The sequence below is a fragment of the Falco biarmicus genome, chromosome 6 (assembly GCF_023638135.1).
Source record: "Falco biarmicus isolate bFalBia1 chromosome 6, bFalBia1.pri, whole genome shotgun sequence".
Classification (NCBI taxonomy): Eukaryota; Metazoa; Chordata; class Aves; order Falconiformes; family Falconidae; genus Falco; species Falco biarmicus.
The window spans coordinates 10,336,701-10,445,866 of NC_079293.1; the positions used below are offsets into that span (position 1 = coordinate 10,336,701).

General features: G+C 37.4%; 1 protein-coding gene across 3 annotated transcripts; it reads right to left on the reverse strand.

Moving 5' to 3' along the window:
• Nucleotides 1-2,896: 2,896 nt before the first annotated feature.
• SENP6 (SUMO specific peptidase 6) lies at nucleotides 2,897-93,703 on the reverse strand. 3 transcript variants are annotated; one of them, XM_056342870.1, is made up of 24 exons: nucleotides 93,607-93,703; nucleotides 64,231-64,324; nucleotides 57,534-57,597; nucleotides 56,682-56,824; nucleotides 52,015-52,116; nucleotides 47,598-47,618; nucleotides 42,241-42,311; nucleotides 40,523-40,668; nucleotides 35,533-35,932; nucleotides 34,450-34,685; nucleotides 31,787-31,948; nucleotides 30,848-30,890; nucleotides 27,177-27,356; nucleotides 23,949-24,175; nucleotides 23,251-23,357; nucleotides 23,045-23,161; nucleotides 22,088-22,210; nucleotides 21,740-21,832; nucleotides 15,438-15,871; nucleotides 11,404-11,507; nucleotides 9,174-9,262; nucleotides 6,882-6,950; nucleotides 6,605-6,755; nucleotides 2,897-3,867 (listed from the first exon to the last, which is right to left on the reverse strand). In XM_056342870.1, the coding sequence occupies exons 1-24, from the start codon at nucleotides 93,686-93,688 to the stop codon at nucleotides 3,658-3,660; spliced, it is 3,468 nt and encodes a 1,155-aa protein (XP_056198845.1). In that variant the 5' UTR covers nucleotides 93,689-93,703; the 3' UTR covers nucleotides 2,897-3,657. The 3 variants fall into 3 exon arrangements, with proteins under 3 accessions (XP_056198845.1, XP_056198846.1, XP_056198847.1); XM_056342871.1 differs by lacking the exon at nucleotides 93,607-93,703 and adding an exon at nucleotides 81,286-81,473; XM_056342872.1 differs by lacking the exons at nucleotides 64,231-64,324; nucleotides 93,607-93,703 and adding an exon at nucleotides 81,286-81,414.
• Between the last annotated feature and the right edge of the window lie 15,463 nt (nucleotides 93,704-109,166).

Consider the following 109,166-nt stretch of genomic DNA (forward strand, 5'->3'; position numbering starts at 1 on the left):
GTAAAATGGCTGCTACCTCACCCACTGTTTCAGAGTTGTGGTTTGTAGCATCAGCTCCCCTTTGATTTCCAGAGGTAGATGGGAAGAGTCAAAAGACTTGGGGGAGATGAAGTACCTTTGTGAACCTAAGTCATTGCATAGAGGTTCTTTAGGGGTACTGGGTATGTAGAATTGGAGACAGACCGTTACAAAAAGTGTCATACCACAATGAAATAAGATCTTTTATCTAGACTCTGGTACCTCTGATCATTGCGGCCCCAAGAATCAGGGCTCCAAAGAACAAGCACCTTTATAGCTACCTCTTCTTTTCACATGCCAAAACATGAGTACCATGTTATCAACGAAGGGCAATATGAAGCTTTTATAACCAGTGACTGAAAACACATTCTACTTAAAAATCTGAGTAAAAAATTACAGTGGATAGGTAAGCTGCTGCAGTTTGTTCATCAGAAAAGTCACTACATTAACAAGAATGAAAAAATCATACATGCAAAAGCTTCTTGTTCTGCTTTACCCATTCGCTATGCAATACAGTAACAAAACAAAAAAATCAACAGCATGGTTTTCTCATCATGGTGTAAAGTTGCTTGATTTTTCCAACTCTTTCTTTACTGAGTGTTTTGGAAGTTAGATTCTCCCAAGGCAAGAATGCAGTGCAACCTCAAAAATCAACAACACAGTTGTTCTGTTTAAAGTCTCTGGTCTTTGAAGAGCCTGCTCAGCTTCTTAAGCAAGAAAAATAGGAATGTCACAAGGGACTACTTAGATGTCTCTTCTGCTTTTGCAGCTATCCTGCAAATGTGCACCAGAAGTACATGAATTTTTTATGCTAAGTAATCTAAAACTTTTATAAGAATTCTTAACTGTTATTCTACCCGATGTGAAAAACAATACCAACAGATACGTTTCATGAGGTAGCCATCTGACACCTTATACTGCAGAACACAGTTGTGCTACTTTTAAAGCATTTGTAATCTTAAATCTTATAAAGGAATATACAATTTGTACTTTCCTTAGACTGTATGTGTTGTCACAGAATTATGAAATAAACATATCTAGTCCCTGCCTCACTAACTTCCACTGAATAGATCCGATTCAGAAAGTTCACTGGTAAAACTCCTTGTCAGATCGCAAAACACCGTAGCGTAGCTGAACCATTATGTTGAGAACAAATACCTAACAAGCACATGTGGTAGCGAGCTTTTTAAACCAAGCCAGTAAGGTTTTAAATAACTCATTCTTAATTCTGTGGTTTTTTTCTATTAACATCACATTTTATTAAAAAAATAAGTTTCCTATATTTAACATGTATATTAGCTTGCTGTATATGACTGAAGATCTCGAGACCTTTAACATTAAATGATAACAAATCAAACACTTTCTTCACAGCTTTGAAAAAGGGGGGAGGGGAGGACGGAAGAAGGGGAGGACAGGAAAGAGGAAGGAAAAGGAGGAAGCACCAGGCCATTCCTAGCAAGAAAACCAAACAGTTCTACAGCATCAAATTTTGAACCTGCATCACAAACGTTAGAAAAAGGAAAACCGACTATGCTATTGATCAAATTTGGATATATTCCGTATGATTAGAACATACCATTGGGAAAGGCAAGACTGGGAAGGAATACATTCTATTTGCAATTGTCTCTCCTCTGTATTTCCAAGAAATTATTTTCCTTCCTTCCCTACAAGATCTAAATCACTGATTTACTTGCATTTGTATAAACTACTCTTCCAGTATGTCAGCTGCACTAAAGCCAGATATACAAGACCGTGCAGGGAAACAATCTGAAACTGTTTTAGATTTTCCCCAACAATGGCAAGAACACTGGATAAATCTGATGAAGGAAACAACTCGGAGGTGTGCACATTGTGTATTTAATTTGTAGTCCAGAAGATTGCCCCCATATACTTCCAACAAGAAACCTGTGTAGAAGTCATCTCCAACATAACATATATATGTGGTGCTTACATATTCTCCATGGGGCCCAGGGTCCATGTGAGAAGAAAGAGATGAGGGAATGAACAACTCCCCCAAAATCTCACAGGTTATTTGTGCAAAAGGTTAGCAGCCCATGGTTGTATCGCCTTTGTGAGTGTACCTCCCTTTTTAAACAGAGGGATCCAGAGAGAGCCACCTGTGCAGAAATGCCCTGGCGGTAATGTTGTCAGCAGCTGTGTTTTCAGGGTTTAGTGAGAATGAAAACTCATGGAGACCCTGAAGTACTGGGTCAGACTTGATCTTGTGTATAAAGGTTTATCCCAGGGGACACAGTCCAGCTAATGAATTTTCTGCTGCTTCTCTTTGGGAGAAGGGAACGACAAATAACATTCCCAGTAGAAAAATGATGAGAGAAAAATACTATCTGCAAGGAGGGACAGAAGGTCCCTCTCTTCCGCCAACAGATTCCTTCCTGGGAAGACACAGTTTCTGGTTCCCTTGAAAGATACCTGTATTAGCAGAACATTGGATATATAAATATCCTTTCAGGAACCATCTCTTACTTTCCTCATTTGAAATACCAAAGCCTTTCTATAACCAGGATAAGAGGCCATGTTTGCAGTTTAAGCAACAATGGCATTTTAAGATTATTGTAAAATCAAAATACACTGGAAATATCCAAACAAATCCCAACATTAGTCTGATGCTACCTAAAGCCAAGAACAAACAAGCAAGCAATGAACACTGGTATTTTGGTTTTTTGCGTGGATATTACAAAAAATAGTAATCATACACTTTTTTCTTTTTAAATGTTCATTACTTAGATAAAGCACATATGAATGTAACATTCAGAATTGTAACATAGAAAATGTAATGTGGGCAATCTGCTATTCCAAGTACACTTACCAAAATACAATTTTATAATGAAGAAAGTCTCAAAATACACCTGTACAACAATTGGGATCCACAAAATATGATTTAATAGTATCACTCAAGATCACTTCAATGAAACCACTTTTATAATACTGTTTGAATAGTCATCTCTGGTCAAAGAGCATTCTCCCTTTCCCTAGCCCGTCCCACTAAAGCAAGGGTGGAATTTTAATTGCAATGCGTATCTTTTAAAACCCCAAATCTGAAGCAGTCCTATTAACTATTACACTGCCTACACTTAGATACTGGGAGGATGGGAATCACCCTCTCTGAGGCCATGGTACATTGAGACACTTACCCATAATTACTGTTTGTAGCGCAAGCAGAATAATCTTGTAAAGGGCAACTAAATAGGGTCAAAATATGAATTAATTATCTCACTATCAAATCATTCCCCTATGTGTTACTTAAGCCTGTAACATTACAACTTTACTGAAAAAGAAAAAGTTAACCATTTTATCCTATAAATATTTTCTTTATTTGCTTTATGTTTAGAAGTTGCTATTTAAGTTCTATTAACAGAAATACATAACAAAAGCTCCCTAACAAGTGGAAAAAAAGTAATTACAAATGCTGAAAAAGTTGGCCTCATTAACATATGTACAGACTTGCTTACTTAATACACATCTTTGTGGGAATTATATCATTTTATGACACACATTTATACAGGCATTAAACATTCCCAAGTAACTCTGAGCAGAGAATATGCCAAATCTTTAGTCTGGGCAGACAAAAATGTATATTTCAGTTTTGATTGTGGGGCTAACATGCAACAGATACAACATTCAGTCTGAGCTGCTGTTGATAAGCTGTTCTGTTTTTTCCTGCAAAGATCTTTCCATTGAACCTGGGTCCTTTTGTCCCTTCTTTTCCTTGTTCTGCTGTTCCTGTAGCTTCAGGATTATTTTTCGTATTTCTTCTCTTTTGGTTTTCATTCTTGGGCGTGGAAACCAGTCTGTTAAGTTCATTGGTAGCTCAAAACTCACAATGGGATTCTGAAAAGAAAGGTCATTTGGATATTACAGTAAGCAGTTATCCCCGAAAGGACTGAAGAGAACTGTAGAGAGGAAAAGTACATTCTTCCTCACCTCATTCCATCAGCATAGAACAAGATTCCTACAATTTGTGTGTTTTGTACATGTTCAATTAAGATAAAATATATCAAGCTTCAGTATGTTACAGAGTAACATTCATCAAGACCACGGTTCTGGTTATAAAAGCATCCAAATTACTCATTTTTCTACATCTTTCAAGATAAAGCATTTGACTGCATAAATGCTTAAAATTGTTCTATTTTTTAAACAAAATTATTATTGTAATGGCATAGTACTTTTTTTTTTTTTTAAGGGTGACTAGCATCAAAATCTAGAGCTGTTCAGGAATTTCTTGCTAAATACTCCTGTTCTTATGAATATCTTTAGGACCACAGCCAACTAGGAAAGTCAGTTTTACATTTCACCCTAGAAAACAGGGCCTGTGAGAAGCCCCTGGCTGCCACGAGCACTTTTTATACTTACATTCTGATTTCTTGCTACAGGTAAATCATCCAAAGAATTGAAAGAATTATTATTATCAGACATCATCTATGTCACTTCTGTGACACTGCAACAATTTCACCCTAACCAAACAACAGTTTGTAGAATAGTGTTTTCTCTCAAAGAAATTCCTCCCTTTGTGTATTCCAGTTTACATCATTAACAGGGTTATTTAAGAGTGAATTGCATTCATCCATTGAGCTAACACTAGCAAGGCTACTTGGGAAAAAAACCCAGTGGCATTCTGCAGATGTCAATGCCTAATGTTGCACTAGCCACATTACTCCAAACAGAACATCAAGTAGATAATGCAGCAATAACAACCCCCTCCGTTTAACTGATTTTGCCAATGAAGCTACTTAACGCCAGAAGTAAGCAGACTTCAGAAGAATGACACTAAAGATGCAGAAAACCACGGGCAAAAACTGAACAAGTTTTCCCACTGTTTCAATTATGAAATAGGCTAGACAGAGGCATAAGAACATTAACAAAACCTAATTAGTGTTAGTACCAAAACCAGAAAGATATTTCAAATTAATCTGAGCACATCCTTAACTAGGGCTTTTGGGGGGCTGCCGTGGGGATGCGCGGGGGGCGGCCGGACCGGGGCCCCGGTCCGGCCGCCCCCCGCGCATCCCCATGGCAGCGGCAGCCTGGTAACTCACCCCCCGCCCCGCCCCCCCCCCCCCCTCCCCAGTTAACCCAGTCCCCAGCACCGCCGGAGGGAACTGGGGGCCACCATGCGGCAGCTCAGAGCCGTCCCTTTGCGAACAGGCACGGTGCTGACTGAACGAGAGTACCTGCTGTGCCAGCCGGCAGGTATGCTCCTTATTACACTGCCTACCCTGTCAAACAAAGTCTTTGATTTAAAAAAAACAAACAAACACTCGCCATGATTTCAACCCTTATTATTAACAAGATGATACTTGAATTAAATCCACAAAGAAAAGGTTGTGCCTGAATAGTCCACAAATGTCAAATTAGGCACCCTCCCCATTCAGTTTGTACAGCTGCTGAAAACAATGAGACTTTGTGGAATTTTTCAAATATACGATCAGCTGAAATTATCAGCTCAGTAACTGTAAGGCAGTCAAGTACCATGCAGCCGGTACAGGTTTTCCTCTCCCACTACTGTGACTTCTGACAATACCTTGTGATTTGCCATCTGACACACTTAAGTGCCATATCCCTATTCCCTGGCAGACAAAGCTGCTGTACCCTTGCAAGACCAGGCGGGACAAGGGATTCAGCCTGACATAATTCAGCAGTCAATTCGCAAGAAAGAAGGGGCTAAGAGCACAAAAACTTGCTTGCTTCTTACATCCCCCGTGTACAAAACAGGAAGCACTCTAGGATGGTTCTAAGCTCTCAAGGACTCAGCAGTAAACCAAAAGCTTTTAGGCTTCGATTTGTGTGAATGCACTCTGCTAAAGCCCTGCTGCTCTTACAGAAAGTATGAATGAGGGGAGGGTAGTGGAATGGAGAAGAAACCACCAGCCTTCCCAGGAAAGGCTTGGTTACAGACAGTTTAGGAACAGTGCTTTAAAGTACTGTGGACTGTAAACCGAGTTACTGTCCCATGCAGACAACATCTCACTTGACCATCATTTCTCCTCCCAACCTAGACCTGAAGGTGCTAATGCCTCCACTACTTCTCAAAGGAGCTTAACTTGAAGACCAAGACAGTTTAAGTAAGTAGGACTTTAACCAATTTCTTCAATGGAATCAAGATCTGGCATTTAGCTGTAATGATTCCACTTAACATGCTCTCTTGCAAGTTGAAAAAACAGCTGCATCATATTAACTGATTTATTCATAGTCACGGTTCTTAGGGAGAAAAAAACAAGCTTTTTGTGCTGCATCTTTAGATTTTTAACTCAAATTTGAACTCCGGTACTTCCTTGCTAATATTAAAGGATACTCACTATATGAACACAAAGGAAGACTCTAAATGTATTCTCTCAGAAAATTCCATGGCTTCTGATTTCTGATACGTACATACAACTAAAAATGATAGTTTATTTTTGAAAAAGTATTCATTATTATGTATGTTAATGTATAAATTAGTTTATAATGCATAACTAACAAATAGGTATAAAAGCTACACTAGGAGCCTTTTATAACTGCAGTACTTTTAATAGCTCAGATTTGATTGCTGCAGGAGACAAAAAAATGTTACACAAACAGGTATACATACCTCAAAAAAGCTCTCCACATACTGCAGTATGTACACTCCACAATCGCTGAAGTTGTTCTGTTGTGGCACTTTTGGGTTGGAACCTTTCATGACATCTTTGGAAAAGCTTCTTTTGTTGCCTTTCCTGACTTCCCATTCCACCTCTAAATATCTATGATAAAAGACCATGCAAATTAAAACTTCTTTTTCTTGAAGAATTTTGCAACAACACCACACCACCACCCACCCCAAAAAAAACCCTAGTGAAAAAACAACCACCCACAAATACGAAACTTACTCTCTTAGTGTTTTCACAACATTTGACCGGGAAGGGCCTCTGAGTGAGTCCATAAGCAAAATGCAGGGCCTAAGACAGAAGGGAATTTTTAAGTACACAGTATTTTACAGTAGTTCGGAAAACACAATGTTACAGAACTAGCTATGAAATAGTTTGTGGGGCGACCTTGAACAAAACTAGATCAATACTATGAGGTTTTGCCAGGGCTGCTATAATCCCCTAACTCGGATAGCTAAATGCAAAGTTATCTTTAGATTTAACCATATATTAAATACACTTACGAATGTACTAAGAAAATACAGCACTGTCAAACTGCAAGGATTTGTTACAGGTAAAAGCTAATTGCTTAACACCCCCTCAGGTGTCTAATGCCCTTTTTTGATGTACAAGGTATCTGGGACACTGGCAAGAAACTTAGAAAGTAAGGCACAGAACCCATAAACATCCTTCTGGAGTAGCGGCTGGAGGACAGATAGTACAGTCCACAGCACCTAAGATGACACCAGGCATGCATGTTCAACAAGTGATCCCAGCCAATGAATCTGAAATGTAGCTGACAGTTATGCACAGAACACACAGGCACTCAACTTGAAAGACTTTAGAAAAATAATGTACCTATAAACAAACATTCTCTAGAGAACCAAGTCTGCTTGAACCCTCTCTTGCATACTACAGGTGCTTACATCCCATCACTTAATGCAGAGGATGCTACCTTTGCAGTAGCTAAAAATGTTAACAGTCACACCAGCTGCCCTATATGCAACAGCTGGATTTATACATCAAAGCTGATACCAGAGTTCAGAATCTCAGGGCTAGATGCAAGACATATTTTAAGGGATGAACAGGATGTAGATTACTTTTCACAAAGCTCTGTTTTCTCTTTTCTAACAATAATACACATGCACTTAAACAAGGTATCATTTCTAGAAAGTAGTAAATTCAGGCAAATACCTGCATGCATTTATGTGTAGGTGTGTTTGCATTTATAAATTATGCAAATTTTTAGGTATAAGCATATAATTACTTGAATAATGTTTGCTTTTACTTGTACTTCGTTTAATTTCTGATAAAAAACAGTTATTAGATAGGCAACACTCTTCAAAAGTGCACAAATCATCACCTGGGGGGGGGGGGGGGGGGGGGGGGGGGGGCCAGGGAAGGGGAAGTAGTAAAAGCCTTTTCAAGGTTAATTTTCTTTTCCGTATAGAAGTAATTTAAAAATATTCTAATCGTAAAGCATTTAAGCACCCTTAATGATGTTTGATACTTCAGTGTCAAACATCTTACTAAATTTCATGTTTGGACTATAATATTGTGGGAAGTATTACATACAGATAATCCATCATCAGAATAGGACAAATATAGCCAAGCTATCTTCAGAAGCTCATAAATATTCTTAGAACTCACAACACAGATGGATTTTTACCCTTTCATGAAAATGTGTTAAGATGTCATAAACATTCCATTATCATGTATAATTTTATTCTGCACCATAAGAACATATTGTGAAAGTCTTTACCTTTCTAGCTACCATTACACTGATGAAGAAGGAAATAAAAAAATGGATAAATACATTGTGAAAAAATACAAAGGAAACTGTCAAGACAGCAATACTAGTAGCAATGTTTCTGGATTTGCAATAATGTGTTTCTGTCACACCAAAATGCAAGCAACTGCAATCAATGATTATTAAGAATTTCTGGGTTCCAAACATCAAAGAATAAATTTTAAGGGTTTTCAAATCCAAAACAGCTTAAAAAGTCAATAAAATGTAACTGAATTTAGCACTGTGGAACACTCTTATTAGAGAAAAAATAATCCTAAGAACAGAGAGAGAGAGAGAGAAAGAGAGAAGAGTAATCCTAAAAACAGAGACAATAAAAAGAAACAGCTAGAACACATTTAGATAAAGAATGGGGGCAGTTAAACGTTATTCCCATTTTTCTGTACTAATCTGAGTGGTGACAAAGGTTTTCTTTAATATTAATTTAATTATTTTAAAGGCATTTAACTGCTTTTTAATATAGAAGGATACATTTGAACACATTTGATACTTCTGCGGCTTCTTTTTGTAGGAATCTAATCCCAAACTATGTTATTTCTCTAGCAGTTTCATTCATTAATTTTCTGCTCACTGAAGATGATACTATAAAGTATAAAATCCTCTCTCAAACACTAATAACACCCTGATTAAGGTGTTTGAAACTGATGTATGACCATTTCCCACAAATACTGCTTTTAAAGTTCCATAAACTTTTATGAAATATCCATTTTAACTGTTTTAATACTTACTGTTTGCAGATAGTAGGCTTCAGGTGCCATTGTCCCATTTCTGAACTACAGTTATCATCTACAAGGCCACCATCATCGCTACTGTCTTCCTATAGAAGCAACACGTTTACAGGTGTAGTAAAGCTAATATTGTTTTTCAAACGGATGCAAAAGAAATTATTGCTATACTTACACTTTTTATTGAAGACCAATAACATAAGTTTAATAAAAGAAATGGTACCTTTAATCTGAAACCATTCCTGTTTGTAAAGTTTGCATTACCAACTTTTAGTCACACAGTTTCTCAAATCCATGCTGGAATGACATGGAGTGAATGGTGCTATTTATTTAATGACTGCTGAAACTAGAAAAAAACTGCAACTGATCTTTTTAAAGCATCCCTGGCTTAAAAGAAGTGCAACTCCATTATTTGCTTATAATCCAAATTAGCAACACTTTCCCCCTTGCTAATGATTACTGGAAATTTACTTGGTGGTTTCAAGTATCGTATCTTCTAGATGAAATGAGACAAGAACCGCAATGAACTCAGAAGCAAAATCTGATCTCAGCTCCAGAATGAAACAACTTGGTTCTTAGGGCAAGGGAAATTAAAACTGCCATTATTATATAGACCAGGGTGCAAGAACAGCCATGCCACAAACCTCGGAATATTCTTTGACCTTTTGATTTCAGTATTGATTGCTATGAAGAGTATGGAAGTTTTATGAACAAAACCACTAAGTTCTTGTATCTAAAAGTATCCCAATGATTTAGTTTCTTACCCTTCTACTGAGTTCACCATTATTACCGCAGAGCATTACGTAATAGCGAAAGAGATGCTTTCCAAAAATAGGAACCCCTGTATCAGCATGGTTTATGAAATTTTTGGTGAGAATTATGTACACATCACTAACACATAGGATCCTATGACTGGAATCCTTGTACTATGCCATGAAGATGTTATCATATCAGAAACTACTGCCTAGTTCCTAATACACTTGTTTCTGTTGCAGCCTCAGCTCCATTTTTGGCAGATGAGAAAGTGCGCTCAGCTTGTCATGTTCTACCATTTCTGTACTTCCTTTGTGCATTCTACATGATATCAGTAACAGCTTCAGCCTCAGTTAAGTTCTAAGCTACACTGCAACCATGAAATTTGGTATCTTTTCCTCCTCTCAAGGAACACAGCTGGCCATGTGCTTGCTTTCTTCCCTGCCTTCATGCCCCGTACTTGATTGGAAACATTCTACTCCTCAGCCTCCCATCTCCAGGCAACTCTTAATTGCTACAAAACAGACAAAAAAGGCACTTCTGTCAGGTGAGAATCACAGAACATTTGGGCAAGTGGCATGACAGGAGAGGTGGGTTGAGTCTACATGAAAAGCATTTAGGTTTCAAAATAAACTGAGGCTTTTATATGTATGCATACATAAACATACTATTTGGAAGCCACTGCAAATAGCTGGAGACATTGGGAAATAATTTTTGTTCTAGACTCAGAGGTGAAAAATAGGTAATTCCTAGACTGTACATCTGATAGTCTCCGACTCTTTTATTTCGGACAACTTGGAGTCATACACCTGGAACACGAACAGGAAGGCCAATTAGGAAGAATAATAAACATGTAACTCCTAGCTTGCTCACACTGAATATACACTGCGGAAGCAACAGGCCTATGGAATCGTGCCCTCATACCTGGCAGTGAGTCAGGAAGGGACATTTTAATGATCAGTCTTTCCACAGCTCTAAAATCTAAGCATCTTGCAACTTTAACGAGAACACTACTTGATTATAAATCCCTGCTGTTTAAATTTGATCAGGAGAAGCACCAATGAAATCAAACAGCAGCGTAGCAGCTAGTTACAAATGCATCTCTTTATGTCCAGAAAATGCAGCTGAAAGCTGACAAACTTGTTCTTGGGTCTGACAGATAAAACAGAAATGTATTAACTTCCAGAGTTTCCACTAAAATAATTGCATAATATTGCCACTATGCAAAAGACTCACAAAACTAAATGCAGGATCAGTACAGCAGTGTCCTATTAAACAGTTTAATGAACAAATGCACAACGCCCTCCTGTCAGCTAATTTGCAAGTTTTTGTAGGTAGCCAGTGCTTTGGATTTGACACTTGTAAAGAAAAGCAGCTTTAAAAAATGCACATTTACAATATGTATACAGCTTTTAAGCTGCCCATTCGAAATGCAACACAACAGTTCACATTTCCCAAATAAAATTGCTAAATTCTTTACCTGGTTATCTTGGTCTTCAGAAAAATCTATAAGCTCATCTTCATTTAGTTTACTGCCATCAGCTGAGTCTTCACTATAGTTTAGCCTGATTTTGTGCAATCCATCTGTATCAATCACAGACAGCAGTATATTTAATCATCAAATACTATGTCATCACTGAAGAGCAAACTAAATTTAAATAAATATCTCAAATTTCCTCAGGATTGCTCACAATAACTGATACAGCTGACATATTTTACTCATATGAACAAAAGTGAAATTTCTTTTCCAAGTAACACAGCAGAAAATGTTCTTATTTGAGAAATACCAAAAAAAAATTCTAGAGACCTAGACTAAAACCCACCATGAAATTACCCTGTAGTTCGATAAGTCTCTACAACAGTATTAATCGGTACTGCTACCAGAAGGGTCAGTCTCATCTGGTCCCTTACTATAACTCCTTATTCCCATCCCTAGCTGCTTCCTTCCGTAACACTGAATGCTTCCACACAGATTGGACCAGACAGAGAAAGACAGTCACAAGCTTAATATTTTTTAACCTGAATCACTTGCTTGATCAGATTCGCTGTGCCGTTAATACGAAGACTTGTGCTGGGAAAAGGGAAAACGCAGCTTGCGAACACGCTGCTGGGGAGGGTTGAATGCAGGATCAGCTCTTCTGGGAGCAGCAGCTTAGAAATGTTTGTGAAACTTAACAATTTGCTACATAAAAAGAGTATCTATAAATTTACTCCCTACTCCCTCTACATACTTAGTTGTTTGGGAAACAGCAGCAGAAGAAATAAAGAATAATGAATGTTATAGCCATACCTGTGAAAGAAGCAGATGCAGACAGCTATGGTCTCGCTAGTCTTACTAGACTGCCATGCAAGACTTCAGAACAGATTTTGAGGGAAAAAATAATAAACTCTGTGGAAATTGCTCAACTTATTCATCAGTGGCCTGGCTGAAGGGACAGAGCACACCCTCAGCACGTTTGCTGATGGTACAAAGCTGGGAGGAGTGGCTGACACACCAGGAGGCTGCGCTGCCATTCAGTGACACCTGGGCAGGCTGGAGAGCTGGGAGGAGAGGAACCTAATGAAGCTCAACAAAGGCAAGTGTAAGGTCCTGCACCTGGGGAGGGACAACCCCATGCACCAGCACAGGCCAGGGGTGACCTGCTGGAAGGCAGCTCTGCGGAGAAGGGCCTGGGGGCTCTGGGGGATAGCAAGCTGCCCATGGGCCAGCTGTGTGTCCCGGTGGCCAAGAAGGACCCTGGGTGGCCATCAGGTCGAGGGAAGTTATCGTCCCCCTCACTCTGCCCTGGTGAAGCCACACCTGCAGCCCTGTGTCCAGTTCTGGGCTCCCCAGTTCAGGAGAGACAGGGAACTGCTGCACAGGGCCCAGTGGTGGGATACCAAGGTGATGAGGGGACTGGAGCATCTCCCTTCTGAGGAAAGGCTGAGAGAGCTGGGCCTGTGTAGCCTGGAGAGGAGAAAACTGAGAGGGGATCTGATCAATGTCCACTAATATCTTAAAGGCAGGTGTCAAGAGGACGGGGCCAGGCTCCTTTCAGTGGTGCCCAGTGACAGGACAAGGGGCAACGGGCACAAACTGCAACACAAGAAGTTCCATCTGAACATGAGGAAAAAGTTCTTTACTTTGAGGGTGACAGAGCACTGGAACAGGCTGCCCAGAGAGGGTATGGGGTCTCCTTCAAAACATTCAAAACCTGCATGGAAGCAATTTTGTGCATCCTGCTCTAGGCAAACCTGCTCTAGCAGGGGGTGGGACTAGAAGATCTCCAGAGGTCCCTTCCAACTCTGACCATTCTGTGAAATAAGTCAAAAATTGATAACTCATGCCAGCAAAACCTGAAATCTTCATAAGAAAACTTCTCCTAGAAAAGGACTATATAATATATATAAACAATGACAGAAATAAAAGTGCTGGTTATGGTGTCAGTGGAGGACATACTAAAGAAAACCAGAATTTCTGTAAATAGGGCAATGGACTAGCTAGTGGAAAAAACGGATAAGACCTGAATTTGAGAACACTTTAACAGAGAAGTTGAAGTAACTTTGGAACACTTTGGAAAGAGGTCACTAGTGGAGTTCCATAGGGACAAAAACTTGGGAATTAGTCTTACTCAGTATCTTTGAAAAGACCTTAGCACAAGAAGTAGGCCATGTATTAATGTGACTCATTGCTGAGATTCCTAAAAAATAAAAATTGGTATTGAGAAGAATCATATCTCATACAAGAACTGAGCAATAAAAAGACGATTAGGTAAGTAATAATAAAAAAATAAATCTGTGATTTTCTCAACGTTATTTAGATATCAACCCCTACTGATTTACAAGTCCAACACCAGAATTTAGTCTGGGATCAAGACATCTAACTTTAGGTTCCCATGCACAGTAGGCATCTAAGGGCTCACCAGCAGAGCCCATACTCAGAGCACAGAGATACTCAACTGAAGAACTACTCTATGTCTGCTGAGTATGGATGAGAGGACACGGTCTCTTGGTTTCATTGACTACACCATCAGAGGCAACTGCTGTCTTCTGATATCCTAGGATATCCAGGAGATATGTATGGATTTGGCAGGGTCAAGACTCACACCCTTCTGGAGCAACAGCTGAAGGCTGGGCAGAAAACCCAAGGCCTACATCCCCATCTTCCATCTGGTTGAAATGGAAGTTTAGATACACAGCACATCTAAATTTAGCTGCCTAACTGTATGCTTTGTGTCAATCTCAAGTTGAATCTCATCCTTAAACCAGGACTGTGACCTGTAAGAATGTCGGTGTTAATGAAAGGGTGCATCATCTGCAACAGCTGAGCAAAAGTCTGAGTGTTTTAGTCAGCAACAGAATGACCATCAGCCACCAATACAATGCAGCTGTAAAAAAAGAAATGTAATCCCTGCAAAAACAGACATCATAAAAGGTGTTCCAACTAATTACAGACACGTAACAGTAGCAGCATCCAAGACATGACACCATATCTTACAGCAGCAACATCATAAAAACAGTAACAATCACACATAAAATGAAAAAATCAATTCAAACAACAGCAGATCTACACATACGCCCAAGCTCCACCAACAAGACCTTCTAGAAGTGACAACGTTATCACAAATGAATAAATTTGCAATAGAAAGTAGGACAGTGTTTATACACACAATGATACTGAAATTGTAATGGCCTGCAGTATACAGATTATACTGCATGACTGATAATCTTTTCAGATTTTGTCCTGTAACCTATGCAATTACTTACTGTATAAATTAAGCCAGTAGGAATAGTATCGGTTACTGAAGTACAGTTATTGCGTGACTAGATGTTTCATACTTCATGCCTCAAAGGGTTCCAAATCTTGCAGCGGGCAGAGAAAACAATCTTTTCCTAATTCCTTCATCTGCCTTTAAAAGTATGTCAGTTCCTTTGTTCACTTTGGTACAAACTCTGTTCCAGATCACTGAAATCAGCCTCAACAGCGGCAATGAATGGAGAAAGCCTCTCTAAATGTGAGATTCTTAAAATTTTTTTTACGATTATTTTCACCTTATTCTTTTTACATACTTCCTATCAGGACATTAAAGAACTTAATGGTGTAGAAGCAAAACCTCAAATGCTAGAAGATGCTGACATTAAAGTTGCTCACGCAATTTTTAATTTAGTTCTCCCACACACATACATTATGAGGATCCATAGTCAACTATTAGTCTTTCTTTAATGATCACAGTCTTAAGTGACGCAAAGCAGTATCTACAAAATGATTTTGTGCGAAAAAAGGTCACATAACTGAAAAATTAATCTGGTTTAGGAAAACAGTGCTTTATCTCCTGCCCTTTGCCATGAAAGTTGTCTCAATAGCCACAAAAACATTTTATAAGCAATGGCTATACATTACTTATACTGTAAGCACTCAAAATTCAGCCACATAACGAACTTTCAAAGTATGAAGTTTATACGCTGCAGGAGTACTGACAGATGTGAAATCTCAGAATTTTTCATTAAAACGTGCATATTTTTACAATTACATACCCATAGATTGGCTAGCAGTTGTGAATTCACCCTGTATACCATTTTCATCCGGAGTCCTGTGGTCCAGTTTAGGGCATGCTGATTCCACAGTGTTAGGTTCTTCCACATCACTGTCTATTTGATTTAGTTTTTTGAAAGCACTTTTTCCCCTGCAAGGACTTCTTCTACAACATGAAGACTCACTGTCTTCTGTTTCAGTGTTTGGGTCAATTAAAGCTGTATTATACTTTTTGGTCAACGTCTTCTTTGCTGTGGACTTGGAAGGTGAGTTTTGTGCATCTAATTCATTTGGCAAAGGAGATGGTGTGTTGCTCTCTCCATCTGATGAGGAAGATTTTATCTGTGTTGCAGCATTTTCATGATAGTGGGGATTTGGTTCATACCTGGGTTTTTCTAAACCAGGAAAACAGATGACAGCCAAAAACCAGTGGGCACTGCAAAGGAAAAAATAGATTAAAAACTAACTATATCAATGCTCAGAGTTTAACCTGGAGTAGGTAAAACTCAAACAAAACACTGAGTACATGCGCACATGCACACGCAAAACCCAAAACCCTGCCCCCAACAGGTATCAAAGATATACTGTAATAGCTGTTCACTTTTCTGAGCAGGTTTTACTCAAGCCTTCACAGTCTTCTCTAAAGGTAAGATCACTCCATGCAAGTAGTCACCAACAAATTCATTAATATGATGCCGTTAGTGGAAAACAGGTGCTGTCTAAATATTCCTTTCAATTCCCTCATACTTTATTACATTCTTTTCCTTCTTTGAATTAAAGCTTATTTATCTTTTTAACATTTTCTTTATCACTGCATGAATTAGAGATCATAAAGTTCATGCTTTATGGCTGCATAAAGTTTTCTAGCAGTTCAGTGCTAACACCACAAGTAGTCAGATCTAACGGTATAGCTGTATTGCCCATATTCTTCTGGCTACGAGATCTTCCAATGGTGTATGAATGACACTTCGTATTTTTAAAGAAATCTTGTTAACAATGAATTTAAAAAGGGGAGAAAAGAGTGTTTATAAAGCCATCACCATGACTCTGTTGTCCTCCTCACCCTTCAAAGAACTGACATTCTAACCCTTTCAGTATCAAAACCAGTTATATGCCCCAACAGAAACTAAGTTTTGCCCCAGTTTCCTCCTTATCTCCTTGTCTCTTCAGACTTCACTGACTTGCCACTCAATCAGAAATGGAGCAGCAGCAAATTCAGGGACTGAGGCACTGAAAGTAGCTATCAAGTGACGTGATTTAGAAATTTTCTGAAAGATCTTAAGACTCCCTACAGCGTAACAAAACAGAACCTAGCTATGTATTATGCAGGTGAAGCCACATTTCAATGTGTTTTAAGAAAAGAAAAAGCAGTAGCTAACAATGCAGGTCTAACTGACATATTAAAAAAATACTCAGATGATTACGAAGCCTAAATTCCATGAAAATTAAATGGCAGTTAAAGTTAAGTGGCCTTTGAAAGCAGCATGTGAAGTATGGAGGCATTTTGTCTTAAATAATTCACCACATCTAGTAAATGAATACATTAAGTATTGCCAAACCCTGGATCTGTGTGTGCTCTATTAATATGGGGTTTATGTACCAATTATGTAAACAGAATAGCAAATTAACCTGCATCTAAAAAGAAAATAGCTTGTAAACTTTTAAAAGAACAACCTATTTCCATTGAAGACCTGAACAAAAAGAACTGTACTGCCACAGAATACTGCTGCAGTTACGGTTAAAACAGCCACATTGTTCTGAAGTTAATTCTCCCCTAGATTCATCCTGCCCACCTCCAGTTACTGCAGTTTGAAAACTTGTTAGATGATGAGCCCCCATTCCCTAAACTAGTGGTTTTGGGAGAGTCTGGAAAGTCTTTCTGGAAGTAGATATCAAAGTCCAGCAATTCCAAAGCAATCATTTCTAGAACGTACTCTTAAACCAGATGCCAGAATAAATAGCTGTGTCCTAAAAGAAAAAAAAAAAGCATCATTCTAGGCAGCACAGGAGAAGCGTTATCAGGAGCAACCATTAGCAGCGTTCCTATAACGCAAGAGAAGCTCTCAAGTTTTTCCGAATCCTAGAATAACTTGCTTCCCATACTAATTAATTCAAGACACAAAGAAGCTAAAGAAACTCTGAGACCGTTTTTCAGCCAACCTTAACCACAGATTAAGGCTTGAGACCTTTTATAAACAGTAATGAATGTAGATCTTTCACTGGAACCAAAGAAACACTTCCATACCTTCGATCCGCTATTGTATCACGTAAGAGGAAGTTCTGTTTACAAGGACTAATTACCAGCACCAAACCAGGTGGCAAATTCCTCAAAAATAGCTGCAGTGCTGCAACACATCAAGTTGCAAACACTGGGAGAGTCTAGACAACTCAAGGCCGTATGTGAGTTTTATGATCATAATCTATGAAGATAAGGAATAAACTGATGGATGAGAGGTGCGTGATGAAAGGCTTACTACACTACACAGGTTGCACGTACAAATGTCCAGGCAAAGGCACACTAAAAAATTCTGAAAACCAGGTTCTCCAAGAACCACACAGAATGGCATGGACTCTGCTCTCTATACATCACAGGCATTAATCGGCTCTCCCTCCACACCGCGGATTCTCTGTGCTCCTAGTGTTCTGACTAATCCCTTGAAGTTACAGGGCAATGCTCCAATTACAGAAAAAAACCCAAAACCTAGACAGCTAGTCAAGAAGTTGGAAGTCATGCTCTACTGAACTCAGGGCATCTAAACACCTCCACTCTTGTCAACACGAAGTGTGACGATCCTCATTTTGCAAGTGAGGAACAGGAGCACAGCAAACTAATGTAACACAAAAGTAGTCACACAAGGGAGTTTCTGAAAAAGCTGCAACTTCATACAGATGTTAGGTCCCAGCCCATAGCCTTTGTCGTAAGATATCCAAAACTCACTGCAGATTAAGAAGCCAACTAATATAGAAATCAGCACCACAAACACATAAAAATGTTGTATTTGGCCCAAAAGCAAGGTTTCACAGTTCTATTAACAGACAAAGTCCAAGGGCTATATGTTTTATAACACATTATATACACAGCTACGGACTGTTACCTGAGGCTTAACTTACACAAACAGTACCTATACTATACTTGATAACCAGATCTGAAATCCTTCAGGTTAGTATTTTGCCATTAAGAAACAAAAATCACTACTAATACTTATTGCCTTTTTTGTCAGCAGTATGTTTAGTTCTAAAGATAAAAACTTGTGGTTCTATATCAGAAAACCTAAGAAGCACCTGAAGTGGTACTGTAGTGAAGTTAATGAAAGTAAAACAGGATTTACATGTCAATTCAATATAAAGACACTAGCTACGTATCAAAATAAGAGAGATACTTGCAATAAGGTAACCAGCAAAACCTCAAAACATTTTGCAGTGGTTTAACCGGAGCCAGCAACTGAATACCACACAGCTTCTGGCTTACTTCTCCCCTCCCCTGGTAGCATAGGGAGGAGAAGAGGGAAAGAGGTAAAAGCCAAGGGCTGAGATAAGTAGAATTTAACACTTGAAGTAACATAAAATACAATAAAACCCAATAATAATAACAACAGTAATTGTAATGAAAAGGAGGGAGAAGGGGAGAGGAATAAAATCCAGAGGGAAGGAGAGGAAAAAACCCAAGTGATGCGCAATACAGTTCCTCACCACCCGCTGAGCAGTGCCCAGCCAGTCCCTGAGCGGTGATCAGCCAGCCCTGGCCAACTCCCCCCGTTTATATACCCAGCGCGACATTTTATGGTATGGAATATCCCTTTGAAGTAGGTCGGCTGTCCTGTCCCAATTTCTTGTGCCCCTCTAGCCTTCTTGCTGGCAGGGCCTGAGAAACTGAAAAGTCCTTGACTTAGAATAAGCATTGCCTAGCCACAACTAAAAACACCAGTGTGATCAACATTATTTGCATACTAAACCTGAAACACAGCATTGTACCAGTTACTGAAAGGAAAATTAACTCCATCCCAGCCAAATCCATGACATTTTTTGACTGAAAACACCATGTTAACACAACTCCAGTTCTCTGCTCTTGACCTATTTTGAAGCACAAGTACATATGGAAAAAAGCAGTCACATACTAACCTAGTAAAACCTGCTACTTTTCTGTGTCATGGCAATATAAGGAAGGAGGAGATACTTTAGCAAGTGACAGTTCTGTTACTAGGACAGAGGCCTAGAAGCCTTCATACTTGCCAGTTTTTGTTCTTCCCCAGGTAGCTCCCCAGCCTCCCCTCTGTCCTGCGAGATACCGATTGCTCATCATAATGGCAGTATATCAATGTTGAGTCACTGATTCTTTCCTAAGTATGCTGGCATCTCCCGCAAATAAAGGTCAGCTTTTTGTTCCTCAAAAATGACCACTGAGTTTTGGAGCACTGGGCAAGCGACATGTTTGAGGGAAGACAGAATAGCAAGGTGCATCCAAAAAATAATAGCAGCTAATAACAATGAATTAAAAAAAAAAATACATAAGATCTAATGTATGCTTTCTTTGGCAGAAGAAGGTTGTCAAAACCAACAATAACAAACCAACCCACTCTCCTGCCCCCCAAATAGACCAGCACTTTCTCGTCTCCCTGGATGCTTGTTTTTTTTCTGCTCTGCAATATTCTTACTATACATATCAAAACAACACTTTTTCAAATGCATATCCTGCTATCACCACTTACAAAGTTTCAGTTCACAGTGAAGGGCAGTTCCACAAAGTGTGAATAGGATCATTTCCAGATGAAAGATTCACACCAAGAGTACACTTTTTCTGCTCTAATCATTACTGCACGAGTCCATGAGACCAAGGTAGACCAAAGCAAAATCCCCAACTCACACAAGGTGTAAACATCATGCCTTCACTACAAGCTGTTTTGTTCTGCAGGTTCACTCCTACTGAGCTGCACTACTTGCTTAGGTAGATACTGCTTTAGCTCCTTATCAATAGATGATCAAGATAGTGAAAACTACTATATGTTAAGTTACTAGCAACTAACTCTTTTAAAACCACAGAACTATTTCTTTTCATTTTCAGGTGACTTCTAAGTCAGACTGTCTGGTATTTGCAGCATGATCAGTCTCATTTCTGCTATGCATAACCAATGTGGATGTGGGAATGACATGAGATACGATGGTGGGAAGTAAATAAACTTTAGTTGCCTTAGAGCTTATATAAGTGACAGGCACTTCAAAGTTCTGGTACTTAAAGCTTTGGGGGAGGGAGATGGTAAGGATGAAGTCTGTAGTGGACAGGGAATTATCCTACACCTGAAGTCGTTTTCATCACCTGAGAACTGGCTGTCTTCCCATAGCTGTACAGAGGTCATAGCATCTCAAAATCTAAAGCCAGTGCTTGTGAGAAGCTTTCTCAGAGATTTACTTAACAACTTTATAACAAAGACAGATCTATGGTCAGTTACCTCATAACTGCCTCTCTACAGCTAGTCTCAGAATTCAGCTGGACAGAAAAAAAAAAAAGATTCAGAAATCTTCCTCCCACTTCACAATGGCATGGTATTTAGATAAATTTATTTTGAAAAGCTTTTACTTAAAAAAACTCCCATTCTTTGAATTTCTCAAAGATCAGTTAGGTATGCCTATGATAAGTCAGTTACAATTCTCTTGTCTCTCTGTCCTTACTTTATTTATGTTTTCTGTTGTTTAGTTTTCAAATGCAGTAATTTGGCTTAAGGACTGCTTAGATTCTTTTTGTAAAATGTAGAAATATGTTTGTGACAACTTGCTCTGATTATTAAGGATGGCAAGCATCATTAAAAGTCTAACAACGATCAGAATGCCAACAGTCTGCCTCCTGATCCAAGAAAATTATCAGGACAAAAGGATATAAAGAAAATACAGCTTCCAATACAGGCCAGCAGAGGTTTCCAATTGCATTTTCTTCCAATACAGATTTATTGTAATTAAAAAGATTATCTCATTCTATACCAAAGAGATGTCATCAGAAGTAAAATGAGTAAAAAAAAAGCAAATCCAGAAGTCATCAAAGATAAGAGCTTAGAAAAAGGAAAAAGGAACTCCTGAGAACCAAGTAAAACTAGAAAAAGTACTCAGAAAAGTTCATTTTTGCTTAGTCTTTACATTGGCTCATACTTCTTATACTATAACACTTAAAGGTCTTACATTATTATTTTGGTTTTATTACCTGGAAAAAGATGTTTAATCTCTTAATTTTTAACTTCAATTCACACTGTAACTTTCAATTTTAGAACTATGAAGCTTAAGTCTTTACCAAATGCGATAAAAAGGTATGTTTACTTACGCTTCATTAAGGGGAACAAAAATGAAATCTTTCTCAAAAATGTCAACGTGCCGTGTCCATGTTTTTACTCGCCCATGTCGTTTTTGTTGTATTCTGTGAGAAGAAACCAACACATTATTTGTAGGGTGGCTTATTTTAACTGGCAGACTACTTTTCCAGATATTTTCACTTCAACAGCTTCTTAAGATTTCCAAGGCACATTCCATGTTTGCTATAGGTCTGGATACCTCCTGCAGTTCTGTCGGTATCATACTATTGTCTGTAAAGATTTTATGTCTGTAAAGCGTCTGTTCTTGTAGTCTTTACTGTACTTAGCTCTTAGTTAAAGTGACTCATCAACAGACTTACGAAAGGTTTGAAGTTTCGTGAGTATTTCTTCTTTCTCTTTGATTAAGGCGTTTATAGAAGAATGAACTGAACACGTGTATTCTATCAGCATCTTCTTTTTTCAGTTTTTCAAGTACCAAATACCTAATCAGTTAAAAAAGAAAAATTCATGGAGGTGTTAATTTTAAATATTAACCGCTGCAGTAAAAATGACTGCCAACCTCCCCACCAAACTGTTGCAGCCTCTCACAAAATAGCTGTAAGAATATCAGAACTAAGTAACCACAGGAACTACTTAATGCAGAAAAGTGTGTCAATACTGCAAGATATTAAGTGCTTTCCCCAATCAACAAGTGGTTTTGCTGCTGTTGTATTTATTTTTATATCATGGCAGGAAAACAAATGTTCAATGACTTTGTTACATAACAATCAACCTAGGAAAGACCCATATTTTATAACTGAGCTGCTAAGCCTCCGAACACTCCCAGAGTGATGCATTAACTTTCTTTTTACCTGTAAAATATTTCAACAGACTGAAAATTACACACACACCCCTTATGTGTAGCATAAACGCAGCAGCACATACCAATTTTATATGCTTCTAACATCTATAGTGTCAGTGACACAAAAAATAATTTATTTTAATCAAAACATGAAATTCCAAGGAACACAAATACTCTGGAAAAAACCAACTGAACTTAAAAAGACTTTTTTTTTTCCTTGCAGTTAAATTTCCACTGCAGATACTAGGAAATTTTAAAGAACCATTTTTCCAAGTGAGAACAATGTCACTGTCAAGCAGGACAGGAAAGGAACCAAAATTTCTCGCAAATATAGAAAACCTTTGAAATTACAGGTATACGTACTTGGAGACCGACCTTAATTGGAGACCAACTAAAGAACTAGGTTCTTCAATGTCAGAAATTTTCAGGTTTCAAAGTAAAAGATGACTAAAAACTGATTTGAATTAAAACTTACTTTAAATAAAAATCAATAATAACATCATTTAAAAATTCTCCTTCATTTAGACAATGGAGGTCTTCATTGGTCACAGAAATACCACCTTTAGCTGGAGGAGGTGGATAAACTATCAACCTGAAAAAAAAAACAACAGCCAATAATAATAATTAAGAAATGCCAAAAAACCTGAGAAAATTATTACAGTGCAAAGATTAATATCTTACTTTTCTATAGGACCAATAAATACTGTATGTGGTTCTCCAATTTCTTCATCATCATCAAAATACGGTAACTGTTTATTTCGCTGCTGCACTTTGGACTCAGAAGCAACCTTAAAAGAATAAAAGTAAATAATAATTTGCATACTGTGTTCAAATTTATCAAAAAGATAATAAATCTTTCTGAAGTCCAGCAGTGTCAAGTTTAGGTTTTTGCCTTTCCTAGCTCATTGATTACACTTAGCTCCACACTCATTTCTTGCAGGTCCACAAAATTTGCAAATTCTTGAAGAGGTAGTTTTGTTTAAAGAACATGCTAATTCAATTTAAATACAGCACCGCTACTTAATTTCTTGTTTGAAATACTGTAATTTTACCAGTAAATTAATGGGGGAACAATTACGTTGTCCAATTATTAAGGGATGAGAAATTTGTACTATAATTTCTAAATGACAAAATTACTTGTGGACCATTGTACATTCTTATGATCAAACTAAACACACTATAAATAGTACTGTGAATGCAGACCATTTCCCATAGTTTCATAACCCACCATGGGCCAGTCTGGGAATCCTCATATAAAAGCCAGTAGAAGTTGTTGGGATTTTTTTGAATCTAGTGACTAGCACTAGAATGCTTTACTGTATTTGTAACCGAAATAATATGATGACTTTGTTCTAAAACAAACCCAAAAGCATAATTACATTTTTTATTTTGTTTTCTCTGTGAGATGGGCTTCCTTTGGAATTGTCTTCCAAGCACTTAGTAAATGCAACAAGCCTGCCATTGGCTTCTTCAAAGGAAATTTTCACAAAGAAGTCAGAAATATTATTTCTAATACCAATGTCAGTAATTATTTTTTCAAATACTGAGTTTGCATGAGAATCAAGCCCAGTTTCAAAAATCAAAATGATGTACTGTTCTTCTTGACCTGTAAAAAAAGCAGAGAAAATTATTCATTTACAAACAAAACAAAATGTTGCAATTATAAACAGATTTCAAAGAATTGTGGGCCACCACATGTACACGCTGCTGACAATACATACAAGCAGTAATACACATGTATGCCAGTAGACTGAAGGAATAACTACCAAACCCTTCTACCTACATTTGCAAAAAGAGGGCATTCAACTTTTACCTTAATCTAGAAATGTTAATTATTACACCTGATAATTTGTTAAGACACACTGAATGCAAAGCCAAAGCATATTTTGAAATAATGGCTTCTTTGCTTACTGACAGTAAGACTCGGTAATCACTATTTTCTATTATTCTTATTACAGTTCCTATCCTATTGTTTCTATGCAATTCTAGAAATTATATAGTCAGCATAATTTCCTCTCTATAGGGCAACACCATGCCCTAATTTCTCCCAGGTCAACACTAAGAAGTCTAGAGCAGCTCTCTCAAAAATCCATCAAGATACATTCACCTATGGAAATCTATTAGAAAAGAACTATATTAAGAACGTAGGTGGGCTTTTGTGGTCTCAATGTTTATTATAAAAATGGCTTTAATCTGCTTAACTCCTACTTTCCAATAGATGGAGGGGGGGAGAGCACACGCACTCAGACAACATACCCTAGATTAAACAAGAAACAGTATATGAGACCCCACGATTCAGGCAGATTCATGGTCTGTCCAGATTCCTCATCCTAGAAGGCTACACTACAAAACCTTTTTGAAAATTTTACATATTAAAGTACTACAACATATAAGCCCAGAGGTTCCCGGCCTTTTAGCTAAAACTGTCTATAAGAATCACTTCTACATGGATACACAGCACCAACATCTGCACGTCAGCTCTTTCCAACAATGGAGATTCTCAGAAACAGTGACAGGTTGGAAAAAAATACTACTTTAACTTGGGGTTATCTAGCGAGTAGGATACAAAACTTAAACCAGTGCTTAGAAACTAAACAGAATAGAATACTAAGGAGAAGAAAAAGTGCATTTTGGGAACGCCTGTTTCCAGAGTGAAATGTGAAAACAAGCACGATGCTTTTTTAAAGTCGATACAAACTGTATACCACATATTAGAAGCACAAAGTTCTAACAAAACTACTCTTACTGATTTTAGGCATGTGTTGTTGGGTATGTAAGTACAAAAGCTGTGATGGCAATTTCACAAAAGAAACAGTTATTTTTCACTGATCAGATTTCTGTTACCATAGAAACAGAAATCTCTTCAGGATCTCCAATCCACTGGCAAACAGTTTTCATTTCTAAAAAGTATGCATCTGAGCAAGGAAAGGAATTTAAAATGTCACAGTAATCAAAATCTTCATCCTCTTACACAGGTAAGGGGATCTCACCACCTAGAAGAGCAAAGCCCTGCTTTCAGGTCCTGTAACATAGACAAACCATAACTTCTCTGCCCTTGGTGAACACCCTGCTAACAGAATACCATCAGGCATTCTCTCACGATTACTCTTGCTAGCTCTAAGAAATCTTGTATTTCTTTTGGTACAGTGGCTGTCTGAACAGGTCAGCTTACACCTTTACCAAAAGCTGGAGACTGTAAGTCAGATCAAACAGCTGTTGTATAAATACCACCTGCTCACATCATCTGAAAAATAAAAAAAAGCAGTAAATTGCACTAAGAGGAATTATTTAGGCAGTCAGACACAGGAATAGGATTCAGGCTGCAAATCTCAGTCTCACGTAGCTGGCTAACTCAGAGCTGCAGGGACCTGTTTTTCTGTAAGAGAAGAAGAGTTTCAGACACATGCATAACCATTTCCTTTTGGTTATTCTTAACTCTGCATGTTAACTTGTAAGAAATAATTCTTCAGCAGCATATTGCCCAATTCACCACACACAGAATTCGGGTATCTAACTAGGTTTTATTTATTCCTGGTTTGGGAACTAGGCATCTACACACACAATTGCTTACACAGCTATGGATTCAGGCTTAAAGTAATTTCATGCTCACAAAGCAAATAGCAAGTGTGTTACAACAAAGTGCTCCTAAATATCAAGTACAATAAAGCAGCTGGGTGTAAAACTAGCTTGGTGCCACAGCTTCAGAGGGAAAAGGCGGGGGGTGAAAGGCTGAGAGACATACTAAGGGAAGGATTTTTTACCTGAACAACTCAGTAAGTTTTTCCTTTTTTCACTTGTGAACACCTGTGATACCTGAGGTCTGATGCCTGCTCCCAGGATTGTCTCTAGCTCCCCTACATGCACTCCAATTACTTTTGTAATTGTAACACTCGTTACAGCTCATACTTTTTATAGGAGGTGGATGAGGTTATTATAACAGTACTGTGTGCTGGAAGCACACAATTCTGAGATTGCTGAAAGCATTCTTCCTCCATTTGAATGCACCACGTATCTATGAAGCTCCGTACAAGTATAAATAACCACAAAATTTAACTTAAAGAAAAGCCTATTTAAGGGGAAGAGGACTCTGTATTAATTTTAAGAATAGTGTACATATTAAGATGCTAGACCCTTGAGTAAAACTATGTTGAAATTAAAACTTAATTTTAAGATACATGAAGACAACCCATTTACTTTCCAAGCAGGTATTTGTCTGCATCACAACATCACTACAAGCATATGCGGAAAAAACCTCAAGTCAACCCACACAACACTTTCTACTGAAACTAAGGCCTGGAAGCAGAACAGCACAGAAAGCAGAAGCAAGTATACCAAAAGCTAAACAAACCAACTTGCTTTAATTCAGTACAAATATTAGTGAAAAAAAGTTACACTTGTAACTAGCATGTGCCTGGACAAACAGAAGACTAGTTTTGCCAAGCTGTTCTGAACTACAGTCATCAGCCTGGGAAGGTGATAGTATCTGGAAAAACACTACCCCTGCCCCAGCCAATGATGCCAGTTTTAGTCTTTAGTACACTCGGTCATGATCCAAAATAGTAAAACAAAATCTGAAGTGAATAGTAAACTAAAATTGTTTTACTTACTGTCTCCTTTACATTCGTACCAAACATTATCTTTACTCATTTTCAGTTGGTCTCTCAGGCTACTACAGGTTGATGGTATTGTTTGTAGGAAGACTACTGGTAATTTTCGCACACTACACCATTCACATTTGGTAAGTTCTGAAGTTTTCAGGTTAATCTCTCTGATATCGCTTTCTGATTCTAGGATAAAATAATGACATTATAGTAAAAATATGCAGGTTTCCTTCACAATTTCCCCCTTGATTTTAAGAACATATCAGTATGTACTCATTAACAATCTTAAAGGTTTTTAGAAGTTTCAGATCAACATGTAACCAGGAAGTGATGTCTGTTATATCTTAAAAGACAAACTGAACTCTACTGTCACCTCTCAGGGAAGTAATCAGAAACAAACTGTTTTTTCTCACCGACTTCAATCTAGTTTTTATTTCAAAAAAAACCCCACCCTTTCCAGTGATTTAAATTTGCAACTACTGCTATGACACATTTTACAATAGGTTTGTAAAACTTTGTAGATTTACCTTTGACCAATTTCCCTTATGAAAAATAACTATAAAATGAAGAGGTGAATGAACACATGAAGAGAAATGATCTGACTGCCTGAGGAAAATAAGGTGCTCCTTTCAGTTTACTACCAAAAGGAGATGTCAGCAACATGGTAAATTTTAACACTACCTCTGATGCTGTCAATGGCAATGCTGAGTATTTTACAGGTTTTAGTGAATTATAAAAACGGAAAGAAAATTGTGTGAAGTCAAAATTCCTCAATTTGATGAAAAGACCCAGAAGTTCAATGACATTAATTATTTCTAGATCACAAAAATGGTTAATGGTAGTTACTTAAAGCTTTAGTTAGCGGCAGCTTCCACACACGCTTGATGGCAGCCTCCACCACAAAAACTGTATGCCCTTATGCAGGAACAAAGCACAGAATGGAAGGACAAATGGAGCCAATATGAAGTCCTTTAATAAATAATAATGCAACAAGCCTGTCTCCTCCTCCCTTCCCTGTAAAAGGGAAAAGATGCTGCAGGGAATTCCTGAAAATATTAAGGATTTTCTTAAGTTAAATTCTAGTAAATATTTCGTGACCAGACAGATGGTGAGTAAAAATTAGTAAAATGGTTATCACCTAAAGAGTTTAATTTGCATCACCCTGAACATAATTGCAAAAAAACATATGATGGAGGGGAAGACATAAAACACATACCATTACCTTCTAGTTTAGCACATCAGTGGTTGTTATTATTAGTGAAGGAAGCGTTTCCCCCTCCCACCCCTGCGATCCTTATCTTGGCATCTAGCAGTCAAAGTCCAGCAGCCACCCTCTACACCCACCCTTGCCAGCAACTGAATGCACACCCCTGTGCCTGCCAGAAGGGGAGTCTGCTGCTTGAAAAGACAGGGCAGTTACCCAAGGCCAACTATCCACTGGCTGCAGACTGGAAGTGGTGGCCACCACAGCTTCTGTGGAGCAAAGCAGCCCGCCTTTTCTTCTAAACCTCCAATACCCCTGTCCCACTAGCTGCGGAAGAAGCAGCCCGGCTCCGAGTCAGGCTGCAGTGACAACACACTTCCTTCAAGCCGCCTGGACATTCGCTGTTCAGAACAGTTTGTCACGTTTGCCATGACACGTTTTGCCATCTCATCAGGAAAAGAGCAGCAGCAATGTGCTACATGGATTCTAACTAGTCTATCTCCTTGCACTGATCCTCCTTTATCTCCCTAGGGACTTAGACAGGAGAAAATGAAGTTAGTAAATGAATGAAGATTTGTAGATGACTCCTAGAGTCTTCTGCCCTTTTTGTTTAAAACAAACAACAAAATAGCTTTCCAAGGCTAGGCTGCAGTATCTCAGTCTCTATAGTAATATTCAGTTTCTCCTTCCTAAATGAAAACACTTGCCTTAGTTCATTTTACCTAACTTCCCACTTTCAGAGGCAGGCTGCAGTAACGACAATCACAAGTGAAAACCAGAGGTATACAAGTCCTTCTAATGCTGTCTAGATAGAAAGTCCTTGCCACAACATGAGCTAGCTGGTCTTTGGAGAAAATTCTGAATCCTTGTAACGGTGGCTTGCACCGAGGTAAAACGTACCGAATTTCATGTGCAAGGAAGACTGTCTACTATTCATATGAAAATGTAAATTATATTGATCCTTTTGAGTTAAGACAAGCATCTTAATAATACATTTCCCCATAAACACCTTAACCCCTGAACAATATTTCCTGTAACACTGACGTAAGACAGACAACATGACTTATCCATTAAAGGCCACGTGAATAGATTTTTACATGTTAGAAACAGAAAGTTGTTTCCTTGAAACACCAGTTGGGAGTTGCAGAAAACTGACAAGGAACGTGGAGAGAATTTTGAGAACCTGACATATTTATACATGCAAACACAAGCTCAAAGCAGGACAGTACTGCTGTTTCTACAGCTGTTCAAAGCATATGCCTTTCCCTGAAAAAGCATGACCGTTGTAATCAATCTCAAGAAAAAAAAAAATCAGGTGTCATTTTTATTTCAAGACCCTTACTTGTATTAAAACAAGTCATGCTGTGATTATGATGTTAATAGAAATGGACCTAGCTGGGAATACACCCATCTCCCTCCAGTTGCAAAACAAAAAAAATTAAATGGAAGTGTGCTAAATGTTCCGATAAACACAGCATTTAATGAGTTGCCATATTTATGCTATTGAGGGACCAAGTCCCACATAAATCATTTCACCATGCAGCTGTTTTGACTAAAAATTGACATTTTCTACAAATTTTACTAAGCTTTTTAATGTTTTTTTAGAAATGCATTTAATGCATGAAAACTGATAGTTTCTATGCATCTATATTTTATACACAGCAGAAAATTAAAATACTTTACTGAGCAAAGCCTATGCTTATCTTTATAGGTTATGAGACACCTTTTTGTATATAATAATGACAAAATATAATAGCTCTGTTTTACAAATAACAAAAGGCAAAATTCAATAGGACTGCATCTTCATGGAAACTTAAGATTAAGAAAAGGAGGCATTGCTTCTTTTTAGGCCTAATGCAAAACCCTACAAAAGAAAACAAAGGAAATAGCGCAATAACTGTAAGCTCACCATTTCCTAAACTATGTCCCTGTATTTCTTTCAGGAACATGAAATCTACAACTCAGAGGCTAGAGAAGAAAAATTTTTCCAGGGAGATATAGACAGGAAAGGTCTAAGACACTTAGGTGGTTTTTACTCTCTACTGATGCATCTGAAATAAAAAAAAACTAATAAAAGGTAACATGTTTTACAGGAGGTTACTCTTGCCTTTTGTTTTTGTTAATAATTTTTAAGACAACCTTTGCCAGTCATCACCAGAATATCTACAACTCTTCAGCCAGAATGAAGGGGAAGAGCTAATGACCATCCATTTGCACACCAAATGCACACCACAAATTCTTAATTCCTGCTGTGATTTTTTTTCTGTCAGTGGAAGCTATAAAAAATGCAAAATCATTTTGTATTTATTCACGAGGCAGTTCAAATTTATACTCCCATTCTTCTTCCCTGACTACAGGCACAAAATGAGAATTGACATTTCATTATGACTTATTTGTTAAATCCTTTCAGAAAGTTACTTCACGCAATATATATATATGATCAGTATTAATGTAAAATGAAAGATGTACTCACCTTCTTGACTTTCTAAGCGTATTTTGATATAATCCAGGCAAAACTGTGGAAGACAACAAAATAAGATTTCACATCTTCTCTAAACCAAAACTGACTTAATGCCTTTTAATTGTGAGCAAACATATTTCAATTGACTAAGTACTTAAGTAATGAAAATTTTAAAATAAAAACTACCTTTTTAAAAAAAGCAAAGTGTACATTTAAGCATAAGTCAAGGAAGCAAGTATATTCTTTATTATTCAGTGTCTCAGTCATATTGACTGTTGAAACTTCAAGAGTTCTCCTAAGTATTCCACTTTCAAAAAGGTTTATAATGCTCTGAAAAATACCACCAATTATAGCGAGAGGGAAAAAAAAAAAAAACTATCTTCAAAAGAGAATGTCTTCTATTATCAGTATTTAAGCAAATCAAACAACAGGGTTTTGCAGATAAGTGGAAAGAACAAGTAACACTTCTCTGCTATTTATGTGGTTACCCCAGCAAGAAGTGTCCATTTTCTCTGGCTTATTGCATACAACTAACATTCGATGTCTCCTTGAAAGTCTCTGAGTAACTGAGCTAACAAAAAAAAAAATGTTATATAAAAATAAAATAATTCAACTGCAGACATGCAGACATGCTTCTTCCTCTCATCTATCAATATTAATTTTTTGGTCACTGTTGCCTTCAATATTCTTAACAAATGCATGCTAATCCACAAGCCTCCACAGCCAAGTAAATTGTTTTCAAGGGTTTTGCAGGCATGATGTTTCTCTTTAACACCAGCACTAGATAGTATGTCAGTACTTTGGGATTCTTTGGGAATCACTGCCCCTGACATTAGAGACAAACTTACTGTTCCACAGATAAAAGGCAAAAATATTATGTTGTTCAAGTATGAAAATAACAATGTCCATCAAAAACTGAAAGGAGATTTGTGAAATAGTAAGTTTACTTACAATCACAGGTTCCACTACCATTCTTCGTAGTGTTCCTATTCGTATACTTCGACAATGCAGAATGACACTTTCACAGGAATTCAGAGGTACAGTCTCAGTTACAATCTCTCGAGAAATAACTTTACGCCGTTTTATTGGAGTGTTAGACACAATGTTCCCAAACTGAAAAGTAATTTTCAAGGTTTCAGAATGTCTCACTAAGATTTATTGCTAAAACAAGCTTGCTAAAAACTAGCGACTATATTTTCAACTACTTTTCTGTTGGTCAAGAACATTACTTACTATATAGCATCCACCTCAACCATAAACAGAAGATACAAATTTCCTAAAGGGCTTTACGGAACATCTAAAGACCTTAATATTCTAGATTAAAGAAAAAAAAAAAGGGTAAACTGACACTTGTAAACATTTGGTTAATATTTCCAAATCACAAGTAGTGCTCCTAAAATTGCCAAAACCAATTCAGGTTTTGTCATTTTGAAACACTGTGCAGTCCAGCAAAATAGGGTTATTTTTAATACATTTTATTTATATAAAACTGCTAATGCTGTAAAAGCACCACAATGTTGGTGGGTTTGTTTTTTCTTTCAGTTTTTATTAGTGCAAGCTTTTTGTGACTGAAAACACTGAGTAATTACTGAAGTACAGTGCCTCACCACATTAGCAACTGTAGAATCTTCAAGAAACATCAATAAGCCCAAACAAAATTCCTTAAAGAAACTCTACAGAACTATTAAGATATTTTTAGGATAGATTCCAGGACCAGAAGTCTGAATACTGAAAGAAGGTCACGTGGAGTTTAGCTCCAGTTCAAGAAAGTCTCCAGATGCTGACTGAAGCGGTAATCTCAATGAAGCATCCCATTTACCAACAGATCAATCTTATGAAAACCTATTAAAATGAAAGAAAGCTGGCCAACAGCCACCTGATTAATGTATTTATTTTTTTTATTGCTTATATTGCTCTACATCGTGGAAGGATTTTCTGTACACTAGTCTTTTATTTTGTAGTTACATTGTTTCATAAAGCTGTCCATTAATAAACATTCTTTTGAGTTACAAAATACAATTAAAACTCCCACAGAAGAACATTTTAAGGGATTCAACGTATCTACTAAGACTAAGTCTTGACAATTAGGTTAAAGTCCCTAATCACTAGCCTATCTTGGCCGTAACTCAAGCTACATGTTTGGATGCTTCATTTAAATACAGTAGAGAAGGCAAAGATTCCCAATCCCTGAATAAAATATCTTCTAGGACTTGCTAAACTTTATTAAAAGCTCAAAACTCAAATCACAGACAAACAGTAAAATGGTAAAAATTTAAGTGGAGCTATATTCAAGTAGCCTCTTCAGTAAAGAAATAATGAATATTTTTGAGAGAAAAAAAAATGAACAAAGCTTCTCCAAGCTTCTTCCATCATATCTGACAAAAACACTGATATCTGCAATTCTTCATAGTTTCCTTGAATCAATGGAAAGTTTGTGTCAAATTTCACAAACAAAAAACTGTTTCCCTTATTTTCAAAAGCAAGTTATTTCCTACTTTTATATAAAATACATAATTCATTTCCAATGTTACTACTGGTTCTTAAAGACTGGTGAACAGGAACATATGGGTCTACAAAGAAAAGCATTTGGGAGAGTTTCAGGAGTCTTAGACACCAGTGGCTTCACAATGGAACAGTTTCAATGAATCCAGTAGATAATGCCAGAATAAATGAAATTCCAAACTATCTATCATCCAAGCTTTTAGCCCCACAGCTTTATTGTAGGCTAGAGGTTCACAGCTTCATATTGATAGTGGTGACTAATTATATACCATATTACAAACATCCATAATTTCATCAACTACAAGACTAGAATGTTGGCTTCTGAATCTCAACATTGCATGAAGGTTTTGGCATCATTACTTCAGCATTCTAACTCAGAAAACACAAAGGATTTGAGACTGCAGGTGGAAATCTGATCCGATACTTGTGTTGAACTGGACAAGCGACCCAAGAACAGTTTTAATCAGCACTATTAATTCAACACCACACTGCCACAGAGGAATTATTTTTCCTAATGGCTCACTGTTGAGGTGGTTAATTTTTTAACATACTGTGAAAGCTGTCCCCTTTGACAGCACTTAAGAAGTCTGCTCATGGAGCACTTTTTATCTTTGTTTATCCAAACCTTGCAGTGGTACTCAACTACAAAACAAAAGCCCCACCAGGAAATCCTTAAAATAAATATATTAATTGGGGCAGTTGTTCAAAGTATTTTGATTTTAGAGGGACGCTATTACTCCTAATGTCTCTTTTCATGTTTAACTTTCTAAGTCCAAAGTCTCACCAAGCAAGAGCTGGTACTTATATTTTTTTTCACAAACTAAGCGGGCCCTTGAGTTTCACACAGACACCCTGGCACAGTCTCAAAGAATATACATTCAACACAGAAGCACCTATGTTAAGAGCATAATTCAAATCACGATGAACATTTGTAAAAATATAATTAATACATTTTCTTATGTCTCCAGTATTATGTAAGCAGATATACTACTCAATGAGCTGCTAAGTAAGAAAAGCAATCAAAATATAGTCAACTTCTGACAATGCAAACAAGCCTTTACATTTACCATTATCTGATTTTTGTTTTCTTTAAACAAAGCATTAAATAGTACCTGATCTTTCATTCTTGCTTTTCTTGGTAGTGTGACTGCAATTTCTGTATCTGTTGTTATACTACCTATTCTCTGTTCTATTCCACAACTGTTTTCCTTTAATGCTGCTTCCACCTTTCCTGTAGAAGGAGCTGGGGAGGAGCGGGCTGAATCTGCAGGACGAGGTGAAATGCTTTCCATTCTCCTAGTGCTGCCACTATCCTCATCATCATCATCATCATCACTAGACAAGACAACTAAACAGAAAATATTACATTCTCAACCACTACATTTTCCTGTAACAGAAATTTCTTTTCCAGCAATAGCTTAAAAGTAATTTATGTAATTGTCCTGCAGTGCCAAAAAAGTCCACATTTATCATTATATTATGCTTTTAATAATGTTTATTTTGAATCTGCTCACAGGCGCTCCCTCCCCTCATTTATTTCTCACAACTAACTATGCAAGAAACGGGTATCGTTAGTCAGCCTCCGCACACAGAAGTGAAGTCATACATTTCCTGGTTCAATCAAAAATTGAAAGTGAATAATATAAGAAAAACCGTCAAAAGAAATTACAACAAGTTGTTCAAATCAGTAAGACAACATGGTCTAGTAAACTAAGCATGGAACCAGAAACATAATTTCCCAAATTCCAAGTTCCTTCCTGCTTATAAATTAATTTGAGTTTACGCAGAGAAAGCGCGAAAAGTCAACATTTTACAAATTACGAATTTGAAATAAATGCGTAGCTCTAAAAGAAAGGTGGGGGGGAATATAAAATAAAAAACAAAGACTGTCTTTCCCTTTGGGAGAATGAATGATGAAATTCTACTACGAATTCTTTTTTGCTAAAGTTACAAAGTGTATTTTTAAAAATAAAAGATTCATGAAGTAATTTGATTTCCCCAATGTTCATCCTTCTCAGAGAGTACCTCAGCCTATGAAAATGAAATTATAAAAAGGTCTGTCCCTCTTCCCCAAGAAGATTGTTCACAAAAAAATTCCATGCAAAATCAGTAATGTAAACCTGCAGGAACAGTTCCTTCATTATACAGTATTTTGGGTTTCCAGTTCATGGCTATATGCATAAAAAGGTACTTACTTGGATCATTTAGTTCAGATGGTCTCGTACTTCTCTGTCTTAAGCTTCCTGTAATTTTAGGATTTTTTGTCCCAGTAATAAGACCGACTTTTCCATTCTGTCGTAACATAGAATGTCCTACTTCATTACTCAGTAGAATATCTGTTGGACCTTTCCCAACAGCAGAACTATAAAACTTCTTTGTGCTGAAGCCTGTACCTGAAGATTTTTGCCCTGTTGAATTCTGATGTATCGAAGAACGTGATAAAGGTCCCACAGATTCACCTAATGTCACAGTTTGTCTGGAGATTCTTTGCAAATCCTTTAGAGAAGCACTTTCACAATGTCGGCATTTGGTCTGATTTTCATTTGCCCGCCCACAATTTGGGCAATCAGTAGAATAATCAATTGGTTCCAAAAGCTAGAGAGGAAACACACACACAAAACTAGTTAACCACATTAAGTGCAAAGATACCATTTCCAAATCATGCCTTTAATTCCTGTTCAGAATAAAAATTGACTATATTAGCAATTATAGTAAGCAGGGAAAGCAAACATTAAAAGACAGTTTGATTTTTTCCATTTAAGGAAATGAAAAATATTCTAACAGGAACAACTGGCACTTGTGGGTATTTTTAATAAGTGATTAATGTCAGATAATTCAGATTTTTCTTCTTGCTTTTTTTTTTCTGTATATAAAAGGCTGCATATTATTCAGATATATTCATCAGCAAGAAGGTCCATTTACATCACTCTGTAAAAAATAGTTTCATTGGAGAAAAATGGAGTAACCTAAGGATCCAGAGAACAATGCTAACGAGGACTAGAAGCAACCTCCCAGTCTCCCCAAGATATCTTCCAACAGCCTGGCAAAGCATGCAGAAAAATCTCTCCTCAACAAAAAGACAGGACGGACAGACAGACAGACAAGGAAAAAAAAGTACACTGCTCTAGAGTTCAGCATCTCAGAAAAGAGAATAGGACTTCAGAATAAGGAGATCCCCAAACTTTCAAGAGGAGCGCAGGGGCTACAAGGGAAAATGTATCCTATCACTGCAAACACAGAGACATGTTTTGTTTCTCTCACATGCACTAGGTCCCACCAAAAAACACTTTGAACATATTTTCAAAACATAGCTATTACAGTTAGCACATGCATCCTCATCCCCACCCCACACTCCATGCCATCATGAACATCTTTCCAGTAAAGAAGACTTCTTCAGGTGTTGGATCTTCAATCACTTTTTAAAACAAATGTAAAGACAAAAATTATGCAAGGAGAATATATTGTTGTTACAAAATTTCTGCAGTTTAACAAAGCTACACATACTATAGCAACACAGATGCAAAAAACGCCAGCATATAAAAATGTAGTATCAGACCTCTAAAACCAGAGTGATAAAATAGCAAGTGACATGAAAACCAGTATTGTGCCTCAGTGCTTAGTTATAGAATGTAGCAAAGATACCTCTAATCACATTGAAGAATTTCAATCAGACATCAAAATATTCAGCAGAAGCTACCAATTCTACCTGAAGGATCAGAATAACTGCACCCCTCTACTCGAGCCACACACCAAAAATTTAAAACCTACTTCCTTTTCATGGTTTGAACACTTGCATATTGATGGTAGAGGTAGTAGTGTTTAAGAGGTAGCATTTAATTAAAGAGGGGCATACTCTTTTATTTAGACTCTACTTGAAGATAAATGAGTACTTAAGTAGATGAGCTCTACCTAAGTGTGTCTGGCTTAACTTGTAAAATACAGAATTTTTTAAAAAAATTGAAATCTGCAAAATATAAATACTATATGCCCTATAGCAGGGGTCCTCAAACTACAGCCCATGGGCCGGGTACAGCCCCCCAGGGTCCTCAATCCGGCCCCCGGTATTTACAGACCCCCCCCGTGGGGGGTTGGGGGGGAAACCAAGCAGCCGCAGATGGCCTGCTGCCACTTCATCCGCACCGGCCCCCTAGTTAAAAAGTTTGAGGACCCCTGCCCTATACAAATACTCTGTCCTATGACTGAAGTTTTCCTTTAAAAATTATTTAAGTTTTTAAAAATTAGAAAGCACAATCTATGGTCTACTAAGATGGAAAACATTTGCACTTTGCCTGACAAGCACGAGGCTGTACCTGCAATTCCTCCTGCACAAAATCACAACCAACACTTTTGAATTGTTCAGAGGTTCCATAAACCTCTGTTCTGGTTTCAGCTGTGATAGAGTTAATGCTCTTCTTTGTAGCTGATGCAGTGCTGTGTTTTGGATTTAGTACCAAAATGATGTTGAAAACACACTGATGTTTTTAGTTGTGGCTAGGCAATGCTTATTCTAAGTCAAGGACTTTTCAGTTTCTCAGGCCCTGCCAGCAAGAAGGCTGGAGGGGCACAAGAAATTGGGACAGGACAGCCGACCTACTTCAAAGGGATATTCCATACCATAAAATGTCGCGCTGGGTATATAAACGGGGGGAGTTGGCCAGGGCTGGCTGATCACCGCTCAGGGACTGGCTGGGCACTGCTCAGCAGGTGGTGAGGAACTGTATTGCGCATCACTTGGGTTTTTTCCTCTCCTTCCCTCTGGATTTTATTCCTCTCCCCTTCTCCCTCCTTTTCATTACAATTACTGTTGTTTTTATTATTGGGTTTTATTTTATTACAACTATTAAACTGTTCTTACTTCAACCTTTTTGAGGTAAAGCTTCAAGTTTTACCTTTTTCCTGATTGTTCTCCTCACCCCTAGGGGGATGGGGTTTGGGGGCAGGCAGGGTGGGACAGGGGGAGTGAGCAAGGAGCTGGCTTGCTGGCTGGGTTTAATTGCTGGCTGGGGTTAAACCATGACAACCTCCAATCCATCATCTGCACACTCTGGCAACTCATAGCTCGTGTAAACGCGTATAGTTCATGACAAATGCATAAAAATCCCTTTACTGTAATAAATTATAAAACTCTTAACCCATTTAAAAAAGAAAATAAAACTGTGAGTTGTGCTAGTGAATTCAGTTGCAGCGAGATCTGTTCTATATCCAAAAAGCATATCCACAAACTAGACAGTCTTATAAGGATCCTAACTACCCTATGGGATTGGAGTAAAGGTTCATCTAGCCCTGTGCTTACCGTTCAGCAGTGGCCAGCGGTAGATGGTAGAACAGGGAACAGAGTAAGGACATACCCTCCTTACTTGATGTAATCACCAATTTAGACATTTCCTGAATCAGTGGCTGAATTTCAATCAAATTGTTCAATGATTATGTAGCCTCACAACAACTGATTAATAAAATCTCTGAATTCTTGTAATATATCATGAGAACAGTATGGGGGGGGTTGCCTTTTTTAGGCTTACTGCTTGAGAGTTTTACCACAGGTACTCAGCTCTTTTGTCTGAGAAAAGGTAATTGGTTTTCATTCATGACTGCTGGTGTTCTCAACTTTACAGATTTCTAAGATATGCACGGGAAAAAGTACCAGGCAATTATTAAATACTGTTTACAAGTGCAACCTGCCTGGTGGCTTTCGAAATGAAATCATGCCCCTGACCTATAATCGAGTCTGCTGCTTTTTTAATCGGGGAGACAGAAAACAGCTTATTTTAGCAACATGGTCAGCCATACGCAATCTAGCTCAAGGATACCAAGCTGCTGATGCTTCCACATACAGCTCCAACCTCCGCTTTCCCCATGTATACAATGCGGGAAGTAGTTCTGGGTTTCAGTACCACGGGTTTGCAACAGGGAGGAATATGCTGAAAGCACACGTTGCTTCTTCATGTACAGAGTCTTCTAGTGAGAGCTAGGAGTTACTGCAAACGGCCTAACAGTTCACAATGCAGCCACAAATCATGAGGCTGCTTTCTTTCCTCTCATGCTAACTCAGATAATTTGTAGGGAAAACAATTTATGTATTAAAAAGATGACATTTGTTAGATCTTCAGACTTTTATCAAGGAAATGACAAGATTCCATTTATTTTTAAATTGTTTTCAATGACCATTTCCATCTAGAAAACGGTTTTCTGCTTTTGTCCCTTACTTGACAGGACATAAGGTAAGCTGCAATGAGTATTTTATTTCTTTAAACAAACATAAACCATGTTTATCAATATAATGATTAAACAAAAACCACAGAACAGTAATGTCTTTTTTTCGTTTTTAACTGCTTTGTTACTTCATTACTTTGCTTGTATAGATCATAGCTATATAGATATCATACACAGATCAAAACCTCAGGTATTAAGATTTTCAAATAACATCATATTAATTAACTAAATAGTAATGGTAATGCACAAGAGTAGTACCAAGTGTAATAGATGTATTTGTTTATTTTTACACCAAGATCTCCTTACAAGAAATTTTGCTTTGACAGTCATACAGCGTGACCTGTATGCGTGCATTATGAATCTTCCATAGTAACTTGGGAAGATGACAAGAAATATAGAGCACCTTACGGGAATTTCAAAAATAGCTTGCATCTGATACTCAGCAAAGTTCCAGGCAAAATAACCTGGTTGGCTGCACCTAGACCACAGAATGCCATTTGGATACCTGTGCTAGTTTCACTGAGAAAGAGAGCAACTTAGTAAGAAGTACTTGCATTTGTGCAGTACCTCTATCTTTATTGTTATGAGTACAGAAAATCAGGACACTAAAAAAAATAAACAAAACAAAAACAAAACTGCCAGACAGTAAAACAGTGTTCCTCTACTTCATAGACAGCAAACCAAAATTATCAGTTTCTGGTTTATTGATCATCCAATCAAATTAACTACAGGTTCTTTTGCTTTCCAGTGCAGCATCTGTTTGTTCAAATCAGAAAGTATTTCATAGCTAGTATCAATATTAACACTTAAATAGCTCTACTTTTGTAACACTTTTTAAAAAAATTATGTAACGCTTTCTCCCAACTAAGGATTTTTAGAACATTAACTTGTTCTACAGCTGTATACCTGTTTTTAAAATATGCAACAACTTTTAAAGATAAACAGAAGTTTAAATGATTTTAAAATGTAACCCACCTTTAACGGAGTTAAGCATTTTTTTGTAGCAGAAGACAGAGTCAAGTCAGATTGATATGAATTGCAGTGACGTTTCTGTTGCACCTTTCTCTTAATTTCATATTCCGATTCTGATTCTGACTCTTCTGTGTTTTCCATTATACTGTCTAGGAGGGAAAACGCAAAAATGTTACAAAAAACGTCTATTCATATGCTTTAAAAATAAGTATCGCCTTATTTTTCACATTTTACACTAATGTGAACTAAACATAAACACCTTTTTAAACATCCAACAAACTACACTGCTTCAAGTTCTCATGATTTGTTGTATGAATAAGAAAAAATCCCCAAAGTAACTTCAAAAATCTTGTTTTACTAATACTATTTCAGTGTCTTTCGGTGACAATTTTAAGTCCAAAGCCTCCTCCTATTTGGAGGAGGCTTTGGACTTAAAAAGTCTATACTAACTTCACTACAACTACAATGGACTGTCCGCTACTGAAAATAGGAGATCTGCTACATTATGCTCATGGTAATTTTCACTAACAGACTGCTGGTAAGTGCATTCAGAATAACTGGAAATGTTCTGTGTCATTAGAATTTATTCCTTCAACACAAGACTCAGCAGTACAGTGAACTACACTGCTGTATCTTGTTTTTTATTGGGGCATTCACTGAAATACTGCAAGAACACTGGAACAAAGAAACCAATAAATTAACAATGTACAGAGTGAGATCTTCTTAAGTAGTACAGTATGTTGTACAACAGTGCCTTAATTCGGTTTAATGTAAAAGTGCTATTTATACTCCCTAGTTTAATTGCGGTCTCCATACTGGAACTTTTTTTAAGTCTGTATTTTCTTAAATAGATATGAACACTTTTTCAATATACACACTGATAGTCTCACCAACTTCCTACTATTAGAAGACATCTCAAAACTAAAGAATGAGTAATTTTCAACACAAAGAAATAATAATAAGTGAGGTTTTTCTATGTTAATTTACTCTTGTGTAAGTAACTACTTGTGTGAACTGGTGAAGTTCTACTTAACATTAACCTAAAAACACACAGCAGAGTAACTGGTTAGCATAGATGGGTAAGCAGCTGAATAGCAAGTTTACAGACTGTTACCTGTACTGACAAAGCTCAAACACACAGAGTGATTTTTCTTTTCCAATTTCACAATTTCCACACCTCAAAGCAAACTTTATTTTCTCTTTTGCACCTCCATCAATGGCCCCTAACCAATTATGTAAGTGCATATTTCAGTTGAGGTACAGAGCAGTGCTAATGCTGGCTCTTCTACTCGCTACCTCAGAGCATGAATATACTTTGTACCCAGTGTTATTTACCATTTTGCACATACTAACAGTGCTACAGAAGTTCCTTGTCAATAATTGAAGAGAAGCTGAGGGCCTGGGCTCAGACAGGAAGATCTCAAGAGAACTGTTCTATCTCAATTCTATGACTTGAAATTTTTCCAATTTCAGTTGTTTTTAACATAACTGAAGCCTAATTTCAATTTAATTATAATGTGACTGATCAGGTTGCAGAAATCTGTCGAAAAGGGAAAAAATCCTCCCTTCATGCACAAACTTCTATAATCTAGAATAACATGATACAAGGATATAAACAGATATGCTAAAGGTTACACAAAGTTTGACAACACACCCACCCAAAGCAGGTATTCAAAAAATTATTCTGCTTAAAAGAAATGAAAACTCTAAACGTAACTTACCCACTCCTTGAGACCGTGGCAACCTAATGTGGTCTGCTTCTACTTTCTGAAGCTGAGGAGGGTATTCTTTTCTGCAAAATGAATTACATGTACAGTTGTTATTTTGACAGACACCATTATAATTTAGTCACAATTATACATGAGCAAATAAACCTGGAATGTATCTGAAAGCTATGAATAAATAACTTCTATTACATGCTATCTGCCCTTTTAAAAATAGTACCAGAACACTAGGAACAGCTACAGTAAAGGTCTCAGAAGTGTTTCTGATCTAAATCCCCTTTGACAGTAATCAAGAGTTCAGGAGTCTCTCACTTTCAGACCCAAGTCTTCAAAGACTGAAGCCTGCATTTCTTCCTCCTCATTCATGAAGACAGATACTTTTAAAGTCCAAAAATACAAACAACTGTTATTTTAATATTAAAGTAGATTCCATAAGTTCCACAACCTAAAAACAGGAAGAGAAGATGCAAAACAGAGGAAGGAGATCTGACGTCAAAAATTGTTGTGGCCAAAAAATAAAAAGAGCAACGCAGAAGAAGACATAGTTCCCATATGTTTGTTTTTAAAATATAATAATATAGACAAATTAGTGGATAATAAAGCTTTTTTAATAAATAATTTGCATAATACACATGACACACAATTGCTGTGCAAATAATGGAACATAAAGCATTATAGTATGGTGATTTTTTCAGTCCCCCGAAAGACATTTTTAGTTTATACACTAGTGTGTCAAATCCTGCTACTACCAAATTAAGATTTCTGAAGCTCACGGCATCTCAGTTACTGTTTGTGGCAGTTCTCTCTCTCAGCTGCCTTACCATGCTCTACAGCTGTAGAGTACCCCTCCTCTTGGAACAGAAGATGGCATGCACCTGAAACACAGGAAACCTTGCCAACAACTTCAGTGGAGAATGTTTTTATTGGCAAGTTAAGCCAGTGCACCGGGCTGTAAATGGGTCACACACATCCCATACTGCTGCCTCTGATTACAAGAGCATTAATCAACAGAAAGGGGGCAAAGAAAACAGATGTAGAGAGTAACATCTCAAACTACCAGCTAAATTTTGAGGACCCATCTGACAAAAAATTTGGCTACGGCTGAAGAGGACTTCAGCATCAGGCTTCAGGTTTTCTTTCTTTCAGCATAGCGTTTCCTAATAAAACCTTTTCATTTTCTGCATTTCTAGATATTTTTCAGGGTTTCCCTACATTTTACTATTAATTAACACCTTTGAACAAGAACAATCTACGGCAGAGAGGACTGAAAAACAAGCATGGCTGGATTGCAACACAGAATGTACAGATGGCACAACACCGTGAGTGCCCACCAACTTATCACAGATCACAGATTAAGTAGTTTGTTAGTGATTGTGTCAAAGATGTTTCTGAAACAATCCTGCTCCCCAATTTTTTTTTTAATGTCTGCACAGACACAAACTGACCCAGTATCAGAAAGTCAACATGAATATTTGTTAGTAAGTTACACATATGATTTTTTTGAACGTTTTCTTTAAAAATTCAAATCACAAGGGATTACTTTGAAGACAGAATTGCTGGAAATATAATGGCAGAGCTCAAACTAATCACTGCATAATGAGAAGCTGCTGCTATTAAAACCAATGCTATTGACATTCTAAAGGGTAGAAATATCCCTGTAACTTCTTTAAAGGAGATCTCAAAAATCTAAACTTTGCAGTGAGGATGCACGAGCTGTTGTCTGACATGTTATACTTATCTTCCAGTAGTGTTTAATAACAATAAGTCTTGTTTTGAATATAACCACTGTTAGAAAAATTATTTTGTGTAAAATGTTTTAAACATAAAACATTTAATTGATATTTAAGACAAGCAATATTCAAACTATTTGGCATTTAATCGAAAGCAATGAAAACGATATAGTAAATTTAAAATAGTAAAATTTCTTTTAAAATTTAGTTTGACAATTTGAAGTCTCTGGACGTTTGTAAGTTATTTTTCTTCTAAAAATTGTACAGGTTTGTATTACATTTTTAACACACAACATATATTTATGGTTTTTATTATGATAAATTCTTCACCATATATTGCTAAATAATTGACAATAAATTGTAATACAGTAGCATTATCTACCCTTGTCTGAATTTTGTGTTATCAGCATAGACCCACATTGATACTTATTAAATAGGCAAACACTTGCAAGAATACACAAGGGCTGGCATAAAATGAGCATCGATGATCTCCCGTAAGATTTCTACTCATATGCTTACCATCAACCGATAACACTCAAATCTAAGCTAGGAAAAACAGCTCCAAGTCAACTGAGGCTTCCCGACACAGTTTAACCTGGTTACCAATGCAAGGTCAGATTAGAAACGAAGGCAAAGACAATTTTAAATAGTACTTGTAGATTTCATCAGGGGGGTGGGGGGGTGGGAATCCTTTCTTGGAGACACTAACAGCATTCCCACAAGAGGGCAGCAACTTGAAGCACCTCCTACTAGTGTCCTTTCCTGAAAAAAACCCACACAAACAAAAAGGCAGAGACCACCACCACAAAGGTTTTACAGGTGACAAAAGGAAGGTTCCCCTCTCAGCACAATGTCTCTTGCCATCTGAACAGCTGCAGATGCACTGACAACTTCTCCAATGAAGTACTTAGTACACTAAGCAGATTAATTGTGTGTGAGTGCAGGAACAGAATGGAAATTATAGGGTTTTTTTTAAATCAAACATGACACCTATCTATAAAAGGGCTATTTGGAAAACAAAAAAATTCTTTTAGGAGATTAAAAAACATACAGCACTTCAAACCAAATGCTTTCCTGCTGTTAAATCCTAACTTAAACTAATAGCCTCCTGGTGCAAAAGGAATAAATGAGGGATCTAACAGCTAAACAGATCCAAGATGCAAGACTATCCCCATACTGTGTCTAACACAAAAAACAAGAAATACAATATTGACTGCTGTCCCACCATCCTAGCAAATATTACAAATATACAATGTTTTTTTGTCTGTTAGATCTCCTAAAAATATTTATGAAATTTAGGATTTTTCTTGAAGAACAAGGCTCCACACTCACAGATTAAATCATTTTAAGCATCTAATTTATTTCATCCATTATAAGCAGCTTTGATTTTAATACCTTGAAGTACAAGGGAGGTAGACTGTATCGGGTAAAAGCAACCTCAAGAAGTAGTGAAGCATCAAACAGCAAAACATTAATTACAATACCAAGAGAGATTAAGCTCTTACTGCAACAGACATAAAAATACTAGCATAGTCTGGACTGTGGAGAGTCCTCAACTTTTGATGCATCTTAACAGCTAAATGGTATAGCATTCTTGACTAAACATGTTTTGCCCAGACAGAATGTTGTCACTGATTTAGTATTTTCAGTACACATTCAGGATTAACTGTATTCAGGAATATGGATTACTGCCATATTCCTTTGCTGATGAAATTAGACCTTAATATCTTCACCTTGGGTTGGTAGACAGACTTCTGTGACACCCTCCAGCCAAAGTGAAATTTTCCTAACAAAATTTCTTCTCTAGAAAAGAAAAAGGGGAAGGGGAGCAGGGAGGACAGGGACAATAATTTCTGTCTATGCCAGAAAGGAATAAACCTGAAGAAACATCTGGATCTTGGAATTTAGGGTACAGTGCCGTCTGAGATCAGAACTTCGAAAACTACCCACAGTCCAGTATGAGCCACATCAAAAATACCATGTCATGTATCCACAAGGCTGCTCCAGCTCCTAACTTTGTCGAGGTGCACAGGCTCACACGAGCTGTGTTTAATGTGTATCCTGGCTCTTTGAGAGGCTGCCTTATTCAGCCCTTCCTCACTCTGCCTCTGTATACTACTATTCAGAGGTAGACCACCGCAGGTAAGCTGTTGGTTTCTACGTCACTACGCAAAAACAGTATAAAAGCATGCTGACAGGAAGCACCAAGCTGCTGAGGTGCGATTTAGCTTCCATGTGTCTTACAGGAAAAGCAGAGTATAAAAGGCAAAGGCTGAAAGAGAGAAGCAGCAGCACAGGGAGTTGGATTTTTAGTATGCAGGTTAGTAGCCCCATTTGGCCCAGAAAGTCAGGAGTTGCAGCCACACTTAGGACGGTAATGATTAAAACTAAATTTAGCAGCTCTTGCTTAAATCAGCTTCCCCTGCTAGGACGGCAACAAAAAAGCAGGGAAGGAAAAAAAGAACATATCCAGTAGCACTGAACAAAGAAGCAGCAGGTGTCACCAAGGGATCATTAAGATCACCAGCATGGAACTCTACCCTAGTCTTCCATGACATAGAATACCAAATTAAAAACATTAATAGCTGAATGGTTAGCTAATAACATACACGCAGCACAAAGAAAAACAGGGAAAAGTAACTCAAAGCACGGGCAGCAAGAGGATGATCAAATCACTTCTAAGGGGTCAAAACTAACGGGTGAGTATCTCTTTTGGCATTTCTTTTAATAAATAACAAAAGGCAGTAAACCAGAAAGGCTTGATTTTACTACTGAATTTGAAATAAATCTAGAAAATCCTGAATTCACAAAGAACAGTTCTACACTAGATTTCTGTGTTATTTATATCATGATTGGTTAAACATTACATACACTGTTTAAACAATTCAACCTGATATCAAGCATATACCGCCAAAAACAACTACATAGACAAGGTATTTGCAAAAACTCAAAGAATTAGTTACCATCAACAAAACATTTCTACTAACATGAATTTGAGCTATACAGGAAGAAAAACAAATGTATGGTATTTCACATTGCTAACAAAATATTAAAGGCAGTAAAACAGATGCAAAATGAGTAAGAAATGAGCAATGAAAAACCAGTGTACCTGGCTTTGTTATAAATTTTCTGTTAATTGCTTCAACGTACACACTTCATGAACAGAATGTACACAGCAATGCAATAAAAACCTTTCATGTTATTCAAACCAAGCTGAGATGACAAGAATGAAAGCTCTTAGACACCCTACTAAGATATACTTCAGATCCATTCTATTACACAAAATATGCTGCTCTATGAAAAGAATTAGCAGTGATTTCTTAAATTCCAGAGAAAGTTCAAAATTCTCTATTTTCACATTGGATATATAAATAGATGGATAAATTTCCAGCGGAAATGTAGCCAAAGTTCACATTAACATGTCATTATTTAGAGATGGATGTAAAGGTCCTTTTTTAGTAAAAGGGAACAAATGGACCACAAAACCAAAACAAAAACAACTAGCCCCCCTCCTCACACATGAGCAGATATGATTGACTGGATTTAATATTCTTTAACTAGCATTGATAAAGCACTCAGTTAATTTTCTTAATGCTCATTGCCATGCTCAAACAGTAAGCTTACCTTTCCTTTTGGTCCAGATTGCTTAAAATATGAAAAAAGAAAAAAAACCGTAAGATGCAAAGCCCCACATGTGCTGCACATCACTAAATTCAAAAGTTATTCAACTGTTTCATGGTCTCTTGCGCTCACTAGACTAGTTTTCAAATAAGCATTATTATTTTTCACAGCATTTTTGTAACAGTAATTATAAACACACAAACAAATGTTACTTCACAGACAGTGGTTTAAATACTACATTGTCTTGCCTCTTTTTCAATGTGTAAAATTTCATTAATTCTGATCTCATCCTGGACATCTTGCTTAATTCACTGCAATGTAGAACCTGACACGACAGAATCCCAATACATGAATTAAGACGAAGCCTCATTTCCAATCCCTGATTGCCATGCAAAAGATAAAACAAATTTACGTAACACATTGCTTCCAACTATTCAAAAAATATTTCAGTGTCTAAATTAAGAAAAAATATTCAGAAAGCATTACTTAAAATATTTAGGAGGCCACATGCAATCAGCTACTGGATAGAAAAGGATAAACAGAAGCAACTGGCCTCCTCCTGAGGTTTTGGCTAAAAAGAATCTCCAAAAATATTTAAAGATTAGGGCCACTAGTTCCAGAAGTGTCTCCTTTAACATCAGTGAATGTAGCTGATGCTCACAACTCAGGTCCTTCGTATACAAAGACTGATACAAAAACAGATCTAAGTAAGCACAGCAGGAAGACAACTTGAAAACAGTATCTTTCTCTCTCCTGCCTTTTCAAAACTTGCAATAGGGAATGCTGCAAGCTTTTAATCTATGTGCCTTTTCCTACCAAACATCAAAAGCCTAACAAACTTATGTCATATATGCATTACACCAACAGTATTCTAAAACAAAACAAACTGTTTCCTGTTTTACTTTAGCCAAATTAAACAGAGTGATAATATTACAGAGTAATATAAACTCAATTCTCCTTTCCTTTTCACGAACAGAACACTCACAAGAATAGAGCAAACTCTCCCTCTGTTACCCTGAGGAATGGCAGGACTGAGAGTAAACCAGGTAAGAAGGTAACTGTGATAATCCTACAGAGTTCAGTATGAAAACACATTCAGTCTCCACAGTGCTCTGGGAAGAGAGTAAAAGGAATTAAAAACTCAGTGTGACCCCTGCAACTTAGACTAGGGTGGGGCTGATCAGCCAACGCTGCATGGAAGTGGGGAAAAATTGCTTCGAACTGGAGCTAGCCTTTACAAACAATAAACATTGGTTTTGTGTGCATCACATTTGAGTTTGTAAATTCAGTCAGATCCAAACCATGTCCATATGGAACCACACCCAGTATCTTTGCATCCTTCGCACAGTTAATACATAACTTCAATTAACTGTTTACAGGTGCTGTAAAGAATCACAACTGTCAATAATTGTAAATTCTAATGCTAAGGAAACTTAAAGGCAGGAAAAAAACTTCCAGAATGCCTGATACTGTACGCTGTCATTATTACATCAGATGCTTCACTTGCTTGTTTTAAAATCCCATATTAATATAATGCATTTAAAACAATTCTCACCTTTACATCTCAAAAAGATTAAAAAACGAGAATCTGGACAGATCCAGGAATTATAATGAGCAGGCAGTGTCTCTACAAATTGCTTCATGCAGCTCATGCATAAGATTTGTTAGACATGCTGTACATACATGCCATTCCAATGCCAAGTCTTAGAGAACAGCCAGTCAGTAGCATAAGACAGAACTATATATCCATTGAATGAAGCAAAATAGTTTGAACCATCTTCAATACTAGGCTAAGCTATCTCTGCAAAATCTGTTGTATCACAAATTAGCAAATTTTAATTTCAACCCCAGACTCCACTAGAAAAAACATGAATAAATTTTATCAAAATATTATTTTTCAATGCCCAATTTTGTTGTACTGGAGACCTATATTTTAAATATGAATGCAACAGTCAAAATTGAAATTAACATGCATGTGCAAAAAAGTTGGAGATCGAGTACACATCACAAGCTCCAAATTCAACCTGATAAAGAGATCACAACTGAGTTTTATAATTAGCTTGCCCCATGTGACACCATCCCCACCCAAAGAACCCAGTAATGTCAGTGTCGGAGACTCAATCTGCTCAAAACTAACTTAATAATGCTTTTATTTTTTGTTATCCTTTTAATAATCCACTGCAGATTTAAGAACAATATATTAGGTCATTTAAAACTATTTTCCCCATGTTATTACTGATCACCATACCATAAAACAACTCTACGAATGCATACAATATAAAAGATGACAACTTTGTGTTGCCTGTAAATTGGCGTAGGAAAAAAAAACGAACACCTTAGGACTCAATTTCCATGGTACCAGCTTTGCTTTGTGTCGATATACACCTAGAATTTTATTCTTGGTTTGCCACTCACATTTTCTGCGTATACTCATCTCTCAGAAGAAACCACCAGAATTTACTTTTAAACTTAACTATCATCTAAAGTCAGTAAAAACCAGCAAAGAATGTTAAAAAAATATCACACAACTGAAAATACATGGCCAAAAAAAATACCCACATTCTATGCAATGGTATTTTGTATTAGGAACAGTTTAAAATAGTCCTATTTTAGTTATTTATTCTAACCACCATTGTCTTCTCATTCATAAACCTATGTTTTCCATATCAAGTAGCCTTAAGATCCTCCTTTTTATTTTTTTTTTTTAAAAGAAGTATGATAGGAGGCCATGTCCTATCAATTTTCAGTCCCCTAACTCAGAAAAAAGGTTTAGAAGCTTTTTAAAAGTAGCCAATCAAGTCAACTGGCAAAAGACACTGGAATTAAATACCCTTTGCACAGTTCCTCTGTAAAGCTCACCCTCAAGTCAATTAGATCACGCTGGTTCTGACACCCTCCAGTAGCAAAGCATTGCTTGGAACTGTTATGACTATTTCCTGCCTTTGAAACTTCAAAAATATTTTTAGCTTAGGAGTTAACTGTCTGTTGTTGACGTAAATTAACTACAATAACAATCCTAAAAGAAACATTCAAGATGACTACTATCCAATTACTTCATGCAATATTCAGCTTCCCTGTATTATGCATTAGTTTTCTTTCTTCATGTCACACATACAAAGTTGCTTTTTTCTCCCCCACATTACACTGAAGCCTTAGAAAAGAAGCAAGTCCCACAGATGAGAAAGGCAAGCAGGCAAGTCTAACATCTCCTCAAGAGTACGAGTCTCCAGCACGGACTCTCTTGTGTGCTGAAGCAGCCTGTGACATTTAAGTAGGTAAGATGAACTGGCTGTTTCAAAGAACCATCTCACAACAAAGCTTAATTAAGTACACTAATATTGTTAAGGTCAACATTCAGAGATCCATGAAAGAGCCATCTCGCATGAAGAATTCTGCTTACTTCAGATCACTTTAATTAGCACTGCCGACCAAGATTTTATCCCTTAGAATTACCAAAAAAACCAAACAACCCTCCCCCAAAAAAACCACAAAAAGTGAAAGGTAAGGGCATAATGCTTAGAGATGCCCCATGCTTTCCTCGACAGAACACTGATATTTTTAAAAGGACTGCATGTAAGAAGAAAAGAACACAGCTGGTTCACATTAGTATATGTGCTTTGTTTTTCTGAAGATAGCAAATCGAAGTGAGGGAAGTGGAATGAAAAAGCGGATGATGTCAGCGTATGATCCCATCATCCCAAAAAATCTACTCTGAAAAACAGAAGAAAAAAGGGGGCAGAAGAAAGCGGCTACAAAATGCTGACAGGATGAAGCATTCATGTGGGCTAGTGGAAATCCATGAAATTCATAGGTAAAAAACCAGCTCTGAACAGACGAACTCTGAAAGAAAAATCTTTAAAGCAATGGTTAGCTCACATGTTTGTGACACACGTCAGGTGTGAAAAGCCTGTAACAAAAATTTAAAAACCCTGCAATTTAATAAGTTTTCAAAACAGTACATTTAATTCAGCAAGTTTCCAGTCGTTTCTTCTAACAACTACTTACATAAATGCAAAACCTTGCTTCTGTTTGATGTTCCAGTTTGTATGTTTTATGCTGTATTTACATATGATCATTAACCTTTAGATGGATCTTACACAAGCTGAGGTTGGTGTGAATTAGTATATGATAATCCTGTTGTCAGTTACGTGAATTTCTACCGCATACTATGTCCATTTCAAAGTATTTTCTAAACATATTTGCATTAGCAGGTGCTCTCCTACTGAATACGTGCCATAATATGCTTTAAAACTAGCGAATTCTAAGATTATATAACAGTAACTCCTAAATGTTAAGTTTTATGAAACTTCCGTAATTAAGATCAAAGCTCATGATCAAGAATGCACCACGACAACATACAAAACCAGAAAGGACTTTTTACAATGGGAACATTTGGCAAAACAACTGCACTTAGTCTTACCTTTGGGCTGCTGTTTTTACTACTGCTGTCTGTGCATGTGCATGGTGAAAACGTCTACCATGTACCACAGTTACAGGACAAGACATATTCTGAGCATTTTCACTGCAAACATACAGAGAAATGGTTTAAGAAAAGACTCTGGTGTACTTGTACATTGTCTTAACTAAAAATTGTGGTGTCCAGATTTTACAATAACAGCCATACAAAATGAAAAATCAACAAAGTATTTCTGGATCAATAATACAACTTGTTATGATCTTTTGACAGGCATAAAAACAGACAAAAAAGGTAAAGATTTTTTAAAATGTTATCACCACCCAAAACAGTGCAAACCAGCTCTCTTTTACTCAACCCCATCACTACAAAAGGACACTGCTTTTTTAAATCAATTATGAACATTTATAATTAATTTTTTATTCCCATCCCTACATTAAGGCATAATACTAAACTTCTTTAGTATGACTTAGAGGGCATAACATTTGAACAGATTTAATTACACATTCAGAAATTTCCCTCATCTTATTAATCGTAAGTGAAAATAAATGCAGGAAATTTAGAGATGTAAAACAGCTCATAACTGAAACACCACAATGCATCTCAAAAAAAAAAGGATTTTCAGGTGCTCAAGTATCTCAGCAGGACTCTGCGCAGAGTATATTCACCAATGTCTTTTAGAATTTCTTTGGTTTTTTCATTTGTTGCCTTTTGACACTTTAATCTCATTACTACATAATGTAGTTCTGGAGAGATTACTCACCATTATCCTCTCTAATAAAAGCTTATACAAAGTAGATCAATAATACAGTACTCGTTCGAAGATCATTAGACCCTAACAATTACCCTGCACACTTCTAAGACACGACACATAATACTGTATTTGAAATGCTCAAAAAACATGCAACTTTTAACAGACAGCATGTTGATAATGCAAACTGTTTCAAAATATTAAAATACATGGCTCAAATTTTGCTTGCAAAACTGCTTGGAAATTTCAACTGCACTAAATAAAATCATGTGAAAGAGCACTCTGACTGATTAATAGTATTTCTCAGGAGTATTATTCAGCAAAAGTTTTGCTCCTACCATTTGTCCTGTTATGAACAATGAAAAGAACTGAAGTACCAAAATTCCTCAAAAAGCTGATGACCCATTCCTAATCCTTCTTTTATATTCCCCCAAAAGATGAAAGTGAGCAAACTGCTAGCTTGCTTTTTCATTTCTTTTCAGCTTAGCATTACAAACCCTTTGGGGAGCCTTATATCAAGTATCGTAACTCAGCATTAGAAGCTTTCAGAGCATTTCTGACTGATCGTAAGATGACCATTATGATCTGGCTGATCATAACCATAAATATAGTAGAACAAGACTTACTAAAAGCAACCAAATGGTAAAACTCTCTTTTCTGGAATACAAAGTTCAGAAACATCATCGATGTTCTAAGTTAACAGTTCAACTTCCTCAAAACTAAGCTAACCGTATCCCATTCAAACACCAATCTCTTGAAAGTAACCGCATCATGTTTCCACGTCAGGACTATACAACTCCAGCTGGTCAGTCATCATCCAGACAAATTTACAGTGAACCTTCTGCTTAATGTTGTCACCTGAGAAATAAGAAGCTGACTGCTACTTGCCCTAAGCATTTTAGGGTGTCTCAAATCCTCTATGGCTTCCATTTTAATGTCTTTGAAAGAGACGCTAGAGAAGAAAAAGCAGAGTGCAGGAATAGATTCTCAAATCCTTGAGACTGAAGGAGTTTAAAGAAGCAAGCAAGTCTGTAAAAACACCTATCTCATGTTTTAGCATTTTATTTGTTGAATCTGAGCTTTGCCAAACTATCATGATTGGAAAACTTAAGTTTTGTGCCCCCACAGAACAAAAAAACCGTTAAGCAGTACTACTGCTTTCTGCCTCACACTCAAGTAGGTGCTGGAATTGAATATTGCATCCTGCTGGGCAATCAGATTTGAGTCAAAGACAACTGTTCTAGACAGCATGCTCATATGGCACCAGATATGCTTCCAAGCAGGACAGCTGTAAAAAAAATAAATCTGCTCAATGATCCTGTTCTTTGAACAGAACAAACCCAGAGCAGACAATCACCAGAAAAATTAATCATAAACTCCAAGCAAGTGGCTAAATGGGCACATCCAAATTGAAAACTCTGTTTGCAAGTTTCAGCACAGTTTCAGGAAAATTAACATACAATATTAAAACCAGCGTGATGTAGCGGTCAGAAAGTTCCTTCAAAGAACTATTCCAGAAGTCTCAAAGAACTTACAATATAATAACGATTTATGCCTCTTTGACGTGATCTCAGAAACCACAGAATAATTTGAAGTCTAGACTGACAAAAACAAAGTTATACTATGACACTGTATCAGCTGATCCCAGGAACTTCTTAAGACCAAAAGACTCAAAAGGGAAGGCACAGAAGAATTTTGCACTAGGCAAAGGGATGGATCTGGAAGTAACGGAAGGATGATGTTTCAGGAACAGATGACCAACTCCAACTCCATTGATTGCTGTTCATCAAATAACTTTTCTGGGTTTGTTTTTTTTAATGAAATGCTACAAAAAAACCCAACAAACTAAAAGGGACTTAATAATGTGAGAAATTTTGATACAAGTTATTGAAAACTAGCAAAGATAAAAGCAATTTAAACTAGGACTTTATGATTAAAAAAACAAAACAAAACAAAACTACTAGGGTTAAGTTAACAGTTTGATACTGGATTTCCTTAACTAGGTAACAGATGATAACTTTTAGGTTGGTTTAAACTTTTTTACACGCAAGTGGGTATTATACAAGGAAAATTTCTTCTCACTGTCCTGGCATATCCCTTACTCCTATCACTCATTCCCTGAATTTTAGAGAATACTGTATTACTATAATACTAATTTGAGTCAAGCCCCACCAATCCGAGGAGTTTTTAATCCCTATTCTGCAGACAAAGTGGACAAAAAGATACCTCCACTTCATGACAAAAATTACCAAGAACAGCTCAAGAATCTCAAGTATCTACCTGATCTGATCTTGTTGTACTTAATCTGGCAGGTTAGCTGCATGATCAAGCTTCACCATCTTCTCTAGTTGAAGAGTCCAAATATTGAAAGTGTAACTCTTAAGCACCTTCCACGCTGCAGGTAAAAGTGCCCGCACCACCAATCTTCATATAGACAGTGACCGGCTAACAAACCTTTATTGACTTGGGGATTTTGTTGTGATACATGTGTTACGAAAGATATAATGGTATCACAGTTAAGTTTTTAAATCAAGATAATCACTTATAGCATAATCACATTTCCAAGCAGATTTAGTGACCAAAATCTGAAAAGGAGTTAAATAATGTTGGTAGTATGAGTTTTAATCAAGCAAGTGTTTACAGCTGTCACAGTGGCCTACACACATCCATTATTCCCAACTAAATTCCTTCATTAATAACAGTTTATTAAGGAGAATGTGTAAACTTATATTTTCCAGTTAAATTTAGCATGCAGCTCAGTACTAGACAGAAGGTGGATACCTGCTTTCAAAGTAGATATGTGACCTTTAAGTAAGTTAACATACATGTATCAGATTTTACTTTTTTTAGTTGAATTTTATAAATCACCCCAAGTCTTAGGTTTACAATTTAGTATTTGTCAACAGAAGGCAGTCCCAATATAAGTAACAGAATGTCTGAACAAAATGCTTAGACCATCTGAAAACACCTCAGCAATTACTTTAAAACCAAAATAAAACTCACATACCTTTCTGGAACTTAAGAAAAAAACCCAACATACACAGTCAAATATGACTGTTTTAATAGAAAAGGGAGAAAAATTACATAGTAAGGTTGGATTTCGCTAAAAATCCCACAGCCAGACAGAGGAACATCATATCAGCATGCAGGAATTAAGACAAGAACATCCCTCACACAGCTACGTGTGGGTAAGGTATTTGATGACTGGCCCAAGTATAGCCAGATATCTTAGGAACTTTTCCTTCCTGTAAAGGTAATCAAATTAAGTGCACTTTAGCAATATGAAACACTCCCAGAGAAAGTTTCATGAATGTACCACTTTTTATTATATGCTCAATAAAAGAGATCAGTCTGTTTACAAGCTAGGGACGGTACTAACAAGCAAGTACAGCACTGAATGCTTAAACACTCAATCTTGTGTTTAACACAAACACTTGTGACGATCTCAAGCTATCATGTAAAAGTACGGATATTTGCTGAATCCTTTAAGAGAATAGTCTGTGACACCTAAATCAAATGATATCTTGCAGTAGGGAAAACAGAAAATGCATCCTGAATTCACCTTGGCAATTCAGAGTCAAGGAAAGAAGAAATTCTTGATGGGGATGTTAGAAATACTCTTCTACCTGCTAGCACTATACAGAGGAAACAACAGCACGTGCAAACATTGGTAAGGCACCGACAAGTATGCCAGTGAATGCTCTATTTTAATAATCTTCTGCTATTTTACTAATGTGCTATTTAACATTTTGGTAGAGGAAAGACCTTAACAATCTAGTTTTCTGTCTTTGCTCAGAAGCACAGAACAGCATAGCTTCTTAAAATGCACAGCAGATAATGTAAACGTACAAGTTCTGTTCATATAACATTGATCTATATCAATGACCAAGTAGGTAAGTAAACATAAAACTAAATGTAGTACCTCAGTTTCTTGCTATTTCCCATCATGTTGAGGCCAATTGAGTTCCCTTTAAAAAGTCTCAAGCTTCCAGCTCTGCCTCGCCTTGCATATGTTTTTAGGGAATCACCACTGGTGCCGACAGCTCCAGGTCGACAACGAAGTGACTGTAACAACAGAATTCACATATATTAAAATACCTGTATAAAAGTTATAAAGAAAAAGTGATTACAAAATATTTACATAAATATTACTTTAGCTTCATTTTCAGACTGCTTTTGTACCAGATTTCACGTAAAATATATCCCACCTACACCCTTACTCACTGACATTCCTTACCAAACAAAAAAATCAGTATTTTCCAAGTACTGTGAAGCATCTTGCAGTTGTAAACTATTTCAGTATACATGAAAAAATACAAAAAGCATGGGGTTTGCCTACTTATCTTCTCCTTTTATATACACACACACATACATATATGCGCATACAAAATCTGGCAGTTTTTAAATCAAGATAATCACTTACAGCATAATCTATACTGGTTGGTTTAGACTTTTGTAATATATATTTGCCAAATAAAATATGAATCCCCACAACAGTAAGCAATCAAGGGATATAATGATTAGTGATAGCTGTCTAAACTTAAAACTAGTTATTCGTGTCTGTATTTTCAGGATACTATACAAACCAACAAGATCTATACAAATAAGAGGAACAAAAACATTAAGGATAGGTAGATACACAGCTGGAGCATATGTTGCTAAATCAACACAAACTTTTATTTTGTAATACTGCACAGATGACTATGCAGCATTATTTAAGAACCTAGCTAGCTTTAAAGACACATTTTCACCATGAGATAAACAGTCTACTTACCTTTCTTTCTTCATTGGGACTGAAAGGCCCATCACTGTCATCTATGCTGAGCAGATTTGCCTCGCTAGATAGGTGTGAGAGAGAAAAGCAGATACATTGGAATGCCACAGAGCACTAGCAAAACATTTAAAACACAAATGGCTTTTTTTTCCTCTTTAAATTTAGATGTATCACATACACATTTTATGTATATGCCTAAAACAAGAGGAACAATAATGGACAATGTAGTGATCCAGATGTATTATGTGAACCTCAGCTTCACAATGTACATCAAATTGTTTCACAAAATGCAAAATTAACACAATGTTATTAATTAGAAATAGAGAAAACTACTGAACCTTCAATATTGTTATGGCAATATTACTGGCATTGTGAATAAGGCTATACAAGATTCTATTCGAATTGAGTCAAATACTACATCAACCTATAAAGCACAGTCTTAGTTTGTTCATGCATAACAATGTTCAAGTATGAGGTTTAAAACTGCAAACTTCACAATGCTTTAGGAGAACTGACATATAACTAAATTTTATCCCATAGCAATTACTGCCAAAATACGTCTTCCTAAAACTAGCATACTCAGATTGGCTCAACTGCTCATTAAAACATGGGGTTTTACTACTTTTATGTCTGTAATCTTCAACTTTGTGGAAGAAGATACAAAAAAAGAAAGCCACCACATGATACTGTGAAAACATACTTTTTTAAGTAAAAGGCAATTACCCTCAAATAATCTTAAGTATTTAAATTAAAACCCAAATCATACATTTTATATTGATAGCAGATAGATTAGGCTAACACATTCCTGCTTCCAGGAGAAACAACCTGCAGATAACCCCATCTCATCAATCCTGATCTCGTCTCTTGGCCCCAACAAAATAATGCAACTTTTAGACAACTTTTAATTTCATGGTTTTTTGGGTTTTAATTAATATAATTCAAGGAGAAATTACTTCATTCAAGCAGTTATGCCAGGAGTTCCAAGGGAACAGCTACACAAGAGAAACAATGATGGAGATGAAGGTGGAAACATTTCTCAGCTGCAGGTATGACATGTTGACTGCAATATAGTGATTTTAGCTCAGTACCCACCCCACACCCCAATTTCCTAAAAACATCCATGCACAAGATTTCCCTTCACATTACAATTTATTCCTCCACCTTATGCAATACCAATATCCCTACATCACAGAAAAGAGAAAAAAGTTCTTGACTCATAGGGTGAGAACTGCAGTCCCTGAAACTTCAGGATATAAGATGGTGCATACAGTTGGTTTTGATACAGGAAGAATGATGTAAATGTCAACACAGCCAGTGGCACTGCTGTTTTTTCCTTTCTTTTACAGACCACAACAATTCTAGGTGTGTAATGGTAAAACGAACAGCGCAGTGGATCATCACTAATTTGCAATATAAAGTGTAACAAAGACAAGAGTGTACTTGTACTTCTATACAGACTATCCATGGATATTAAAATTTTAAAATACTGTAACTTTTTTTTAAACTCTCTTTAACAGATTCTTTTTTCAAGTAAGGCTTACAGAGCTTTCTCAACTCTTCATCAGAAGACAATAATTTTAACAATTTCATAAATTTTCCAGAACCTAAAGAATAAACAAAACCCTGCAGCACAGACACAAATAGTACCTACAGTACCTGTAGCTCTGGCATTCACCTACTGTGTTGACCTAGCCAGATCATTTCACCTCTAGATACATTTTCCTTCTTCAGCTCCAGCTTGAATAAAAAATCATGACCATTTTCAAAATGCTCTTGCACACTGCCTGTATTTTTAGAGCTCCAAAATGCCACAATACTGCAACGATTTTAACAAAGGCTGTTTCGATGGGTGAGATGAGAAGGTAAAAGACTGAAAATGAAGAAAGCACTGAAAAAATCCTCAAATCAAACTGAACTATAACAATTTTTATGATGCAACTAAGATGACATGACTAGAAAAATATGTGGGAATTGGATGTTTTAAAAACATTAGTATTTTTAGATTTTAAGGAATGCAAAGCATATGCATCAGTATCAGAATGACTGTTTTTTCAGAGAGCAGAATACATAGCAACTGAGTAATGTCTATTTGCTCATGTACCACATACTTATAGTTGCCTGCTTAAAAGATGCAATTTATACAGTGAAAAAAACCCCTGACACTATACAGCACTCCCACATATCAGACAGTAACAGGTTTAAGACTACTGGAATGAAACCTCAGTGCTCTTGCTGGGAGGAGGCTACACTTCCACACTTTGTTGCTTTTAGCCAAAGACTTTGAGAGAGATTTTCACATTAGAACAATAATTTCTAGCTTTTCAATAATTTTCAGTAAAAATATTGAAAATCATGTATTTTCAGTAATTCAATAATTTTCAATTAATAACTAAATATTCAATAAATAACAAAAACCTAAAAATAGCAAAAGAAAATTAAGCCTTTACTAAAATTAGGGGGGGGGAACAGAAGTATTTTAGGTAAACAGAGTTATTTCCAAAGGGGAGTTCACAACTACGCATCCAAATTTAAGTATTGAACAAGAAAAAAAAAAATATTCTACTTACCCATCTCTCATCACTTACCATCTGTTTGATGTTTTAAAACATTAAGCACTATGCAATACCTGGTTAGATAACTCAGTTTAAGACACAATGTTTTACTGCCATCTACAAGCAACCCAAACTTTAAACCTCTGTTGATCACTGAGGTTACACTCCAATAAGCTGCAATATTTCTATGAACTACCAATTGATCCAGTCACATTTCAAATACAAACTGGAATTTCTTTCTGAAAACTCTTACATATTTTCCCCTCACAGCACACTGTGTACATTCTTTATTTTAAATTACATTAAACAAAGTCCTCATATCAGAGGCACAGGAGAAGTAGTGGTATAATTCAACTTATGCACAATGCCATCCCATTAAAACTAACCTTAACTGAAACTGCTAAAAAATAAGAACTGAGGTTCTGAACAAAAAGTTTATTAATTTAAAGGCTATAGTGCCCTACTAACAGGGTCACAAAAGAATCACAGGATCATAAAATCATCTAATATTTAGGTTGGAAAAGATCTTTGAGATCATCAAGTCCAACATTAACTCAGGACTGCCAAGTCCATCACTAAACCATGTTGCTAAAGCAGCGCATCTACATGGTTTTTTAAACACCTTCAGTGACGGTAATTCTACCACTTCCCTGGGCAGCCTGTTCCAAAGCTTGACCACACTTGAAGAGAAGAAATTTTCCTAATATCCAAATAATCCAATAAAATTCAAAAATAATTCAAATATTCCAATGTCTAAAAGAAGTATAAAACACCTATATAAATATCGGGGGGGGGGGGGGGGGGGGGGGGGGTGAGAAAGGAATAAAAAGGAAAAAATTATCAGAAAAAAGCTAAACAAAAATAATAAAAAAGTATCATTGCTTTTCCAGTCAGGAACACAAAGAAACAAGCACTTTATCTCCCTAAATAAAAGGAAAAAAAATTCAAACTTTATGAAATAAAATGTTAGTTAAGAAAGGATATCACAGTGCAAATAAATTAGACAGACCCATTTATTTGTATACAATTTTTTTATAAGGCTATTATTGAACAAATCTCAGCGGAAGGCCCAAGTCTGGACTATTAACCCGTATGACAGCCAAGAGAAAACCAGGCCCATCAGTTTACAAAACCACTATGGGACATATCAAGACATATTTCAAAAACATTTATGCAGATATTGGAAAAGAGTAAAACATAAATTATCCAAGACACTTCAAAATCATCTGTAAAACTAGAAAGCTTCTTATAACATGTCAAATCCAGAAATCAATTTAATTATTACTTTGACCACATTTGCATAAGTCTGCCATCCCTTCGTGTCTTCTGCTACATAACTAAATTCCATCACCAACCATGGTCTACACGAGTTTCAGTGTGTTCAACTGACCAACTGGTCTTTTTTTCCTTATTGTTCTGCAAAGCAAGAAGAGCTTCAAGTCACTTGGTATCATCTTGACTGTGATCCTGAGTAGATCAAATCTTGATCAAATCATCAGAATTGTTACTTTCACTCTCTAAAGTGGATGTAAGATATCTGTAGGCATTTACTTTGGGATAAGCTACTTGTCAATTACCATTTTGAATTTCCATAACTAGTTCCATGCTAAGTATCAACTCTAACAGAGTTCAAAAATGTAAATATTGTGTTAGGTGATCATTAATTTTTCCAAATCTTTGGTTTATGAAAGTTCTTTACTCTTTTTGTGTTCATTCCTTGACACTTTACCATTATCACACAGCCCATCTAATTCCCCAAATAAGTTAAACAACACACTTCTTTTAAAATAATCTACATAATCTACTTATTCTAAAAATTGCTTTGGCAGGAGGTCATTAGCCATGTATTTTGTGTTCATCTCACTGAGGAAAGATAATCCCAGTAGATCCAGTATTGACCAATGACAGTAGCACATGTCTCCTGGGGTAATACAAGAACACAGCCACACCTTTAAGTGCTGGAATGTTATTCTTAGGCCAGTTCAAAATAAACTTACTATGTATCTGCCATTAAGGCGGCAAAAAGCTATGATAAGGTCAGACAGCAAAATGCTTGCACCTCACCAACAAGCATGAGATGCATCCAGATGCTCAGTTCAGATTTACAGCTTTCTCCACACAGAAATGCAGTAAATTACAAGCATTGTTAGTAAGTATCAGCATACCATAGCGAATGACAATTTTTACAAACTGCCATAACACAGATTTATTGCATAGTATAATCAAAATATCGAGGGGACACAAAGATCTATGCTGGAACAATTCTATGAACTGAAGCTGCTGATCTTTGAAATGTTAAGGATAAAGCAAATTTAGAAAGAAAAGGCCAATTTACTGTCAAATAATTTGTTTTATAAAATTCCCTTCTGTCAGTATTTTGTTATACAAAGTAAAAACTTATCAGAAAAGCAAAATACACAGATTACTTCAAAATGCTCAAAGCTTACAATGCCATTAAGACAAAATGCCAGCTGTTACCAGAAGTAGGTATGTGGGCAGCTTAAAATGTATAGCTGTTCAGAGTGAGAAGTTGCCTTAAATGGTATCAGATGATAGGTAAGCAAAAAACACAGGATCTCCAGTTTCAATCAATTTTCAACTACTCTTTTATCTATACTTTCAGATAAGATTCTGCATAATTCACAGGTATAAAAATGAATTACTGATGTGAGCAGGTAATAAAGTCTCAATACTGGCTACGGGAGAAACTGTTTATTGTACAGAATATTTGAACGGAATGAAAAATCACTCTGAAATACCATCTTAGAATCAGATACAATTACACAAAACATGTTGCACAATCAGTTTTTCAAATTTTCTTTAGGATCACTACACTACACATTTTATTCTGTGTTAATTCAACATCAGCTGGAGACAGATGGAAAACAGCAGTAAATTACTAAAAAAGAAAAGCTGCTTTGCTTAAAAAATGTGCGTTACTTTTATTTCTGAAGACAAGTAAAATGCAAATACTAACGGTACTGCATGTACTGCCACTACACTTAAAATATATTACTCCGCACCAGAAATGGATGTAAGATTGCTAAGAAAAAAACCCCAAGTTAACTCAATAAAAATAAAATGCCCTTAGTTTGACAACCCCTTAAAAAGTGGTTTTAACTTGATTCAGTTCTGTTCTGACAAAAGCTCTTAATGCTTACCTCACACTTAACTGAACTAATTTTTTAACAACTAGAACATCACATTTCTTAATGTTTTTCTAAGATTACAGCATAGCATGTTGCTGCAGCATAAGTGGTTGTGTGTCTACCTTCCCACCTCCCTCCAATGCACAATATTTGTCTATTACAAGATACAAATTCATATAAGAACTATTTTTGTACTTCACCACAGGATTCGGTTCCTCTTTACAAGACCCATAGTATCCTTTTTAAACTTGCAGGTCCTACTCTCCAAATATTTTAAACCAACGAATAAACCTAACAGTCATTCCTCATGCATGAAACTTGCTTTTTTTTCAACAATTCATTAGTCTTTTTGGAAATAAATACATTAACATTGAGAAAACTATTGTTACTATTAGTAACAATAAAATGTCACAAGGACAAAGTTAAGTATTCAAACTACACATACAGGGTTTAAGTTTTAGTCAAAATCCAAAACATACTAAGTAAAGAAACAAATGATCAGGGAACAAAAGCAGACTTAACTCTAGCCAGTGAGATAAGCACAAGGGAGTAAACCCTATAGTCTACTAAGCTCAGTTTAACTCGATGCAGGCCTACAGCTACCGAAGTACCTTAATCGTAATTGTGAAGTACTGGGTAGTATCGCCACTAAAGGAGAAGCTGAAGCTGCTTGGATACCGTACCTTACCATTTCCTTACTTTGCAGTCGGTATATTTCTTGTCTGTATCCCTCAGACTTACACCATAGCTCCAAAGACAACTGCAACACTTGAAATGCATTGTGCCCTCTTAAGCCCCATGTTCACAATTAAATTTACATTATAACACACTTTTATACGGCAATACTATTTAAAATATTAACTTCTTTGAAATAATTTTTCTCAATCACTGGAATTTTTAAGATATTATATAGTTTCTTATTAATAAATTACAAAAAAGTATTTATTTATAAATAGACACTTATATTTTCAATAGCCTAGATGAAAGCATCCTTACTCTTTCTCTGCATCTCCTTCACTTTCTTCTGCATGATCAAAGCTCCAATTATTTTTAAAACCTCCATCTCTCTTGGACTGTGATCTATCCAAAGCTGAAAGGAGAACAAGTGAAGAAAAGTCTTGATTTCAACCCGAATTATTAATCAACACAAAGTAGAGTAATAAAACAGATGCATATATTTTCCCCCGAGCATTTACATTTTTGCTGTTTAACTATCACTTAACAAAATAAGTTCATCAATGCAGTGGTGACTCATTTTCCTAAATACAGGTGAGTATCTGTCCACATCTTGATTACTAATGCAACAAGTTAGCAAGCTATTAAAAATGACACGAGGTAGTTTTACTGACACCTGTAAGTTAAAGGTTCCTTCTCCGATATGAACTATATGCCACATGCAGAAAGGGCCTTAAAGTTTATTATTTAAATGTTTAATACCCAAGCACTATTTAAATTTTTTCATAAAAAAGCAACAGTTTTGAACCCCAAATACAATTGCAACATAATACACTTTTTTTTAAATTCAACAGCTGACACTGATCCAAATTAACATATGATGGTAACTGAAATTTCAGCGTTAGCATCAACTAAGTAAAAATCTGAAAACTCTGCAAACACTCACACTGTATCAAATTTCAGATTTATCTACTGCCATATCCAACAGTATAGAGATTTTCATATAATATGATGGCATGGGAGTATTCTTCAGTGAAGGAGGTCCAGAGCACGGAGACAGCAATTAAGGCACTGTTCACCCCAGGCCCTAATTACCATGAGTAAGAGCTGTCTCACACAAATTCCGTATGACAAACCATGCAGCAGCTTTGACTTGATTATAATTTAAATGTGTCTTTTCTTACTATGTTTTTCTCTATGTAGTTCTAAACGCATATAGAAATAATGAATGCAACTCTCTGTTTTGATAGAAAAGAAAAAAAAAATCACAGCCAACAACAGATGTCTAGGGTAAAGTATATACATTGCACACACAAATATTTATTGCATATTCAACCTCTACTTCCAGTTGCTTGCAACTACTGAGGATTTCCCCAGTATCCACCAGCCACGGGTGATATTTTTGTGTTTAGCTGCCTTTGCTAGCCTTTTTTCTTCTCCCCGCTTGCTTTTTTCATCAAGCCTACTTTACAGAATCAACAGCATCTTGCAGCTGATAGTACATCAGCTTGTTTATGTATTACATGAGTAAGTATCTCCTTTTCCTTGTCCTGAGTCAATTTGGCATCTTTTGCTCCTACTTAGTACTCTATTCCTCCAATTCTTGCACTTTGGAAGACAGTATTAAGCAATCCTTCCACATTCATTCATGATGACATAGATCTCTGCTGTATTCTTCACTGTCATCCTTTTTCCAAGCATTATCTTTTTGTGTAAAACCCAATTAACAAGCTTCAGATTTTAAAAAGCATGCTTATAAGAAGAATGGCAGAAAGCAGTTTAACACCTTCAGGTTAGTGTGTGTGGACACTGTTTTGTAAACTCCTTTAGCAGGAATTTCTATCATTCAACAGTGTGGTTGAGGAATCCCTAAATGGGAGGAAAAAAAGTTCACAGTGAACCTCCATGAAACAAGAACAAAGTTGTGCACTTGGGGAAAAAAAAAATCCTTTAAAATTCTGCCTAAAACACTGAAATGAGGAGTTACATATACAGTATTTAGTAAAATGCTAGTATCCAACAGAAGATACCATCTTAGAAAATTTTTTTGCATGTCTTGTACCTTGTGCTGTAAGGCAAATCATTTCATATGAATCTACATTACAGCTGACCAGAAAAACACACCTGTTTCTTTATTGTTTTGGATGTAAACCTGTATTGGGTTTGTATGCCAAGATTTTGATGGGGGGTGAGAGGCAGGGGGGTACAGGGGTGTCTTCTGTGAGAAGATGGCAGAACCTGCCCCCATGTTGTACAGAGGCACTTCTAGCCGGCTCCAAGACCAAGGCCATTGGCCAAGGCCAAGCACACCAATTAACAGGGGTGCCGCCTCTGTGGTAACAGTTAAGAAGGAGGGAAAACTGCTGTGCAACAGCAGCCAGAACAGAGAAGTTAGGATACGTGAGAGACACAACTCTGCAGACACCAAGGTCAGAGAAGAAGGAGGGGGAGCAGCAGGGGGTGGGGGTGAAGTGTTTTAAGATTTGGGTTTATTTCTCATTATCCTACTCTGATTTGATTAGTAATAAATTAAATTAATTTTCCCCAGGTTGAGTCTGTTTTGCCCATGATGGTAACTAGTAAGTGATCTCTCCGTCCCTATCTCAACCCACGACCCTTTAGTATTTTCTCTCCCCTGTCTGGTTGAGGAGGGGGAGTGAAGCAGTTTGGTCGGCACCCAGTGACTAGCCAAGGTCAACCTACCACAGATGCCAGCCAGATGCATTTACTGGCCACACAAAGAACTTTTCTAGGAAAGCAACTTTTTCAGATGTATCACAGCATTGCCAGAACTCCCTACCACACCTGGAATACAGCAGCAGAGACTGTTTCTACTACAACACACAGAAGCTTTTACAAGTCTTGCATCTGCTGAGATCACATCTTTTTCTGTGTGTCTCAGAACCATTCTGAACATGAAACCTAAATCAAAGGTTTGCTTTGGGACCAATGTATTTTTCCAGGAGGACCTTAAGTTCACATTTTTTCCCCCCAGTTACACTGGTAAAGAAATAATACAAGCCTCATCTTACAAATGCTTAGACCACCATAACTGCAACCAACTTATCAGATACTGCAGCATTCACACAAATTCAAATTAAGTGTGCTCAGAATCATTGCCTTCATCCAGACTCTAAGTAAATTAAAAAGAATGCTTATAAGCTTTCAAATCTGTCGTTCATCTAGAGTCATCACATATATTGTTAAGAGGATACAAGTACTCATAAAAATCTGACACAGAAATGTTTTTTTTAATTGTTTTACCTTCCCCACTGCTTCATTATTCTTTCAGACAGGCTTCTATGCAAAACAGCTCTTTATCTTCCAGCTCTGATACCATCAGCTCTAGTACATCAACTGTGTGACTACAGTAAGGTTGCATTTTCACACTGTGAAGCAGCACTACATGGACAGGTTTACACACCCCTCACATTTCCTATAACTTGGGCGTTCTTCTCCTGTCTTGCATCCTGTGTATGTCAGCGCAGCTGTTTCTTCACTGAGAGCAAACTTGGGGAAGGAAACTAATTCAGGAAAAAATACCTTGAGCAGTGGGGCAGGGGGAAATTTGAGGGTTTGGGTTTTTTTTTTAAACCATATCAGTTCCCTCCTCTGTTCAACCACACTATCACAGCAGTTGTGACAGTACAGCAGAGGTAAGGGGCATCCGGGAACGGTGATCATTTTAGGCACTAAGGATTCCAAAGGAATGTGCATGGAACCATAGCCTAACCTACATTTATAGGTATAGACTTAGAGATCTATTGCTTAGAAGACGCTTAAACTTTCCTCTCCCTAAATTAGCTGTAGATGCAAAATACCTGTCAAAACTACATCCAATAATAGGCAGTAATAATAAACTGATTGTGAGATACTCAATGAAACAAGGATTTCAGTAGTAAAGTTCTATGATACCAGTGTAACAGATGCAAAGTATGGATGTTCTTTCACACACGAAGGCAATTTAATTTCTCAAATGGCTAACAAAATACCCCATCCTTTCAAGAATGTAGTATCAACAGAAAAACAACGATAAATACAGAGCATCCACTCCTGGGAAAAGGAGTGCTTTGCAAATGCTTTGCAAAGTAGAAGCATTTAAGGGCTCTGTAGTTCAAAGATGGAAAATCATCTGCATATTCTGATAAATGACTGGTTTTTTTCGTCAGGACTTTCATACACGTTGGGTTACGTACAGTGCAGAGTATCACGTAGAATGAACAGAACTGTCTAAGTTTTATCATTTGCCAAACTGTGTTTAACATTTTCTAAGGATTAACAAGGAGTAACAGAGGAGGATAAAAGGAGGACAGAGCTTTGAAATACGTTACAACATTTTCTTTGCAATGTCTTTGAAAGTTTTTCTGCTAAGATAGCAGTGGTAACCACACAATGGACAACTAGTGTTTCTTGACCTTTTCTACTGATTCTCCCAACAGAGATGTAGAGGTATCACCCAAGGATTCTGCCCTTGTGACAGCATCAGAAAACAATGCAGAAGTATTTCAAGAGGGCTTCTTTATTTATATTAGCAGCAAAAGGAATGCAACAGAAAACACGGGCCCATGGCTCACTGAGACAGGAACCTAGTGACAAGGGACACTGGAAAAGCTGAAAAACTTGGGTTGTTTGGGTTGGTTTTTTTTTTACCACTCCATATTTCACTGTTAAGTTCTGCTCTCAAGACGTCCCAGTTCCCTAACCCTACCAACAGAATCTGTGGGAATGCAACATCACCCATTGTCAAGAAAGATAGGCTTAAGGAACACTTAAACCAGCTGTACATGCAGAAGTCCACTGCATCAGACAGGAGGTACCTGATGGTATTGAGGAAGTTTGCTAATGCCACTGTTAGGCCCTTCTACATTATCTCTGAAAGGTCACTGCGTAAGAGATGTTCCCAATGACTGGAAAAACATCACACATCTTCAAGATGAGCAACAAGGATGATCTGGTGAACTGCAGTCTATTCTGCTTCACCTCAACGCCATTAAGGTTATGGATCAAATCTTCCAGAAATCCATTCACAGCTACATGATGACAAGAAAGAGAACAGCCAGCATGGATTTACCAAGGGCAGATTGTGGCCAACCAACCTAACTGCATTCTACAGTTAGATGGCTGGCTGTGTAGGTAAGAAGAGAACAGGTGTTGGTTTTCCACAGGGCCCTTACAGCCAGACTAGAGAGACACAGACTGAGTGAATGAATGAGAAGGTGAGAAGAAAACCAGCTGGACCATTCGGGTCAAAGGATGATGACTACCAGTACAAATCCAGCTGCTAGCACCCCTCAGCCATCAGTACTGCACCCAATACCATTTAATGTCTTTGTTAATAATGTGGATGCTGGGACCAATGGCACTCAGCAAGTTTGCAGGTGATACCAAACTGGGGGAAGCAGTTAATACACTGGAAGCCAGGGCTGCTATTCAGAAGGACCTGACAGGCTGGAGAAACAGGCTGACAAAAACCTTATGAAGTTCAAAAGCAAATGTGAAGTCCTACACCTGGTACCAAACAACCCCAATGCAGCAGTGCAGCCTGGGGGACAACTGGCTAGGAAGCAGAGGATGCGGGGGTGCTAATGGACAGCAAATTGACCATGGGTCAGCAGTGAACCCACACGGCAAGGAAGGCCAACATGACATACTAGAAAAGTTTAGACAGCAGTCAGGAGAAGTGACTCCTTCCCTCCGTATGAAACTGTAGCCAGAGTACTGCACTCATTTTGGGTCCTCTGCAAAGGAGATACAAGGAGAGGTTAAAAAAAGTGGATTTATTCAGCCTTCAGATGCAGGGAGGGGAGTCTTCAACTGCCTGATGGGAAGGAAGAGAGAATATAAAGCTAAACTCTCCACAGAGATGCACAACAGAAGGACAAGAAGCACTGGACACAAGCTGGAACAAAGAAAATTCCAACTCAACATAATAATTTATTTTTTATCATGATGGTACTCAGGAGTGGACCAGGTTAACCTGAGAGGTCATGGAGACTGAACAAAGACCTGAGCAACCTGCTAACTGGGCTTGGTTCGGACAGGAGGTTCCAACCCACATGCTTACAACCAGCAGTCAAGCAAAATCAGTGGCTACTCACAGGTACGAAGCATCACCTAAGGTAATTGCACCACCATCACACACACTTCCAAAATTATGTACCTCAGTCACTTTTCTCTCTCTCTGAGTAAGTCTGCCACCCTCTCAAACTTTCCAAACAAGTAACGTAATTTAAATAACATCAAAACCAGGATCCAATAATAAAGGGGGAAAAAACAAACAAAGAAGTCATTTTTTTCATCTCTAGTATTATGAATATATATAATTCTCTCCTTATATAAGACCTCTATTGCTAGACTGGAGATACACTAACAATTCAGAAGGGAAGAAGAAGGTTTCAGTGGTTTTATAGGGAAGATAATACAGGGAAGATATTCCTATTTGATAAGAAAACTGGAGGATAAAAAGTTAGGATAGGCTAGGGACAATTTTTGAGCTGCCAGTTTACTCTTAAAGTATGAAAACATATATAAAGCTAACAAGCCATTTCAAGGAAGATGACCAAGAATTCCAGAATATGATTTCCATGGCAAATCAGTACATGATAGTAATCACACATGATCTCGAAGTCTGAACACTGGAAGAATTTATAAGATAAGCAAAGCACAGCAGGAAACCTTACAGTATATTACGCATCAGTATATTATGCATCTGATTTGCACACTTCTGATTTTAGACAGTTATGCACCATGGGATCCATCTTCATAAAAAAGTCTAAGCTTGTGCAACTGACAATGCAGCAGCACTAAACGGCAACCTATTTTTAGGAAGTGTTGGAAGGCAGTCACATACAAAACAAGATTAATAACCCAGCCCAACTACCTGGAAATTAGGCAACCAACATTCTGAGAATGTTTCCAGGTTTGCTGCAATAATTGGAACATCAGGTTGAAATAAAGCACTGTATCTACATACAAAAAAGAAAAAAAAAATCAACAATTTCTATTATTTAACACTTCTGGATTTATCCTGCAAACTTTCAGGGATGATGTCAGATAGATACTATCCCCTCTATAAAATTATACAGAAATTAAAGTCCAGTAAGGTTCCATAACTTCTACATGAAAATAACTTGCAAACATATGACAGGAGGAGAAACTCTTAAAATGTAGTTAAAGCAGAAAAAAGCAAGACCCTTCTCTGATGTTGTCAATTGTTAAAAATTCACCTGAAATGGACAGCAACAAAAGCACACAAAGAAAACACACGACATCCTCAATATAAAACCTCAATAATTTGGTCAAATGGAAAAGGCCCATCTCAGACAATTCTGAGTAAGGAAAGGATGAAAGGAGGATGAAAGAGTTAGTTAAAGTCTAAGCTGTGAGAAAAAAATGCATTTGACTTTCTGTAAAGGCCAAAGACCTGCATTTTTCCCTATTCTTAGTGACACTGACAAGCTTTCATACCCATATGAGAGAGCAGTCAGCTGGATTAGATTGCTGATATGGCTGAAAAGTAATACAGACCGTCTCCACCAACACTTGCCCCCCCACAGGATTAGTTTTCTGCCGATTTCGTTCCTTCAGCCAACTTGCCATGAAGCCAAAGAAGTGCAGGTGTTGACTCAAGCAAAGCTGTGAGCACACTGTCTCTGGGAGGGGTAGCAGGTAGGACTGTCACTGAGCCTGGCTGTGTCATAAATCGCTGGCACAATTACTTGCACGGCCATACAGTATGGCCCCATACATGTGGACTGCTGTTAGAAAATGACCCTGCAAATGCACATACAGTTAAAAATCACATAAATCATGTCTGTTTGAAAAAAAGAATACTGGAGAAATGCAACACTAGTACAGGCGACAGCCTCCTGCTCACACTAGATACATCATATACTTCAACTCCCTTTGCAATTAGAGGTATCAATGCAGTGAGGCATGATGTAATACAACTACATTACTACACTAAAAACACAGAAATCTTTATAATGTAAGTATCAGACTTCACTAGACCTAACAACGAGTATAAGGAACACTGACAACTGCTAACTAAACCACAGTATGCTGAAATTCACTAAGCAGGCTTTCTTTTTAAAAAGCTAGAAAAAATAACTTTACCATCCCTGGAAAAAGAAAAATTTATTTCAGTAATTACTTGTAAAGGTACTGAAGATGAAGAAGTGCTATCAATCAACTAATTTTTAATATAACAAAATAATACAAGCTAGCTTGCTAACTGCACCTAGTTATGAACCTACTTTTCAATAAATATCACTCGAAAGACACCCAACTTCTTAAGAGACCATTCAGCAACTGGAGATGAGTTTCAGCCACCTTTATCAAAACATGAAACTCATGCTTACCTTGATCTATCAGCTTTTTCTATCACAGGGCAGTCGGTCTTTCTTCCAAGTAAGAAACTGTGCCTTAGCCATCTAACAAAGCCTTTGCTAGATGACAAAGAAATTATTTACTCCATTAACAACATATATATATATATATATTTTGGTAGTATTCATTGGGTAAATATTCAGAGTCAGCTACAACACATCTGCCTTATGGCAGAATTAGTAATCTCAGTTAAAGGTTTACTGCCCCACGGTGCCAGGTTTATGCAGTTATAATAACCCGGACCAGCATAGTCCAGAAGTTCACTTTTGAAAGTTTATCCCCAATTGTAAAGAATCCTTAAATTGCCTCTTGAGCAGTGAGCTTCGGTAGAAATAAAGTTACAATGGACTCCAGTAAGGGTTTCTAAATGAAGAGAGCCTCAGAAATTACAAGGGCAATTGTAAATATGAAACCTAACATCTACTGCATAGTTCAAATTCTCATCTAATGGGCACTTGAATAATCTTTCTGTTAGAATGTCGTATTAAATTCTATCATCAGCAGGATATTCATATTTTGCTAAATGAGCCATAAAAATCAGACACGCAAAACAAACACAACATTATATCCTACAACATTAATAAAAATACATCAGTAGAATGAATTTTAGTACAAGTGAAACAACTGTATGGCAATGGATAAAAACATTCTCATGAAAATATTTTTGCAGCTGTTTCTTACAGACATAAATTTCTATGATTACATAATGTTAATCATGTCATATAGTATTATGTTGTACCACACCAGAAAAATATTACTGGTATTTATCATTCCTAGAACAAACAAACAAAAAAACCCACCAAAAAACCAAAACCAACCAAACAACAACAAAAAACAGAGAGACTCTGCTCCAGCTTATATGGTCTGAGAACAAACAGAAAACCAGGAAGGCTTTGCAAAGAGTTTCCAGATCATCACTGTTTGTTTATAATCAAGATTCAGTCAAAGATATCCCAAATTCACTGTCTTTCACTCCAAATTATTCTTTCATAGGAATTACTGGGGGACACATTCAGAAATGTTTCCTTGCCTCGCGAAGCACTTACAGCACTTCCCCGTTAACAAAAACTTTTTAAAGGCCTGCTGACCAACCTGGGAAGAATAACCACAGCCTGTTAATTTACTCCCTCCAGTCTCCAGCCTTCACCATAAACTTCTTCTGTGCACAAGTTAACCTGTTACTTAAAATAATTGCATTTCCCTGGGCAGAATAAAGCTGTTGTTATACAAAAGCATTTATTCTGAAGTTGTTATGTACTACAGCTTAACCTGACTTAACAGCTCACCAGAGAGAGAAGAAAGGGGGAAATGTCCTCTTCCTCTCACATGCAAAGTCTGTCCGATCTCCCCATTCGAAACCATTGTCCTGTCTCGCCTGCTTACCCTTCAACAAACAAATTCAACAGGTTTGGCAAAGCACCAATCTGGCAAGACAATACACATCAAATTCAATCTCTTTGGCAATAAACTGGTAGGTGTCAGGGGTAGGGGACATTACAAGACACACCACCACAAGGGCTGGGGGGTGGGGAGGCTGGGGTGGGGGAGGCAAAGGGGGAAGAGAAGCAGACCCTTCTCCTCCACCTGCAGTAGTGAGGCCTAAAAGCAGCACAGCTGCAAAGTGTAACTCCTTCTAAACAGTAACATTCTGTTAGTCCCTATGCTCAAACCAGTTAATAATTTTAAGCCTTGCAAAGAGAACCAATAAATAGCTGACATGCAGCTTTGCATCCAAAATGGAGTCGGAGCATGGTAAGATAAAAGCAGCAACGTCACAGTTCCAGGCTTCAGGGAATTCATACACCCGATTTATCATTATCTGTACAAGACAATAGCAGCACACCTTAATCATTTTACTATTCTTTGGATATTTTATTTGGAGAGCATTATTTCCAAATTTTATATCCATGCTGCAAATTACTAGTGTAGATTAACTAGAAAACATCAGTACTCATGCATTTCCTACAATACTTTTAATAACCAACTATCCTCATAGTAGAGCATAATCCCTTCCACAATTTATTTAGAAGTTACTCAAACAGCAGCATTGCCAAAATGCTATTTCTTTAACTCATAGCAGACATTACACCATAAATAAAAACAAAACACCTTCTCAAAAGTTATTTGCTCTTAATCATTCCTGTTAGCTACAGTACCCAACCATTAGCCATTCTGTATTCTGATTTATACTAGACTGTAATTCAGAGACTGAATTCCATTTGGCACAATCCCCAGTTTCGTGCAGGGAGACTACACCATACAACAAAGTTAAGTAAGTTTTCAGTACTTTTACAACATTCAACTGAAAGTAATCAAAAAACATAAAAAAATATGTCTATGTACTAATGAACTACTAAGCTCTACTTACAACATGTTAGTTCTCAAAAAAGCTTCCAACCTAAACATGTGTCACTGAATTAGGCAGTGATTTAATGATTAAAAATACACCATTTGAATTTAACCCATTATTTAAGAACTGGTTATATTTTCCACATTTTCTAAAGGAAATGAAACTTCGTGGCCTCAGCAGCAAGATTAAAAACATTTATTATCTTCTATTTGTGAATGATCAGTGAAAAAAAAAAAAAAAAAAAGATTGCCAGGTGATTCTTTTTGCATTACAATATCCATCAACACAGGCTGCTAGAGCACCCACTAGAGAAGTAACAATTGCTCCTGTGAACATGACATTCATAGGCAACTGACTTGACCAACACAAGACACCAACTTTGACTTCACCACAGCTTGAAATCAGCTTCACCTAAAAATACTACATATGCTAGGCAGTCGAATGCAGTAAAAGAAAGTTCAAGAATATATGCTTTTAAAAATTAAATGTGTAAGATAAAATTACCAGCAGGTTTAATGCTATATAATGAATAAGACTAGTAATATTATTACTAGTGCTTTAGTTTGCTTCACTTTAAGTAATCAAGCACAGAACATCCGTTTCAATCTAGAATATGCCTGCCTTAAAAATCCTCCAAATTGAAACCAAATAGGTGCTGAAATACATGCCAAAAGAAAAAAAAAAATCCCAATCTGCTTTAGCCTCACCCACACCCCAATGGAAGCGCATTTTAGAACAAAGTTAAGAGAAGAATTACATTTGCCCTTTTTTCCCAAAAAAGGAGTATGTTCCCTGTATCTCTACAGCCTCCCGCACCATAACAGCTGCATTTTTATTTATCTTCTTTTCTCAGTCTCCTGCAGGATCTTAAGCTATCTTGTACAATCTTGCACTCTTTTATGCAACACACACACACAGATGGAAGCATACACTGTCCTGTGTACCAAGTCCTCCAGCAGCATGCTCTGACCCTGGAATGTTCAGCCAGTTAGTAGCAAACTAAACCATGCTGAGGAAATACTAAAACCTTCACTTCAAGGACACTAACTTTGACTTCTCTGTTTTATGGAAGTGGGCAAGTTTCACAAAATTTCTAGATATTTGTTTACATGTGAGATCTCTAGGCCTCTGCAAACAGAATGGTTTAATAGCTGTTAGTGGGAAGAGGTAAAATGATGAGAGATGACTCAAAATCCCCTCATAATCTTATAAAGTAATATTTACAAGTGATGAGTTTGGCAATTAGTCTCAGATTATAGGACTTACTTCAACACAGAACACCTTGACACATCTCAGTTATCTCAAGAAACACAGCTAAAACTCTATAGAAAAGGTGAAGTCTGATACTGCACAAAAATCCATGCAGTCTTCCAGAAACAACAGTAATAAAAGCCAAAGTTGTTGTTGAAACCATTACAATAAATAATCCATTATGTTTTATCCTTGTACATAAAACAAGAAGCAAAAGACTAAAATACCCAAATAGGCTTATCATAAAAGTATCTGTGCAAGCATGACATTTGCAAAATGTTGGTTTATGCTTGCTATCAAGCCAGATATTGACATTATTACTTATGTTATTACTATTACTTTTCTATTTATAATTACATAAAGAAGAGAGTAAGGATCTCTTTTAGAAACACTCCCAATTTAAAATTTTTTGGGTGACTAAACCCCAGAATTTCTATACTTTTTGTGAGGAAAGAGTGGTGCCTTTACTATCAAATCCAGGTGCCAGAAAATAATGAACGAGGCATCCCATACAAGACAGTTACTCTTTTCACCTGAAGCTTCTGTGTCCCACTTTGTGTAAAATTATTATAGCAGCAGCTACTTAGGAAAAACTACCAAATAATAAATGCCTCCATAATAGCAAATCAGAATTGCACAGATATGTTTTTCAATTCAGAAAGCCAAGGACAAGCCTGGGCTCCTAGAATCCCACATCTCAAAATTTTAAAGGTGGTGATGATATGGTAGAGGACTTGGACACAGGCCCTTGTTTTAGAACATGCTACCAAGCACATTACAACAAATGTTATAGAGCATTAATAGCAGATAAATTAAGTTTATTTTTTGTATCTTTCTACACGCCTTAAGCAGCATTCTGCCTTTTTAATACTTCATGCCACCTTCACCCAAGTTCGGCTGGCACATACAAAAAGACAGTAAAAAGATAGTTTCAATTTGACTGCTGAGAAATAGTTCTCGACAAGTGGGTTTCACTCTTAGAAAATAATCTGTCACTGAAGTCAACGAGAAGGTTTCTTATTCTTAAAACCACTGGGAAGGACAGCTGAACAAAGGTCTGAGAAGGCATTTACGCAGTACTGGAAAGACATTCTGAATGGATCAGAGGACTGGGAGCCATAAGCAAGCTATGAAAGAGTCGCAAATTTCCCACTTTCAGATAGAAAACCACTCTCAAGAAAAAAAGAAGAAAGGAAAAAAACATGCGTGGACATTGATGGGACTGACAACAATTCAACAGCGCAAAGCACGAGTTTAGATTATGACAAAAAAAAGACACAAAAGAAGGTGAATAATACCTGAAGCATCCCCCCATTTTCAAGCTAATATCTCCACTATGTCATAAACAAAGTGTCAGAGACTGCTTCAGAGACAATTACAATTAATAATTAAATTTCACTATTAAAAATAAAGAGAAGTCAGAGCAGGTAGAAAATTTTCAAGTGTTCTATTTGAGTATGAACTCCAGTCTGCCCTCCTAATTTGTATTAGTCCTGTCAGAGATTTCTCAATATGATTAAAAGATTGGGGGGGGCAGGCAGTGGGGGGAGGGGGAAAGCCCCACACAAAAAAAAGGCAGGAAAGGCTTCAAATGGCACTTCAAATGGCAACTCTGTCTACACAAATGCTGTGTGTTTCTGTACCACTCCAGAACCTTAGCTACCTTTAAGAAAATGTGCAAGTCTACAACCCTTGCTTTGGTGAAGGCAATTCTTAACACATGAGCTGAGTGAAAAGCAAAGCAGTCTCTAGAATCCTCTGGCATATAACTGTCAAGTTTCTTCTGCTGCTGCTAATAATGGGTAGTCCACATAGTTTTCTCTATCATTATCAGGAAACCTGTAACCAAGAAAATGCAATGAAAATTGAGCAGATTCCTGCCATGACTGCACTGAAATCTCTCCGCAGCTCTGAAGGTAGAAACTGGCAACATTCCTTAGAAAGGAGATCCTCAAAAAGAAAATTCAATATTGGTTCTCAGACATCAGGAGACTGAAAAAAGAAAACAGGAAGGAATAAAATGTTTCTTCTTCTTGAAAATACATGCAATTAGGAATACTTTAAAGTTTGACTGTTGTCTACTGCATAAACATAGGGAAACTTTAAATTTAAGGCTGGAAAAGGGAAATTACAATTTCCTTGCAACTCAGTATTACCCAAGGAAACAATATAACAAGAGTTACCACAATTTTTCTCCAGAGGAACAGTACTCTCTATTCCCACATGCTGAACATCCCCCAATCTAAATCCAAACAGATCTGCCTATCATTGCTTTGTACTTTAGCTGTAACTATCAATCAAAAAAACACAGGAATTCCTGAGGATGGATACCTCCAATCACTAAATCTCTACTAATCTAAATCTGAAAAGAATTCCTATGCAACAGGACTACTTTGTTAGTATGAATTAGCTTGAATTTCTGCATATTCTGCTTATAACTTTGAAACCTTACTGTAGGAAAGTAAATTCCGAAAAGTTTTACTAATTCCACTTGCAAACTGGCTTCAATAATAAAAATAAGGTACTTTCCACACTTCTAAAATCTAACAGTCCTGACATTTCAGGAAAAGTAAACATGCAGGTTATGCATACCAGTGTATATATCGTGTTGGCATTGCTCCAGAATGATAGCTAATGTAGCTTTAAAGAGTCAAACATTATAGTTCTAGGCATATTTTTCACATTTTCCATTAAACAGTCTACATAACAACATAAAAAATGAAGCCACATTAGATATGCAAAACTGGACAAAAAACATGTACGGGTATGAATCATGGTGTTCAAGAACAACATTACCAGAAAGGCAACAGATAAATCACCCAAGGAACACCCTCTCAGAAAGACCATTTTGGTTTTATTGGAGAATAAAATAATAAAAATATTTTAAAAAAGCACTTTAGCAGCAGAATGACAGCCATATTTCTTCATAGTAACATCTGTTACACTAATTGAGAAAAAAAGTAGTATCTTACTGGACTGTGGAATCAAAACCTAAATTCTGAACAACTATCATACTTAAACGCAATTAATTTCAGTTAACTATGTTCATCTTAAGTCTGACTGATAGTCAACATTACCATGCCAACACACATACAGATACAGGTACATATTTAAACAACACAGTTTCCATTAGACTGAGTTCAATTAGTGACAGATCTAACATCCATTTCGCACATGATTTGTTTAGTGCATTGATGGCAGGGAGGGACAGAGGACTACCCCACCTTAGCAGCCTTTAATGTAAGGCTTCCAAAAACATCAAGTAAACAATTTTTAATTGCTGCTTACACAGACTTCAACTGAGCCCATGAAATATACGCACACCAACAAGTTATAGATATAAATCCAGGCTCATGCAATAGAAGTTGCCGTATTTCCTACTGTATACACTTTTATCCCAATTTTTGTCCACGTTATACTTGTCTCACAAGTCTGGCAGTCTCGTCCTTGTCTAGCCTTCGAACAATGGTGGTTCTAACATCATTAGATTGATTGAATGTATTGTGTACATTTCCAAATTACAGATTGCCAAAACCCCCACATGATAGATATATATATTCTATGACCTTACCTTTTCCTATAATGCCAACATCCCTAATAAGAACCTCTCAAATAATATCTGAAAGCCGCCTTCTTCCTTTGCTTCAAATCAGTACCAAGTTTACCAGCTCTTACAAGATCTGCTGTAGTACTATCAACCCATTTTAACTTGGGCCACCCTCAGAAATTTTTTGTCACCACCATCCACATTAGGCATTCTTCACACATGCATGCACACTCTCACACTCTTAGGGTTTCCATCACATCATCAGTCCTAAAATTAACACAACCCCAAATAATGGGGAAATACAAAACCAGCTGATAACTCAGTTCATCAATCATGGAATAGTGAAGCTTCAAATGGTGATGCTATCCAGTGTCACACTGGTTCTGCTGTTGGAAAGAGATCTTTCTCATAAGCAAAAACCCTGTCTTTTCTTAGCCACCTGTCCAACCAGCAAGTAGCCAAGGTGCACACAGAAGACAGTGACCAGTCATCACCCTGACACTATTAGTTGTCTGCACAAACCTCACTATGCTCTATGGAAAGAGTTCAGGAAAAAATGGAGTTGTCTGCATTTCACCACCAAACACTTTAAAAGGCAGAAGGCAGTAATGTGACAGCCCGTATTAACTAGAAAGTTTCTGAACATCAGAATTTCAGATTAATCACTCAAAACAACAAGCAGTATTTTGTTCACACAGTACTTCCCAGTACTTCTACTTCAAAACATCCAGGAATTAAAACCAAAACCCAGCATCCTGAAGCAAGAGAAAAGCTGCAAGAGGCATGTTCTGTTTAACAGTGGTACTACAGAACCTCCAATGCTAAACTTATCCCCGACTTGAAAAACTCTACTTATGAGGAGTAATTTATTTCATTAACATAGATTTTTTTCTTCACTATCATCATGGTAATGTAGCAGAATTTAGCAGATTATTGGTCTATGTCATCAGGGTATGTGCTCATAGCAATTTTGCAAGACTACAATAGCAGATTTTCTTTTACTCGGCAAAACTATATAAAGGCTCAATAGTTAATGATATTCGAATTTCAGGAGACTTTTTGCATTGTAATTAAGACCTTTACAGTGACAAAAAAACTCATCAAACCCATATATCAAAAAGATTATTCGAGGCTTTATAAACGCTAAAGGTTTCTTTCAGTGGCAGCTGATAGATCCATAGTCTTCGTATCACAAATGTAAGCGCGATCCCCCTCCCAAAATTAACCTCAGTCCCAAACCTTGAAAGGAGCGTTTTAGAAGCAGACGAGACTCATTTTACGGTGGGGGGAAAGGGTAGGCGCTAGGCCGGGGCCTGGGCGCAGGCTGAAGGCAGGGAAGTGCGGCGGGGAGGCGGCACGGCAACCCTCGCTACCCCTCACCTCGCACTAACCTTGCCCGCCGCCCACCAGCCCACCGCCCCGCCGAGAGAAGGTTCCTCCCGCTGCAGAACCGGCCCTGCTGCACCAAGCCCAGGCTGCTCCCAGCGCTCCGCCGCTACAAAGGAAACACTGCGCTTCCAAAGCCTCCAAACATTAACAGAGAGAAAGAAAGAAAAAGAAAAAGAAATCAAATCACCCTCACTAAGCCCTCCCTCAAAAGCAGGTCTCTTTTCACCAAATGAAACCACCCCTTACAGCACCCACCCTTCCCCCACCACGAAGCCACCTCTCATTGTCGTCGTCCCCCAAAGGGGACCCATTCCCCCCCCCCCCCCCCCCCCGATGCACACACACACGCCCGCCTCCCCCGTTCCCCAGTCTGTACCGTGCCCCTTACTGGTTGCCAGAAGGGAAACGCAGCCCATGGGCCACATTCCCCCCCTCTCAGCCATGCACGCACCTTCCAGAAACAAGCTGTCTCTGCAGCCGCCGCCGCCGCCGCCACCGGCCATCTTCCTGCTGCCGAGCCGCGCTCCCTCACTCCATCGCCCAGAGGGGCGGCGGGGCCTGGCCCTTCCCCCGGCCTGCGCGCTCCGCCGCCCACCCCCACTGCGGAAGGCTGGGTGACCCGCAGCGGCGCCGCCGAGGCCCGGCCCTCTCCCGCTCCCCACTCCGCGCGCACGGCGGCCCGGGCCGCGCTGCCTTCCGGCCGCCCCACAGGAGGAAGCGGCGGCAGCGCGCCCGCTCCTCCCTCACCGCGTCCGCCGCCGGCAGCCCCCCGAGCGGCTGCCAGCCGGGCACGGCCCAGCAGCCGCCGATGGCGCCCGGCGGGGCAGACGGGCCTGGCCGGGACTCGGTCGGAGGCGCCTCCGAGCACACGGGGAGGACGAGGAAACGGAGCGCGCCGCGCTGCCGCCCCTCTCCGCCGTGAACGGCGCGGCGGAGCCTCACCGGCTCGTCCCTGCCGGGACCCCCGGCACCGCCGCCCGGCCGGGCCGCCACCGGCACTGGGGGCTGCCGGCTTCCCCGGCCCCTAGACGGTAAAATGGCCGCAGCAGGGCTGCGCCCGGTGCTGCCTCGGGCTCTCCCGCTCCCCCCTTGATCAGCTCGGAGGCAGCAGCCTCGGGGAGGCGAGGAGGTGGATCGGCCTGCGTAAAATGAATGGAGTTTTAGGAGCGCGGGAGGCCACGGTACAAGGCCGAGGCCCGGCGGTCTCTCACCTCGCTCACGCTGAGGCAAAAGGCCACAAAAGCCTTACAAATTCTTACAAAACATAAAATCCTTCTGTTGCCTAATAAAGGCGTGTTTGAATCCAAAACTGGGATTCTGCAAAATGTACAACGTTGCTAAGCCAAGTATACAGAAATTGCAAGTCATGGTCTCGGGTGTATTTGACTTCAAAAAACCGGTTTTGGCATGTAAGGTTTTACATTTCAAAAACCTTTTCTTGTGAAGCCTAAGTATCAAAACCATACATCCTTTAAAAACTGGAAAGTAAATTATGACAGTCCAGTTAGGGAAAACTAGATACTCCTTGCTAGGACAGGTTGCTTCATCGAATTCTACTGACCCCGCTTGTACTGCAGAATTGGAGAATTTTTATATCTAACTTAAGTACCTAGTTTCTAAAATGACTAATCCCTGAAAAGTGAACTTCCAAAAATGTCTGACCTTAAACAATTTGTAGATTGAATTCCTAAATTAGGTAAATTCAAGTACCCAGTGCATATTAAAAATAAAGGAAAACAAAGAATATCCTCTAAGTCTTCTAAATTTGTTACTTTCATTAACGAACTTTCTGTATTGACACCAACCATATTCATAAACCAATGTGTTTAAAAACACTTCTAAGTGACAGCGCTCAGTTTTTACACAAGCAAGAGGTAAAAAGAAGCCGAGGAGAGTGCAGAGCTAGCTTGGGTAAGACACAAGGGACATCAGACAGATCCCCGAATGCTACATCACACCACCAGAGCTAAGGAGCAATTAGAATTCCAAAAGCTGGAACAGTACTGGCAAACCTAGGTATCTCGATCTTCAGAAACTCCTTAGAAAAAAGGCTTTTTCTGAAAGTGGAATGACAAAATATTTTTGCTTCATTAGTAATGAAATTAACTGGAAACATTTAGGAAAAATCGGTGCAAGCTAATTATACAGAAACCAGAAGACCATATGTTTAATAGAAACCTAATATTAAAACTCAAATAAAACCAGAAAAAAGGAAATTTAGAATCTAATTTTCACAAAAGGGCCTACTGTGTCTCAGAAAGGCATTGTCTAGATGAAGGGCTTACTGCATAGGTTATAGCATTAATCCACAACAAAAAGTCCCTGTTGACAGTTGAGACCAGACTGATTCAGGTCTACCCAATTCTTCACAATTTTTTAAAAACTAGGGATTATGAGTTATGATTATGAGTTATTTGAATAAATGTTTGATACACGGCAGTGTGCTAGTGTGCTTTTGTTGGTCAAGTAAAGGCATCAAATAGGGCTTCATAGTCTTATTTTTAGCGAACTGAGGCACAGTATAGATTAAAATACCTTTTAAAGCAGAAGTAGAAATGACAAGGGAAGATGTTACCAATATTCATCTAGATGCATGGTTGATTTTAGATTTTTTGATTGCTGATTTAACATTTACTTTTTGATGAACAAGAGCTGCCCCAAATTTACATGTCACTGCAGTGTTATTTTTTCCTTTATTTTGAAGCTCTTGAAGGGTGCAATAGAATAGTATGCAGTCAGATTTCTTTTTAATTTGTTTTTCATTAAGCTTCTATTAGTAGTCTGTTCTTTAAAAAAAAAAAAGTGTGTTTTTTTTTAATTTGAAAAGTATTTGTGAGGGAATGCAATACTGATGACACTCAAATCTTAGAAAACCTTTAAAGCATCCTCTTAACTTTGCATAAAACTAGAGGCTTTTCTTCATGTATAAGAAGTACCTGAGTGATCAATGTGAATTTCCCCTTCCTGCTGGGAGAAATGATACGGAATTTACTGAGTCGTCTTTCTCTTCTTGGCCAAAATGTATTCTCAGAGTAAGAGCCCAGAGACAAAATGCATTAGATCACCCTCCTGGCCTTTAGCAGCGACTAGAAGTTGACTAGTCCCACTACGTGTAGTTCACACAATCTAAGATCTTGAATTTACAAACACTTCCATGTGCATAGTTCTGTTGGCCCAGCACTTCGAGAGTGAAAAGCTGATTACTTCATTAAGCAATGATGAAGAATTTTTGGTCTGCCTTAGAAATCTAATTTTTCCATCTCTTCCCACAGTGAAAAATTTGTTATTAATGAATATGGCTTGGATGATTCTGTACTGAAATTATGGAAAAAATACATCTTTTTGTCTTTGTATTTCTGATTCTTTCTGATTATTTCTTGTTTCCTCTATGGTTTTTAAGGTTAGCCAACAAAATGGGGATGGCTACTCCATAGAAACACTATTTCCTTACTTAAGGAATAAAATGGAATTGGGATTGCAGTTTTGCAGCTTCTGTAGTTGTGGTAGTGTACGCTACTTAATTTTCTTTACTGCTACATAAATTGTGTATAGACATTTCAGGGAATTTATAGGCACCTTGAACAATTTTTTGTTATTTACAACCCAAGAACTCATTCTTACATACTATAAAATCAATGCTTTTTAACAGTCCCACTTTTCAGAAAATAATGGTTATGGGCTGAATTATTTTTCTCTGTTTTCCACTGTTGTTCTTAGAACTGTTCCTTGAGTGTATTTGTGATGCACAATCTATGTCCTCCGTTAAAAAAACAACAGTTTTGTTGTTGTCCTCATGACTGATGCCTGGTTTTGTCTCTGTGCATTTTTAAAGCAAAATCAGATTTATTTCCTGTGCTTGCAATGTCTTGTTCTTACTATTAAAGCTAGTGTTTTAATTTTAATTTTAGGGATTTTTTACTTGGTATTATTCCAGGATAGTTCCATACTGTAGTTAACTCTTCAGGAACCTTCCTAAATGGAAAAGTACCATTCATCTGTGTGCTAAGACTTAGAATGATACAGCAGGATGTGGAAAAGCTTTTTGTTAAATTTTGGTATCAAAGACAGCTTGTTGAGTAGGTAGTAGGTAACTATGGACGCCTAAGATCGGGACTTTGTCTAAAATGTTTTCTTAACTCCTTCCTTGAAGGAGACCTGTTTTTTAAATCTGATCAGGCTACTATTGTAAAATGCCATATTGTGTTCTTGGAGAATAACTATAGTAAACAAATACCTATGAGGTTTCCTGCTACTCTAATAAACCTTTTGAAAATAAAAATCCCACTATTCATTGCTGTGGCTGTTGCTTAAATATCTGCTGCACTGTCTTAGTCATGACTACATTATAACCACTCAAAAGAGAAGAGTTTTGCTTTAAATCTGCGAGTTCTTTTGTTGGAAAATGAGATGAAGCAACTGTGTTGGGCTAAAAAAATTACAACTCATTAAGCATCAAAGTGAGATCTATAGATATAAGAAGAGTGATTGAGAGGTGTGTTAGTATCGTTAGCCACAACACAGCATTAGATATTAATTTTGGAAACTTTTTTTTTTTTTGGTAGGGTCTGGGCTGCACCTGGAAGGCCATTTTTTCTAGAAGAAGAAAGTAACAGAATTTGGTGCACAGCCCAGAACCATTACATCAGTGACCTATCACTACTCTAAGCAGAAGAGTAGTTACGATCACAAGAAAAAGCAAAACTCTTTATAAAAGAAAATTATTTAAAATGTATGCATGGGATCACACTGAAGAAGAAATGACCAATTATAAATCAAATATAAAATGTTCCATCTGAAAAATTTTGGATAATCTTCCATGGTTTTGATTATTCCTTAGTAATGTACATTGGGTAATTATTTTATGACATATTTTGAGGCAAAGATTGATCTTTAACTAAAGAAAAGCAGAACTGTTGATAGTAGTTTTGTAAGTTTTAAAAGCAGAGCACATAAAAGGCTCAAGAGAATACATCAGATCTGAGATACCTAGAATCTACTTCCCAGTGTATAGTCAAAATATCTGTATAAAAGATATTTCAGTATATTCTGATGCAATTTATCATATTTGCTATAAGTTTCCTGAAACAACTCTTGTTAATCGGAAAGAAAATTTTCCTTTAATACTTTTACGGTGATACTGTAAAGGAAATATGTTTTTGCATAGAGGCTGATGAAATACACTTATTGATTGCAATCCAAGCTTTATGATTAGGCAACAGTGTAAATTTGTTGTCTTCCAGTGTAACTCTTTCATCATTTTACTAATAAGAGCAGAAGTTCTAACTGATTTAAAGGAGGAAAAATAGAAAATGTTTTATTTGTCAACAAAAATAGTATGGCATAATCACGGTAGTCTTTCATGTACTAACAGAAAGAATATAATGAATGCATCTACAGCATGAAATATTAAAATCAAAGACTATGTAATCAGAAAAATAAAATAATAGAAAATTTTACTGTAATAAAAATAAAATAAAAGCACAGCAAGACTCAGGCTATTGCTTAAGGCACGTCAGGCATCCAAAAACATCCAGCATAGAAAACATACTGTGCATATATGCACAGGGTCAGACCCTGTCACTAATCTCTTGCTTTTCAAATCAGTAAGAAATATGCCTAAGTCAACTTCTAAAGTATTTTTAGACACATTTAATAGATGGTTAAACTTTTTTTGTATGCTGTTACACAGAAGTCACTCTCACAATCACACATGAAAAGAAACACATGCTCTTAATCGCCAGCTAACAGAACTTACAGATGGTCTCTCTTTATAATGGTCTCACACCCATCAGAAAAGGAAACTGGTTTGTAGCTGAAAACCTTTGAGATACTTTGTCAATAATCATTACTCTCAAGATCTTTATGTTAGTAGAGATGTCTAATTTAAGCAAGTGCCTATAATAGAAAATATCTAACTGAAATTGTTTCAGCAGGGTCACACATCTTAGAGGAGGATCACCTTTCCCTGCCTATTTCATTAGATACTTATTTGTCTAAAGCTTTAAGAATACTTAGGTTTCAGAGCAATTAAGGCAATCTTTTAGCAAAAGTTATTATGTATATATGCAAATCACATTTATAAAAATAAACTACACCAAGGGCACATAAAACAGCAAATACTAGCCTGTACACACACATATAAGCAAAAATACATACTAAAGCAAAGAAAAAGGTCAGGTTTGTGTACAAGCAGTTGTATCATAATCATAATGAAAGCAGAGGCAAAAAATCACTACATCCCACGTATAGTCAGTGTTCGTGACTTAACTTCCTTACTGCTCATGCTGCTGGCTAAGACACTTCTTACAAATTTGCTTCTTACAAATTCCCCTTCTAACCTGAAGAACTTCTGAAACCTTTTTCTCAATGTACAAAGGAGATTAGAGACCTGGGCTATGAAGATGGATGTACTTCTGTCTCTGTACTTCAGTGGTTAAGTACAGTAGTGTACTCAGTCTCATCTGTGAAGTGGAGCCAGTAAAAGCATATGTAGGAATAACCATACTGCAGAGACTAGAATCCATACAATACAGGATTTGAAAGATGCAAAGAAATAATTTCATTTGTCCTGCATAGACTTAAGTGGTAAAGATTTAAAACATCACTGGCATGTGCCCATAAAAGTCTCAGCTGAAGACTGATCTTCAGGCTCCACAGTGTATCAGAAAGGTGGGGGTTTCTCACATATTAACGTAAATAATATTCTCTACAAAGAAGTTTCTTCTTCTACCTTAATTAGAGTTCACTGTGCTCTTTTGAGTAACTTTTCTATACTGAGAGACTGCTGTTGTATTTCTCAGCCTTCTCTAGTTCCTTCAGTCTTCCTTTATTATTTTTAATCCCTCTAGAGTCTCTTTAACTTAGCTGTATATTAAAGTGGGGCATTTAAAACAGGATGCCATACTAATGTACGTCTCTCCAAAGCGGAATAAAGCAGAATTACTGTCTTTGGCTTCTGACATACTGCGATTCCCTTTAATATGTCCTAAAATATTTTTCAACAAAACCACAGTTAGATCATGGTCAATTTGTAATGCAATATAAACCTCAGGTCCTTTTCTGTACTGTTGTTCCCTAGCCAGCTATATCTCATTTTGAATTAGTTCATTTGATTTTTCCTTCTGAAGTGTATGATTTTCTACTGGTCTTCACTGCATATCGTCTTGCCGATTTTAGATAATTTCTTTTAATTTATCCAGATCACTTTGAACTCTAACCCTGTCCTTAACCTAAGCACCTGTTAGTTACTTGCAACACTGGTGGCCTGGCAGTGAAAATAATAGTAGAATTATAGCTAGGATAAATCTGTGTAGGAACAAGTGCCTCTCTCAGACTGTTAGTGAAAGACTGAGAATGCATTTTTTCAGCCTATTTCCTGGTTCAGTTTTAAGAAGTGATAGACAACAGCGACTAATGTCTTACTAGAGTCAGTGCCACCAGCATTCTTTCCCTATTGATCCTGAATGCCAACCCTTCCAATGAAGATGGACAAAACTGTAGTGTGACATCAGAGCTTTCCAGTGATTCTCAGGAGACTGGAATGAATGCAAGTCCCAGAGATGCCTAAGATGACCCTCCTATCTGCAGAAATCCAGAGTTCTTTGCTCTTCTCAGTCTCTTTTCCACAAGATGAGGAATATTCCCTCTGTTAGAAGGATGTGGATGTCCAATACTTTTTCTGAAGATGTAATTTACATTCTGTAATGGAGTTATAGCCTAACAACACCAGTCCACATGAAAGACTCAGTTATACGTACAGTAATTGTCAAATGGTGGAATGTGTTTTTGGAAGGCTCAAGGCAAGATGAAATTTTCTCCAGAATGGCATGGATACAAACTAGCCCCTGTATAATACCTGTGAAATAAAAGGTGAGAAATATTCATGGAGTAGAGCCTTGGCCCTGCTGGAGTCTGTAGAGAACTTCAATTGGTGTAAACAATATAAAGCCCTGAGATGGGAAGTTAAAGAAATGAGAGTTGTCTCATGTGCTCACAGTTACACTGTACAAGGACATCTCAGTGGGAGAGGATGCTGTAACTCATAGTGATTTGTGATTTCTGCAGTGTTTGTTAACAAGCTCTCCCAATTGATAAAGTGGCCTATCACAATCATTTGTTTTAACTTTAAAGATTCTCCACGTTTATATGCTTTTTTATAAATGGCAGTGTCAGTCATTTGATTCATTCCAGGTGTATATAATCCTTATCATTAGCTGCATGTATAAAAATTAGATTCATCTGATTGTCATTGGTGTATTATTCCTAATGGGTACCATCAGGTCACATTCTTCCTCAGGTAGTCACATGTAGCTGTTAAAAGTAGAAGGGCAAGATGCTAGGAGACAATGAGGTCAGGAAATAGCTGCTACCACTCTTGAGTCCTGTCACAAAATCACTGGCGACCCTATAACACCCCCATGTCTCATAAAAATGTCACTAGTATTGCTGTTGATTTTGCCAAAAGCTAAGGAGATGTTAACTACTATGAGCATAACCAGTAGGTGATTAGCCTGCAAATTTTTACAGGAGTGGATTAGACTTGTTTTGATGTTACGCTTCTTTTCATGCTAAAAATTCTTGAGAGTTGCTTAAGTAGTTATTTCTCTTTTCAGGGATCATGAGGTCCACAGTGGTTTGTGAACATAAGGAAGCATATTACTCACACTGCTTAGTGCTCATTAGAAAGCATTAATATTATAAAGACATTGATCTCTATTTCTTTTTGAGAAAACCCTGTAACTTGTGATTAAATTTGCTTACTATAATATACTGTATTCTGTAAATTTCTATAAAAGGTGCCTAGATCACATGTGTTGTTTTCTTTACTTCTAGACAAAATAAAGATACAAAACCCAATCAGTTTTCCATCAGTTTGAAGATACATGGACTTTGACTCAGGATTTATGGTTGCTAAAACAATGTGAAATTTTAGCAGACTGTTTAAATTATGGTTACCATATGAGGACATTGAAAGTGGAGCTGACCTATTATTGGTCTGTCCTGTTTGCTGCCTTGTGGTATAGAAGCTAAATGTATTGTTTTTCAGCATAAAAAAGTTTTAAAGTGCTGTATCAGTTTTCATCATAAAAATTCCAGACTCTGTACCACCCATAAGGATGAATAAAGATGGTAATCATTCTATGGAAAATCTAGCAAATGAAATACAATCTCCTTAAGTATAGATAATATAATTTAAAGAAAGGAAAATTAAATTTTATTCATTATCCATAAGTAGTTTTCCAAGAGGAAAATCATCAAATGACACTTAAAATATATTGGGAAGAAATTCAATGCTGTAGGGATGTTTCCTTTCTTATTGCATGAAAGTTTGTTGCTTACGTACAGCAGATTTGGAGGCCTTAGAATATATATGCTATCTATGTTAAACTATGTTACAACGCTTTTATGGTTTCTAGTTTGTAGGATCTGATTAACAATGTTTTCATAATTTGGGGTTATTTTGAGTTCTATTATTGTCCTCATCAGTATATTTAATAGCAGCATATCAGCTACCACCTCCTCCTCCCCAGGCAGACTCAACCTTGTTTTCGGAGTATCTTTGTCCCCTCCTATCTCACTTCTCCCTGCGTCTCCTGCAATAAATACAATCATTCAACTTCTTGTCTGTCATTGCTCCAGTTCTTCCCTTCCCTTAATCTGCCCTAAAATCTTTCTCTCTGGCGCTTTCCCTTCATTCAGTTTGTGTTTTCAGCTTCTTTCCACCTACTCTCTCAGTACCAAAATCCTTCCCGTGCTTCCAACAGAGATTTCTCCAACCCTATTCTCCCACAGTTGCCACCCTATTCCGCCTTTTGTTGTGGCTCCCTCCCACTGCTGCTTCTGCTTTATTAGTTTATTAGGGTCCATGATTCATATTCAATAACTGAGGATATTTTTATATAATATATAATTTATATAATTGCTGAAATTTAGCTAGATGAATAAAAAAATCTTGTCCCTATTTCTTGAGTGTATTTTCTTCAGTGCCATAATTCAGTTTGGTAATAAAACACATCTTCTTTTCTTGTATTAGCTAACACATGTCATTTTGTTTTGAAAAATGTTGCATATATACATGTAAGACTGAAACAGAAATGCAATAAATTTCATACTCGATGCAAAGACCCTTAACAAAAACATAATTAATGCAACACAATGTTTGAGATTTTAAGCCAACAAAAGCCAGACCATTTAGAGCTAAGGTTCCCATAGCAACCTTACTCTATCTCCTCCTGTGTCTGTGTGATAGGGTCTTTTTTTACATGACCACATATTGCTAGAGAATGTGCTGTATTATTCCATAAATAGAACATCGGTTTAATAGGTGAGTTAACTACATAAGGACCTACAAAATTATATGTATGTCTTCAAAGGATATTAAATCAGTGTGGCTTGTAGAGGTAGTGTACATTTATAAATACTAGAAGAAATCTTCATGTAAGCTTCAAGATGATGTTACAACATCATTAACATAAATCCTGCCTGCAAGTGAATTTTTGGCATGTTTTTAGTTTCCTAGTTAGGTTTCCCTGCATATATAGAAAATACAAAGGCTCAATAATTACAGGAGGAAAATTATTGGCAATTCTTAAAAAATAATACAAGGAGACTCTTCCGTTTTAAGTGATTATTTTCCAGAGTAGGCAGTTACACAAAAGCATATGGGAACTCAAAAGATGCAGACTTTAGTCAGACTTCAGGGGCTGAAATCATCCTATTTAACTACAAGCACTTAAATAAAGGGGCAAATATATATATATATATCTTCTAATTTCTGCACAACTTAGGGAAGTAGAAGAGCATCTCCAGAGGATGATTCAGTCCTCCTGAGATGTGATTTGTCTTCTGCCTATCTTACTTTACTGACTATAAAGTAGGTCTGGAGAAACCAGTCAAGATTCCTTCCTACTTCAAGTTATTGCTTAAAGTAGGATAAATCCAAGTTGTATTATCCCAAGAAAAAGAAGTGTGATTTTCAGACATTTCTGAGTACCTGATGTGTCTTACAGGTTAGGTGCAGGAGTCCCCCTAGACTACACCTCTATCAGTGTCTAAATCCATGACTTCACATTCACGTGACAATACAAATGTGTTCTTGATTAGATAGGATAACAAAGGACCTATTTTTTTTAGTATACAGAACAGTACAGTGATTATTCTGGGTTAATGTTGACTGCAGAAAGACAAATTATACCTTATTTGACCTAATACTAAAATAATGCAGTCAATAATACCTGATTTATATATAAAGACTGTTGGAAGAACTTTGTATTCTCTGGGTGTGTATTTGAACCACCAGAATGAGTTAACATTGATTCAGCACTTTACATTCTTCAGCTGTGACATTTTTGTTGCAGGACTGTCTCGGAGAACCTGGGAAAGTAGCTTTACAGGCATTGGATAAGGTACCTCAGCATCCAACTCATGAGATTTGATTTCTACTTCTAGACGCTGGGGTTAGGCACCGCAGCTCAAAAGTAATCACACCCTAAGTTTTTGTTGGATCTAGATAAAGGTGACAAAGTTGAGGTCCCTAGTAATATATCTCTACTCTTGAAATCTATGTTTGGAATTGGAAGTGTTTTATATGACACTGAAACAAAACTCTGGCAAACTAGATGGCAATCAGTTAATTTGGATAGGATTTTAAAACAAGAATAATATCAAGGAAAACAAGGAATAACACTGAAGGAAATAATTCTGATGCAAAAGGGAGAATTGTCATCCATTTCCATATTCAGTTTCTTTGTAAAAAAGACTTACAGAGAAGACCTGGTTAATGTTCTGACAGTTGTTAGAAGCTAAGCAGGTGGATAGTTCTGGCATTCAACCACTGTTAGCTCTGAAGAAATCTGACACTCAACAATTAGATGACTGGCAAATCCCTTAAGTATCTGCTTTCCTGTAATAATATATAGACAACGAGACAATGTGTCCAAATAAAAGTGGGTAGCAGTCTGAAATATTAAACAGTTCTCCACAGAAATAATATGAGGAACTACTCAACTAATATCCTCTTTCTCACACGGATGTTACAAGGCAGTAATCGTATTGTGCTATGCTGGATTAAACTTTGTTGGAACTAGCACATTTAGTCGTAAACCATTTTTAAAAGTTACGATTTTTTTTTTTCATCTAAACAAAAAGCAAATGCATGAGATCCTGGCGATCTGAATGCTCCAAGTGAAAATCTTTCATCTAGATACAGTTCAGGAAGGTAAAGTGGGGAAACAGCTCAAATGAAAATATATAAACAACAAATAAAAACAGAATGGGGGAAGAAGCTTGAGAGGTTGAAGGGTGTGACTGCTGTTATAAGTCAAGGCTTTTATGTCAGAGCACAGGCTGAAACAGTTTCTGATGCTTTGAACAGGGCAATTCTTTAAGTTATCTAAGTCCTCTTATACCCAGGGAAGTAAAGCCTTGGAGATTCTCTTAAGTAAATGCAGTAGCAACCAGAACGTTTCACCTCCTTGCCAACTTGTCCTTATACCTTGTCAATATACCTTTAACCTACACTACAAAGTTCACGGACAACAGCACATTATTGCCTCTTCTAAGGCAGGAATAACTGCCGTTCCTCACTCGCTGGGAGAGCAGCACCCACCATCGACGCCCGCCGGCCCCTGAGGAGCGCCATGCGCTTGAACCAGCTGTACCCCCGCGACAGGAACCTCATCAGCCCTGAGGACCCACAGGCAAAAGTGGGGTTTTCTTACCGGGGTTCAGCGTGGTTATTTTTTACAACTTTTTTTCACACGTGGTTACTTACGGGCTTGTAGCAACTGCTTGGTGGAATTTTGAAACGGGACGGCAAAATATCTTTCCTGCATTGCCAACGGAAAGGGCCACATGTCCCGCGAGTGGGAGAAGCTTTGGCGTGTGGGAAGAACCGTAAAAGATGCGTCTGGTCCACAGACAGAAGTCACCTGCCAGGGGTCCTGCTGGTGAGGTAACCCCGAGCCAGCGCCTGGCCGGCTGCCCCTGCCAGAGCCTGCGCCCAGCGGGGAAGAGCTGGCGCCTCAGGACCCCTGGCAGGTGCCCGGGCCCGCCCAACGGCCGCCCCAACGGCCGCCCCAACGGCCGCCCCAACGGCCGCCCCAACGGCCGCCCCAACGGCCCCTCCCCAGCGCCGGCCGGCCGTGCCGCCTGCCCGCCGTGCCGCCGTCGCTGCTCAGGCGCGGCCCGGCGCGGCCTGGGGCTGGTCGCCCTGCGTGGGGCACAGGGCCCCGCACCTGCCAGGTGCGGCCTCGCTCGGCGCGGCGGAGCCGTCCCTGAGGGGAGGGCGCCGGCGCCGCTCCCTCTGCCTGCCGCCTGCTTTGCGCTGGTCACAAAAAAGGGCGAAGAAACTTTCTTGGCCGGTTGTGAAAATGTATTCGCATCTGGGTAAGGAAACGTGGGGTTACAGCTACAGTTAAAATATAGACGCTGTGTTACTGATGGCCGTATTACTCTAAGAAAGCAATTTACAAATCCTTAACACGAGCATTATTTTCATCTGGAGAACTGTCAAGGATTTCCTTTTTTCTTAGGCAATGGGTCAAACCGTGGTTATTTTGCTCAAGCTCTTTGTGACAAACTTCAAAAAGATGACGTTTTTCCACTGTTACTCATTGTGTACAATATTTGTCAGTATACTTGTCGTAGCGCTCAGGTTAATATAAATAAATATATTAGTCTTGCAACACTTATGTTGAGAGATACATATATGATACTAGCATTGCAAATAACACATGCAAAATTTCAATTGCTGTGAAACACTAGTAACCCATGAGCAAAAACTGTACTAGAGGGTATGCTGAATTACCCATAATTTATGTGTACTTGTAAGAATAGCTTACTGCCAAAGCTAAGTGCAAAGAGATAAAGTTAGCTTTATCATCAACATTTGCCTTTCTTGGGTGATGAAGATTTTCGTCGTGCTTTTACGCTACACATTTATTTAAAGAACAAAGTCAAAATTTCTTAGTGACTAAGTATCCTTTATTGGCAGCGCTGGATGCACGGGGGATCCTTCCGCCTAACGTGCATGTCTAAAGTAACTAACTATCTTATATTTATACCATAAAACAATGACTATTCAATTAACGCCTATACATAGTCATTACCTAAACCCGCCCACTCTCGCTTCGTATGTTAATTAGCTTATCAGTCTTTTGTGCTTGTGCAAATTCTTCCAAGAATTGTGGGCCGGGGTCCTCGGGATGTGGGCGATGGTCTTTGGGAGGAAGGCCGTAGATCTTCCTCAAGGTGTACTTTTCACCTTTTGCCAGAAAATGCTGAGTTGGGTGAGTTACCAGTTTCAACCAGCTCTTGCTATCTGTCTTTCCTCCTTGGGTGTGTTTTAGCTTAGGATGCCGACAGATAACAGGTTGTCCACAGCCTCACAAGATGTTGGCAGACACACAATACACAGGGGATGGATGCCCACAGATAACAGGGTGTCGATAGCCTCACAAGATGTTGGCAGACACAACACACAGGGGATGTCATGTATCTTATATGCATTACATTTTAACTGCAAAATTCATTCTATCCTAGAGTGAGTTCATACAATATCAATGTGTATCATCTGCGGGACTTGCAAGTCATAATGCCATGGGAACTGTAATTTTGGAACCGTGTAATGGCATTCTGATACAGACATCTCTGGTTTAAGAAATAAGCCACCCCTTCTAACTTAGATGAACTCGGAAACTGGCAACTTACATTTCAGAGGTAAAATCTTGTGGATGTTGATGTAGATGCCTTTCTGCAGCAGGGATTAGGGTTACTTTTTGCTAGAGATCAACTATCTATGATTGTCTGAGGCATACCTACTTCTTAATTGGAGCTTCTGGTGCAATAATTTTTGTTTACAGCGTTTGTAACTTTTAAATCAGTTGTTTCCTCATAGAGCCAAACAATAAAGATTAGCAATGAAGTATCAGTGCTGCAAGGTACATTAACTTGGCAGCATGAAATAGATTAACGCTTAGTTTACTACTCTGTTGCTTTGATGCACCATTAAGAAAGCTAACCAGCACTCAGCTGCAGAAAGGAAACTCCAGTTTTGCTCTCGTTCAGTTTTAAATTGATCACTAAGACAAGATCTTGAAAGCGGTTGATAAAGGTAATTCATTCAGGTTTCAGACACAGGCTGTTTAATACACTAACTCTTTCAATTATGGGAACAAGGAATCTGAAGTACTAAAAACAGTAAAGCTCAAACTGAGAGGGGAAAGATACTGAGAATGAGAATATGTGAGAGCATACAAGGAGATCCAAATCAAGCTTTTAAGTCCATCAGCAGGACCAGCTGGTGAATGTTTTGGAGAACTGGGCAATTTACTTGGGCAATTAATATGCAATCAGAAAATTAGCACTTGGCCTTAGACTGTGCTTTAGGAAACAGCTGTATAGTACAGATGATGCTGACTGATACTTGTAAAAATATGTGGATGAAGCCAGGTATTAAGAACAAAATATCTCAGATATATATAATCTCATAATACCTACCCCAAGAGGTAAGAATTCTTTTATAAATGCTATTATAAAAATAAAATTCTGTTACAGCTACCTGGCCCATGAGAAGCTGGTCTTTGAACCATTCACAGCTTTTAAAGCCTTACAATTATTCTCACTTAAAGGAGCGTAGGTACAGATAGTGGGATTAGTCTTTCTTGTCTTTAGGTGAATGCAGAACTGAAGTCTATGTCTGAGCTAAAGGTCTGACGTTCTTTTATGTTTAATGAAGAGAGATAGGCACTTTTAAGGTATGACTCATTTGGGATATTTTTAGACGTCTACTTTAGAATGAGATTAATTGCTCCCTCAAATCTCCTGTTTCTTTCCATTAACTATAAAGGGTAACTAGATGTCTAGCTCAGATGTAGATTTCTGTAGTGTAGGAGTCTCTCTTTGATTAGATGAACGGCATCTTGAGAGACTTAGCAGAAAATACAAGCTGGCTATGTGGGTTCCAGAATCACACACACATCCCTAGTCTTAAAGAGGAAACTACTGGATAATGTTATATTTCTATGCCCTGTCCAGGTATCAAAATTAATTTTTTATTCTGTTCCTCACTGATTTTTTCTGGGCAGGTTGTCTTTAATGCTTTTGGACCCTGATTTACATTCAGAATATGCCTACATGTCGTGCTGTGATTAGGCACAGCCTTTCTGTGCTGGTGCTGAAAGCTGATATAACCGCACAAGGCAAGTGTTCTGAGCCAACTGAGAGTGTGCGCACTCGGTGTCTGGCCCTTACTAATTAACCATGCCATGGAACAGCCTTATTAGTTCTGACACGGTGTGACGTTTACTGCGCTCATGCATTTTTTTGATCAGCACAGAACATGGGCAAGGTGATCTGGACCCTGTCTAAAGTAACCATGTAGACAGAGCTGCAGAAAGGTTATATCCTTCCATCTGCTTTTTTGCAGCTGTGTAGTCTGCTTGTCATGTGATTAGGATTATGACTCTGTAATAGAGTAGATCACTGCACGTAAGTAAAATAGAAAAGATATAAAGTAGTGTCTTGAAATTGGTGAATATATAGCTTCATCGTTCTTCTGTGTGATCTGATTGAGTAGACAACTTTGAAGAAAAGAATGTCGTCTTTTAAATAGAAAGAGCCAAAATTTGGCATTACACTAATGTGAGTAACAAGTAAGTAATGAGCCAATTTTAAGCTTGCAATCAGAGTAATTAAGATTAGAGGATGTCCTATGCTGGGCAAAGGATAGGTATACAGTCATTGGGATGTAGTAAGGCACAGATTCTCCAGTGAGATGGACTTTGCAAAAATGATGTGTTAACCTCTCCAGGAAGTTCAAGTCACAACTTCACCTCATGCAGTCTGTGTCTATAATCATTGCATCCGCAGTACTATTCTCCCTTTTTCTTACCGTCATCACTTGTTGTGGAAACAGCCATATGACGTTTTCCCTTGACTGTTGTGTTACCTCCTGGGAACAGGGAACTTAGAGGGAATTCTTTCTTATCCTGCATCACACAGATGTCATTTTACTTGTGGAAGCAGCACTTTTAATCAGTTTTAGTTAGGACTTCTCTGTTATCTCTGGCATCAAAATTATTTTTCAACTTTTTCATGTTGAGAAATTATGTTGTTGTGGCAATGTTTTATAGTCCTGACCTATGTATTTAATGAATATAAATATGAAGTTTTAAGCAGGCATAAGAATTTATAGACCACTTGGCCATGCTTCAAAGTGAAGTGGAACACTGTCCTTCCACAAGTCATTTACAAATTAAATTAAAGGATTATGTTATTTTGATTTTTCATTCCCTTATAATGTTGAAACTGAAGAATGACTCTTTTCAAGTGTTGGAGGGAGTGTTCTAATTAGTGAGCTGAAGAATAGCTCCTATAAATGTCAATAGATAGGCAGTCTGGGCTTTCTGAACTACATATGTGCAGTAATAAAAGTGTCCTTCAAAGTGATTTTGTCACCTTTTCAAATCATACTTTTAGAACTATACTTTTAGTCAGATGAATTACAGCTGAAAGTATTTCATTTTTATGAAGCCAGTCTTGACCAGACTGTGCCATTAACATACTTCTGTACACAAAACAACAAAAAACCATCATCTTGACAGTTTTAATCTTAAAAATAGGCAAAACTAACTATGAAATTATGTATGAATATTTCACTTTTAAGAAGAATTTACAAGTCTTATGAAGTACCCTGTCATATCACTGAACTCTGTGACACAAGAAGCCACAGTATTAGAATAAAAGTATCCCAAATTGGTATAAGACATCAGGAAGTATAGCACTATTTGATGACAGACCTATTCTATCGCTGGCATTTAGTGAATGCATCTTAGTGGACTGCATCTAGTGATGCTGTATTCTCACAACAGAATCAAGAAGCTTTGATATAGCCAGCCCAACTTTAATTTCCGTTTCACTTACTGAACTCTCAAATACATTTTTTAGTGTAAAGATTCCAGGATTTTATTGATATAACAATTTTTTCTTAGTCTGTCACAAGGGGGCAGATTAGTTTTGTTGAAGTTTATAATTTTTTTCCAGCAATCAGCGGTAGCAATCTACAAGAGAAGACATATGTTCAGATTGATCATTTGAGAAATTTTGAAATACATTGTTGCCTACCGTTTGATTTTCTTATCAATATTGAATGATGAGTTTTTTATTTAAATATTTCAATCACAGAATGGATGCTTGTTCTGGGGCATTGTTTTTGTAGGTTTTTAATGCAAGAAATAAATTAAACAATATAGTGTAATGGATTTTCCATTCTGCTTATCACAGTACTCATAAAGTGTTCAGTCAACCACTGCAAATGATTAGCTATTGCCACTTTTGTAACTTTTATAATTTATAAATGCAAATGAGAAAGATTGATTCATTAAAGCTTGTTTCCAAAACTTCTAACTCTTTCACAGTTTCTGGTAATAATGTGATAATAGTGTGTAGCACCCCTTAAATATAAAATTTATTTATGAAGGTAAATTAAACCAGTGGAAATCTAGTTCTGTAAATAAACCCCTTAAAAAAACAAACCTTTATTCTCTCTTTTAGCCTTTACTTTTCAAACAGTATCTTCTTACCTCAAAATGCATCCCTCTGTTCATTTGCTACAGGCATAATTCAATGCTCCACTCAGTTGAAGGCTGTAAACCAATTTAACTGGAATATTCTTAATTTCCTTTTTCTCTCCATTGTGAATTCTGCTATTTTTTAGCTTTTTATTTTCTGCTGAAAAGTAACATTCTAAGTTTCCTTTTTTGATATTTACTGAATTCAAAGTAACAGCATTCAAAATTATCTGTGTTATGATTAGGCCTCCCTGTGTTTATATATATACTGAAAGAAGAATAGTGCTCCAGTTTACAGATTTTTCAAGATACGGCTGTACTCAAGACTTTAAACACTTAGCACAAGCTAGTATCCAACTCAAATGAGCTGTTAAAGGATCTCCTGAATTTTCATCTAGAAAAGAAATAACAAAAATTTGCTTTGTATACCAGAGAAAACCAGTAATAAATCCAATTAATTTACTGCATGCTGTAAAGAGAAAAAAATATGCATTTCTGGTAAAATTCTTGCTAAAATCTGTTGTAGCATGAAAATATTTCCCGTGCTGAGAATTTTTAGACTGAATATGCATTGTAGTACCTTGTTTCAGCAAGTATTTTTAGAACATATTTATGGACTAAAGAATGCCTCATTTTTAATACCTATGATTCTAGGAAAATAAATATATAAATAATAAATCAATATAGTAAGAAGCTGCTAACAGGAGAAAGGTAAAAATATCTTCTGCTTCTAACCACGTGTAACAGAAATGTTACCAGTGTTGCCTGGGGAAAACAAAATAAACTGAAGACAGATGATGATATGAAAGCAAGCCTAACCAAATTTCAGGGATTAATTTCACCAAAATTCTGTTTTACTAGACTCCAACATGGAAACTATACAAACAGAATCTTTTATCTGTGAAACTTACAAGCAGGCAAAGTTTTAAACTCTTGCCTCTTAAGTATGTGCAAAATAAGATAATTCAGAAGGTTATAATTTGATAACAAATGGTGGCTTTACACTGTAAAAGCAACGAACTTAAGAAGAATCAGGCTTCTTATGTAAGAAAAAAACTCACAAACCCCAACCTTAATTTTAGCAGAGTTGCAATCAGTATTTACTAGAAGAGAGCAAGATTTTCTTTTTTAAATAAAATGTCTCAAACCAAATAAAAACAACCGGAGCCTGAAACTGAGATCATGTGTAGAAATTCAGCACAGGTGTTTATTGCATGAGAAAACTATAGGAAGCAGAATCTAGCTAGTAGTTTCACATACTATATATATGTCTGTGTACATGTACATATATTTGTGTATAGATATATATACATACAGTGACAACAGCTCTGTCAAAGGAAATGGTATTTGACTACAATATTTGACATGAAATTCTGATGCCAAAGTCAAACACAAATTATTTAAATGGGATTATATATCTTCATACATATATAAAAAAATGCATCTTCAGATGTCAGGATTTGTTACAAATAAGCAAATGTCTTAGACATCTGTTCTTGGTCTGCAGGTCATATGTACGTGGGATGAGTACAGAGTGGCGATTGTTCTAAGATCAAAAGAAAGGCATTAAAAAGCCTTGTTGAAATTTATGCTCTACTTCTAAAAGAACAAGATGTTAACTTGCCTTTTACTTTTCTACATCAAAACAGTGTTATTTGAATTCTATAATTATTATGTATACTTCTCGTGTTTTTAAGTGTCCCATGATAATGTTTAATGAGAGAAACAGAAATGAATTTATTATGCCAACTATTTATTCCATGCTGCCATTACTCCTACTGGTAAATCTGGTGTGTACTGACCTTATTCATTGTATCCAGGGCATTATGCAAGGGAAAAATATGCATAATGTTGTTGCGGACTGTACATCCCACACTTAACCAGAATCAAAGTACTCTTTAAGACATTCTGTAGAATATAACTAGTGATAGAGACCAGATGGCAAACATTCAGCATACTGTGTTTTCAAGTTTCAGCAGAGAAATCTTTCCCGATGTGAATGGACTTTTGCTCTATGCACATTAAAACACCAATCAGGATGTGTATCTGATCTTTTCTCTTTGATTTTGAATTCAGTAACAAAGTAGAATGCTCAGAAACTTTTGGAAAAGAGTGACAAAGGCAATGGTAAGAAAGTGGTTTTTTTTTAAAATTCAGTTTATGTTTTGGTACTCCTAGAAAAGTGTTGGAAAATTAACTTTGAATCCTAATTCAGTGGATAAATGATTTTTTTGCTTAATATCTTTTCAAATATTGACCCCATACTGAACACAGTATGAAAGAAGACCTGATGTAATTTATACTGTTGTTAAAGGTTATGTTGTTTGACTCAGATTTGTTGGCAATATATACTTATAGATACATATGCATATATGTAAGGTCTATGATATCTAGTAAGTTTACTACAGTTAGAAAAAATAATTTAGTTTCTAATTTTTAGGAAAGTGTTTTTATCACTGTTTTACTGATCTCATGGCAAGGGACTATACATTTCTACAAGAAGGCAGAGGGCACACAGCTAATGGGAACTCTAGTGTTTGAAAGTCATTAACAAACTGAAAAAGGGTACTGTGTGGTTTTAAGTGTTACTCAGTCTTGCAGTGAAAATGACTAGAAACACACCATCTTAAAATCTTAGACTGAAAACAGCTGTTCAGGGAACGCCATGTAACAAAGCATCAAAATTGCTCCCTCTGTTATCTCTTTGGAGACCACAGGGTGCAAGTGGAAAAGGGAGAAGAGTTTCTGAGTATGGTTCATTTTATCCATCTACTTTTGTATGGTGATCTAAGACCAAAAGAGTTGACAGCTTCTCAAGAATGGGCAATGAGGCATGGCTGTAGCTCGAGTATTCAGGACTGTATTAGTATATGTGAACTATGAGACAATGTCTACTCCTAAATAGTGTTACCTTGGAAAGAAAATAGGAAATGCACATGCAATGCGCTAGGTGCCTAAATTTCAATTCGGAATCGAGTCTCTGGAACAGGAACTTTGCTGTCCAGTGACACTGTTAACCATGCTGCAGGCCTGAGAAGGTTGGTGTAAAGCTGCTGGAATATTCATAAACCATTTATTTTCATTCCAGTTTGAACACTCTAAAATGCCATTTATTGCTCCAGCACAGTGTTTCTGAAAAAGCTGCCCCATCATCTTCCAGAAAATCAGAGCTTTGTGTTCTTACCAAGTGGGAAACCTCTCCAATAAGACTCAGCTTTATGGATATAGCTGAAAGAACACCGATGAAAAAATGGAGAGTACATCTTTACTGGTAAATCAAACTGGTCCAAACTATGGGTTTGAGCACTGACACATGGCCATACCATTAAATTACCAGAGCAAAACCTGTGATGTTTTTGGTTTGTGCCAGCCAACATTTTCCTAGATAGTGTCTGGGAAGGGTTCAGGTTAGCACAGGCCAGGGTCTACTCCCAGTAGGTAGTCTGGAAGGAGGTAAAGGAGAGCCATGTGGCCACAGTATTATTTACTAATACAGGTGTAGTCAGGGATGGTGAAGCCAGAATCCCAGTCTCATGTTAATGAGGAAGGTAAAATGGAGATATTTAAAGGCTGGTAGGGAAGGGTTTATTTCCAAAGGAGTTGTGTAAAGGATCTAGTAGAATAAAGAGCCCCTGTGGTTCTGACACAGAGCAAGGTCTTAAAAAGATTAGTCAGGATGAGTTTGGTACAATGCCCTGGGTGATGCTCTGTGTGTGTTGAGAAAGGAATGTACTACGAAAAATAAGAAAAGGTCCCACTGACATGTTAAAGTGTAGGAATGTACCACTGAAGATGTTAAAGGAATGTACTCTGAATAATTAGAAAAGATAAGGTGGGCACCTGAAGGAGATAAGGAGACCTTGAGTCAGGAAATTGTTGAAAAAGATAGTTGAAAGGTTTACTCCACCTAGATCCCACCTATTATGAATAGAATGATTAGATGTCAAAATCAAATGAATATATATGTAAAGATGTTGTAGCCTCTCATGAAAACTGCATAAATTACTTGACTTTCCACTGAAAACTTCGGAGCGAGTTTGTCTGGTGTGAACTGGCTAACTCCAGCGTTGCACGAAATAAACACCTTTGCTGCTTAAACACAAAATTATTACAAAATACAAAATGGTTACTCCGTGCCATTTTGGCCTCAGTTCATCTTGCTTTACAGGGCATAGAACTGGGAGCCATGTACCACATGGCTCATTATGCACTGACTCTGATGTGTGACCTCCATAGATGGAATATATGTGTTAAATGGTTATTTATTTAACATTGGTAATTTTTACGTATGATAATTTTATGGTATTTTAGATATGGTAATTATAAATACTATATGTACATATAATATATATATATTTATTTCTGCTCTTTTACATATGGTAGTTATAAAACGGGTTATAAATACACAATCACTTTTTTTTTTTTTATATGCACCTTGTGTTTTCTTTTGCTAATAGCCGAAATATATTTGCATCAGCCATGAGAATGGGTACTGTATATTTGCCCTGAGGCTAAATAACTGGGTAGTTACTGTGCCTGTTATAAATGGATAATAATATGCTTTGAAATCTCCAAGTTTAGAGGATCAGTTTAAACACCAAAGACATAATTGTGATGGTTTCAGTCACGAGTCACACCATTAGACATCGTAAGTGACAAACTCCAATTTAAATTTGTTTTCAAAAGAACTAAAGCCCTGTACCACTAGATGGCGTTATGTAGCCATTTAGGAGCTCTGGAAAGGCGCGGAATACTAGCAAACCACCAGATAAGGTGAAAAAAGCTTAAGTATTACTGCACCACAATAGATCTTTTTCTTTTCAAGTAGTAATGAAAACGTCTCATACAACTTTTCATGGTATCGCTGTGAGGGTAGGACATAAGATCTGATAGCTGAATATTACTTTTGTATACAGCATGTTAGTAATTGCTAGCTTATTAACTCAGGCTAGCAGTATATAGACACTTAAAATGATCTCTGGAAAATTTACTAATATTAAAAATGGGGTCAGATGACAAAGGCATTGTGAGTGCAATGGACTCGTACAATGTAAGGTTTCTTCTGCAGTTCCTCCATTTGTATCCAGCCTTGACTTACAGCTACAGATAGGTCTCAATTAAAACCTTGGAGATGAATAACTCCAAACCCTGATGATGTTCAACACTCATTTCCAGTTAGGAATTTTGCAAATGTTCCCCATGTTTAGCATGGGACTAACTCCTGGAACCAATTATTCATGAATTTTAGTGTGCTTGAATTGCAGTCTCCGATCCAAAGTTTGCAGCCTCAGTATCTCTACCAAGAGTACTGTGGCCCCTGGGACTTTCTTAACAAAGCCTATTCAGTTTCCCATTTGCTATGATGGCTTCATAATGAGAGAAAACATCCATGAGAAACTCGTTTTCAAATGCCTCAGTTCTTCAGACAATGCCTATAGCCCAAAGGCTTGTCTGAGTAATAGTCCCAATTCTGACCACTTCTCTACAGGCATATAGCTCTTGTTGATTCACCTTTATAAATAAGGGCAAATGTAGTCTTTAAATTTCTCAAGATTTTTGATAAAAATTTAAATTTTACCTATCTGTAAGTCTTGTTTATACATGTTTTTAGTTAAAGTTCCTAAAATATTCTTATTTGTGACCTGTATTAAATTACCTGTTGGTAATGGTGCCAGCAGGCAATGGAGAGTCTTCAGAGCTGTTCATGGTGGAAAACCTCAATTTGTGGCATTAGTGCTTTCCATATGCAGGAGACTGCCAAATTTTGCTGACAGCTTTTTTAGTAAATGCCTGAGTAGGCAAACTGTTCAGTAGATCACTACAGGAGGAAGCTTTCCATCCCATATGCTTTTAATATTTGTCATTAGGATGTGTAAGCAGAATATATAAAAATAGATGTTATTTTGATTTATATTATTTTTAAGATTAATCTAATAAAACCTTAATCAAACACAGGTATAATAAACATAATCTGTTCTTTCACCAGTCACACTCATTCACTCTATACTGGATAGTATAGTAGAGAGAGAGAGCGAGAGAGAGAGAAAGTGTGTGTGTGTGTGTATATACACACACACACACACACACACACACATATACAAATGTAGTTATCTAATATAGCACGGAAAGTCTGTCTGCTACCAACACAAGTCTGTCCTGATTTGAAGAATCAGTCAGCAATATGCAGGTGACCGGAGGTTATCTTTATTAGGCAGCGCTGGGTGCATGGGGCATCGCTCCACCAGAGTCATGCACACCGAGGGGACTTTTCAGTCCCCCCTTTATATAAGCTACGCATACCTATTCATTAGTTTTCCAAGAAATTGTTTACATATTCATTACAATTCTGAGAATTCATTTACATATCTCGTGCCTGCGCAATGTCCTTGAGGAGTTGTCTGCGCCTACTCTATTCCTCAGCGGTCATGTTTAAAGTCTCCATCTTCGCCACGTTGCATGTACAACAGGAATCTAAGACAAAATGTCCCTTCTAAAGATAACCAACCCAAGGACTTAGCAGTCTGTGCATCCGTCATGTTGCAATAAGGGTCCTTGGACATTTCCCAACTTTAACTAAATATAGGTGCGTCATCCTTTAGATAAGTGGTACAGCATTCACTATTCAGTCCAAGGCAGTTTAATTATTATCTAGCTTCCTTTCTTACTTTCCTTTTTTTTTTTTTTTTTGGTTGGTTGTTTGTTGGCTTTTTGTTTGTTTTGGTTTTTTGTTTTTGTTTGGTTTTGCATACACTGAGTATGGTGTAGTGTTCTTTATAAAGATCTGATGTAAATAAGGCTTGGATAAGACTCATTGAATTTTCCTGAGATAACCAAGATGCTTTCAAGAGTTTTTGTATTTTGTGCTGTGCCCTTCCTTGTTTATACTAGCTTCAGCTGAGGTAAGCATGACCACAGAGATAGTTTACATCAAGCTCAAGTTCAAGTAGAAAAGTTGGATTGAAACGTGGAGAAGAGCGTTATTAGCTTGGCTAAGTGCATTTATTCCCAAGGTATGTATCTCTATTGACCTTAGTCAGTAGGTCTGAGTAGTCTTTCCTGTCTGTGGCATGGGGAAAGAGCCTCCTGGCCCTGCTTGTCCCTCCCTCCTGCAGAAATTCGTTGGGTTTTAGATACAGAACTCTTTTAAACCAATAGGTGTTTGGTACCAAATGAATAAATTGGGCAGGTTTTAGCTGCAATTTATGGTTATCTTTCTACTTAACATATAATGCATAGTTACCTCTGTCTCAAGCTCATTATGGTTGTGTTTTCCTTCCATTTAATGTGAAGTTCATCAGCTGAAGCCCGAAGTTACAAAAACTCCTCCAAAGTTTTGTTAGCAGGAATATCTAATCTGAAGTGTCTTCTCTTCAGGTATCAGATTTCTCACAGCTGCACTCCTTGTGTGAAGAACAATTGTGGGATTTCTTCTAACCAGTAATAAAACGGTGCATTTCTGGGTAACCACTATTAGCATCCTTCCTGAATTAGTCTCAGAGCTGTGGGATAGAGTTTGAGCAACATTTTCATACTATAATATGCTGAAAAGTTGCAATATATAGTTTGTTAAACTATTACAAGCAAAACAAGTAACAGAAATTAATTGGGGAACTGCCACGCTGGGTTTTTAACAAATAGTGCTTTGCTGTTTTACCATGAGGTGTACCACAGAAAGAATGAGAAGCTTTAGAAGCTGTGGGTAGTCCAGGGGAATGTGTATCTCTGTGATTCTATTTTCTGCAAAGGTCAGATGAAGGCTGACTTAATTTTGTTAGTAGCTGAACAGAAGACAAACCTGTTTACATTCCAGAAGGATTAATTTCATGATTGTGGTGAAGTCAAAGAAGAGGAATTTGGGAGGGTCTGCTCATTAGTGATCTTTCAGAAAAACATTTCAGTGCTCCTTTTCCTTTTATGTGTTTTAACTCTCTACTTTTGTATTATTCAAACGGTATAGACAACAAAAATCTATGGTCTTTGTTTCTGAAGTTGTTTTTTATAAATAGGGTTTGCTATAGTTTTGCTTATTCTGTTGTAAGGAGCTAATTTTGTAATATTTATAAAATTTAATTTGTGAAGATAATGATGTTGGAGAATTGTTGAAAACATGGGAGATTTATTCTGCTATGTTCTCTTTTACTCACCTATTCATTGAAGAAACCTAAGGCAAGATCTGGGATGTCAGAAATATTTACATAAAAGAATAGGGAGATGGTCATATTCAGTGTTATGAGTGAGTTTAAAGTTTATATGGCCCATATATGTTTGGACTAGATTTTGTTCTCTGGGGAATCTGTCAAAAGTGTGGATCTTAGTATTTGTGGAGTAACCTATTTTTCCATTAATTCCTGTAATGCATCCTGGAAAAGAATCAGGAATACAATAAAAGACATGTGCTAGCTAGAATGAAAGAAAAAAAGCAGGGAATCAGCAGTAACAAAAGAGTCAAAGGGTATTCACTAAAAACCCTCTGGCCTCTGTCTATGACCTGAAGACAGTAGTGGAAGGACCTCTTCCCACAGTGCCTCTGTAAAGGTTTTACTGGTTTTGATGGAGAAAGATCTCAAAGTAAGGAGATACTGCTCTTCACTGGGAAGCAAGTCCCTTTTTCTTTAGGGTTCAGTGCTTTTCTGGGGGTGACAAGCCCTGCTTCTGTCCTTGCCAGCACTCTGGAGGCTTTCTTGTCTTTGTGCAGTTGAGTGGTACTTGTAACTTCAAACCCTGGCCATCCTTTGCCTTTCTGGGAGTCAACGACTGGTGTGTTCCTTACATTCAAGAGGAAAAATGTGTACCAGGGAGCTGGTGAGTAGCTGCATCCTTTCCTAACATCCTAATAAAACTTCTCATCTGTAGCTCTTGCTCTGCACCCGCCTCAGTTCCACCTCTGGCATCCTGATAATTTGAGATCAGTAGTTTGATTGCCCAGAGGTGTCACATAGGTTACCAACTATGCTTAAATACAGTGTTTGTTCAGGTTTGCTTTGTCCCATCAGTTCTAGGTCTTCACAAGGTGTGAAAGGCCTCTGATGTGCTGCTGTACTGTGCAGGTCCCGCTTACAGCTCCAGTGACTATCTCTGTGCTGCTGCCTGGTACACTCCGTTATTCCTAAGATCTACTCCAAACATGCTGGTTAGCAAATGCAAAACAGTTATTTTCTGTGTTTTTCTCTGTCTGTTTTTTATGTACTTCCTGAAGGATTACAGAGATTATTTTCTTTGCAGTTTGAACAGTGATTAGGCTGATCCTATGACTGACAAGATGCAAAATGCTTGTATGTGGAGAAACAGATGGAAAACTGGACACTGCCTGCCCATCACCTTTGCTGTACATGGAGGCAGGCTGCCCATTTCTTTCTGTTGCTCCCTTCCAAAAAGAAAATGTTTTTAAGAGGTGTTTGTACAGTATTTTGTCCTTTTAGAAATGAATGATGCCCTCAGACAGGTTTCAACATCTTGAGTTACAGTCTTTCTCTCAGGCCTGAGTGGTGCTAGAGTGCTTAGAGTAATCTGTGTTCATAGGAAGCTATTTTCAGCTTCAGTGTAATAGTTAATTGGCTTCAATTATCACTCCAGAAAGCAATTTAAAATGCCTTTCTATTTTACTTATTCTTTTTCATCGTATTTCTCCTCTGATGTTACAATAATCCATGAACATGCCTTTTGGAAGCCAATAGGTTTATTTTACATATATATATATATACACACACACACATATATGTATCAAAAAAATGAAATCCCCACATTTGCAGCTAAAGGTCCTTTT

Bases quoted from the DNA above. Each gene is read 5' to 3' on its own strand.
- SENP6 (XM_056342870.1), bottom strand. From the start codon at position 93,688: ATGTGGCCCTTTCCGTTGGCAATGCAGGAAAGATATTTTGCCGTCCCG. The intron at 35,933-40,522 runs GTGGGTTACATT...TTTCCTCTCTAG, and splicing joins AATGCTTAACTCCGTTAAAG to CTTTTGGAACCAATTGATTA. The intron at 23,162-23,250 runs GTAAGATATTAA...TTTTTTTTTCAG, and splicing joins TTTATTGGTCCTATAGAAAA to GTTGATAGTTTATCCACCTC.